The following is a 144,179-nucleotide window of genomic DNA, read 5'->3' on the forward strand; positions in this document are numbered from 1 at the left end:
AAACCATGCCAAAAATATTTATTGTCCTATTTCTGGCATTCTAGTACTACATGGCTCAGTTTGCTTTCTAAGCTGGGCAAAGCTTATTAGGAGATCTAGTTCTTAGCATTTGGTTGGAAATAATCATATGTAATTTTAGTAGCATTCTGAAACAATCTTTTGCATAGTATGAAACATCCATGAAGAAAAATCCCATTCTGAGTTATCTTTCCAATTCTGAGTAGTCTAGAATCCAGTCTATCAAATAAATCTTGAAAATGAAACAGAAAAGAAAAAAACCCAAAACATACCAGAGAGGAAAAATAAACCCAGTGTCATATATTTGCATAATATTTGCCTGCAAGATATATGTAAGTTAGTGCCCCCAAATTCAATTCCTGGAGGGCTGAGGTGGGCATATTTCCATTAGCACAGTATCTAGCACTTTGTCAGTGGTCATGCTAAATTAAAACAATGTGATCTGATATTAATAAAACTTACAAAAAATTATTTTTTAAGAACCTATTTTCAGGTTTTAGAAAGTAAAAATCTTTAGTGTTACAAGGATATTCACTTCCTATACCAAAGTTTGTCTCTAACCACCCATCATCATAGTGTTTTTATAATATCCAGTGAATAGTGCCGTGCTTTTACATTACAAGTGTTCAGGAATTTTTATATATACATAAAATATCTATTTAATATATTTTAAATAGATATGTGCATACACAATCTATTTCTAGAGGTTCCACTATTGGAAAATGATTCAACTCTATAAATTAAAATTTTTTTCTTGTACTACAGCATTAAGTAGAATGGGATTGTACATTGTCATATCATACTTTCAACACTAAAATTGATTTTAAAAACCCCTAAATTTTGGGCAGCTAGGTGGCGCAGTAGATAGAGCACTGGCCTTGGATTCAGGAGGACCTGAGTTCAAATCCAGCCTCAGACAGTTAACACTTACTAGCTGTGTGACCCTGGGCAAGTCACTTAACCCCAATTGCCTCACAAAAAACAAAAAACTAAACAAAAAACCCTAAATTTTTATTCATCTATTCTACAAATTAGCCTGGGTTTTATCTTTTTTTTTTTTTTTTTTGCAGGGCAATGAGGGTTAAGTGACTTGCCCAGGGTCACACAGCTAGTAAGTGTCAAGTGTCTGAGGCTGGATTTGAACTCAGGTACTGCTGAATCCAGGGCCTCTGCTTTACCTCTGTGCCATCTAGCTGCCCCCAAATTAGCCTGTTTTGACCAATACAACTTTAACTTTCTTATCTCATATTTCTCTGAATTTGAATCAAAAGCATTAGGCAAATTTCAAATCCAGAGTAAATATTAACAAGTAAGCACTGCTAGAATTTCAAATATCAGATTTGGGTCTCTAAGTCCACAGTTATACATACATGCATGTATATACACACACACATTTAACACATACTATGTACTTGCATCCATATATATATACATATGTACATATATGGCATATATATGTATATACACACATACATATATACATACAGTAATAAAACAACAGTGCCACAAAATTTTGGATTTCATTGGTTTCATTTTGTTCAAGTCATTTGAGCATGAGGGTGGCACCATGGACAAAGTGCTGGACTTCAAGTGAGAAAACTTTAGTTCAAATTTTGCCTCAGATACCAGCTGTGTGAGTTTGGCCAAGTCACTTAACCTCTGTCTGCTTTGGTTTCCTCAACTTTAAAATGGATATAATTATAGCACCTACCTTCCAAGGATTGTTATGAGGACAAAATGAGACAATACACATAAAGTACTTCGCAAACCTTAAAGCACTACATAAATGCAAGTTACAGCAATTATCACTATTGTTGTCTACCAAAGTCCTCCTCAGACTCCTCACTTTGGTTTGAGGACCTTCCATAGGACCTTCAAAGATGTCAGTAGAGCAAAAACTCTGGAAGGTTCTCTCAGACGAGAAAGGCTTAATGTACAGGCTCAGTGATGGACTCCCTGTCTGTTGTCCAAAGATCAGCCTCAATAAGTTTGGATAGGTTCATCATCAGTTTAGCTTCAGGGAGATGGATCATTTTGATCATAGCAGGCTGAATCTATTTGTCATTCCTCTAGGCTCCCAGGGACTTAGTACAAAATGAGTAGCTCTTAGATGACTGACTTTCAATCCTAGGCCATGATGCAAATTAAATTTGAAAAATGGTTATGAAATAGCTTCAGACAAAGGAGTAGATCTATTTCCTTGTCAAAGTAGGTTGGGAAAGGGTGGCTTTTTTTCCCCTTTTTTCTTTTTGGTAGGAGGGAACAACTGCAGGGAGGGTTACCTTAAGGACCATGATGTCTTCCTGTAACAAAAGTAGTGGTGCTGTCTCATCTAAGCAACACTACCTTAAAGACTACTCAGTTGATCACGGGCTATAAAGAGGCCATGGATGTCAATCTTTTTTTTTTTTTTCCTGGGCAATTGGGGTTAAGTGACTTGCCCAGGGTCACACAGCTAGTAAGTGTTGCGTGTCTGAGGCCAGATTTGAACTCAGGTCCTCCTGAATCCAGGGCCAGTGCTCTATCCACTGCGCCACCTAGCTGCCCATGGTGTCAATCATTATTTAGCTTTCTGTCTAAGATCCAAGGAAGAGGGGCACAGGAAGAAGAGAGTAAGTACTGTTGTTTATGTACATCCTAAAAATCAGAGTTGTTTCTACATTGTGATCATTGTTATATATATGTTACTAGTTTGGGTTTCCTTTTAGGCCTTGGGATCCCAAAGCCTCACTGATATCCAAATTAATAGCATGAGCCACTATGTTAAGGCATGGATGACAGGAAAGAAGTCACTGAGAAATATGAGGAAAGTCAGAAGAGGTCAAGTGAGAACTACAACAACAAAAGATTCTTAGGAAGAAGATTATTAGATTGAAAGGGGATAAGGGAAAGGAGTGGATGGCTCAGAGAAATTTGAGGTCGTGGAAACAAGTGATCTGCAATTGGAGTATTATGTTTTGAGTGATATTAGGCTTGACTTGGATTTTCTTTTTGCTTCTTCCCCTATGCTAGGGAAATGGGTAGTTGTCTCCTCTCAATGAGGATATAACAATCAATCATACTCCTCCTGACCTGTTTGTAGGACAAAGGTCTCAGATCCCCTCCTCCCCTTCAGGCTAACAAAATCACATAGTTCAAGGAGCCCTGTTCTCAATAAGGTCCACTCCAGAGTTGTAACCATATAAGGAAGAATAAGGTCCACTCCTGAGTTATGCCCATATAAGGAAGAGGGATGGGAATACTGCATTCTGATTAGCTAGTTTTTGCATGCAGATTGTAACCCTTGAGTAATTGGGCCAATGATGAAAAAGGGGAGGGTTCATTTGCATTAGGGACTAGGGTATAAAACAGGGCTTGAAAGCCCCCTTTTTTTGCACCCATTAGCTGCACACTAGGGTGCCTCCTGACAAGAAGGAAATAAAAGAGCCTTTGTCACATTGCTGCTGAGTTCCCGAGAATTATTGAGAAGAGGATTGATTTTTCCCTCACACTTATCCTCTTCCTTACTTGCCATATCTAATGGGGTACTAGCTATGTCCTACTGATTTTCCTTTTAAAAAACAAAAACCTCTTAAATCCATCCCCTTCTTAAAATTCACATTGCCACCACCTTAGTTCAGGTTCTTATCATCTCTCACCTAGATTATTATAAGAGCTTCCTAATTGGTTTCCATACCTCCAATCTTTCTCCCCTCTAATCTATTTTTCATACAACTGCCAATATAATTGGTCCAGTGTATGTTTCTGACCTTGTCACTCCTCCGCTCAAGGATCATCAGTGTCTTCTTACTGCCAATAGGATAAATTATACATTTCTTTAGTCTGGCATTTAAGGTCAACCACAACCTGGCTTCAATCAAAATTTCCAACCTTATTTTGTCCTATTCTCCTTCATGTGCTCTATTCCAGACAAACAGAATTATCAATTAGTCCAATTACTCAAAAAGCATTTATTAACCATCTTCTATGTGCCAGGCACTGTGTTATGCTCTGGGGATACAAAGACACAATTGAAACAGGACTTGCCTTCCAGGTGTTTATATTCTATGGGGGGGGGGAGGGAGGGAGAATAATATATACATATAAAAAGGTATATGCAGTAGCTTGAGATTTGGGACGAGCAATAATTTTGGTATGCTTACATTTTGTGATAGCAATGGTCATATGTGTATAATTCTTAGGATGACTCAGAATTTTGACCCAGACCAGATGAGTCTAGAATGAATTGGTTTGCCTCTCTTTAAGTATCTCTCAGTCGAATACTGGATCTTGTGCCATTCACATATGTTTCATTGCTCTCTCTCTCTCAATTCTGTGGTTTAAAAAATGGATAATATTTCAAGGAAATGTACAAAGGTCATTGCTTTTAAAGAACACACTTCAATCATTGTGGTTTTTGGCAGATGAAATTCAAGTGTTTCAAGGATCATTCAAGCCCACAATGAAACAATTAATTGCAATCTGGAAGTGCAAAAGAAAGTTGAGTTGAAAATGAAAAACAACAAAAATGAAAAATAAACAATGGCTGTAAGCAGCCTAACTAGTTTTCAGAAAATAAGCAAAGGCCTTCAATAGGCTCTGACACCAGAGGGGTTGTTACTGATTCCTGTACAGTGTAGTAGAATATGGAAAAGAGAAGTAAAAACAAACAGCTACAAACTGCTATGAAGAAAAATAATGCTTTTCATTGGTAAAACCATACAATGGCTGTAGTAGTAAAGATTGGAAAAATATAATTTTACTGGCCTTTTTATTTAAGGCTATATTAGCACTGTTGGCAGAAGAAATATGTCCAGATGAGCCCATAAGATCTGGGCATCTCCATCAGATTATAAATATTTGTCCCCCACTAAATGTTCTTACTACCATTGTGCCTGGAAAACTTTTCTCAGTGCAGGAAATGATGAACTCTGAAAAATATATTTACATACTGAGAAGTGGAATTGTTCTGAGATTATAGAAATTCCAAAGTAGAGAATACTACAATAGACATTCATAATAACATACATTGCCAAAGGTTGGGCAGCTAGTTGGCACATCAAATAGAGCATTGACCCTGAAGTTGGGAGGATCTGAGTTCAAATCTTGCCTCATACACTAACTAGTTGTGTGACCCTGGGCAAATCACTTAACCCCAATTGCCTTAAACATCTGGGCTGTCTGTCCTGATATCTATCTATCTATCTATCTATCTATCTATCTATCTATCTATCTATCTATCTATCTATCTATCTATCTATCATCTATATCTTGCCACTGGCTCTGGAGAAGAGAGTGAGGTTGGTGACCTTGCATAGCTCTTTTTCACTTAAATGCAATTAAGTGCAAGTCATGACATCATGGTCTTCTTTGAGAATGAAGGACAAACAACAACAATATTGCTAAAGGTTAAGACATTTATCCAAGAGAAGGAGATAAACATGCTTCAATGTCCTGGAAACTCTCCTGATTTAAACCCCATTGAAAACCTATAGTTATAATTGTTATAATCAAGGTTAGACTTGGAAAAATACTGTTGATTAAATGTAGGCTTAATACCCAGTATAATAAAAAATGTGATTTCATGATGAAGAATTAAAGAATATATCAAAATCTTGTGAATTCAATGTCGAATCATGTAAAACTTAATGACATGACATTGCATATGAAAAGGTTTTTTGAGAATGTTAAAATTTGTAAATTGTATTGTATATCAATAATTGATTTTACTTTGTTCCACTTAATTTGTATAACACTATGTAACACATAGATACAAAACATATAGATGATTTTGGAGTAGGGTGGAGCAGGGTGATCACTATGTGAGATTTAAAATTGGATATTAGATCATAAATCTCCCCTCTTTAACCTTTCCCTTAATTTATCTCCCAGACTAGTAAATGGAAGAAGCTTCTGGTTTTCTAGTTAGAGCTTTTATTGTATGGTAGTCACAAGGTGATGTTGATTAGAAGGATAGGAAAGTAGAAATACAATACAAATCGTCTTAAGTCTAGGCTTAGTCTATATTCTGTATAAAACTCACCAAAAACCGAAGGCCACCTTTGGGGAGAGAGACCGAGTCAAGCGCGTGCTGTTAACTGAGAGCCGGGCCAAGTCAAACTCCAGTCCGCGTCTGTCTGTGCAGCGCAGCCAGGAGACCAGCGGAGCAGGAAAAAAGGCCCTACTTCCGTTCTCTCCTTGCCTTTTAAGCTCGCACCCCGGAAGTCGAGTGCTCAGCAGGCAATCTGGCATGCGTCGAAGGTGGACTGGTGTGTGTAGCTCATGCTGTTGGTCTCTTCCCCAAAAGGGTGGTCCTAAAAAAAACTGGCGTCTCTCCATTATCTAATCGACTGTTAAAACTTTTTACCACAACTAGGAGGTAGGGGAATCAGAAAAAGCCTCGCATAGAAAGTGACATTGTCTTCTAATATTCTTTTGTGCGTTTAATCAGGCTGGTCTCCCAACTCTGAATATGTTCCTAACTTCTTTCCAGGTCCAGCTGACATGAAATACTTCCCTGAACTCCCACAGATGAAACTGATGCCTTCTCTCAGCTTGTTTTTTTTTTTTGGGGGGGGGGCAATGGGGCAATGGGGGTTAAGTGACTTGACTGAGGTCACACTGCTAGTGAGTGTCAAGTGTCTGAGTTCAGATTTGAACTCAGGTCCTCCTGAATCTAGGGCTAGTCCTTTATCCACTGTGCTACCCAGCTGCCCCCTTCAGCTTGTTTTTTTTTACTAGTCAATTATGCTTTGTCTAGTGTACATATTATATTCTCCGTTCTCCCCATAAGATTGTAAACTCCTTGAAGGCAGTGACTGTCATTTTTCCATTAGGTACCATGTCAGTACTTTGAGGGATCTATGATATCACCAATGTGAATACTACCATAATTGATATAGATTGTTATTCATCTATGCCCTTTCATCCTGGGAGTCTCTTGTCTACCTCCTCCTGTAAATTATCCACTCAGCATGCTGAGGGCCTTCTTTTAGTTCTCTTGACATGAGTGGATAACCATGGAACACACAGGCTTTCCCTGCTGGATCGCCACAGGGCCTGGCCTACCTTCTTTTCTGACTATACATCTTTCTGGTGATACCTTTACCTAGTTTTTCTTATGCAATTTGTAGTTGGCAATGAATGTGTTGCAACCTACCCAGGCCCACTGTATATTACATCTCTATTGGCCTCTTGGTGAACCTCAGCATGTTACACAATTGTTTCTTTCTTTTTTTTTTTTTAGTGAGGCAATTGGGGTTAAGTGACTTGCCCAAGGTCACACAGCTAGTAAGTGTTAAGTGTCTGAGGCCGGATTTGAACTTAGGTACTCCTGACTCCAGAGTCGGTGCTCTATCCACTGCGCCACCTAGCTGCCCCACAATTGTTTCTTAATTGGATAATAATTTCCTCACTGTTATAATATTTGAATGTAGCTTGGACTATTTTTGTTAGTAAGGTTCACTTTCTTATTTTCCTCTGACATTGGAAGTACTTCCAGAATCAAATTTTTACTCACCAATTAACAGCATCCAAGGAAATATAAAGTCATGTCGACTAAAAGGAGCTAGTGGGATGCTTTTTTTTTTTTTTTGGCAGAAGGCTCATGATCTGTGATTTTCAGCAATACAGGAAACTCTACCAATGTACATGGTGAACTGCTCTGGAACTTAGAGCTTTATTGAGCTGCCTAGGGCACAGAAAGTTTAAATGACTTGCTCTGAGGTAGAACTTGAACCCAGGCCTTCTTGGCTGAAGGGTCATCTTGATTGTAGGTACTTAAGATCACCTGAAAATTGAAAGGCAAATAAAAGTTCCTTATTTGATTGATAGTTGCTAGTTAGTATTTATTTTCAATTAAACATACTAAAAAATGAAAAGCATGGTGCTAAGAAAATGCTACAAGAATATTATGCCATATAATACACAATAGCATTGAAAGCTTCTCTAGCAAGATACAGAATTCAAGTGAAGAATTATAACAGGAAGGTAAATTATTGTTATAATACATGACACAAAGGAATGTAACTCCTATATGACCAGAACCTCCACCTTGATGTTACTATATCTTATTTCTTGATTGGTGGTTGTCTCAGTATACCACTCTCTATCTATCTATCTATCTACCTATCTATCCATCCATTCATCCATCTATCCCTGTTCTCATCATGTAGCAATGTTCATTATACTTCCCAGGACTTCTCTCTAAGTACCTCCCTCCCTCTCCTTCATTTCTTTTGCAGTTCTAGAACCATGATTAAATTAACTTTGCTCCTGAAAAGTTTGCATCATTCTATTCTCCTCTGGCTCCCCTCATCATCCTTATAACTTTCCAAATCAAAATATCCCTCCTTGTTCATGACTCCCCAAAATGTGTTGCCTCCCCTAAATTAGAATAATATAAGCTCCTAGAGGGAGCTTATTTTTGTGTTTGTATCCCATATTTCAGCTCAATATTTGATATACATAGTAAATACTTATAAAATACTTTCTCATTCATTCATAACATTTTTTCCTCATATCTGTTATCATGTTAATTTAAGACTGCTATGCTCTGTACAGTATCTTCAAAAGGAGGTCCCAATTCTTTAGCATCTCCAAATAATTGGTTTTTTTAATGATCTGGTCACATATTCCTTTGAAGTTTTTATAAAAACAACTTTTATTCTGAACTTTACCACAAAAAAAGAGGGGGGGGGTCAGAGAGAAAGTGAGACAGAAAAAAGTGTGTGTGTGTGTGTGTGTGTGTGTGTGTGTGTGTGTGTGTGTGAGAGAGAGAGAGAGAGAGAGAGAGAGAGAGAGAGAGAGAGAGAGAGAGAGAGAATTTCCATACATGTATACATTGAGCAGAACCCAGAGGACTCCATGTGAAAGCTCTAATCTCTACTTCATCCACCTTTTTCTTTAAAAAATTCCACTTAATATTTTCAAAACTGTTTTGGTTGTCTATCCTTCCTCTGAACCTTCTTGTACTCTTTTAAGGGCATTCTTTAAAAAGCTACAATGACCCTCTTTTCTTTTCTTTTCTTTTCTTTTCTCTTTGGTTCAACACTTTTATAAACCCTCTCCCCTCACCCAATTAAAAACTGAGAAAAGGAGGTAGAAGGAAAAAACCCTTGTAACAAAAGCAAAGTCAAACAAATCCACACAGTCACCATGTCCAAAACTGTCTGTGTCTGCATTTTATTTGCATCACTTCTAAAGAAGTGGCTGGTTATTGCATTGGTCAAAGTTCTTAAGTCTTTCAAATTTGTTTTTCTTTACCAATGTTTCTATTCTTGTATAAAGTGTTCTCCTGATTCTGCTCACTCCACTCTATGTCAGTTCATACTACCAAGGATTCTTGGAAATCAGCTCTCATAATTTCTTTTGACATATAATATTACACTATATCCATATACCAAAATTAGTCCAGACATTTCTCATTTATCTAAGTAGCAATCTAATGTCCTCCCCACTCTTGCCCCTAGTCTAGTTCTTTCCCCCCCTTCCTCTTTTAATTGTAATTTCATAAAGAGCTCTTTTTTCTGCTTGTAGCTATTCCCTCAAAGGTTTTATCCCCCTTCTTAACCACTCCCTCCCACCCCCAATCCCAGCTTGTATTTTTCTTGAGTTTGGTGTTTTTCTACACCAAACCCTGTGTGTATTCAAGCCTCCTTTATTAATTTCAGATAAGAAATTCATCTGATGTCTATTACTTCTATCTCTTCCTCTATATTTGTATACTTTTCCCTCACATAACCTAATTATGAGAAAGTTTCACTCTACTTTCTCCTTTATACCAGTATATTTCTTTAGATGTAAGCTTGTCTCTTTTAGCTTCTGGAATTCAATATTCCAGCATCTCCTTTCTTTTAATGTATTAATTGCCATGTCTTGGGTGATATAATCAGCTCCTTGGTACTTGAACTGCTTTTTTTCTGGATGCTTTTTCTATTTTTCTTTGATGTGGGAGCTTTGCCTTTGGCTCTAACATTCCTAGGATTTTTCCTTTTGGGATTCCTTTCAGGAAGTGATTGGTAGATTCTATCTTCATTTTGCTCCTTGGTTCTAAAATATCGAGGCAGTTTTCATTTATGATTTCTTGAAATACTGTGTCCAGACTTTTTTTTAAAATGTGGTTTTCAGGGAATCTAATGATTTTTAAGTTATGTTTTCTGGACTGTTTAAAAAACTTTTTAATAATACCTTCTTAAATTTTCTTCAATTTTTTCCAGATCTTTAAATTTTGTTCTAATATTTTTTGCTGTCTTAGGAATCATGTTTGATCTATTATGATTTTCAAGGAGTCCATTCCTTGGATAAGAATGACACTTCATATTTAATCACTTAAAAGTGATTCCACCTTCCCAACAGCTCTTAAATGCATTTTTTCACCTCTATTTCCACCATCACCACTATCTTAGTACAGACAGGTCTTCCTACTTCTACACTTTCTAGATTTTCTAATCCTTTTTTAATATGGTTGACAGAATAATATTTAATACTGGTAAAACTGGCTATGTCATTCCTCTTTTAAAATAATTTTTCAGTAACTGTTTTCTACCAAAATTCAAATTTATCTTGCTTGTAATTAAAGACCTCCCACAATTTGGAACTTCTCTAGAAACTTTAAAAAAAAGCAATTTTCCAGATTCTTTCCTCCAGAGCTTTTATCTTTTGCTTTATTTCTTCTAGGCATATATATAGTCCTTGTGGAAAATTAATTTTTTTCCTTTGAGTCAATATTTGTAGTTGTTAGTTACTTCCTCCTTTTATGGGGTTCTCTGTAATAATGTTGATACTATTTAGTGTTTTGATTTGTTCATTTTTCCAGCTTTTGTTCTTCAAGGGGCTTCAGCAATGTCCAGGCTCAGAGTGCTTTTAGTGGTAGTGGGTTTTGGCCTTGCTTGGTGTTCACTTGGGTCCCTTGGGTTCTTGTGTTGAGCTCTGTCCTCCTCAGATTAGGGATCCCCTCCCTATATCTTTGGGGGTTATAGTACTGATTATTAAGGATCTTCTCTGGCATTTTAGGACAGTGTTAGGAACCTCAAAGCCTTGGGCCTAGGCTATCTAAGTCTGAGCAATGCAGCACTGTTCTTTTCACTGCTTGCTTTCTGTGTTCCCTTGGACCTGGGACTTTCTGATTATTCTGGGGCTTCTCAGGAAAACTTTTCAGTCTTGTGGCTTTCAGACACAAATTTTTGCAGGCTATAGGTGTACCATCTCTGGTTGCATTGAAATGAAGAGATGCTGGTGCTGGGTTTGCTGAAGGTATCCCTTTTCCTATTTCCTGTAGGTTGGTGGCTGGCTTTTTATGCAGTCATACACTCCCTCTTAAGGAATGTACTTTTGCCTTAGACTAACATGGCTCCATTATTATTGATTTTCACAATTAATATAGGCCATTCAAATTTACACAGCATGTTTCACATTGGATAAAATAAGACTGACAAAATTCCATATTTTCTGATTTTTATGGTTGTCAAAAGGTAGCATTTAAAATCTGAGATATATTTTTACTACATTAATACAGTATTGTAATTTTGAATCATATTTCATCCTATCATTTGCATATCTCCAAGTAAATTTTCAATAATCTCACCCTGTAAATTTGGCAGCTTATAGAAGTGATCTTGACTATCTAATAATATGAATACAATATACAGTATCAGAGCTTTCTGTCACTATGACATGATAAAATGTAATTATTAGAATATATGAAGCTAAATTTAAATTGGTGTACAAATTTTAATTTACTTGTGTACTAATAATTTTGTACTATTTTCATTATGATTTTGCAATAAGTTCACAGCTAGATAGCACAGTGGCTAAAGCACCAGCCCTGGATTCAGGAGGACCTGAGTTCAAATTCAGCCTCAGACACTTGACATGAGCTCTGTGACCCTCAGAAAGGCACTTGACCCTCATTGCCCTGGGGAAAAAAAAAGTTCATAGTAAACTATTTTTGTTTTGTTTTGTTTGTTTTTGTTTTTGTAGGCAATGGGGGTTAAGTGACTTGCCCAAGGTCACACAGCTAGTAAGTGTCAAGTGTCTGAGGCTGGATTTGAACTCAAGTACTCCTGAATTCAGGGCCAGTGCTTTAACCACTGCGCCATCTAGCTGCCCCTAAACTATTTTAAAAAATATTTATCATGCTATACAAACATAGCTGCCTTGTGGCTATACCCATATATGGGAAAGGCTTCAGGAGTTAACTCCGAGGAAAATCAGGAGTCGGAGTCCCTTAGGAAGTTGAATGTTGGACATCACATCCCTCTGGCAACTCCTGTGGCGGAACTGGTGCCAAACTGTATTGGCTCTGCCTCTCCTTTGGATCCACCAATGTTGCAGAGAAGGAAAACCTGCTGCATGGGCAACAGCTTGTTTTCCATATTGATCCATCCAGGCCAGCACCCCGGAGAGGACACTCCAGCTACTCCTCATGGGATAGATACAACACGGGATGCGGCAGTTACCGTTTATAAGCCATTCAGGAGCTGCGGCTCCTGTATTGGACTGCATAGCCTCACTGTGGCCTGTGGCTCTTCAAGGCGCTGATCCATGGTCATCTGCGACTAGTGGAGGCCTACTACTACTACAAACATAGCATGTCCAAAACTGTGTTCATTCTTTTCCCTCCAAAACCACTCCCTATTTTTGACTTCGCTATTTGTTGTCTCATGTTTATAACCTTGGAGTTATCTTCCACTTACATTCATATGCAATCACTTAAAATTAAATCTACCTTCCCAATATCTCTTGAATTCCTAATACCACCACCACCTTAGTATAAACCCTCATTACCACTCGGATTATAGGTCTTCCTACCTCTGTGCTCTCTAGATTCTCTCTTTTATATGGTTTCCAGAATCTATAATACATGTATTACTGGCCATGGCATTGCTCTTTAAAAAAAAATCTTCAGTGACTCTTTACTGCCTACCAAAGTTTAAATTTATCTTGTCTGTGATTAAAGGCCTTTCGCAGGCCTGATTGCAGTTGGAAACAATCTTTGCTCTTGTACTTCATGTTTTATAACTAATTAAGTTAACATGTAATATTCTGAATTATAGCTATTGGTCTTTGTGTCTTATTTCCTTAATATAAGTGGGAACCATGCCATTTCAATTTTGCCTTTTCCTCCTTGCTAAGCACAGTGCTCAGCACAAACTGGATACAACAAATACTAATTGGATCATATTTTTATTGTTTTTCAGTAAACTGAAAAAATATGCATCTTTAGTGCTTTATTTTAGAATCCACAACATGTCACAATTTATGAAGTTTATTCTTGAAATATTATAACTTGGTATTGTGTGATATTGTAAAAACTTTGAACACACAATAAAAGTTCTTTGTTCTATACTTATTTTATCTACTAAATTATATTCTTTTCATATTTCAAAGTCCAGCTCAGGAACAAGAAATGTATAAAACTGTATTTGATAAAATAAGGATAATATAAATTTTTTTGGTAATACAACCAGCATACTTCATAAAATTGACATTATGCTTATGCTATTCTTCATATATGAAAATGGCTTTACTTACTGCTTGCAAGATATTTTGTGTTGCTTTTCCAGTTGTGGAAATGGACATACCTTTGTGACCAGTGGTATGTGTATATTTAATAAGATGATCAGCCAGGACTTATGCTATACTTTGTGTCCTTAGAACACGGAGAAGCTACATTCCCGAATAGGGCAATCTACAACTTTAGTCTCAGTGCCATGGTCTAACTGAATTGTATTTTTGTTTGCATCTTTATTTTTGTGGGTAAGGTCTATGTCTTTCCTACATTTTCAAGTTATTTGTAATTCCAAACTAAGTGTGAAATTCTCAATAAACTCAATAGATTATGATGTTGTGTAAAAGATATAAAAATTCAGGAAGTTATTAGAATGTTGAAGGATATAAAAAAAGTAAAGAAACAAAGAAAGGCAATCCAAATGATAAAAGGAATAGAAATATAGCTAAATGGGGCAGCTAGGTGGTGCAGTGGATAGAGCACCGACCCTGGAATCAGGAGTACCTGAGTTCAAATCCACCCTCAGACACTTAACACTTACTAGCTGTGTGACCCTAGGCAAGTCACTTAACCCCAACTGCCTCACTAAAAAAAAGAAATATAACTAAGAAAAAGAGTCAGTACACACACACTGGATATCTCTATATAGATACACATAGCTGTCCCCAACTACATTTTTATGTAGCTATATACATATCCAGTGCAGTATATGCAGTGGCTACATCACATTTATAGTAGATAGCCCCATGTACAAATCTCTTCTGACACATCATATATGATCATGGGGAAGTCACAACCTTTTAGTGCTCCAGGAAACTTCCCAAGATAATGTTAGAGAGCAGTTAAATATCTGTATTAGTGGAGGGATTTTCCTTCCTGGAAGTTGATTAAATCACAGGTCCAGTACAAAAAAAGACCCCAAAACCAAGGTTAAATGATAAGCTTGTAATCTAGAGATGATTCATAATCACTGTCTTCAAGTATAAAGAGAATGAATATCAATAGTTTTTCATTTTTCTGTAAGAGGGGAGATGAGATTAAACTCTGGAGAATGAAATTTAGGAATGACACAGTGAAGAGCAGCCTGACTATACAATATAAAAGTCAGCTGAGAATGAATGTAGACTCACTATATATGGAGAAGTATAAGGAATAAACCACCAGTTTTTTATTCATTAGGTATCTCCTGGAGATAAGAGGTGAAACCCTTTTATTTGTAATGTTTCTATTCAGAATCTTATTTTAAATCAAAAATACTAATTGCATTTTAATTTCTCTAGCTCACAGCTTAGTCATCTCATAATTCAAAGTAGGAAATGAAAAAAAATCCTCAAAATCCCAATATATTTAGTAGGATTAGTTAAGCTCTTTATCTGTAATGGTGGGTATACCCTAGCTTTAAAATAGATTTTGAAAATTGCAAAGAACCTAAGCAGATATTACCCTTTATGTCCATTTATATTGCTACATATTTATATTATCTGTGGGACAGTAGTAACAATTACATTGATTCTGTATTTAAATAGATATTAAACTTTTCCAACCAAAAGCATATGTAAATATAGTAGTTCTTAAAGATAGTTTTGATTTTAGTTTAGTTTTGGTGAAACTTTGCATGTTTGATATTAGTACAGAGAATAATTTTCTTAAAGACATTGTCTGCAATAGTAAAGAGGAATCACTACATATAGAATCATTATTTGTAAGATAGTTAAGCAAGCATATTCCTGAAGATCAACTGTAGCAATATTGAAATAAAACTAAATTTTACCCTTTTGTTTAATGTCTATTTTTGTAATGTTTCCAAGATAAATTTAATCATCTTAATACATTAATCTTAACTATAATGGATCTCTAACTAGGTAGACTCCTGCTTAACAATTTCTCTTTTAGCTAAGCATAGTCATGCTTAGTTAAGGAAACTCCCCCAGGCCATGACACAATTTTTGGCTGTCTGATGGTCAATTCCTCTAAGTGTAAAGGTTGTCTAATTAAATGTGAAGAAATCAGACATTAACATAAGAAATCAAATTTACCAAGCCTTAAGCAATTCAGCCCTCAAAAATAGCTTCAAAACCTAAGCATCTTTTCACTTATCTCACATAAAAGAAGTATATGCTTATTTTATCTAAGTCAGAATTTGTTTAAATGTTTAGATCACTTAGTGGGAAAAACAGGTCTCAGAAAGAGATTTAGGCCTCAGAAACCTGACACTAGTTGTGTGACCCTGAGCAAGTCACTTAACCCTCATTTCCCTGCAAAAATAAAATTTTAAATTTAAAAAATTAAAAAAAAAAGAGGTTTAGCTTAGTTGGTCTATTTCTTGGGAACATATCAGGAAAGAGGTGAATAGCTAGGATTTTCAGTTGCCTAACTTCAAAGGATTCCCAAGTAGACCAAGCCTTCTTCTATTTCTATAAGTGGTTTTTCTTCCATCTTTATCTTCAGGTTTTAGTTTCTCACTTTTCACATCATCCTCATCTTTTTTCACCCTTTCCTTTCCCCTTTTTCGATCTTCTTTCAAATCTTTGCACCAAAGCTCATTTTTCATGCACTATACTTTGCCTTTCTACCACTTCTTAAAATATTTTTCTTCTTCCATTTCTGACCACCTTATAAATCACCATGACTTAATATTGTTCCTGTTAGCTAGTGCCTTGTACATGTTTTAGTAAGCTCCTCAGGGCAAGAACCTTGTCTTCCATATTTTATGCTTTGTAAAGTACCATGTACTCTTATGGCTCCTATTAACAATAAATCTCACTATGAATTAACTAAAGTTATATCCTCCTACTTTTATGTGTAAGCTCTAGGCACACACAAAGGCTACAAGTTCTTCTTTGGTACTTCAAGGTATCCTTAGTTCTTAGGTAACACTACAATGCCACCTTTTGGTGTTCTCAGGCACATGGGCCCTTCCATTATGACCTTGCTTTTTTTTTTTTTCTGGGACAGGTTGTTCAAGGACTATTTTATTTTTTTCTACAATCTAGATTGAGGCATACAGGTCTGAAGGTTAAGTTGCCTTTTAATTTCAAATAATGCTTGGAGGACAAAATTCTAAATTTCTGAAAACATTTTGCATTCCTGTAATAAAAAATAGAAAACATATGTCAATAAGTAAACTAAATATTGATGAAAATGTTTGAAATTAATATATTTGTATATTTTGTATTTCATTTTTCCACTGAAATACAAGGTGAACACTTCTGGTGCATTTACTTCAGGTTCAGATTAATGAGCTGATGTAAATCAAGGCAAACCTAAGGTGCTCAATTTATAGCTTAAGAGCCACAATTTGGTTTTTGAGCACTTAAGCCCAATGCTTTATTGTCAAGTAGCCAAATATTATCTTTGGTATGTTCCTGCCAGGCAGTTTAGGATCCTTTCCTCTAATAAGATACTTCTGTCTCATTCTCAGATAATATTTTCAGAATTCAATTAAGTAAACAAGTCTCACTAAAGTGAGAGAGAACTCGAGAAGACCCTTTTTAGCTGTTATATTTACAATTTATAGGGGCCTACACAATGTTCAAGTTGAAGGTGATCTTTTATAAGTCTAAGTCAACATTTCTTTAAAAAAAAAAAAAAGAAAAAAGGAAATTGATGCTGAGAAGTGAAAAACTTGCCTAAGGTCATATATAGGTGTATTGATAAATGTTTAACAATTAGCTTTCTAGGGAAAAAAAAAAAGGTAGGCAGGACAACACACCTATAAGTTTAATTTGCATTACTGTTTTTTTTTCTTCACCACTTTCTTAAATCTAGATAACCAACAAAACAATTAAACCCTCATAAAGTTGGAATGCAAATCATGTGTACTTTCTCCTATATCACATTGCCCCTAGGGAGAGGAAAGAATCAAAAATCAAACCCAAATTGGTCTTGGTGGGGTTTCCTGATGTCTTTTAAATTATTACAAATAGATAACTTTTTCTTCTTACTTGCAGAACCTAGACTATAGGTAGATAAGGTAGGTAGCTGTGCGACATAGGTCACTTTTCAAATATGGTTTTATGTAAGGCTCATAATTCAAATGTCAGAACATTTTACTTTTCATGGTACATGCTCTGTGATAGATCAGTTTGGCAGTATTACAGTGAAGGACAAAAGCCTTTGGTGAATAAAAACACAGGATAGGGGCAGCTAGGTGGTGCAGTGGATAGAGCACCATCCCTAGAGTCAGGAGTACCTGAGTTCAAATCTGGCCTCAGACACTTACTTACTAGCTGTGTGACCCTGGGTGAGTCACTTAACCCCAATTGCCTCACTAAAAAAACCCAAAAAAAACCACACAGGAGAATTAAATTTTCACTTTGCCCAAGGTGGCTTGCCAGCTATTAGTAAGACTGGCTCTACTTTTTAGCTGATAGTAACATAACTGATGACACTGGTGAGGTGGTGGAATTTCATTTCCTTGTGTTTAGCTTCAGGTGCCTACATTCATGTTTTTAATCCTATCCAGATTTCACTTTTCCTTACCTGTTGGCCTAACTCCAGACCTCCCACCCCCCCCCCTCCCAAAAAAAGATAGTTAAGAGTGACTTCAACACTTTGGGTAAGATTAAAAAGATCTTTGTGTTATCGAGTCATCATGGAACTTGTAATGAGATGTTGGAGTAATTTGATTTCAGGGCAGGCATAGATCCCTGGGCCTTAAGAGACAGGAAGAACTGAGTTCAAATGCAGTCTCAGATACTGTGTGACTCTTGGTAACTAATTTAACCTGTTTGCTCCAGTTTTCTCATATGTAAATGGACATAATAACAGCACCTACCTCTCAAGGCTGTTGTATAAGATATTTATAAAGAACTTAGAACAGTGCTTACAGTCATATAGGTGACCCCAGGCAGAACCAGGATTCAAAGTCAAGTATTCTGCTTCCAAATCCACTACTCCTTTCACCAGGCTGGCAAACTAGGGGTCATCCTTGACCTCTTACCCTCTTTCACCCTCTAAATCTATGTCTATTGCTAAGGTCTGTCAATTTTACCTTCATAACATTTCTTGCATTAACCCCATTCTGTCCTTTGACACTTGTCACTACTCTGGTGCAAGCTGTCATCACTTCACATCAGGACTATTGCAGCAATCTGTTGCATGGTATCCCTGTTACAAGTATTTTTCTCAATTCATTCTCTATTCAGTTGACAAAGTAATCTTCCTAAAGCTCAGATCTGATCATGCTCCCCCTAGCCCCATTCAACCACAATGGCTCCCTCTTACCACAAGGATCAAATACAAATTATTTTTTGGTGTTTAGACCCTCACCTTATCAGTCTTCTTACAACTTACACCCCCTTCCCCTGTGATACTACGCGCCCCAATATTTCTCCAACAAGACATTCCACTTCCTGACTCGACTTTGAAGGCATTTTCTCCAGCTGTCCCTCAATACCTGGGATGCTCCTTATCTCTGCATCTTGGCTTCCTTCAAGTCTCAGGCAAAATCCTGATCTACAGGAACCCTTTCCTGGAATCCCCTTAATGCTGGTGCCTCCCCTCTGCTGACTACCTTCAATTTATCCTGTATATGTCTTTGTTTGTACATATCTGTTCGCATGTTGTCTCCCTCATTAGACTATACGCTCCCTGAGTGCCGGGACTCTTTTGTTTTCCTTTGTATCCCAGCGCTTAGCACAGTGCCTGGTACATGCTAGGCCATTAATGACTGTTTACTGATTATACCACGTTGCCCTGTTTTGCTCCGGCTCCAAGGAATAAAATAACTCAGAAAACCGAAGATTAACATCAATTGCCATTTGAAGGTACAGGAGAGGAGGATTTGCTGCTACGTTAGTCCAGACAGACCAGGTAGTGGCGGCTCTGGAAGTCTCCAGAGAGTGGGAGGCTCAGTCTGCAGGGTATGGAGTGAATTTGTCCCTTGGCCTGGTAAGAGACTGGCCGTGCACGAGGCTGGGTGCGATTCGCTTGCCTTGCTGCCATCTGGAAGTAACATCTGATTTGGGGACCCCCTCAGAACTGGCACAATCCTTCCCCGCCCTCTTCGCCCGGAGAGGCCGTAGGGCTTCCAGAGGACGCTTCGCAGCTCCTCGTTTTCCATTCGCAGAGCACCTGAGTTGGTACAGAATGCTCATGGAGAAAAAAGAAAAACAGAGTGGGCCACTTCGGGTTCAATCAGAGAGAGAAAAGAGGCGTCGGGGTGAGGATGAGCCAAAGGGGCCTCAGCAGCTGCCAGCATCAACCGCTCCAACTGCCCGCCCCCGTCACGTGATAGGGGAGCGCGGCGCGCGGGGCGGCGCTGCTGATTGGTCGGATGGCGGGGGCGCGGTGTTTGATGGGAAGGGGCTGCCGGAGCACTCTGTCACTAGTGGCTGCAGCCTGCCGGGGCGGGGGGAGGCTGCTAGCGACTGCGGCGGCGGCGAGCGAGCGTCAACGCCGGGCTCGGCCCCCTTCGTGCAGGTAGAACTGGGGCAGTGGTGGGGGAAGGAGCAAGGTGGAGGGCGCTCGGGGATCCTTTCCTCCCCCGGCTCTCTCTCTGGCCTCTCAACACCGGGTTGGCCTAAGAGAGAAAAAGGCTGAGGCGACGGCGGTTGCAACTGGGGGGCATGAAGCTGGGGCTGACTCACACCCGCCTCCTCCTATTTCCACGTTGATGCCCAGCACCCCGAGCCGCCCTAGCCAGGGGGAGGGGAGATGAGGGGTACTGGGTCCCGGGCCGGGGGGTGTGGGCGTGTGTGGTGGAGGTCTTCCCAGTCCCGGATGAGGTGGGGGTGGGAGTTGCCTTTCCCAGCCCCGCCTTTTCTTTACTCTTGGAGCTTTCTGGAGATGGAGCGGGATTGATGCGAGCATCCCCTCCGGGAGGGTGGGGGATGGGGATGGGGATGAGGCGGAGGCGGAGGGACCCGTAGGTCCAGAGCCAGAACTGCTGCTTCAGGGGCGAGCTCTTCCCGTCTCCCAACCCAGAGAGCTGAAAACTGTCAGTGTCATGCTGCCCGGCCCCGAGAGAAGGGAGCGGCTCGGGGCGTGTGCGCCTCCCTGACCAGCCAGTCGCCTCTTTATTTGGTCGCGGAGACCGACAGGGGGGAGGGGCGAGCTGGGGAGCCTGTGTAGGTTGGAGGGGGGGGTGTAGGTGTGGCCAAGGGGAGGAAGAGGGGCGGGAGGAGCGGGAACCCAGCTTGGGCTGTGGGAGATAGTTTTTGTTTGGGGACGAGGAAGAGGAAAGGTGGATCAACTCCACGTTGTTGACTGCGGTTCGTGGAGACGAGGCTTATACCCCGCGCATGGAAACCGATCTCTTAGAAGTTGCTTGGAAAACGACAGTTCTTTGGGGATCCTTGTCCGGGTTAAGGCTTCTGGTTTTGTCTGCTTGTGCAATACAATTTCTTATTAATGCTTTCAGAACTCAGGCCTTTGTTTTCAATAGAAGAAAAACATCAGAGAAAAATTCCTTGATATAATCATTCTATTTAAAATGTCACCCATAGATTTTCGATTTGAACAGCGTAGAAACCACGATAGACAGAAGCTCCATTAGTATAACAAATAAAGAAAAACTGTTCAAAAGAAACGTTGAAACCTTGTCTAAAAATCTTGGAAATTTTTTGAGTCAGGGCACCCCATTCTCTTCTGATTTGCTTGTGTTTTGTTATGTACTTATATATGTGTATGTTTGTATATATGTGTGTATGTGTTAACCTGAAAATTAATGAAAACAATAGAATCGGGACAGATGAGTTATAACTCGTGGTATCACATACCAGATACTAAGAATACCCAAAGAGTGGGGCTGGAAACAGTTTATATAGGATACAAAAGGTAGAGCGGGTTGATTACCTCATAGATTTCACCTATAGTTCTTTGACATAACAAGCTGTAATAGTTTCATAAAGCAAGTCATTTTTACATAACAAGCAAATGTACGTAAAGAAAGCTTAAGACTTTTTGTAGAGGAGAGTTTTGGGAAATCTACAAAATTATCAGAAGCTAAAATTGACAGTCTGATCAGCACCAGACAATTCAATTTAGCTTGGGAAAGAAACTAGATAAAGTCAGTTCTGTCAGTTGTGTTTGTCAGTGCATGCATGCGCGCACACACACACACTTACTTTATATATATATGTTTTTTGGCTCCTCTGTTAATGTAAGCTCCTTGTGGGCAGGAACTATTTTAGTTTTCTCTTTGTTCCCCTAGTATAGCAAGTATTCAACTGCTTGTTGAATAGCTTTTTTTCTCAGCTGTCCAGTTGTCATCATTGACAATAATGTTTCCAGGTGTAGTCATTACTTGTGAGAGAAATGAACATGGATTGGATTTATTTACTCTAGGGATCTTTCCTTAGGTACATGTTGCTTTTAGGTTCTGAAACTGTGTAGGAATACTGCTCTTTTGTCCTTGGGCCACAGCTTGTTCTTTCTCCTTAAGGACCAGTTAATTCTTTGTTTTTTTCTTTTTTCAGTTAATCTTTTCTGTGTCACAAAGTTAGGAGAAAAGAATTTTGCAGTGGTGGGGGTGTGTTTAATTTTAAGGCTTAAATTTTATAGGCAAACTGTCATCAGTGAAACCAAAGTTAGGCAATTCTGTTATGACCAGACAATGCAAAATAATATTAATATTTGACAAATACATAACTGTTATCAAACAAGTTTGATTTATAGACATACACAACACAATAATATATGTATTGTATACATAAAACTATACAACACACATGTATTATAATAGAAGATATAATACATATGTACATATATGTGATTTATTAAAAAAGCAAATTATCTTTATTTCTTTTTTGTCTTTAACCTCACAATGAAGAGGTGATTTATACATACTTGTTGCATTATTGAAAATTGAGCCATTTCATAATAGCCTGTAATATCCTTTTGAAAGGTCTTCTTTTGTTGAATTTAATGCCATCATTACATTCACACAGAATTATAAGTAGCTCATTTTAATAGCATATTTACTTTTTGAAGGTTTAAGCTTTGTTAACCTGTAAATTAAGGAAACAATCAATATAGGAGAAATAAGGTCTTTAATGGGGCAGAGGATTCGTGGTATGGCAAAGCAAGAAGTGAGGAATATCCAAAGATGGGAACAGAGGACAGGGTTTTTATGGGGTAACAGAAGAAAGGGAACCAAAAGACTGCTCCAGTACAGAAAACCACTAAGTACTTAATATAAATGAACCTTTAACAAAAGAAAGTATAGAACTGCTCCTGAGTTAACTATGATGCTACTTAACTCTAAATAGAAACTTCTTAATGTAGGTGGGTCCTTTTACATAATAACAAAGTCCAGGTCAGGAATCATTTTCCTTAAGTTGATCTATATTCTGGAATTGACAAAGACCATTCAGCCCCAGGCAGTTCATCTGCCTGGGAAGAGGGAGTAGGTGGGAATCAGTCAGTTCTCAGTAAATTTGTAGTTATCAGCTTTTATGGAAAATCACCTTGAATCTTAATTTAGGTACTTAGAAATACCTGGCATATTGCAGGGCATTGTGAAGCTATACTGGTGATTAGTCTCTGTTAAAATATATTAGAAATTTGATAAATAAACCTAACCAAAATAAAACTTCTTTGCTTTTGTTTTTTCCCTAAAAGACCTATGAGACTATATTAATAAAATGAGGAATTATTTTGCTTTTATTATTTATATTAGAGAAAATGGAGACAAAACAATTGTACTTAATATGTGAAATACATATAACTTAAACTTTTGACTTATCATTTTGTAATTTGTTATACTGTGACTTACATTAGAAGATAATGTTCCTGATCCATTCTGAATAGTATGTTGGTTAAGAGTATGAATATCCAAGCTTTAAGATTTGAATTATAATTGCAAACCTAAAATTTAAAAGTAGCATCTTAAAATATTTAGTTAATATAGTGGATAGTGTTACATATTGGAAAATGCATGATTTGAAAACTTAAGTCATTTCAAGGTCCACTGACACCTGAACAAGAATAGAGAAATTCTTTGCACATTCTTGAGGGAGAGCTTCACTGGATTTATCCATCTCCTCACTAGATTTATCTATCTCCTGATTTAATGGCAAGTGTATTAGTTAGTACATAACATTGAAATATTTTCCAGGGCTGTTGAAGCTGGAATATGCCTTGAGATTGGACTACACAGGGGACTGGTTGTGAGAATTTATGAAAGTGTACATAAATTAAAGCAGAAGAAAAATACTTGGCTTATTTAGTCACTTTATATTTTCATATGTATAGTAATGCACTGGCTCTTACATGTGAATTTAAATTGACTACTCATAGATTTATTCCATTCCCTTTATATAGAAATTTCCAGAACAGTTGTTAAGCTGGATCATGCTATTTTTTTATTCTGTGAATTGGCAAAAATTAATGATATTTTACTGACCCTTTATTGTAAAAGTATTAATTGCTTTTGAACATAGTAACTTGTTCAATCTCTCTTTTGAAAATGCATCTAGGGATTTGGTTTAAAAAATTTATTGTGACTTGGGGGTGGGACTAGGCCTAGAGGAGGACAGGGTTCATTGTATTCAGAACTGGAAAATTACTTTAGGGAGAATTTATCTAGTCCATTTTTTCTCAAAGTGTGGTTTAGGGACCCTTGGGGTGGGGAGCCCGAGACCCTTTGATAGGATCCTCAAGGACAAAATCATTTTCATAATAACACTAAAATGTTAAAATTTGTAATACTGTAAATATCAATAGATATAATACAAACAAAAGCTCTTTGAGGGAATGGCTCCTCACTAATTTTAAAGAACATAAAGGGATTCTGAGACTAGGAAGTTTGATAACTGTTTAGTTCAATCCTTTGCTTTGCTAGAGGAGGAAACTGAGGCCCAGAGAAGTTAAGTGCTGTGCCTCAAGTCACAAAGTTAGGAAATAGCAGAGCTAGGATTGAAACCCAGGTTCCCTGCTTTTAATCCAGACTCTTTGGTGTTTGGGGGGCTTTGGTCCTGGCTCTAGGCCTGTTCTTGGCATATTTGTCAAGAGAGGGAGTAAATACTATAGAACTGAAAGATTTATGGGCATTGGAGATATTGCTGGAACTTGTCCACAGAGTAGCATGAATGACTACTAGGTTGCAGACCTGGGTGAATGGAAAGATTGGAATACCACTGATAGAAATATGAGAAGAGAGATAGGTTTAGGGGGAAAATAATTAGTTCTATTTTGGACATGAAACATCCAAGTGGAGATATCCAATAGACAGTTGGTGATGTAAGACTCACAGATTGTTGTTTGTCCTTGGTTCAGGAAGGTGATGTCATAACTTGAAAGTAAATTGAATTTGTGAGGCAAGGTTGTGCTAAGTCACCAACCTCACTCTTTCCTCTGCAGCCAAGTCCAGTGGCAAGAAATAGGTCAGGAGGAGTGGAGATGGCCCTGATGTAGTGGGAGACCTTGTCCTTTTTTTTTTCCCCATGCAGGACTAGAGCTCAGGTAAAACATGAGGGTTGGATTTGTCTGCTTAGAAATGATAATCAAATCTGTAGGAGCTGATGATCACCAAGAAAGAAGGTAGAAAGAGGGCCTTTAATAGAGCAGTTTCAGTTGAGTGGTAGAGATGGAAAATATTTGTGAGAAAATAATGGGCTTTGCCAATGCCCAAAGGCCCCAGCTCCACGGGATTGATTTGGATTGATTGGATTGACTGACTCTGCTGATAGACTGACTTGAAGTTGACTTGATTGAAACCACATCTTCCTGGCTCTCAAGAGGGTGTGTTCTCAGAGGCTGTGGGCTCTGACCTCAACACAGGACCACCCTGGAGTCCAGTGAACCAATTTATTTGGACGATGCTATCCCATTAGTTTGAACCAGTGTGGAAGGACGGCTTCTCCTTTGGGCAGAGAGGAAGCTTCAGCAGGCAGTTAGGCTCTCACAGGCTGGTGGAGGAGGACTGGAGGAAGAACCAGACCAGGCTGGAACTCTAGGCTAGATAGGCCTTTTCTTGACTTTCTGAGCCAAGTATTCTCTTTTAACTAACACTTGGTATGCTTTAATAAATGCTTAATGCCCAAAACTGGTGGAGAAAACTCACAGTACCTTGAAGGTATGAGAGTGAAGTGAATGTTAAAAAGCTTTGGCTAAGCATGTTTGAAGGAAGCAGGAATGAACTGAGCTAAACTTTATTTTTATTCCAGTTCCATTCAACAGATATTTCTTGAGTCCTTTTAAGCATAAGGAATATAAATAAACATTTTAAAACAAAATGAGGGGAAATAAAACTGAGGGTAAACTTTTTAAAGCACTTAAGTTCCTAGTTGTCAGATGCCATTCGTATGAATGCTAATGATCATTCTATGTTTATTAAAAATAAGTTCTTTTTGGAAATCTTTTTTTTTTTTTAGCTTAAAAAAGCCATGTCTTTACATATATCTAATTCAGAGTCTTTACTAAGTCAGATGGACATTCTCCACATCAGTCTGGAGGAATGGATTATATTGTGAGAATTAGTCTGCTGTAGTGGTTAGAGTGCTGATTTGGAATCAGGAAAAATTAGATTCAAATCTTGTCCCAGAGGCTCTTTGCAAAGCTTAATCTTCACTTGACCCTATCATCTCTTCAATCTAACACTCCAAATCTCTCTTCCTTTAGCCAAATTCCCAGGAAATGAAATTCTGTGTGTCAGTGATGTCAAATTTAAATAGAAAGGTTGGGTCACTAAACCAAATATAAGGAACCCTTTCAGCCTCATTTTGTTTTAGAAAGCCATGTGTTTATATAGAGATTTATTAATTTTTTTACTAATATATCAACATTGAAGTCAGGGAGAAACATTTTGGAATATGTAGGCCAAGTGTTTGACACCTCTGTCCTGCATTATACTTTTCTCTTCCATACTTCAGCTCCTAGGAAATCTGTCATATCTCACCACTTAACTGATATAGTTGTCTCCAAGGTTAGCAGTAATCTCTTAACTGTTAAATTTGTTGACCCATTTTCAGTCCTTATTCTTCTTGGGCCTCTCTCTGCCACTTGACCACTGTGGGTCCTACTCCCTCCATTAGTCTCTCTTCCTTGTATTTTGTGGCTCTGAGCTCTATAAATTATATTTCTGACTGACGGTTCCATCTCATTTTAATTTGTTATATTTTAATCCATGTATGGACCTATTCAGTCCATACTCTGTAACAGCTAAAATAATCTTCCTAAAGCCCAAGTCTGATTATTTTACTTCTTGGCTCAGAAACTTTCAGTGGCTTCCTTTTATTTTTAGGATAAAATGAAAAAAATTCACTCTATATTCCCCCGAAAGTGATTCCCATACAGGTTCCCCAAACTCAGAATTCTGTTTCTCTACCTTAATAGAAGAAGTTCTTATGTTTGAAATGTATTCCTTTCTCATCTTCATCTCCTAGAATCTCTAGCTTCCTTCAAGGCTTAGGTAATATAATTTGTAGGAACAATCAGTCAATTTTTATTAATCTCTTACTATGTACTAGGCACTGTGCTAAGTGGCAGGGATACAAAAAGAAAAAGACAGCCCCTGGCCTCAAGGAGCTTAAAGTCTTATCTCCATAATTGTAAGGGTTCTCTCTCAAATGATTTTATATACATGTTATGTATATGTGTGTGTGTGTATATATATGTAAATGTTCTGGCTAAGTTAATTGGAAGAGAGATGGACAACTTTGCTATGAATAAACATGTGACAATACTAATTTACCAAGTTATGAACTAATTCCTTTTATGTCTTCTCATACCCACAAGTATCTGCCTGAATCCCTGAAAACTATTTCAAGGGAGCCATAAGGCCAATAAAATCTTATATAGTCAATTTAAAATCATCTGTTAATAAAGGAATGTGAACAGTAGGTCACACAAGCCACCAAATAATTTTTATTTAGCTTTAAAGATATTCACATTTATACTTATATATGCTTAAATTTTGCAGTAGACTTTTCCATTTCCGTTTTTTAAAAAGTAGTTTACCTATACTAAGTACTGTATAGATATCTTGGCACTGATATGCAGTCTTTTCCTATAACATTATCATGAATTTTGGCTACATATTCTTTAGTTTGTGGCAATACCTACCCAAACTCTTTGGACACAATTTGATGAAGTTCAGACTTGTCATACAATTGACCTTGGGTCCAGGATTTTTAATTTTCAGGATGTTATAAGGAATATTTCAGTTTTACTAAGAAATCAACTACTACATCCCATAAATTAGCCAATTAGCTTTTTTATTCCCGTTGGGTGAAGGTCAAAGGTTGTACTCTGTCTATTATTTTTAAACTGTTGCAGCACAAGCAAAAGATAGTGTCTGATTAGAATAGTGGGTAGTATGAAAAAGATAAGCTACTAAGTTAAGGGGCAATCAATGTTTGTATGCAAAAACCATTACTTGAGTCCATGACCCCCTCAAGCCTATCTGATTCTCTCTCTAGATTTTTTATAACCTCCCTCTTAGAAAATAAAGTGTCTATACTTTACCTGTATATCATCTCCTCTTACTAGATTTATAACCATTTGCAACCTGGCTTCAGCAGAAATTGCTTTTGCATATATTTTGTATTTACTTGTGAACATGTTTTACATTGTTTCCTCTTCCATGTAAGATCCTTTAATGTAAGAAACTTGAGAGCAGGGAGAACCTTGATTTTTGTCTTTGTATCCCCAGTCCCTACCTTATAGTTCCTGGTATATAGTAGTTGCTTAATAAGTGGTCATTCATTCCTAAATTGTCATAATTTTCAAAAAAGTTAGAAAAAATTAGTGTTTATTGGCACCATAAGCATAACACTTTGGAATAAATGGTAGATATATTTTGTGCATATAACATGAAAATAAATAAACACGTAATTTTATTTCTAGCTGTGAATTCCATTACAAAATTGATGAAAGGCACCAGTCTATCCTGTCTTCAAAGATAAAAGATGGGAGGATTATTTTCTCGATGGAGGGTAAGTTTTTATTTTTTAAACTAGTTCTTAAGTTTGAGATAATAATCTGACATAAAAAGTTATTTACAAAAATCAGTTGTGTGGTATGGAATTGTGTGGTATGGAATAGAATATTATTTGGATATTATCACTAATCCTTGATTTTTTGTTTTTTTTTGTGTTCTCTTTTCTGCCCCATTTGATTGTCCTTGTTTTAAAAAAGAAAGTTCAGATCAGTCGAGTTGTCTCATAACTCGGGCGTCTCCTGATTTACTAAAATGAATAGCTGACATTTATATAGTGCTTTAAAGTTTGCAAAACATTCTGTCAATATCATTTCATTTGAGCCTCATGACAGCTTGTGAGGTGCAGACAATAATTTTCTACAGACATGAAACTAAAGCTCACAGCAGTGAAGTGACTTGCTTAGGGCCACAAAATTAGAACTCAAGCCCAGGTTATATATAAAGGATAAATCAGAGATAATTTTACAGGGAAGTCGTTAAAGAAGATTGGGAAAGACTTCTTCTTATGGAGAATGGGATTTTAGCTGGGACCTGAAGGCAGTCAGGGAAACCAGGAGGCAGAGATGAGGAAGCCAAGAGTTCTAGGCATGGAGGAAACCCAGTGTAATGCACAGAGTGTTGAGATGGAGTGTTATGGATCATAGAGTACATGGGCAAGGGGAGTAGGGTGTAAGAAGACTGAAAAAGTAGAGAGGGGCCAGGTTATGAAAGTGTTTAAGAGCCAAATACAGTATTTTAGATTTGATACTGAAGGTAATAGGGAGCCATTGGAGTTTATTGAATCAGCATTGATATTGTCAGACTTATGCTTTAGGTTATATAGTACAGTCATGTTAAACATATTTCCACGTTAGTCATGTTGTGAAAGAAGAATCGGAACAAAAGGGAGAAACCACGAGAAGGAAAAAAACAACAAAAAAGTGAAAATAGTATTAGTATTCTTTAATCTGTGTTTAGACTCCATAGTTCTTTTCCTGGATGTAGAGATCATTTTCCATCATGAGTCTTTTGGAATTGTCTTAGAACATTGCATCGCTGAGAAGAGTTAAGTCCATCATATATGATCATTGCACAATGTTACTGTTACTTGCTGTTATTGTGTACAGTGTTTTTTGGTTCTGTTCACTTAATTCAACTTTAGGAAGATCAGTTTGATAGCTGAGTGGAGGGTGGACTGGAGTGGGGAGAGACCTGAGGCAGGAAGACCAACTAGCTGCCTATTGTAATAGTGTCTATGTGTGAGGTGATATAGGCCTGCATCAGGGTGTTTGCAGTGTCAGAGGAGAAAAAGGATATATACAAAAGATGTTACAAAGATAGAAATGACAGGACTAATTAATTGTTTGGATGTTGGTGATGAGAGAGAGAAAGGAGTGGATAGGACATCTAGGTTTTAATTGTGGTGCCCTCAGTAGTAAAAGGGAAATTGGGAAGAGGTGAGATTATTTTTGGAAAAGCTAATGAATTCAGTTTTGGACATCCAGTTCTAGATGTCCAGTAGGCAGTTGGAGATGTGAAGTTATGGCTGGATGAATCTGAGAATCATTTACATAGAGATGACAATTGAATCTATGGAAGCTGTTGAGATCACCAGGAGAAATACTGTAGAAAGAAAAGAGGGCCAAGGACAGAGCCTTGGGGCACCCCTTAATTTTAAAGGATGGTTACGTGGATGAAGATGCAAGCAAAGAAGGGGCAGTCAGACAGGTAGGAAGAGAATCAGGAGAGAGAGCCGTGAAAACCTACAGACAAGAGAGCATCGAGGAGAACAGGATGATTGACATTGTCAGAGAGAAGGTTGATGACTGAGAAAAGCCCATGTGGATTTGGGAACTAAGAGATCATTGGTAAATTTGGAGAGAGGTCAGAAGCTAGATTGTAGAGAATTAAGAAGAGAATGAGAGGAAATGGAAGCTCGAATTGTAGACAACATTCTTAAGTTTAGCCATAAAAGGGAGGGAAGAGATAGGATGGTAGGTAGTGGAGATGGATGGATCAAGTAAAAGGTTTTTTTTTGTTTTGTTTTGTTTTGTTTTGCGGGGCAATGGGGGTTAAGTGACTTGCTCAGGGTCACACAGCTAGTAAGTGTCTGAGGCTGGATTTGAACTCAGGTACTCCTGAATCCAGGGCCGGTGCTTTATCCACTGTGCCACCTAGCCGCCCCCAAGTAAAAGTTTTTTGAAGATGGGAGAGACATGGAAATTTTTGTAAGCAGTAAGGAAGCAGCCGGCAGAGAGGAAGAATGGAAAAAAAAAGTGAGACTGGAGACGATAAAGGGGCAATTGTATGGAGAAGATAGGGTAGAGTTGGATGACTTGTGTCTATAGAGGGGTTTGTCTGGGTAAGGAGAAGGGTTACTCCATGAAATGGGTAAAAGAGGGAATGGTGGCAGAAGTTATCTGAATGATATGAGAGGAGAAATTCAGTAACATGGTGAGTTCAATAACATGTGACAATTCTCTCTTCATAGGGAAAAAGAGGGAGCTCCTAGCAAATGGCCTCAGTTTTTTCAGTGAAATATAAGGCGAGGATATTGGGGGGGGGGGACTGTGGGAATTTTGATGAGGGATAGAAAGGTTTGGAAAATGTCTTAAGTGGGAGGGCTTAGTCAATTAGGAAGGTGTAAAAGGATTGTATTGTTGCATTGAGGGCCCAATTGAGATTATCTAACATAAACTGGTGGACTCTGGCCTCGGCACGGTTTTGTGATTTTTTTTCCAGTTTCATTCAGCAGTACAAGTGTAGGAACAAAAGCAGTGAAAAGTGGGAGTGATCTAAGACTGAGCCTTTGGCAAGGCAAGAGACTATAGAGAAATGGATAGTGTAGAGTTAAACATCATCAAGGGGTAAAGATGGGGAAGGGAGGTAAATGTAGCTAATGCAGGGGTGATGTCTTGGGAAAGAACTGAAGAATTAAGTAATTGGAGGTCATGGTGTGTACAGAGAACAGATTAAGTACAAGGTGGAGGGAGAGGTGGAAAGAAAATGACTTGTGATTAGATAAGGGAATTTAAGAGTTCATGAACCTGGAAATGGTCCTTTTGTGGGAGATGACAAGATTAAAAGGTATGACCATTGTTGTGTGTGGCTGAGAACTAGGTCATAGGAAATGAGTAAGTTACAGAAGTAGGAGGTTAAGGTATCTGAAGGAGGTTCAGTATATATGGTGAAGTCCCCTGGTAGGAGGGCAGGAGTTGGGAATGAGAGGATTGAGCCAGGCTCTGAATTTATGGAGGGAAGAAGGGGAATGTCCTGGAGGCAGGTAAACAGCAGCTACCAGAAGTTTAATTGGGTGGAAGATTTGGACTGAATGAATCAAAGGAAAAGTTTCTGGTGGGTGACTGAGGGAGTGAGTAGAGGGAGAGCCTGAAAGTGGTAATGGGTAGTGAGTGACAAGATGCTGTACTTCATACTTACTATCTTCATTTTATTTATAATCCTTTAAAAAAAAAGTCTAGTTTTCTTCTCAGGTGTTTTTAGGTCTCTGCTTTCTTTTAAAGTTATTTGGAATCAAGTGTTACGTAATTGAATATTAGAATCTCTATTTCTACTTAATGCATGTGCAACATCCTCATTAAACAGTTCCAGTTTTAGAAAAACATTAAGCAGCAACATTTGTAAGGGAATTTTATTTAATGGTCATGTGTTTGGAGAGGTATATAAAATTTTTATCTTGTGAATTCAAATTATATGGTTGTCATTTTTAAATACAAGAGCAGGTATTATGCAACGAATAATTATGCAGTTTGCTTATTATTACTGTTAAGAATATCCAGAAAATGAACTTTATAATGTAGGATAAGATCTAATCTGTGATTGACAGGGAAGAAATACAACAAATAGCAAAATGGAAATGTACCCCTTATCCTGCCTAGCTACCAATTTCATTGCTTACCTTTCCCTTTACCCTGCATTTTTTATGTGTGTTTTGTGGTAATGACAGCAGATTGCATTTTAATACTAACTAGGCTACAAAAGTTTATATGGCATATTCAAGTCAAGTCAACAAACATTGTAAGTTCCAAGCTTTGAGCTAAAGGCTAGAGAAGCTCTGCTAAATGTTAAGCATGAGTTTTCTCAAATGGCATATGAGGCATCTTGGCAGATTTGAATTTCTCTCACTCTTCAGGGGATTGTTCAAATTTGTGAAACCCAAACCCTTGACTAACAGTGTTCTTGATTCCTTGATGATGATAGCAATAGCAGTAAGTAACATTTACATAGCTTTTAAGGATTGCATATCACTTTGTTCCTCATGATTATTCTTATTTTACAAATGTGGTGTGGAAATTTATTGTGATTTGGGGACCCTGCCTTTGGGCTGAGATGAAAAAGCCTTAGGCCCTCAGGGGCTTTTTCTGTGTAAGAGGAGCTAGGGCCCCTCCCCTTCCACTTCAGCTCGGTGGGGGGCCTCTGAGCCGGCTAAGTGTCACAGTGCTGCCTGTGTGCACATGGGGAGGCCCACAAAAACCCTCAGAGAGGCTGGGGTTTGCTTCACCCACCCCCCAGCTCGGCCTGGGGAGCACGGGCTTGCCCGGCCTTGGGGAAGGCCAGCCCCAGATTTCACTTGAGAGAGAGAGAGTTAATAAAAAAGGGACACTAGAGACGCTGACGGGGGCGGATGGTACAAGGAGGTTGGAGAAGACAATAAGAGAGGAGAAAGACAGAGGAAGGAGCGGTACAGAGTAAGGGGCTTTTCAGGGGTTCATGCTACAGTAGTGAGAGAGAAGTGAAAATGAAGCAGGAGAGCTAGTGAAACAGAGGCAGACCTACAGAGTTTGGGAGAAGGCTGGAAGATTAAGAAAACAGAGGGCTCAGGAGGTTGGAGAAAGCGAGGAAGGGCTATGATACAGAGACGCTAGAGATGCCAGGGGGTTGGCAACAGAGGTGAGGACGCTAAGGGGCTTTTCAGGGGGTCAACAAAGTGAAAGGGGCTTGGAGTTAGAAGAAAGGAGTGGAGCAGTGAAAGCAGAGTTGGAGTGAAGGAGTGAAAGTTGGAGAAAGCTGGCGTATACCCTAAGGCAAGAGGTGGCAATGGCCCTTATATTAAAAGCAGACAGGTTGTATAATTTGCATTTCTTAACCCTTATCTCGGGGCAGCTAGGTGGCACAATGGATAAAGCAGTGGATAAAGCAAGGGCCTCGGATTCAGGAGGACCTGAGTTCAAATCCAGTCTCAGATACTTGCCACTAGCTGTGTGACCCTGGGCAAGTCACTTAACCCTCGTAGCCCCGCAAAAACAACAACAACAACAAAAACAAACAAACCCTTATCTCTTACATTGATTTTTATTAAAAAATTCTGCTTTGGTTATTTAATTAAGAGACTTCTTAATCTTTTGCTTATCAATTTGGGAGGAGCAATTGTGGTAGAACTTTATAAAAGGCCCTAACAGATTGGCTTTGGAAATTAATAGCAGTCAGATAGCCAGCCAGTCAAAAGTCCCCAGATTAGGGTCCACCAGTAAGATTAGGCCTTGCAGTCACATTAGGCCCCCCAAATTAGGCAAGTAGTGAATAAAATGTTTTCACATTTGAATGGTGACCATGAAGGGACTTATGGCCCAAATTAGAATTTTTCTAAACTTATAATTTTTCATATAAGTACAGTTATATAATTTTTTCCAGATTAGATTAGATTAAGTTAATTTTTTTTACAGTGGAAACTGACATTGAGAGATGTTAAGTGATGTTTCCAGGGTCCAACAGATAGTTGGTATCCAATGTATGATTCAAACTCAGGTCTTCCTGAGGACAAGCCTGTCCTATCCACTACAAATGCCTAACTGCCTCAAAATCAAAATAGATATTTCTTTCCTTGTAGAAAACTACTAAGGAATATTTTAGAAAAACTAGGCATAACTTAATTTATTGGTTTTCATAGTTTTGCAAGATTTTAAATGATTTTACAGAAAATCAGATTCCTTTAAAGAATTGGCACCTATTTAAAGTTTACATGACTTAAAGGTTTAAGTAGCTTTTGTTGTTGTTGTGGAAAATAAGTAATTTTATTTTTCCAATTGTGAAATTGTTTTCCAGAGAGACTGAGGTAGATTTGATTTTGTTTCTGTGAGAATTAACTACCTTTTGTATCTTGAAGAAAAAGATAGGGGTTATAAAAATGCTTTTTATGTCCTCATAAGAATTTTTGTTTACTAGAAAATACTTCATTTCTATTTGATAGTTATTCTTGTTTAAGCACAAAAGATTCATAAATGTCTATGATTACTTAGAAACAGATTTCCAATATGATGATATTTGGGAAAATACAAATTTGGATCAAGAGAAATGTCTTTTGGTTTAGTATTTACTGGTGCATACATACCCAAGTTTCGAGTGAATGTGAAAGTAGGTTTTATGGTGACAAATTCTAAGTCTCCATTTTCCCCTTTTTTTCCTTTTGTAAACAGGCAAAACCTTCAACAGTAGAAGTTCTGGAAAATATAGATAAGGTATGTTCTTTAATCCTGAAAGATCTCCAGACCTGAATGGAAAATTATTTCATTGCATGTAAAATAGCATCCATTCATTTGGAAACAAAACCTGATCTACAAAATTAGAATTATACTAGTAAGAAATAAGTTGGGTAAAAACCTTGTTGTAATACAATCTCAAAAAATCAAATTGTACTAGAGTCTAGACATTTGTGTCAGGTAATGGAATCTGTCAGAGTGAAATCAGATCTTCAGTATAGTGTAAATCAGGATTGCTGATAGAGTAAACTAAGCTCTAAGTATATACACATTTTCACCTTGTACAGTTTTCAGTATCCTTTTACCAGTGTCATGGTGATTATCCCTTTAGTGCAAGGGTTTTTAACTTGGCTTCTATGAACCTGTGGTTTTAAAAAGTATTTTGATGTCTGTATTTAATTATTAGTGGGTTCCCTTGTAATCCTATATATTTTATGTTTAAAATCATTATTCTGAGAAGGGGTCTGTAGATTTCACTAGATTGTCAGAAGAGGGGTCCATGACACAAAAAGTTAGTAAGTGACTTTTGCTTTTGTGGCTATAGCCACAATTTCTTTCTGGTAAAGGACTTGCAACAATTAGTTTGACTTTTAAAAGCATATGAAAACTTAAGGCATGATTTTAGGCTATTATCAGATGATATTGGTCATTATAAAACATAAATATATTAATTTTTCTGAGGATAAAGCATAATTAAATATTTAAGTAGAAGGATTTTGTAAATGGAAATATGAGCAGGAGAAAGTTATTTTTAATGTTTCAGTAATTGTTTAATGTTTCAATTTTGAGGTTCAGTAACCTGTGACAATTCTCTCTTAATAGGAAATCCAAGCGTTAGAAGAATTTAGAGAGAAAAATCAAAGATTACAGAAACTATGGGTTGGAAGGTTACTCCTCTACTCCTCACTTCTTTACCTGTTTACTTGCATAGTAGTATACTTGTGGTATCTTCCGGATGAATTTACAGCAAGACTCACTATGACACTCCCATTTTTTGCATTTCCATTGATGTAAGTAAATATATATTTCATTTTTCTTTTGATGTTCTCTTTCCTCAAATAGCCAGTTTCCTTTGTTCAGCTCCTTTTATTGTGGATTAAAGTATCAGTGAGGCTTCTTACAAGCATTTGAATGCTTGGGTTTGCTTTTTGACAGTTTGAAGATTTGTTTTATGTATTTTTAAAATAGTAGAGCAATATTTGTGGCAGAGATCTTATGTTAGGTAACTTCTTCTGATGGAGCACCCAGTATCCAAAGACTAAGCTTTCTGGGATGTGATATAATATAATGATGCTTGTGCGCTTTAAAGCTTTGAAATAAAAAATTTAGTAGTGATAATTACTATACTAATACTGGAGTATTATGTTAAAGAGGATATAGGTTTCACTTTCATTGTTATAAAAATACTAGCTTTTCATCTTTAAATGGGAATATTACTTTGTAAAAGTAATCTTCCATAGCAACTATTTGGAGCAGGAAATATATCTCTTAAACATTATATGCTGTCTTTAGTGAACCTATAAGAACTAGCATTGTCCTAACTTTTACAAATTTGTATATAGGCTTATGAATGTGCATAGTGCTTTAAGGTTTTATTATTCATACTTCCATGTTTTTCTTTGAAATCCTGTCTCTCTTTGGTGCTTTCTATTCTAGCTATGATACTATGACTGAATATAATAAACAGTAATCCTGAGTTCCTTAGGCTTATTTAAACAAATACACAAAAAATGGTAGTGGTCAGGAAATGGAGAAGCTCTGTTACCAAAATTTCCTCTTTTTTCCCTACCAGAATTAGATTGTCATTCTACTGAAATGTATTTTGCTTATGTTTAAGCGTACTGTGAACTTGGGATCTTTTGACTCTGGCAGTAATGTGGCTTGGCAGATTGTACATGATAACTCTAGTTTGTCCTTGAAAACAAGGATATATAGCTGTTGAGCATACAATAATTAAATATACTGTTATTGTTTTGGGGATATTTTTATAGATAAATTTGCAAGTCTGCCAGATAACTACTTTGCATGGATATTTTTATCTTCTATAAAAATTCTTAGGAGTTATTAGCTTTACAGAGAAGGCATGTATACATAGGAAATTAAATGGGGTATACCTTTCCATGGAGTTTGAGTTATGTTGAAATTCCTGGTCAGACACTCTAGAAAGAATTCCTAGGACCCTGGAGGCCCTCAATCTACAAAAAAGGGCCACAGAAAAGGGGAACTCCTCTTCTATTTTCTAATTTAATTTCTCCTTCGAGCCTCCCAAGTCCTGTGTCTTTGGCTCATCCAATCCATTCTACTCCTGCAGACTCATTTTATTACCTGAGGAAAGTGAGGAAATTTTGAAAAAAGGAGGATCTCTATTGTCCTAATCTATTTCTTAAGGAATAGGATGGGGAAAATATCTTTTTCCCTGACTGAATTTCCTTTTCAGTCCAGTTGGGGTCACAGGCTCATAGATTCAGATCTTAAAAAGACCCTAGAGATAATTGAACCTGACTCTCTGTATTTTTTTTTTTAACTTTTTGTGGGGCAATGAGGGTTAAGTGACTTGCCCAAGGTCACACAGCTAGTGTCAAGTGTCTGAGGCTGGATTTGAACTCAGGTCCTCCTGAATCCAAGGCCAGTGCTTTATCCACTGCGCCACCTAGCTGCCTCTTTTTTTTTTTTTTTTTTAATAAATGAGGAAATTGAAGTAGAGGTAGATTAAGTGATTTGCCCAGGGTCACATAGCTATTATTTGAGGTAAGTTTTGAATTCAGGTCTTCCAGACTTCAATTCCAATACCCTGTCCACTATGTATCTGACTTCTCTTTTTCATATTTATATTTTCCATCCTTTCTCTGTGAGCTTGAGTGAGCTGAGAACATATGGCTTGCACTTTTGGCATATTTCAAGCTTCCTTTCGTTAACTGCATGAGTTTAATAGCCAGCTTTATGCTCAGTCAGGTAGTGTACTGAATGGGGAAAATCATCTGTCTCTAAAAAAGGCAGCCTTATTCTACCTTTACTTGTTCTTGTTCTTCAATCCTTTCCATTGCTTTGAAATAACTACCTCAGGCTTTTCTGGCTCCAACCCTTATACATCTCTCTTCCTCAGTCCCTTGGGAACACCAGTTTGTAATTGGCTGGCTTATATCATTTCACTTGATTGTGACATGGAAAATATGAGGAGTCATGTTGCTAACAGCTGGAAGGTGGTCAGTTACTTTGATCTAGGAATTCTATCTAGAGGTAGGAAGTAGGGAAGCAAAATTTCTACATATAATAAAATTTAATTTGGAATCTAATTTGAAATTTATTATAATTTAGGCATGTGCCATATTGAAGTTACTTTTGTTTCATTGACAAAAAAAGGAAAACATACTGCAAACAAGGTTGTAAAGCATATGTTTATCTAAGTAAAACTTTTTTTTTTTGGCGGGGCAGTGAGAGTTAAGTGACTTGCCCAGGGTCTCACAGCTAGTAAGTGTTAAGTGTCTGAGGCCAGATTTGAACTCAGGTCTTCCTGAATCCAGGCAGGTGCTCTATTCACTGTGCCACCTAGCTGCCCCCTAAGTAAAAATTTTAAAAGCAATTTTAAACCTGCCTTAACAGTATATGTTTCCACATAGTTTTCTGGTTAAAAAATATTTTTATTCAAAAAAGGTTTGGCAGGACTTCTACCTTGTTAGTTCTAATTAAAGGTAAACTAATATCACCAAGGAGAGGGTTCAATTGTATCTCCTTTAGTAGTGTAATATCATGGAAAGAGCCCTTGGAGTTGGAATTAGGCCTAGATTTCAGGGTTCCAACTCAATTACTTATTAGCCGTGTGAGCTTGGACAAATCAGCTCTCTAGCCTTGGTTTTTTATTTATAAAGTATAGTTAGTAGTATTTTCACTACATACTTCAGTTGAGATTGTTTTAAGGCTCAGCTGTGAAAATGTGTGTGTAAAATGTTTTAATAGTGAAGTGCTGGGGGCAGCTAGGTGGCACAGTGGATAGAGCACCGGCCCTGGAGGCAGGAGGACCTGAGTTCAAATGTGGCCTTAGACACTTGACACTTACTAGCTGTGTGACCCTGGGGAAGTAACTTAACCCCCATTGCCCTGCAGGAAAAAAAAAATAGCGAACTGCTACATATTCTTATTTTGAAAAGAATTTTCTCTAATGAATTGGTTTAAATGCCTTTTAAATTTTAACTCCTTATACTTGAGAGGAACAAACAATTTTAAAATGCTGAATTATTTAGACTGATCTCTATTTTGACTACAACAAAGTTTTTACTGTACCTCCTGTGTCACTATGATTGTACTGTTTTGGCTCAGTCACATTTGTGACAGTTCCCAACTGATGAAGCTTTATGTTTTAATTTCAGTAATTTCTTAACCGCCATGATATATTAAGTATAGGACGCATCTAGCAGCCATTCATTTCTAATTTTTTTCTCTAAATTGAGTAAAGTTTATGACTTTGTCACTGATGGTAGTTTTAAACAGAAATCAAAACAAAAACTGCTTGAAAGTGAGGAAGGCTTACCAGGTTTTTTCTCCCTGCTCTTGTGCATTTGTTATGTGGACCACTTTCCAGGATAAGGCTTGGTTTTCTTTTTTCCATTGGAAATTTAAATAGTTTGTATGAACAGTAACAGCAAAAGACACATCAGTTTCTACCTTATATTCTGCTTCCAATTGTGGTATTTTTCAGAACCCCCAGATATGTCTGTAAAAAGGACTGCTTGCAGGGCAGCTAGGTGGCGCAGTGGATAAAGCACTGGCCCTGGAGTCAGGAGTACCTGGGTTCGGATCCAGCCTCAGACACTTAACACTTACTAGCTGTGTGACCCTGGGCAAGTCACTTGACCCCAATTGTCTCACTTAAAAAAAAAAAAAAGGACTGCTTGCTATATATTTCAGACATCTCAGATCCTTAGTATTGGGATATTTAAATTTGGGACAAGTCATCTGTCCAATATTTTGCCATCTCTACCAAAACCTTGTGGCATATTAGCTGAACAAAGTAATGAGAAACTTAATTTTTAATCTGATTTAAATCTACTTTTCTTGCCTCTTGCCTTTCATCTTGTTCCTTATTCTCAACATTATTCTTTACTTTTCATATTTAAGGTGACTGTATATAATATCTAATCTCCCCATCACTTCCCAATTGGTACTAAAACCAGAAATGTAATATTAAATAGCCTTTATAGTAGAAAGTCTCTATAGTCAGAAAAGGTTTTGGTTGTCAAGATATCTTCCATCTATGTTGCAGTAGCTGATAGTCAAAGGCAAATCATCTAGGTCATACTTATAGAACTCCCTTGAACACTTTTCTTGCAAGTTCCAGAGCTGTAGAATCCAAGCCATATAAGTTTTACTCAGGGGATAGAAAATGTACTCAGATGAGTACTACTTCTGTGGCTTTCCACTCCTTTTTTCATACATCGGAAAAGAAGCTTATGCAGAGGAACTGAGCCCAGGAGATTGTCATTCATGTTGTGCTAAGCACTGTGATAAATTATGGGGACACACGGGGAGGACAGAAACTGAAATAAAACAAAAGGTTTCTGCCTTCAAGGAGTGTACATTCAAATGGGGTAGACAACATGTAAATCATTAGTTAGTTAACTTGGACTTATTAAGCACCTTGTATGTGGATGGGGCAGCTACATGGCTCAGTGTATAGAATTCTGGGGCTGAAGTCAGGAAGACCTGAGTTTAAATTTGGCCTCATACACTTAATAGCAGTATAACCTTGAGTAAGTCACAACCTCTTTTTGCCTTAATCCACTGGAGAAGGAAATGACAAACCACCCCAGTATCTTTGCCAAGAAAATTCTATGGACGGTATGGTCCATGAGGTCTCAGAGTAGGACACAACTGAATTACTGAACAACAAATGTGCCAAGCACTGGGGATAGAAAGGAAAGCATAAAAACATCACCCTCTGCTCTCAAGGAGCTCACAGTCTAGTGGGGGAGAAAACATGTATGCAACTATGTACAAACAAGACATATACTAGATAAGTTGGCTCAGAGAAAGCATTAAGATTAAGGAGCACTGGGAAAAGCTTGTAAAAGGAGGAATTTTATCTGAAACTTGAAGAAGTCCAAGTAAGCAAGAGGCAGAGATGAGGAGGGAGAGTATTCCAGGCATGGAGGACAGTTATTGAAAACACTCAGAGTTGGGAGATGGAATGTAGTATGTGAGGAAGAGCATAGAGGTCAATGTCATTGGATCACAGAACATGTGGATATGATTAAGGTATAAGAAGCCTGGAAAGGTAGGAGAGGCCAGGTTATGAAGATCTTTATTTATTTAAAAAAAATTTGTGTGTGTGTGTGGGGGGGGGCAGTGAGGGTTAAGTGACTTGCCCAAGGTCACACAGCTAGTAAGTGTCAAGTGTCTGAGGCCGGGTTTGAACTCAGGACCTCCTGAATCCAGGGGCAGTGCTTTCTCCACTGCACCACCTAGCTGCCCCCTATGAAGATCTTTAAAAACCAAACTGATGTTAGATTTGATCCTGGAAGCAATAGTAAGCTTCTGGAGTTTATTGAATAGGAGGCTTATATGGTCAGATCAGTGCTTTAAGGAAGATCAGTTTGACAGCTAAGTGGAGGATGAACTTGAGTGGGGAGAGGCCTTAGGCAGGGAGACCAACTAGAAGCCTGTTTGCAGTAGTCTAGGTGTGAGGTCATATAGGCCTGCATAAAGGTGGTTACAGTGTCAGAGGAGAAAAGGGGCCATATGCAAAAGGTGTTACAAAGGTATAAATGACAGGGCTAGCTAATTGGTTGGGTTGGGGTGGAGTGTGAGAATGAGGAATGAATATTGACATCTAGCTTGTAGAGCTGGGAAGGATGGTGGTGCCCTTGACAGTAATAATGGAGATAAGAAGTTGGGAGATTTTTTGGGAAAGATGAATTCAGTTTTGGAAATCCAGTTCTAGATATACAATGGGCATTTGGAGACGTGAGATTGGAGGTTAGGAGAGAAGTGAGGGCTTGCATAAATCTAAGAATCATCTTTTTGTGTGTGTGTGTGAGGCAATTTGGGTTAAGTGACTTGCCCAGGGTCACACAGCTAGTAAGTGTTGAGTGTCTGAGGTTGTATTTGAACTCAGGTCCTCCTGACTCCAGGGCCGGTGCTCTATCCACTGTACCACCCAGCTGCCCCAGTTGAATCTCTCAGTTGGGACTAGGGCAAGGAAATTGAGGGTATATTGTTAGCTGGTTAGTCTAGTGTAGAATTGAATTAGTTTACTAGTGGGTAAGAGAGGAGTATATATAGGAAAGAGAGGAGAGTATAGTTAGTGCAGGGATGATGGGTTGGTAAGAAATTGAGCTACTATGCTAGTTCAGGCTATCATTGCTTCTTGCCTACATTATTGCAACTCCCCACTCCAGTCTTTCATTCACACATCCTAAAGCATAGATCAGACTATGTTACATTCTACTTAATAAATTCCAGTGATTCCCTATTTCCTCTACAATTAAATTCAAACTCCTCAGCTTGGCATTTAAAGTTTTTCTGGCTTTAAACCTTTTCAGGTCCCCTTCTATGTCTCTAGTTTTCTTATGTTACTCCCCTATACCCACTCTGTGGTTCAGCCATACTGGCCCTACTTGCTGTTGCTTGCACTCATTTCCCATTTTGGAACCTTTGTGTAGGCTCCCCTCTCACCTGAAATGCTCTCTTTTCATTTCCACCTTTTGGAATTTGTAAGTTTCAAGACTCAGTTCAAGCATCGCCTTCTATAAGAGGCTACTTCTGGTTCTTTCACCTACCAGTGTCTTCACCCTTAATGCTGCCTTATATTTAGTGTGTGTGTGTCTATCTACATATAGCTATAGATCTACAAATATATATATTTTTTATACATATATATGAGTACATGTTTCCATGGTGGGAGTGTAAGCTCCTTGAGGAGGGGGACAGGGATATCTTGCTTTTTGCCTTTGTGTTTCCACTGCTTAGCATAGTGTGTGGCATATAGTAATAGGCACTTACTAAATGCTTGTTGATTTAATTTTTACTCCCACAACTTTTATTGTTTCCATTTTTAAAAAGAAATGTGGGGGGCAGCTAGGTGGCTCAGTGGATAAAGCACCGGCCCTGGACTCAGGAGTACCTGAGTTCAAATCCGGCCTCCGACACTTGACACTTACTAGCTGTGTGACCCCGGGCAAGTCACTTAACCCCGCCAAAAAAAAAAAAAAAGAAATGTGTATCAGGCAACTGTCTAAGATTACAGTTACCAAGAAAGTGCATCAGTAGAAGTTTCTCTTTGGAGGCAGCAGTGGGACAGTGAAGAGAGCACTGGACCTGGCCTCATGAAGACCTGAGTTCAAGGTCCTTCTTAGATGCTTACTAATTGTGTGATTTGGGGCTGTCATTTAACTTCTTGATAGTAAAAGCACCTACCTTCCCAGGCTGTTGTGGGGATAAAATGAGATGACATTTGTAAAGTGCTTTGTGAACCTTAAGGCAACCTAGGGATAAATGTTAGCTATTTAACAACAATGATGAGGAAACTGAGGCTTCAAGAAGTTTTGACTTGGTTATTGTTACCCAACTAATAAGTGTTGGAGATGGAGATGGAAATTATTCTTTCCTGATTCCAACCCTAATACTCTTTCCACTATATCATGCTACCTTTGTTAGTATTTTGTCACCAGTTTTTGAGTTTTAAAAATGTATTTGGATATATGGTTGATCAACCATTAGTTAGATCAGAGAATCATAGGATTATATAGGTCTGGACCTGGAGGGGATCTCAGAGATGAGGTATGAATACAAGCATGAGCTTTGAATTCAGTTTTTATTAGGAAAATATATATCCTGGCCAATGTCTAGTCTTCTATTACTTTTTTTTTTTTAGTGAGGCAATTGGGGTTAAGTGACTTGCCCAGGGTCACACTAGCACTTAGTAAGTGTTAAGTGTCTGAGACCGGATTTGAACTCAGGTCCTCCTGACTCCAGGACTGGTGCTCTATCCACTGCACCACCTAGCTGCCCCCTCTTCTATTGCTAAGTAAAGATTGGATATCTTATTCCTGAGCTTTGTGCTTATAACATCTACTGCTAAAAGTACTGTAACAAACTAGATCAGTTTTATTAGGTAAAGATGACTAGAAGGAGGCTGCTCAGTGTTAAGTAAATGTCAGAAAAGGAAGAGATACTAGCAGCTTAAAGCTGGTGAAAAACAAACTACTAAAGGTTTATTTATCATTACCTCTTTAATAAGGCAAGGGAATTACTCTTTTAAAATACTGTACTGTATTTTAACTTACTTTGAACATGTACAGTGTTGCATATTGTTTAGCTTTTGAAAATAATAATTTTTCCTTACAAAGCATGATTGGAAAAAAAGTTGATTGCATTCCTTTGTGATTTTAATATATTGTGAGAAGTACTTCATGTTAGAAATATTTTTATACCAGGCATATTTTTTTAATGTTTATTTTATTTTATTTTAATTTTTTTTTATTTTTACGGGGCAATGAGGATTAAGTGATTTACCCAGGGTCACACAGCTAGAAAGTGTCAAGTGTCTGAGGTCAGATTTGAACCCAGTTCGTCCTGAATCCAGCGCTGGTGCTTTATCCACTGCGCCATCTACTGCCCCCACCAGGCATATTTTTAATGTTAGTCACTGGAAAATAGGAGTTATTTACCTGAAATCCACCTTAAAGCAATATTTTTTTTAAAAAAGCATTTATTTCATTTATTGAGGAATATGTATTCATTTCTGTGTTTAAGGGGATTTGTTTGGAGTACTGCTCATTATATAACTGAACTTTTCTTTTTTCTGTTTTCAGTTTAGTGGACTCTTTGCTTTTGAATGATTATCTTATCAAGATTTTGGGTCAAGCATCCATTGTTTTAAATTCATGATGAATACTATTAAATACTGAAACATTAATAAAAAGACTTTGTAATCTTCTGGGTTTAGGAGTTAGGTTTGTAAAACAAAAACAAAAACCAAACAGCTTTCTTCTATCACTTAGATTTATTTGATAGAGCCTTTAGAAGCTTGTGCTTATATTCAGTCATTTGCAACTTGTATGTTTTTTTGTAGTTTAGCACTCTCCTTTTTGGGGGGAGAATTGTATTTTTTCTTAGTTATCAATCAGTGACAAGCAGTTGCTAGTATTTGTTATGATTTGATTTACAGAAGTACTAGACCTTTAGAGATATTGGTGTCATAGGAATACTGAAGTATGTCAATCTGTCCCATTTTGGAGTAATTTGCTACTTTAGATTGCTCACAAAAGGACTATGTAAATTTATTCTAGCAAAGGAAATCAAGTGTTGACAGTACCTTGAGTTTCTTGAAAGAATACATTGGTGGGGGGCAGCTAGGTGGTACAGTGGATAAAACACTGGCCCTGGATTCAGGAAGACCTTAGTTCAAATCTGGTTTCAGACACTTGACACTTACTAGCTGTGTGACCCTGAGCAAGTCACTTAATCCTAACCCCCCACCCCCACCCCCGCAAAAGACATTGGTAAAATATATTCTCGTTAAATTGTTTAATTGGTAGGTTGGCAAAAGATTTATACTATAGATGGTAATTTAGATTTCAGAAATGCCTCATTTACTCTTCTAAAAATTTTTTAATCTGAAAGAATTCCATTTGATAGTATTAAAAATATTAATTTAACCTTGTCTGTATTAGTTATTTTCCAGTCTTTCAGAGACATTGAAAACATCATTTTGTTGACCCAGAAACTTTGTACACCATTTGATTACTCTGTGTATCAACCTTCTTTGAAATGCTTAGAATTCCTTTTGACTTGTAAATTAAAAAATCACATACCAAAGAATAGTTATTTCTGAATTTCAGGTATATAACCTAAAGTAGCATATTTATACTCTTGTAGATTGTTATACGGTGGTCATTTATAAAATGTTTTACATTTTACATTGCTTTTTCTCCCAACTGTGAAGTAATATTGCAAGTATTATTTTACAGGGTAGGACAGAAAAGGACAGATTAAGTAGCTAATTTTCAAAAGACTAGTAGCGAGTGGCAGAATTGGGACTCTGATATAGGTCTTTTGATTACAAATACTTCCTTCCAGTTTTTCTATTACACTGAACTAGAATTTCCTATGGAATTTTGTGTGTTTGTTTATACATGCATTTAAAGTTTTGGTGTATGAGAGTAAAATATTCTTAATCTTTAAATAAAAATTGGCATTTAAGCAAAAAAAAAATATTTCTGTTCCTTAGGTGTGCAAATAAACACCATAAAGGACAAAACAGTGAGGAAGCTTTAGTTTTTCTAGCTAAAGAGTACTATTGACAACTGATCACATAACCTTATGAGACATACTGACCAGTTTGACTATATTGGGAGTTATGGAAAGAGGTTGGGGTATATTGTCATCTATAGGGATTAGAGAACAGTGACATTTGGGGGCTTTTTTCTTCTTGCCATGTTCCTTCCCTTTCTTCCTCCAGTCATATCTCCTACTCTTATATTTTTGGGTAGTAAAGATTTGGGGCAGGTTGAGATTTTCCATTGCTGTAGAGAATTTGAGGCTTGTGAACAGAATGGTCATCAAATCCCTTCTTTATCATAGCATATTATGTAAAGAAAAATAAAGATTTATTGATGCCTTTTGTTTTTTGTATTAGTAAATTCTGTATTTCCCCCAACCCCATTGAATTTTATAATAGCAACAACAAAAACACCCCAAATAGTTGAGGAAAAACAGCAACACACTGACTTTATGCAGCATTCTGCCTTCGTGGTCAGACAGGTATTGCAGTATTTGTGACTTGTACAACTTGCCCAGCCATCAGGAGTATTCCACTAGTCCCTGTTGTTAATTTCCCCATATTTTACTGTTAAAAGTTTAAATTATTCCATTGTTGAATGTTGATATTGTAATGTTTATTTTTCTGTGCTTTAGAGAAAAACTTTAAGATAGGAATAATGATATTAACATTTTAATGATACTTACACATTTGTAAAGTGCTTCACATACATTTTTTAAACCTTTTTTTGGGGGAGGGCAGGGCAATGAAGGTTAAGTGACTTGCCCAGGGTCACACAGCTAGTAAGTGTTAAGTGTCTGAAGCTGCATTTGAACTCAGGTCTTCCTGAATCCAGGGTCGGTGCTTAATCCATTGCACCACCTAGCTGCCCCTCTTCACATACATTTTTTAAAAATTGGAACCTCACAATAACCCTGAGATGAATGTTTTAGAAAATCAGAAGCAGAACCAGAAGGATAATGAAAGTTGATTGGCCTGTGCCCCTCCCCCAGATGGAGGCCCAGGAGGAACTCAATGGGAGAATTGTACTGGCGATGTTCCAGAGTGAGGAGATCCTCAGCACTGATTTTGTTACTAAATAAATTCTAAAATGTTCTCAGCTACCAGCTCTCCATCACTTACTTGAGTAAACTTCCTTAGTCTGGAGCTGCAGTCTTCATGGCACTGGAAAGAGGGAGGAGGACAGGGTATGGGGTCAGTTTGGGTTTTGTTGCAAGTCTCAACAGGGGTCCTTTGGTCTGCTAGTGTAGCTTGGAGGTGGGGAAGGGGTGCTGAATGAGCTGAGTCTGTGGATGTCCATTTTATTTTTTAACCATCTCTCAAATTCTAGGTGTCCCAGATCATGGAGACAGCTGAGGTTGCTTTATTTTTGGTGTATAATTTCTGTTTTAGAAAGCTTTGATGGGGGAAGCTAGGTGGCGCAGTGGATAGAGCACCGGCCCTGGATTCAGGAGGACCTGAGTTCAAATCCTGCCTCAGACACTTAACACTTACTAGCTGTGTGACCCTGGGCAAGTCACTTAACCCCAATTGCTTTGCAGAGAAAAAAAAAAGAAAGCTTTGCGAGGTTGTGGGGATCAGAGAAAATATCTAGTTTGCCATCTTGTTGCTCATGTTACCTGGAAGTTTCTTTTTTTTTTTTTTTTGTGAGGCAATTGGGATTAAGTGACTTGCCCAGAGTCACACAGCTAGTAAGTGTTAAGTGTCTGAGGCCGGATTTGAACTCAGGTCCTCCTGAATCCAGGGCCGGTGCTCTATCCACTGCGCCACCTAGCTGCCCCTGGAAGTTTCTTTTTGTCCATTTTTATTCATTTTTCTCCTCATGTTGTCATTTTGTATATTCCATTCTTCTGGTTCTGTTTTTTTTCACTTTGCATTATTTTCTTAAATTCTGTCCAGATTTCTTTGTAATCCTCATACTTGTCAGCCTTGATGGCATCATAGTATTCTATTACATTAATATACCATGCTTTATTTTATAATTCCTATACTGTTGCATGTTTAGATTGTTTGCAGGGTCTTTTTAAAAAAAATATGTATAATGCTTCTGTAAAAATCTTTTTGCAAATAGCTCTTTTTTGGGATTAACACTTTCATGGTACATATATTTCAATAATGGAATTATAGGTATTTAACCTTCTATATTGAATGGAAGACGTATTAGAAGAAAGCTAGGTAGGGACATGGAATATGGATTTTTTTTATGCTGCATTGTCCCAGTTTCCTAGGTGTGTTTTTCTAGAGGGAATGTATACTAAGAGGATTCTTTAACAGACTTCTGATTTGACGTTAGGTAGCTTTTTGACATGTTGCCCCTTTTGATTATTATAACAAAGGGGAAACAAATGTCTTTTTGAATTTGGATATCTCTAAATGTAAAATATGTGCATATGTTCTTTTTCTTAAGTCTCTAAGTTAATATTTTTTGTTCATCTATCCCAAAGATAATTTTGATTTCTAAATTATTTTTCTCTCACAGCATATGGACCATACGAACAGTACTTATTTTCTTCTTTTCCAAGAGAACAGAAAGAAATAGTAAGTCTGTTTTTCTAACTTTTAAAAGAAAGTAAAATCTTTCCCACAGAAATTCTAATTTATAACTGGTGTCCTATCGTAGCATGTTACATGAGAATGTGAATTTAGAAATTAATGTTGAATATTCAATGTAAAATAATAACTATGTGTTAATATTTGTGTTTCTTTAATATATAATATTTGATCTTTATAACTCTTTGAGATTAGATACTTTGAGTATAATTATGGCCATTTTACTGATGAACAAACTGAAATTTATACTAACTAGTCTAAGGAGTTTGTTCATGGTCACTGATCAAAGGTCCAGAGACAATATTTGAACCCAGGTATCCTGACTCTAAATCTAGAAAAACATGTTTAAATATCTATGTATCTTTGGATATAACTATGCATGTAAATATGTATATATCTTTGGATAAGAATTTTCATCTGTTATATTTCTAAGTAGCCTAATGTATAGGACATTCTTTAATAAACAACAAAAAATCCCTTTCCTCTAAATTAGGAGAGACATTAAAAATGAACTTGGTTTAGATCAATAGACTTACTGTTTTTACCAAGTAAACTAATCCTGATATATTTAAGAATAAAAAGTTTGGAATGTTATTACTCTAAAGACTTATTTATTGACATTATTATTTCTGATCTTGTTAATAAACACAATTAGATCTAACCTTACAGTCAAATGACCTATAGTTCACATTCAAATCCACTAACCCATTGCAAAATGTATTTTTTATATTTATCCCATTACTGCATATTTTCAGATCTTAAAAACCATAAATTACTAAAAAAAATTTACTACACAGAGTACTTCATTTTTCTCTTGTTATAAAAAATTCAAACTTGAAGAATTGCTAAAGTTTAAGTCAAGTTTGAGGAATGTTTAAGCTGGAATAAGTATTCATTAAAACAAATTTACATGACAACAGTTAATATAAAGTAGGTAGGGAAACAGATTTTGGCATCTGTACCTTTTTTTTTTTTTTTACATTGGACTCCAGAAGTGAGAGAAGTTTCCTTTTAGTGAAAAGGGCATATTGTGGTTCTGGGAAAATGTTGTGAAGTTCTGAAAGGACCCAAAAAAGATACCAGTAGGAATATATATTAGTACCACATGGATGGCATAGACTGGGGTAGGTTATTATTGTAATCATAACTTCTTTGCCAGCAATTGGAAGATTTTTTTCCTCCTTATATATGTGATAGCACATCACTAATTTTGTAAAAAGTCAATGAGATTTCATCATACATTTAACTCTGAGCATATATCTATCATATGGAGCAAAGGACACCTTAATTGTCATTCTACTATTTAACCCAAAGGCTATAGTTTAGTGCAAATAGATACATGTTTTATGTTTCTTATCACATCAATAGAGGCACTGTGACTTTGAGCAGATCTTTCTAATTAAATTTTTGTTTCTTCCTTTGATTTATAGGGATAACCATGCTTTCATCTAACTACTTCACAGGGCAGTTGTAAGGATCAAATGGGTTCACAATGTATGTCAAAGTGTTTTGTAAACAGGAAGTTTTGTGTATTTCACAACTTTCCTGCTACATTCTATAGAAGATACAAAGAGATGCTTCCTGCTTTTCGGGAGCTTGTATTGTGATAAGATACATAAAACATTTTCTTTTCATTTCATTACCCTTTAAATGCAGACATTTTCAATTCAGTCTATAATTTAAGTACAAGTATGTAGTTTTTAGGAAAATCCAATACATGAACAACTGAATTTTAAAAATTAGATAAATCAGGGTAAGTCATGCTAATAATGACTGTTTCCAAAAGGATTTATATGAATTCACTTAGTAATTTTAAAGAGTTTAAAAATATAATTTAAAATTTTCAAACTAATATCTATTTTACGAAGCAAAGTACTGTATACTTATAATCCTGCTTACCTTTTCAATCCCTTATTTCTTGAGGACTACTACCCTTTTGGTCTGTTCGCACTCTAATGAATATTTGGCCTTTTGGGTACTTATCCTTCATACATTGCTTTTTCTAGTTAAAACAACAACCACCCACATTTCAATAATTTTGTATTTTTGATGAATTTACTTTTTTCTTTAAATAGGATAAAGTGTATTTTGTTGCTTTATGCGTTCAGTGAGAAAGTCATGTACTCAGAGGTGAGACGAGGCATTTATGCGAACAAAGCAAGGTTTGAAAATTTTGGTCTTGCCCATTGGACGCAGTAAGCATTCACTGTAATACATGCAACTTTACTTATTACAGTATTGATAGTAAGTCACATTTATACAATACTTTAAGCTGTACAAAGTGCTTCTTCTCACAACAACCATTTGAGAAAGGTAACATAAGTATTATTATCTGTACTTTGCTCAAGGGAAACTTGAGGCTTAAGGAGGTTGTAATGCACAGCTAGTGTGTATGTAGGCTACAGTATAAACCCAGGTCTCCTGAGCCAAGTCCAGTGTTCTTTATCTTACATGATACTGGCTTAAAATAAATAGGTCTCATGGAAAGTGGAATTTTATGGCATTAGCACAGTGACTTCCACATTGTAGTCATTTGATAAATGTTTGTTGAATTGCTGTTAAAAATGTACATTTATCAAAAAGCATATTAAAAATGACTATTGTTGTGTCTTAGGCATTTTGCTATCTTAACCCAGGGCTAGTCCTGATTATATGTTTATAGTTTTAGTTAAATGCCAACACATTTATTTAATGATGTTTGTTTTTTCTACTAATGCCCTATTTTCCACTAGGTAATTTCCAACAATGATACAGGTGTCTTTGGTAGTTATGACTCTAGTCATTTTTGTTATGGAAAATTGGAGAATTCATATATATTGGAAGAGTTCCATCTACATTTAGAATTACCACTTAAAATATTCATTATGAGACAGCGTGTAAATTTAAGTACAATATGAACAGGTGAACTCTGGAAATTTAGGATTAGTTTTTAATATTCCCTGTCAGTCGCCTCCATAGTATTTATATCACTAGCTTTTTTTTAAAAAATTTTTTTTTTCTTTTTTTGTGAGGCAATTGGGGTTAAGTGACTTGCCCAGGGTCACACAGCTAGTAAGTGTTAAGTGTCTGAGGCCGGATTTGAACTCAGGTACTCCTGACTCCAGGGCTGGTGCTCTATCCACTGCGCCACCTAGCTGCCCCATCACTAGCTTTTAAAACGTTTTCCCAACTAGTATACTGATCATCAGTAGTAAAACAAGCAAAAGGGCATTTTGCATTTTTTTTAAAATAGAGGGAGATGTGAAATGTTTTAAATTGTTCCCTTAAAGGAAAGGGGAAGAAATAATAGAAGATATATGTTTTTTAAAATGCATGAGTAGGTAATGTGCTTTTGTATTTTTTGCTTCACCCATGAAATTTGGCAGAGACAAATTAGGAAAGAGGTTTTTTTGTTAAGTTTATTTTGTTTTAAAGAATATTAAAAAGTTTAAAACTTTTACAAAAGAATTAAACTAGTGGAATATGGGTGTGTTATAGTATTGCTTTTTCATATGAGTTATATTTAGATAAGTATTGACATATTAAAAATTTTTTAATAATGGTCAATATATAACATTTTGGACCTTTCCCCTAGTTTTTTTTAAAGATATCTAAGTTTTAAAAAACCACTAATATTTATTAAAAATCTTGTTTTCTTAGATGAAGCATTGGATGATTTAAAATTACAGAAGAAAAAAATAGTAAGTAAAATTTTATTAATGTTTTGGACAGATTAACTTAAATAAAACAGCTTTCACATAAAAAAGGTCAGAATTGGATGAGTGATTTACAGAGGTTGGGGATTAATGGTGTTCAGAAGAAAGAATATTCTTTTAGACAGGTCTTGCTACGTTTTTCTGAAACCATCCCACTCATCATTTCTCACAGCACAATAATAGTCCATGATAATCATATACTACAACTCGTTAAGCCATTGCCCAATTGATAAGCATCCCTTTTATTTCTGCATTCATTTTATGGGTGAGCTCATCCCATTCACATTCCCAGTTATGATTACTAGTTGTGTATTTCCTTCCATCCCATTATGTTGCATTTATTCTCTCTCACTTTTTATCCTGTCCCTCCTAAAAATTCTATTTTGTTTCTAACCACTACCTCCCTTAGTCCACCCCCCCCATCATTTCTTATAGTACAACAGAAGTACATCACAATCATATATTCCTTTTATCATTTCCTACCCACCCATCTTCTTTTTCTTATTCCCCTATCAGGTAAGTGATATTCTATACACAATTGAGAGAGAGAGAGAGAGAGAGAGAGAGAGAGTGTGTGTGTGTGTGTGTGTGTGTGTACATATACACACAATTTTCTTCCTTCTTTGAACTGATTCTAATAAGAGTGAGATTCAAGCATTGCCTCAGGCCACCTTCTCTCTGCTCCCCCTCCCCATTTTCCCCCATATTGTAGAAGCTCTTCCTTGTGTACCTCTTTTATGTGAGAAAAAAATCTTTTTGCATTGTTCTTTCTTTCCCCCTTCATTTATTTATTTATTTTTTGGAGATCATTCCAACTTAATTGACTCACACCCATACCTTCTGTCCATGTAAAGTCCTTTTAACTGCCCTAATAATGATAAAGATATTAGGAGTTACAGACATCATTTTCCCTTATAAGAATGTAAACAGTTTAACTTTATTTAGTCCCTTATGATTACACTTTCATATTTAAATTTTTATGCTTCTCTTGAGTCTTGTTGGAATGTCAAATTTTCTATTTAGCTTTTCATCATGAATGCTTGAAATTCCTCTATTCATTAAATATCCATTTTTTCCCCTTGTAGGATTATACTCTGTTTTGCTGAATAGATGATTCTTGGTTGTAATACTAGCTTCTTTGCCTTTTGGAATATCATATTCCAAGCCCTTCTGCTCCTTTTATGTGGAAACTGTTGAATCTTGTGTGATCCTGACTGACTCCAGTATATTTGAATTGTTTCTTTCTGGTTGCTTGCAATATTTTCTCCTTCATTTTGGAATCTCTTTGGGAGGTGTTTGGTGGATTCTTTCACTTTCTATTATAACCCCTGCATCTAAGATATTCGGATAGTTTCCCTTGATAATTTCTTGAAATATGATATCTAAGCTCTTTGATCATGGCTTTCAGTTAGATCAATAAGTCTTAAATTATTTCTCCTTCATCTATTTTCTAGGTCAGTTGTTTTTCTCTCCTTTTTTTTTTTTTTGGTGAGGCAGTTGGGCTTAAGTGACTTGCCCAGGGTCACACAGCTAGTAAGTGTCAAGGGTCTGAAGCTGGATTTGAACTCAGGTCCTCCTGAATCCAGGGCCAGTGCTCTATCCACTGTGCCACCTAGCTGCCCCTTCAGTTGTTTTTCTAATGGGATATTTCACTTTTTCTTCTTTTTTTTTTTCATTCTTTTGGGTTTGTTTTATTGTTTCTTGTTGTCTCATGGAGTCACTAACTTCCAGTTTTAGTTTTTAAGGAATTATTTTCTTCAGTGAGCTTCTTCTATTTCTCTTTGGCCAATTCTGCTATTTAAGGAGTTCATTTTTTCCCACTGAATTTTTGCATTTCCTTTTCCATTTGACCTATTCTGCTTTTTTAAGGTATTATTTTCTTCAATATTTTTTGTGCCACTTTTACCAAACTCTTAATTCTCTTCGTAATTTTCTAGCATTAACTTTCTTTTCCAAATTTTTTTCTCTACCACTTATCTCTTTCATTAACTCTTTCAGGAATTCTTCTTGGGTACAGTTAGCATTTTTTGAGCCTTTTTTAAAAAGCTGTGTTCATATTATTATCTTTGGAGTTTATGTATTGGTCTTCCATGACACTGTAGTATCTTGTTATGGTCAAATTCTTTTTTGTTGTTGTTGTTTATTCATGTCCCCAGCCTATTTCTTGACTTTGAACTTGAGATAAAAATCTGGCTTGGCTCACTTAAGGGAGGTTAGGCATGGTCCTAAGCTTCAGGCTTTTTTGTGCTGCTGTTTTCAGAGCTAGTTATGGGGGTCTATAAGTTTTAAGTGCTTTAGTGCTGTGATCTTGGGAGAGATATGACATCAAAGATTAAATTGTATTCTGTATTCTATGACATTAAAGCCTTCCATAAAAAGGGTAAAATAAATAATTCAGACTCTTAAAAAGGTAATCTTCATTTATCTGGAAAGTGCACTCCATGAGAACACCTTTTTCGCCCATTCTAGACAACTAAAACATAGAAATTAAATAGTTGTAAAGTATATAGCAGACCTTACAATGCTTATATAAAGGCCAGCTGTTATTAATGGGAGTGGTGGGGGTAGGGGGTAGGGGTTGGGGGTGTGAGTACGGGGGCAGAAGTGTTAGGAAAAGCTTCATGGAGAAGGTAATTTTTGTATTAAGCTTAAAGAGTGTGATGAAATGTTTTGTAAAAAACATTTCCAAGCATATGAAATGTTTTGTAAAAAATCCTAACTTAACGAACACCAAGTAAAATGGGTATTTTCGTATACGGAGTATAGCAGGAAAAATAAAAAGATTGTACATTAAGCTGTACTATTATACACAGCTTGCTTTTCTTTTAAATATAAAATAAATTAAACATGTAACTTTCAAAGCTATCTCTACTTGTCTGTGTTTCTTCTTTTGGTCTTTGTACCCTTCTGAACGTTTTTTAAAAAGATGCTTGAGTGAACATCTCTTTTTTTCTTTTTGTTACCCCATTTCTTCTCTTCATATCACTTCACCTCTATATCCTAGTTTTTTAAACTGTGGGTTGAGACCCCATATGGGGTCATGTAACTGAATGTGGGGGTCGTGAAAAAGATGGCAACTGTTAAAAGTTATGTATACCTATATTATATCCTGATCCAAGGTCATGTAAAAATTTCTTGGGTGAAAAGGGGTTGTGAGTGGAAAAAGTCCAAGAAGCCCTGCTCTATATGAACAAAAAAAGAAAAAGCCCTTGTAACAAATATCCATAGTCAGGAAGAATAAATCATAGTAAACATTGTGAGCTAAGGTCTGGTGTGAACAGTCAATAGCATGTAGTTTGGTTTGAAGCATAGAGGCTTGTGGAGGGGAGCAGTAATAGGGAATTAGAATGAAAAGACAGTGTGAGGTCAAGTTATCAAGGGCATTGAATGCTAAGTCAAGGAGTCTAAATGTAATATGCAAATAGGGAACTACATTGGGCTTGTAAACTGTGGAATGAAATAATGTCTCTTCTAAGTAAGATTAGTCTAACAACAATAGGAAAGATTGGTTTCAGTATGGAGAAAGACCAGGCAGGAAGATATGTTCCGGGCCTCTTGAAGTAGCCCAGGCATATGCTAATTAGAACCTCTACTATGGGGTGGTAGTATTGAGAATAGAAATGGGAACAAAGATGAAAAGTTATAGAGATAAAATCAACAGAATACCATCTTCTTCATGAAACCTGATGAAACCTTTCCTGATCCCCCAACTGCTACTTCCCTTTCTCCTTCCTTCCTTCCTTGGATTTAACTATTTTATATATAATTTATTTAACTTTACATTTGTGGTGTGTGTGTGTGTGTGTGTGTATATATATATATATATATATGTATATATATATATATATATTTAAATTAAATTTTTTTTTGGTTGGGCAATGAGGGTTAAGTGACTTGCCCAAGGTCACACAGCTAGTAAGTGTCAAGTGTCTGAGGCCAGATTTGAACTCAGGTCCTCCTGAATCCAGGGTGGGTGCTTTATCCACTGTGCCACCTAGCTGCCCCCTTTCTTTTGTCTTTGAAGAAGGGATTATAGAAATGCACGTAGAAGATATTCTTAAGTGAGTTTTGAGGCTTTGTTCCCTTATATTGTGATGCAATAGAAAACATTCACAATATGGAGTCAGGCAACCTGAGTTTGAGTCCTTACTTTGCTACGTGGTTCATGTGTGACCTTGGACAAATCCCTTCTCTGAGCTTCAGATTCATTTATAAAATGAGGGTTAGAATAGATGACTTCTGAAGGCTACTTAGGGCTCTTAATCTATGCTTCTATGATCCTTTAGTGAATTTATTTTAAAGTTATTATTTATTTCACATAAAATACATGAATAACTATTGGTAAACAATAAATGCTTATTGATTTTAAGATGAAAATTTTATGTTTCTAGAAGTAATTAACAGCACTAAAGTATCTATTTCTAAAATATCTGGATAAATTTTTCTTAAGGTGATGTCTGAGTGCATTGCACTTTTGACAAATTAGTCCCACTAAGGAACAGTTATTAAGTGCTGTCTTTTACTCAATAAACATTTATTAGGTGCTATTGTGTTCTAGGCACTGCACTAAGCACTGAGGTTACAAGGAAAGGTAGCATGTAAACATATCTACAAACAAGATATATACAGGATAAATTGGAGATTGTCAAAAGAAGGAAAACACTAGAATTAAGAGGGATTGAGAAAGACTTCTTGTAGAAGGTGGGATTTTAGCTAGGGCATGAAGGAAGCCAGGCAGGCAAGGAGGCAGAGGTGAAGAAGGAAAACATTCTAGGTATGGAGGACAGCCAGTGAAAATGTCCAGAGGCAGGAAATGGAGTGTCTTGTGTAAGCAATAGCAAGGAGGCAAGTGTCACTGGATCACAGAGTAAGTGGTATGGTGTGAAATGTAAGAAGACCAGAAATGTGGCAGAGGCAAAGATTATAAAGGACTTTGGATGCCAAACAAAGGAGTTTATATTTCATCCTTGAGGTGATAGGGAATCACTGGAATTTATTGATGGGTGTTTGTGTGTGTGTGTGTCTCTGTCTGTATGTGACATTGTTGGATTTGTGCTTTAAGATCACTTTTACAACTGAATGGAGGATGGACAGTGGAGTGGGGAAAGACTTGTGGCAGTAAGACCAACCAGCCAGCTATCGCTATGGTCTAGCTAGGATATCTTGCCAACTGCCCTCCATTGTAGTTATGTCACCGCAAATTCCCATTTCCTTTCTACTGTTTCATCACATCATGGTTACCATAGTGACTGGGAAGAGTATAATAAGCTACTATATGGCTTTACAAAGAATTCCTGAAGACTTCTTAGACTAAAGCACCTTTCCCTGGCAACCATTCTCTGTTCCTTTATACCCCATCTATGTCTTCCCTATCTCTCTCAGATCCCTACCTACTTCTTCCCTCCCCTTCTGTTGTCAGCCTAACTTTCCAGGGTATTATACATTGCTCCCTTGTACTCTTAGATCCTGTCAAGACAGATTTGCTGTTCCCAATCATGAACTTCCAGATCTCACCTAAGTGCCTTTGCATAGTCTGTTTCTCCATTCATGAAATCCTTTCCCTTTTCCCCCCTGCCTTTTAAAACTTCTAGGTTCACTTTTCAAGGCTCAACTCTATTGAAATTTCCTCCAAGAGACCTTTCCTGATAGTCTCCATTGCTAGTGCCACCCCATCAATGGATATTTTTGTGTGTGAATATACAGCATTTATTTACCTGTGAAGATGTGTCTCTAAGCATTTTTGTCTTTGTGTTCCCAGTGCCTAGCATACTTCCTGGTGCTTAATGCTTGTTTGATTTTCCCAAAGTGGTAGAGTTCTGATCTATCTTGGCAAGAAATTCTCACCCTTTTTGGAGGTGTATTGCTTTATCTTTTTTTTTTGTCTTTGTGTAGGGGTGCATTCTGTACCATCAGTAAAATTATATAAAGTATTTAAAAATTAAAAAAAAAAATCCACTTTTGGGGGAGGAGAATTTCATTGTCTTCCTTGTGATAATTGGAGATGAGAGTAGTGGTAGTGGCATGAAAGTAAGACTGGAAATCCCTCAACTAAGGCAGTTGGTTTCTTACATTCAGAATTGAGTGGTTAACAAGAAATATATGAACTTCTGTTTGTGGTGGTGTCTTTTTAATTGTTTTTACAATTTATTAAGTACACTTGGAGTTGTATTTAAAACATATATTGCCTTTTGAATACATATAAAGTGTGATGAATCTAAGAAGTTGGCATAAGTAGTCATTTGGAAGTATGTCTATTTAAGATTTTTATAAGTGTTTTATTCATTCTGCATATTAATTATAACAATATCTGCATACTAACATTGAACTTTCTAACATTACCTTTTAACTGCTAATATGACATTTTACTAGTGATTACTTTTAATATTAAATCTATGTATTAAGTTATAAAGTGACCTGAGTTCAAGGTAAATAAACTACTGTAATAAGAGTGTTCTAGTTATAATCCCTAAAGTATGTATAGAACTCAGTAAATTTTTTATTTAAATTCTTACCATGTACATTTTTTTCTTCTTCAGAAGTTGTTTGAATCTAACTGTAAAAATGGAATTTTAGCCCTTAAAGTCATTTGAGCAAATTCCATGGCTGTTCTCCCAGTTAGTGAGTTTTCACAGCATTTGCAGCAAGCTAATTGCTTCTGCTAATAAATAATCTAAAATCGATGCTGACAGCAGTTAATTGGCACAGAGACTTTATTCTGTAAAGCACTTGGCTAACGACCTTCTTTAAATTAATAGCATTAAGTGCTATGAGGAAATAAATCTGAGGAATTGCCTGTCATTTGCTTGTCATGTCTAATAACTTCCAATAATGATGGCTGATAGATTTTTGCACATTCCATTATTGAAGTTGGTGCATGTAATTATTCTCCTCATTATATGTAAACAATTAGTAATATTTGGTGGTTGTTTCCAATAAAGCTGTAAAATACAAGTAGCATATTAGAGGCTAGAAACAATTATAAAATCTAAATTTTACTTCCTTTGAACATAGAAAGTCTTTCAATACTGTCTAGATATATGATGTGGTGTGTTTTTAGTTTTCACTGAACTTTTCACTTTAACAAATTTTAAATCAGACTTGTGAAAATAATATTTATAAGCAGTTAAAATTTTAAAATGACAACCTAAATTTTTGTTCACAGCTTGAAGAAGTCATGGAAAAAGAAACTTACAAGAATGCTAAATTAATTCTTGAAAGGTTTGATCCAGAATCAAGGAAGGCAAAGGTAGGACCCTGATAGCAGTAGTCATTTATTATAAAATATACTGTATAGCAAAACACTTACAATTTTGTATAATTAACAGGAGCTTGAGCCGTCATCTTTAGGAGCAGCTGCAACTGCAAGGCCTGGACAAGGTAAATAACTTTGTAGAAACTGCTGCTGATCTTGGAAAGATTCATATTTATACAAATGAGTTCAAGAGTGTAATGGAGAAGTGTCAGCATCGATGTGGAATGTTTTTGTGTTTTTACATTTGTTTTGGAATACAATTTGGGGTGGGTGGTCATTTTACCTAGGTAAAATGGTAGGTCTTTATGCAAATGTTTGACAAATGAGGTTACTTCTGGGATGTTAATGCCTGTTGATGAAATCTGGAATTGATTTTAACCTTGAAATTTGAGTAAGCTAGCTTGAGATTTAGTATGTTTGTTTTGTTTTGGTTTTAGTTAGTTGGCGGTTTGATTATAGCAGAAGTTTTTTAATATATTGATTCACTTTGCTGTAGAACTTTTTTTGCATTGCAATTTGATTTTTTTCCTTTGTGAGTTTAGGAATTAGACAAATTCATAAATAAGAAAAGTGAAGCAGCAAGGATTCTTAAAACTGTTGTAAAACTTATCTTAGTACTAAGTAAATTTGAAAATTTACGATCTAGTTAGGTATACTTAAGTTTTACTTAAAACGAGCTTTTAAAAGAAGACCATTTAGGGGCAGCTAGATGGCGCAGTGGATAGAGCACTGGCCCTGGAGTCAGGAGGACCTGAGTTCAAATCCGGACTCAGACACTTAACACTTACTAGCTGTGTGACCCTGGGCAAGTCACTTAACCCCAATTGCCTCACTAAAAAAAAAAAAAGGAAGAAGTTTCTTGAAGGCCATTTGAGTTTCGAGCCGGCTGTGACTCTACTCCCTTCCCTGAATCCAGTGCTGGTGCTATACAACCTAGAGGTTTTTGTCTTCAGTCTTCTCTTTTCAAAAATAACACTCAAAGTTGTTATCTTTTTTTTGTCCATGAACATGAGCTTGCTGGTACTTCTGAGAAAAACTGGCTTCTTTTTAAAAAATGCTTTCATTAATGCTAACAAAAATCATAGGTTTTGCTTTACATATTAATCATTTTTTCCACTTTGGAGATATTCATTTAGAGTTAGAAAGAACCATCGGGCATTTTCTAAACTTCTTTCTTTGTTTTATTGATGCTGAAAATAAGGCATTGAAGAGCTAAGTTGACTTGCCAAGTGTCACACAGATAACTCAAGCCTTGATTCCAAACCCTACACTTTTCCCCATCCTGTACTTCTAATTTTCTTTCATAATACTGAAAATTCATAATTCAGCAGAAATCCATATGCAATGAATTTACTTAATTATAATTTAAATTTTCTTGCAGTTTATTACCCCTTCAAAGGCAATACATTTTTTTTGGTGCTCATACAAAGTTCCAGGAATTTTTATAATATTTCCTGAATTTTATACTTTTCTCAGAGATTCTTAGTAAATATCTCTTTTGTCTTTTTGTGAAATTTGATTTGAAAAGCAGCCTGTCTCCTATGTAAGTTTCTAATAAGTGTTTATACGAGCATTTTTCAATTACAACAATCTCACAGACAAATTTCCATATGGTTTGTTAACAAAATGAATAACACCAATGGAATTGCATTCTGGGCAGTTGGACTAGCAAGCATTCTGAAAATAGCTATAAAATATATATTTTATTTTATTTTATTTTTTTGTTTTTTTGTGGGGCAATGAGGGTTAAGTGACTTGCCTGGGGTCACACAGCTAGTAAATGTCAAGTGTCTGAGGCCAGATTTGAACTCAGGTCCTCCTGAATCCAGGGCTGGTGCTCTATCCACTGCGCCACCTAGCTGCCCCTCCATTATTTCTTAAAATGGGAAGAATAAATTGTCATGAAGTGACCCACCATTGGCAGTAATTTGAGAGTTAGTTTTGGGAGCTGATGATTCTCTTTCCTTGTACCTGAGCTTCGTTGTTTCTGTGTCTACTCTTTCAGACTCCTGGGGTCTTAATTCCACTTTAGCTAAGGGCAGGTCAGAGAGAGGGGAGAGTGGAAGCAGTGGTAGACATGGGGCCAGTGGCATTCTGCTTTAGGGGAGGGATTTTTTATAAATATAACCTACTTGCATTATGTTCCTATAGTGGTTATTTTAGTGATTGCACTTGGATGGAGTTTCAGAGAGTGATCAGAATTCCAGCTACAGATAGCTGAATTTAACTAGTTGTTTCAGGCTACTTACTACTCAGGTTGCCTTGGCAATTGAAAACTGTTTCGTTTCCATATATTTAAACTTGAGGGGATTTGAAGTTTTATTTAATAAAATTTGTGACAAACTTCAAGGAACAGCCCTTATTCTAGGGGAAATAGCTATAAATGTGCATGTTTCATTTTAAGGTACAGGAGAGCCCTCGGTTTATAATTTCTGAAAGGTTAGTCTTGGTTTGAGCCATTCATGTGATTTTATCTTGCTGCTACATGTTTCTTCATCCTTGTTTAATTTTTTAAAAAATAAACAGACTTTTTGTCTGATTTACTGACATAACTATTCATAATGATTTTGCAATATTTACATAGCATGCTCAAGATATTTTAAGAAGCTAAAGTTCTCTTTCCCAGTATACTTTTTTGAGAACTGAATAAATGCCCTACTTGGGATGTCATGTTCTAATTTCAGAATAACCAATGTTGTTCTGTTTTTGTTTTGGCTTAAATTAACTCTTAGACTTAGCACATATGTCCCTACTCTTAAGGTATTCTATTCGTGGGCACAGTTGCCATGTAATTATGAAATAAGTAATTTCAGAGGAGATATTGGACATAGCATCAGAGGTGATTTGGCTGTATTATCTGAGGGGGGGAAGGGAAGCCGTATGGTATAACAATAATAGCTGCTAACATTTATACAATGTTTTGAGGTTTGCAAAGCACTTAACATTATCTCATTTGATCCTAGAGATAACCTTTTGGAGGTTGGTGCTATTATCTTACAGTTTTATAGACTGATAGTGAGAGGTTAAATGCCTGAGGCAGGATTTGAACTTGGGTCTTATTGACTCAAAGGCTAATGATATACCCTTGGATTTGGAGTCTGGGGACTTAAATTCAAATCCCCAAATTTAGCATTTTTACTTGTATGATTGGGGGCAAATCACTTTGCCTATGTGGGGCTCATTGATTTTCCTAATCTATAAAATGAGTTGGGTTGTTCATTCCCTGATTTTCTTTCTAGTTCTAGATTCTGTTTTCCTGTTCTTTCATATACATAATGATAACTTTATATCAGTTTTCTTAAAATCTAATTTGCTATTCTGATTGGTTCTCAATTTTTTTGTGCTGTGGCATGTCTTTATTTTTTTCTAATTAAACTTCTTTCAATTAAAATTCCATTTTTCTCTTTCTTCCCCTATGTAGGAGATGTGTTATATAAATTATTGGGAGACTAGACTGGGTTTTCTAAAATATTACTAAATTATATATTAATGGCTATTGCACCAGTTTTGTCAGTAAGCATTTATTATTAATTAATATTACATATTGCAGTATTGACTGCGTGTCTCCCTGTCTTACCCACTAGTAACAGGCTTACAGGCCTAAATGATTACATACCCAGCTTATTGAGCCGAGAGGGTGAGGAGAAGGTGTGTAGAGAGTAAAAGAGAATCCAAGGAAGAAGAGAGCCAAAAGAGCGACCCTGGTGTACCTAGGAATTTTATCCTCTTTTTGGTAGAGGCGGGTCACTATACATTGATCTAAGCTAATTGATTAACATCATTCAGCTCCACTGATTGACATGACTTGGGGGGTGGTTTAGAGATTAAATTCCAACAACGTAGGTGTGCTTCTTCCCCGTGCTAATCAGAAGGATCAATCTGCACTCCTTTTTGGTAAATTGAAGGCAAATCCCAGTCTGGTTTCTGGTGGGGGGTGGGGGTGGGGGTGGGGGTGGAGGAGAGCAACTAAAACTAATGTCTGGGTTTCTCCTAGAAATCCATTATTAATAATTATTTTATCAAAGAGAAAAAAACAAATACAAAACCCTTGTAACAAATATTAATAGTTCAGCAAAATAAATTCTCCCGTTAGCCAAGTCCAAAAATTATATGTTTCAGTCTGCAAACCGAATTCATTGCCTCTCTATCAGGAAGTGGTTAGCATTGTGTTGATCACAGTTCTTAAGTATTTCAAAGTTGCTTGTCTTTATTGTACTGTTACTGTATAAAGTGTTTGCTTTACTCTGCATCACTTCTTTTTTTGGTTTCTTATTTTTTGTTTTTCATGTAACAAGTATTTTAAAAAATTAATCTGACCCTCCCATTCCTTCACTCTCCCACTGAGCAAATTTAAAAAACAAAACAAAACTGAAAAATAAATCCCTAAATACGTATCTACATGGTCTGGCAAAACAAATTCCCATGTTATCCATGTACAGAAATGTATGTCTCTTTCTGCATTTTAAATTCAACAATTCACACAAGTTTTCCTAGGTTTCTCTAAAATTGTCCTCTTCATCATTTCTTACAGCACAATAGTATTTTGTATTACTTCCATATACCACAGTTTGTTCAACTGTTTCTCAATTGATGAACACCCCCTTAGTTTCCAATTCTTTGTCACTGTAAAAAGAGCTACTCTGGATATTTTTTTTGTATACATTGCTCCTTTTCTTTTTTTCTTTGATATTTTTGAGTTATAGCCATAGTAGTGGTATCTCTGGTTCAAAGGGTTTGCATTGTTTAGTACCTTTTTTGTGTGTATGTGGCATAGTTCCAAATTTTCTTCCAGACTAACTGAACCATGTCAGAGATCCACTGACAATGCTTTAATGTGCCTGTTTCCCTGAAACCTTTCCAGCATTTCTCATTTTCCTTTTTTTTGGTCATTTTTGCCAATCTGATGAATATGAAGTCAGAACTCAGGATTTACTTAGGATATTTTAGTAGGCATTTCTCTAGTGGTGATTTGGAGCATTTTTTCACATGCTTTTGATAGTTTGGATTTCTTTCCTTGAAAATTGCCTGTTCATATCCTTTGACCATTTGTCCGTTGGGGGAAAGCTCTTATTTTTATAAATTTGAATCAGTTCTTTATATATCTTAAAATTAAGACCTTTATAAGAGAAGCAAGCTGCAAAATTTTTCTCAATTAACTATTTCCCTTCTAATTTTAGCTGCATTGATTTTGTTTGCTTAAGAACTTTGAAATTTTTTATAATAAAAATTCTCTATTTCATCTTCTGCCATTTTCTCTTTGCTATCATCTAAAAGGTAATTTCTTCCTTGCTCCTTTAACTTGTTTATGATACTATGTTTTATGTCTGTCGTGTATCTATTTGAAGCTTAGCTCTCCATAAGGCGTGAGGTGTTGCTCTCTATATACTAAGTTTGTCATGTTCTTACTTTGAGTTATCTTTGAGTATTACAAAGACACTAGGCATTTGTCACTGGTGTCTGGGATACTGTTCTGTGACTTTATACTCTTTATGAGTTGTTTTAAAATTAAATAAATTTCTTTATTGTACTATTAATTGCTTTTTCATTTTATTTGAAAAAACTGAAGGATATGTACATGTAGTACATTCATAGCTCTGCCCAATTTGTGATATTATTGTATTTACTTATGATGTTGTTATATGGTTTATATGGTTGTTGATATAAAACTTAGTTCTAAGTGATATATGCAAGGTAGAATTTTTTCAGGGACTTTATTTTTGTGTCCTTTATATATAAATTTCCTAATATGTTGCTTGTATGAATGTTGACCATAATATCCTTTTACTTGTTTAGGTTTCTCCTGAATTAGAGTAGCCAATAGTATGAGAAACCTTGTTGAGGGAAGGTACATAACCCTTTCTATAGTTTACTTAGAAAAAAATGTTTTTCAAAACTATTTGGATATAAAGGAAAAACACATGAAATTAGATGGCATGGAGTGTTTTGTAACAGTACTATCTATCGGACATTAGGCAAATAACTTTCTTGGCTTCAGTTTCCTCATCTCTTAAATGAAGAAAAGAATACCCTGCCTACCTCATGGGATGTTTGTGAGGAAAGAAGTTTGTTAAAACTTAAAGTTCTGTGTTGATGTTAATTTGGTAATTAAGAAAGACTGTTTAATGTCAGATATTAATGCGATGAAAATTTCTAAAAATAATTCTGAGTTTCTTGAAACTTAATTTTTTTTTAAAAAGGGTAGTTTTCAACATTCATTTTCATAAGATTTAGAGTTCCAAATTTTTCTCCCTCCTTCCCTCCCTTTCCTCCCCCCTCCACAAGATCACAATCAGGTTATATATGTACAATCCACAAGTGTTCTTTTTACCAGTTCTTTCTATAGGGGTGCATAGTAAGCTTCCTCATTAGTTCCTTGGGATTGTTTTGAATCATTGCACTGCTGAGAGTAGTTAAGTCATTCACAATTGCTCATTGAACAATACTGCTGTCACTATGCATGATGTCCTTCCATCTCTGCTTATTTCACTATACATCGATGTTCATTAGTCATTCCAGGTTTTTCAGGGATCATCCTGTTTGTCATTTCCTGTAGCACAAGACCATTCCACTACAATCATATAATACAGCTTTTTCCATCATTCCTCAATTGATGGACATTCCCTTGATTCTCAATTTTTAGCCTCCACCAAGAGTTGCTATATTTTTTGTACAATTTTTCCCCCTTTTCTCTTTTTCATGATTACTATTGTTAACTGTTTCCCTTTCCCATGATATTTATTCTATTGTCCATCTTCTTTCATCCTATCACTCTTCAAAAGGGATTTACTTCTGTCTATCCCCTCCCCCACTCTGCCCTTCCTTCTTTTGCCCCTCTCTCTTTATCCCCTTCCCCTCCTTTTTCCTACAGGGTTAGAGAGATTACTCCACCCAATTGAGTGTGTACATTATTTCCTCCTTGAGCCAATTCTAATGAGATTGAGGTCTTTGAGTCTTTTCTGATGAGTGTAAAATTCATTTACTGCCCTGCTCCTCTCCCATCTCTCCCCCACTCCATAAGTCTTTTCCTGTTACTTTCATGTAGGATTTCACTTCTGCCCTTCCCCCTCCCCCAGTGAATTCCCTTCACCCCTCAATTTAACCCTAAAGATGTCATCACCTAGCTAAGTGGCACAGTGGACAAAGCATCCCCCCTGGACCTGGGGGATCCCAGCCAAAACCCAGCCCCAGACACAAGACAGTCGCCTACTGTACAACCCTAGGTATGTCCCCCAGCTCCAATTTTTTATGGTTCTCTAGGGTCTTGTATTTGAAAGTCAAATTTGCCATTCAGTTCAGGTCTTTTCATCACAAATATCTGAAAGTCTTCTTTTTTCATTAAAGTCCCATTTTTTCCCCGCTGAAAGATAATGCTGAGTTTTGCTGGGGAGGTGATTCTTGGTTGTAATCCCATTTCCTTTGCCCTTTGGAATATCATATTCCATACCCTCCAGTCCTTTAATGTAGAAGCTGCTAGATCTTCTGCTATCCTGACTGGGGCTCCACAGTACTTGAATTCTTTCTTTTTGGCAGCTTGCAATATTTTCTTCTTGACCTGAGAGCTCTGGAATTTGGCTATAATATTCCTAGGAGTTTTCCTTTTGGGATCTCTTTCTGGAGGTGATCGGTGGATTCTTTCAATTTCTATTATAGTTTCTTCTTCTAGAATTTCAAGGCAATTTTCCCTGAGAATATCTTGGAAGATGGTGTCTAAGCTCTTTCCTTGATCATGGTTTTCAGGTAGACCAATAATTTTCAAATTATCTCTCCTGGACCTATTTTTCAGGTTAGCAGTTTTTCCCAGAAGATATTTCACATTGCCCTCTATTTTTTTATGCATTTGGATTTGCTTTATTGTGTCTTGGTTTCTCATAAAGTCACTGGCTTCCATTTGTTCAATCCTAATTCTTAGGCAATTATTTTCATCAGAAAGCTTTTGTACCTCCTTTTCCATTTGGCCAATTTGACTTTTCAAGCTGTTGACTTTTTTCTCACATCTTTTCCTGCATCACCCTCATTTCTCATTCCATTTTTCCTCTACCTCTCTAACTTTATCTTCAAAGTCCTTTTTGAGCACCTCTATGGCTTGAGACCAATTCATATTTTTCTTGGAAGCTTTAGATATAGGGACCCTGATGTTGACATCTTCCTCTGAGGGTGCCCCTTGGTCTTCCTTGTTACTGAAGAAACTTTCTATGGTCCTCATTTTTCTCTGTCAGCTCATCTTGCCTTTCTTTTACTAGACTTTTAGCTCCTTAAAGTGGGGCACTGTTTCCAGGCTGCAGTATCCCAAGCTTAAGAAGTCCCAGGTGGTATGATTTAAGGAGAATCAGGTTCTTCACTCACCCAGCCTGTTTCCTGGCCCTTAGATGACCCCAGACCAACTTGCTAATCAACCAGCTTTGTGTGTTGTGGTTGTTAGCTCAGAGGAGCCTGTGCTCCTCCCCCACCTGGGCCACTGCTACTTGAGCTGACCTCCTGGTTCTCAGCAGGGTTGTAAAATCCAAGTTCTGCCTTAGCACCAGCATAGACCCCTGTAGTCTCCCCCCTGCCCAGGGCTCAGCCCACTCACCAGACTGTGAGCTTAGTTCCAGACAACACTGGAGCTTCAGCTGATTCAGAGGCTCTGGGGGTCTGCTTTTCTGGTGAGGCCTTCCTGGGACTGGGTCTGTGTCAAGATGACTGTGGGGTTGGGCTTGACTCCTGTATCAGCACAGCAGCTCCCTCCTGAACCTTCCAAGCTGTTCTTGGCTAGAAGGTGATTTCAGCACATTCTTCTGTGAGTTTTGCTGCTCCGGGCATTTTCCTATGGTATTATTTGGGTGTTTTTTGGAGCAATCGTATCATGAGTTCAGGAGCTCACTGCCTTTCCTCCACCATCTTAGCTCTGCCCCGGAAGTCCCTAGAAACTTAATTTTAAAAGAAGATAATTTCAAAAACAGCCTTTACTGGTACAAACATTTATTTTATTTTATTAAAAAAATTTTTTTTTAGGTGAGGCAATTTGGGTTAAGTGACTTGCCCAGGGTCACACAGCTAGTAAGTGTCTGAGGCTGGATTTGAACTCAGGTCCTCCTGACTCCAGGGCTGGTGCTCTATCCACTGCGCCACCTAGCTGCCCCTCTTTTTTAATAGTAAAGTCTAATATATTTTGTTTCTGAGAATTATCGCATAAGATAATGAATGCAAAAACACTTTAAAAAACAAAAATTTTTTATATAAATGCAAGATATCAGAGCAGTGTTCTACTTATTGCATTTCAAACATGTTCACTCTCTAGAATGTATCAGTGAACCCAGAAATAAATGAAAAAGGCCTACAAAATATCTGTCATAAAGCACTATCACACAACTGCATACATTAGGAAAAACCCTCCATAGCTCATTTTGACTGTATTTGCAGATATTTAACATAGTGTTTTGTTTGTTTATTTGTTTTAATAAGAGCAGCTGTCTCCTTTCTGAGCCAATAGTAAAACAGAGATATTTAATGGAGGGTTGTTAGAGGCAAGGGCAATGATAGTTTTGAAATAATAACAAATAGTAGATTAGGCAGAAAAATTAAAAGACAGACATATACTGTGGGTAGCTGAGTACAATAGGGGAGCTTCTTAATGATGACCCCAAATCATAAAGAAAGGTCAAATTATTTTTAGTATGTCATACACTGAAAGGTGCAGAGAATATGAAATCTTAAACTGTGCTTATTGTTTGAAGTTCTTTATTTGGTAGAACAAAATGCTGCCTTAAAGACTTCTCTCTAATAAGGTGTCTCCCATGTATATGTGAAAATCTTATGACTCCTTCATAGACATAGATGACTTTGTTCAGTGACCTTCTGATTATTTTGTCAAGTGAACTATAGAACCAGAGACAAATGCTTGCCAGTAGTGATTACTACTATTATGGAAAATGTTCAGAACAGAGTCCAAATGGAATAGGAGGGATTCTCTATAGATGGTGAAGCCCTACAAAATCTTATTGTAACTTGACATTGTGCTGATTTCATCAGGCCCTAGTATATTTGGACAACCTCCTGAATGAGAAAGAATTTAGCCTAGCTACCCACATAGAGAAAAACAAGAACAAGAATACCTGTTGTTACACTTGCTTAGTCATTCAGTAGAGATTATTTATTGATGCAAATATATTGGATAGACACTATACATAGATAATTTAGCTGGGTCCAGAGTTATACAGGAAGAAGAGAGTGGCTGGATTGAACTTGGTAAATCAAAGAGTCCTTTCAAGCATCCCAAGATTCTTTCTCAAAGACCCATCTACTTTTATCCCTGATAAACTTTTTTTCCCCGATAAACTTTTGATGATCCTTTATGAGTATAAATCATTGACTACCAAAGCCTTGAAGAATTAAATCTGTGATGCCCAAAGGGCAATGGAAATTTATGTAGGTTGTATATCAACAGCATATTCCTAATGAAAAATTGCATACCAGAAGTAGCATGAACAATATAATTGAAGAGAAGTATGGCTAGAAAGGGAGATGGGCCAGGCATGTAGTAGAAAACAACTTACATTTAGAGGGTGGAAGGAGCTATAGATGACCTAGCAAAAGAAAAAGAACAAGTGAGAGATAGGAGAACCAGGTTTATGATGGTACAGAAACCAAGGGAAGATTCCTTCAAGGAAGACTGAATACTACAGAAGTCAGAATTATGACTGAGGAAAAGTGACTTTTAAAAGAACAATTTTAGCTGAGTGGTAATGTTAGAAGCAAGATTATCAAGGGTTAAGGAGCTTAACACAGTGCCTGGGATATAATAGGTGCTTAATAAATGTTTGTTGATTAATCATTCATGATGTACAATGGAAATAGGGAGTTTAGACTACTTTTTTGAGAAATTTGGTAGTGAAGGGAGGAAAGAGCTTGGTTAGCACTTAAAAAGAATAGCAGGAAAATTTTTTAAGTATATAAGAAAATTTGAGCACATTTTGTGGGAGACAGTGAAAAGGAGGACAGATTGAATTGTTGGACTAGGAGGATGGTTATTTAAACAAGGTCCCTAAGGAGGGAGAAGGGAGTGGAATCAAGGGAGGGGATTATAAGAGGCACCATTCCTCTGAGTCAAGGAAGGTTGGGGATAGGTGAAGATAAGGTAATTTTTTGGTGGGCAAGATTGAGAGGAGAGAAATTGAGAAATTGTTCAGCAACTTTCTAATATAGTTATCATGTAATGTTTCTTTTGGTTATATTTTAACCTGCTATACTGAGAACTGTTTGGAGCTGAGAGATTATCAAAATAATATATCACTATTGACCTATATATTCTAGGCACTCAAAGTTTGTTGAATTAAGGGGGGCTTGGGTGAAGTTGGGGGATTAAGGAGACTGGAAAAGGTTGCAAACAACCATTTGTGGGGAATATAATAAGGAATTAATGGAAAATAAAGGGATTGCCAAGTTTAGTGAGGGCATTATTTTGTAATGAGCATTAACTCACCACTGTTTTATAGTTTATAGTAACTTTGATTAGCCCGTGAGTGGAATGCTTTCCGTTCCTGCCTCCGTCTCTTAGAATCCCCTCCCTGAAGCTCTTCCTGATCTTCCCCAATTACCTTTTCCTAAACTACCTTTTATTTATTCCGTACGGTTTTATATATGTATATGTTGCTTCCTCTATGGAGTGTAAACTCTTTGAGAGCTGGGCCTATTTTAAAAAATATAAATATTTTATTATTTCCAGTTACATTTAGAGATAGTTTTCAACATATGTTTTTATCCTATCTAGTTTTTGTCTTTATATCCTCAGAGGCAGCTGAGAAGGTGGCTGGGTGGTGCAGTGGATAGAGAGTTGAACCTGGAGTTATGAAGACCTGAGGTCAAATTCAGCCTCAGAAACTTCCTAGCTGTCTGTCCCAAAGCAAGGCCCTTAACCTCAAGAGGTCTTCCTCAGTTTCCTCAAGTGTAAAATGGATGATATACTGGCACCAACTTCTCAGGGTTGTTGTAAGGATCAAATGATATAATATTCATAAAGTGCTTAGTGCAGTTAGTGCCTGACACATCATAGGCACTTATTAAATGCTCATTTCTGCCATGTAGCACACTATTCTGCATGCATTAGGATCATTATAAATGTTTGTCATGATTGATTAAATCCCTTCACAACATGGCTCCAATGTACCTTTCTAGCTTTAATTCACATTTAGTTCCCTAAGCCAAATATACAAATTAATGTTCCTCACATATAATGCCCTATGTTGAGCCTTACCTCTGTCTTGTAGGAAACTAGGGATATAGTATTTTCCTAAGAAGAACCTTCTATATGAAGTTTTTCTCCATTCTTCCAAACCGCTAGTGCCTTCTGCTCTCCCATACTTTATCCCTCCTGATAAAATGTAAGCTCCTGGAAGGAAGAGGTTTTTTTGGTTTAGAAGCACCTAGTATAGTGCTTGACACATATGGGCACTTAAGAAATTCTTAGTCGTTTGTTTTTCTTTTTAACTTTTTTTCCTCTTCGGTTAACAAAATTTTATTTTCTCCTCTCCCCTATTGAGAAAAAACCCCCAAGCTCTTGTTACAAATATACATAGTCAAGCAAAATAAAATTTTCAGTTGGTATAAAGCATTCTTCACCTTCAGTCCTATGGAATCATGGTTGGTCAGAGTGCTTAAGTCTTCGAAAGTTGTTGTCTTTATAGTGTTGTTCTTACTATGGAAATTGTTCTCCTGGTTCTACTCACTTCACTCTGCATCATTTGATACAAGTCTTCCCATGTTTCTCTGAAACCATCCCTTTTGTCATTTCTTGTGACATAATGATATTCCATTACATTCATATATGATAATTTACTTAGCTGTTCCCCAGTTGATGAACACCCCCTTAATTTCCAGTTCTTTGTCACCACAAAAAGAGCTATTATAAATATATATATATTTTTAATATATGAGTACTTTTTTCTTTGATGTAAGAGAAAGAGGGTCAAAGTATATGCACAGTTTAGTATATTTGGGGACCTAGTTCCAAATAGCTTCTCAGAATGGCAGGATCAAGTCATGACTCCCACAACAGTGCATTAATGTACATCTTTTCTGCTAGCCTCTCCAATATTTTCCATTTTCCTTTTTTTGTCAGCTTTCCTAGTATGATGAGTGTGAAGTGGAACCTCAGAGTTATTTTGACTTGCATTTCTCTATTGGGAGCATTTTTCTTATAGTGACTGATAGCTTAGATTTCTTTCTTAGAAACTGCTTCTTCATATCCTTTAACCATTTTCCAATTGGAGAATGACTTTTTTTTTTCTTTTTCTTTTTCTTTTTTTTTAGTGAGGCAATTGGGGTTAAGTGACTTGCCCAGGGTCACACAGCTAGTGAGTGTTAAGTGTCTGAGGCTGGATTTGAACTCAGGTACTCCTGACTCCAGGGCCAGTGCTCTATCCTCTGCGCCACCTAGCTGCCCTGGAGAATGACTTTTATGAAATAGTCATTGATTGAATTGAGTAAAAAAGATCTGGAGGTTAAAAACTGGTCTTAGGGCTCAATAGGGGTCAATAGCGTGACCTTGCACCAAAAAAGCTAATGTTGGTCCAGGCTGATTTGAGAAGCATAGTGTTTAGAACAAGAGAAATTAAAGTTCTCTGTTCTGCCCTGGTCAGATCCCATTTGGAATATTGTATTTGGTTTTGGTCATATTGTAGAGGAGGGGTAGGAACCATACCTATGATTTCATTAGTATATTGAACTCTTGGATAAGGTAACTCCTTCTACCAATTCAGGTCTGTATCCTCTGCAACGTATAGTCTTAGGGCTTTACCTAGAACAGGGCTTCTTAAACTTTTTCTACTTGTGATCTTTTTCACCCAAGAAATTTTTATGTGACCCTAGGTATGTAGGTTTATAAAATAGGTATGCATAACCTTTTAATGCTGCCAAATTTTTTGTGACCCCTACATTCAATTTAAGAAACTAGGACCCAGGGGCAGCTAGGTGGCGCAGTGGATAAAGCACCAGCCCTGAATTCAGGAGGACCTGAGTTCAAATCTGGCCTCAGACACGTAACACTTACTAGCTGTGTGACCCTGGGCAAGTCACTTAACCCCCATTGCCCTGCAAAACAAAAAAAAAAGAAAAGAAAAAGAAACTAGGACCCAGAACCCTAACAGGTCAGGTGAATTGTCCAGGGTCACACATTCAGTATTTATCAGAGGCAGAACTTCAAGTTTTATGGAGGTTTTCCTGACTTAAAAGCCAGTTCTCTATTCGTTATGCAACATAAGCTCATCTCTCAGTATAAGAGGAGAGAAGAATGAGGGGAATAGTAGCCTTGAAGTATTTGAAGGGACCTCATATGAAAGAGTACTTTTTCATATGTAACCTTGTTACATTAGAAAGAATTCCTGAAACTTTATAATAAAATTAATTTTATTATTAATGTAAAAAAAGTGATTAGGTTTGACCTTGTCTTCAAAGGGCAGAGCAATGGATTGAAGATGTAAGGAAGCAGATTTAGGTTTGATAAAGAAAAAACTCCCCAATTCTTAAATTTGTCCAGAAGTGGAATAAGCTGCTTTAGGAGGCAATGGATTTGCCTTCAAAGGAGCTCTTTAAGGATAAACCATAGAACCTTAGTCATGGTTTGGATTTGATGACAATTATACCACTACCAGTGCTGCTGCTCATTGAGGTTCAAAAAACACATGCATATTATAGGTATTATCATCCTGGTTTTACGGATGAGGAAACTGAGGTTAAGATTAAGTGACATATCCATGATTGTAGTGACATCCATGATGTCAGAGGTCTTGCCTAACTACAAGTCCAGTACTCTTTCTACTGTACCACACTGCCTCTAAGGTCCCTTGCAGCTCCTAGGTTCTGTGATTATGTATTAAAAGTTAGAAACTGCCCTTGTATGGTTTTAGTAAGTACAGCTTTTCAACATTGGTTGAAAGCAAGAGGATTTGAGGGTTGCAGTTGACCAGAAGATAAAGTCAATTACAATGTCTTTTTCTGTAGCATTTTGGTTAATGGAAATCTTACTATGTCTAGTTCTAGAATTTGTTAGATCATTTTGCTATAGAATTTGAATGCTAAAAAATTCTTGAAATATCTAGTTCATTTTTACACTTTAAGGCAGGATTGTATTAGAACCATCTTGGTAAAGATCAATAGACAAAGAAATTATTTCAGTAAGCCATCTTGCTGAGTGGTGAGATCTCCTTGGTTAACCATATTTAGAGAATCAGGTAGTAAAAAGGGAACAAATACTATTAATTCATCCCCTTAAACTTTTATGCATCTGGAGCAATGTGGTCAAACTCAAGTAGAATTGGAGCCACTAAACTGTGTACACCACATATTAACATTATTTGTGTTTTGTTTTTATTTTGTTAAATTTTTTCCCAGTTAAATTTTATTCTTATTTGACTGCACTCAGGAGTATCCAGAAGCAGTATTTTAAAAAATTAAATTGTTATTTTATTGTCATAGCAAGAAAGACTAATCCCCTATGTATAATCAAAAGCCCCCAAATTTCTCATTTGGCCATGTCTAAAAAAAAGGTCTCAATTTCAACACCTGTGAGAAGGCATGTAGTATGTTTCATCATGAGTCCTCAGGAATTGTGACTAATGTTTATTTCTTTTTTTGAGCCAGTCTGCCTTTTCTTCTCTTTATTTATTTGTTTGTTTATTTATTCATTCATTCATAGTATATACGTTTTGTGTGTGTGTGTGTGTGTGTGTGAGAGAGAGAGAGAGAGAGGCAATTGGGGTTAAGTGACTTGCCCAACATCACATAGCCAGTAAGTGTTAAGTGTCTGAGGCTGGATTTGAACTCGGGTCCTGCTGACTCAAGGGCCACTGAGCCATCTAGCTGCCCCCATTCATTCATTCATTCATTCATTAATTCATTCATTCATTCATAATTTTCCTCCACCTTACGTGTAAAAACAAATTGTAACATCGATTTTTATAACTTTGTGTCCCAAAATTCTCTTCCTCCCTCCTTCCCCTCCCTTAAGAACTCAAGAAATTTAACATAAGCTATCCATGTGCAGTTATGCAAAACATATCAGACAAAAAAAAAAACTTTAGAAACAGGAACTAACAACAACAACAAAACATTCTATCTGTACTCAGATACCATCAGTTCTTTCTCTGTAGATGAATCAGAAGCAGTATTTTTAAAAATGGTCTTGATCTAGATTTCCTGCTTATTGCTTGCAATTATCCAAGGGGCCCTTTGTGCTAGTCCCAGAGGTCTGAAGGTGACAGTCCTCAGTTCTTAGAGATTTTGAGAAATTTCTAAACAGAGCATTCCGTCAAATGTATGGTAATCCTTGGGACCAGGTATCGGTCTGACCTTGGATCCATTCTGTAGGATAGATATAGGTCCTACCCCAATCTTGCCCTGGGGATTCAAGATGCCATGGTACCTCCTTAAGGTCACAGATTGCATGCCAGCATTTGGGGACCCCACAGTCCATCATTTCTGCTTGGCATTTGTACTAGACTGGAGGTCATGTTTTTCTTTTTAGTGCCAAATACTACTGCAAAAAATGGGAAGATAATTAAACACCCTCTGGGGTGTGACATTTTGGTGTGTCAGTCATTGTCAGCTTTTCCTATATTTATCCTAAATATCTTTTGCTTCAACTCAAACTCATCTTCTCACATTATCTTCAGTGAGATGGAGAATATTGATTCACAACCTTCTATGTAGGGGTGGGGAACCTTTTCTATTGAGGGCCACTGACCCACAGAGAAAAAAATCAATTGAAGGCCACATGTAAGTAAAAAGCAACTTAATTTAGTTTTTTTTGTCTTAAAAGTATAAAATGTTCATCTTACCTGCTTTTCAAATTAAAGGTAAGAAACATAAAACATTACCAATTAATGCAACAGATAGTAAACTAAAATAAAATGTAAAGATAGAGGGAAAAAGGGGTAGGAGAATAAGAAATAGAGGTAGGAGAGAAAGGATTGGGCTTTGAAGAAGGTCCAGGAGGTGAATATTTCTTTGGTAAATTGCTTTTCCCATGGGTTGTGGATCCCTTTGCAATAGCACTTGGGGTGGGGAGGAGGAAATGGCATATGAGATTAAGGAGAGTACTAACTTTATCTAGCATTGGACTGAAGATTCCCCACTTCCACAAATATCTTTTAATCTCTCTGAGCAATTTAAAACCATTTTCAACCCTCTTTTCTCTGAACAAAATAATTCTAGTCACTAACCCTTCCATGTGAAGCCCAGAGTTCAAAACAGTGTTCAGCAAAGTGCTTTAATAGCACTAAATGGTTCACTAGGGACTACCTGATAATCCTCCCATTTTAAAAAAATGTACCTTGATTTAAAAAACAAAACAAAACACAAATAAGGTATGAAAAACTTGTATGTAGGAAATCTGGTTTGTTGAATTTCAGAAGGTTTTGCTTTCTGTCCAGGACTTGTGTATTTACAGAATTGTAAAAATTCACAACTTTTCAGAACCATGTTGCTTAAAAAAACCCCAGTATTCATATCTGTATTAGGCTTCTTAAAAAACAAACCCACAAACTTTCTTAGCTTATTTTCTCTAGATGTCCTAGACATTTAATATAAAGTCATTCATTGCCACTTTATTTTTCTTTTCCCCTTAAGTGCAGTCATCCCTATTTGACTCATGTTTGATTCAGTCTACTTCAGTACCAACCCAAATCAGACTCCCTTTCAATCTAATTAGCATATTTTTGTTATTTTTTTCAAATCCTTGATGGAAATGTTAAATTAGTTCTCAGCCTAGAGTGGACTTTATGAAACAACATTTGTCATATTTCTATACCCTGCTAGTAAACAGGTTTATGATTAATTTTCAGGAGAATATTTATTTTAAATACAAGGTTGAAATAGAACTTTTGTTGAGCACTAGATTTTTTTTTTAGATTAGCTAATGTATAATTTCTCAGGCTATAATGAAAAATAATGGTGGGTCAGATACAAAAGATGACACATTGAGAAATGATTAAGTTGAAAATACTGGGAATTTTGGTAATGCCAATATACATTGTGGTGGATTTGAAAATATTGTGGCTATATTATTATTATTATTATTATTTCCCACTTCCACCAGCCCTTCCTTTGGAAATACAGAAACTGTATCTACTTTACTTTTCCCCCTCTCCTTCTCCACCCTCCCCCCCCCCCTTTTTCTTTTGTACATTGTCCAATTCAGAATTTAGAGCCATCAGGCAAAGTCTGTGACTTAACTGTTTTATTGAATGCCAGACATCATGTCCTTTGTTCAGTAAACGTTAACAGTTCTAGTCTTCATCTTTTAGAGAAGTGTGAGTGATGTTGAGAGTGATGTGGTTAGTCTCAGGTACTACTGTAATATACATTTAAAGGAAGATATCTGAATAGTCTTTGCTGAAGAGATGAAAAGCAAGACTACTTAAAGTGTCTTATTGCAGTTTGAGAAGTGTTCTCAATTATCTGAGGTAAAAATACAAATCTCTGAACTACATTTTCATAGGAAGTTAAGGCAAAAATAGATTTGGAGTTTTTGATACATTCTTTTAGTAACAATTTAAAATTTTAAATCCTCATGTGTTCATATTGATTTTGGAACCCTTTGTTAAAAAGCCTTACTTTTCAGAGCATTTAATGTGCTTCCTAACTGAGTAACAATGATTTTCTTGTGGATAGGAAACATTAAATGACTAGCTGTTTGCAGGACATGTTCAAGATAATTAATCCAGGTGGAATCTGAAATTCTCTACTTCAGATAAACATGGGAAGTTTCAAAGTGTAAAAGGTGGTTCATTTCACTTGTTCAAATAAATTCTGGTAGTAGTGTTTTCCATTGTCATTCTCTCCTCAATCCTCCATTTAATCCTTAAATTTTATCTGATCATCCAAATGTTCATGTCATTTCAGCTTTTATATTTTAACTTTATTAATTGGAATTATCTAGTGAGTTAAGGCCCCTATCTTCCCTCCCCCCACGCCCCACAATAGATACCCTAATGGGAAGTTCTTCAGATGAGTTGTTTTCTTTTTGCTGTATTAAGCTATGGCTAGAGGTGTAATTCATTGGTGTAATTGAAAAGTAAAGGCAGCAACAAAATATTTTTTTTTCTCTGTAATGGCAGGTTTAAAAAATACCTCCTTTTTATCTTAACATTTCCTTTGGCATAACTTTTCATATTCCAAGATAATATTTCTATATAAGAAGTAAAATGTTTCTACTAATTTTGACCATTTCAGTAAAATTTCAATAATTTGAATTGTACTTATTTTAAGTTGATGATGATTTGACATGTATGTGAGACTAGACAAATTCAAAGGATACTTGGCTGGAGATCAGAATATTGACAGAATAAAATGAGTACAAATAGAAAATGGGAGAGGAAGGAACAGACTTAGATGTATTATAATATTTTATGTGTTATAATGAATATAAGAAAATAATTTTTGTTAAACTCATTAAGTGTACTTTTTAGTCAGTCAGTTAGTCAATGCTTTATTAAATACTACATGCAAGGCACTGTACTAAGTGCTGAGGATCCTGACTAAGGAAATTAATGGTGAAAAGCATATTGAAAATAACAAACAGCCTTTGGCTTTCAGATGTTGGACACTTTTCAGCTGCATTTAAACCCTTTGCTAATTATCAATTGTTATTCCTACAGAATAGGGGAAGGGTTAGGGAAGCAGAGAGGGTATTGAATGTATCTTTTAAAATCTACTTTAAAATGAAAGTTTCTTAGAAAAAACTAACCCTAAAATTTGTTGTTTTGTTTTTTGTTTTTACTAATTCAGACTTACCCCCCACCAATTATCACAAATTAGTAAGACCAAATTGATCGATTAAGTGCCCAGTATGTACTACCAGATACTCTGTTAAAGAATCTTTTTATAATAAACTTATGACCTGAATAAAATGATATGGGATTGGTTTTCTTATGTTTATTTTGAAAAAAGAGCCAGGTAGCAATATGTGATCCTTTTAAAAGTGAGATGAGAAAACAGTGAGGAATTGTACTGCAGCATTACAATGATACCTTCCTTGCCTTTTGATTTTTCTGCCTAATTGTGCATAGATTCCTGTTGCATTCTGTTTGACCTCAAAGTATCTTAATAACTTATACTGTATAATTTAAATCATTGATTGGTAAGAATTTGTGGTATTGGTTAATTAGTGTCTTGTAATATGGTATTGGTCATTAAATTGAGCATATACCTGTTTCTGTCAGAAATCCGTCAGAGGACTACAGCTCAAAGAAACCTTTCTCCATCAACACCAGCAAGTCCAAGCCAAGCATCACCTCTACAAGTTCCAGGATCTCCTGGTCCACAAAAGGATACTTCAGCTCCTGGTGGACCACCGGAAAGAGCTGTTGCTCCAGCCTTGCAGTCAAATGTGTTACCAAGGCGTCTTGGATCCCCTGCTACTTCAATGCCTGGAATGGGTAAACAGAGCACTTAATGTTATTTACAGTTTATATTGTTTTCTCTGGTTACCAATAAAACAGGCCATTTTCAGACAGTATGGAAATAGCATTTCATTTGGAAATAGCAGAGCAGTTATCTGATTAAGCGGGAGTTCCATATTCAATTAGCCATAACTCTTTACAGCTGCCACCTTGTGATACTGAAACCTATTGCCTGAGCTCATTTAACTGTTATGGCTTCTTTGTTTAAATGGCAATAAAACTTTGCAGTATTCTGTAGTCAACAGTATAGTGTACCTTTTTATGTTCCAAGTTTAGAAATGCTCCAGATTTATATAAATCAGACAGAGAAGCAACACTTTGAGAATAAACTCATATTTGTTTTCCTATACCCTGGACATTTTTTTTAACATGAATTTTGATAATTTGCTTAAGATTTAATTTCAGGAAGGATGCTCATACGTTGTGCACAGTACTCTGTCCCCAACTGTTACCTGATTTTTATTTTTTGTAGTATTGGAAGTTATTTTTCTAGAGAGAGAAATCTTTTTTTCTCTGTCGATTAGTCATGTCCAATTCTTTGTGACCCCATTTAGGGTTTTCTTGGCAAAAAGTTGTTTGCCATAACCTCTAGTTCATTTGGCAGAAAAGGAAAGTGAGGCAAACAGGATTAAGTGACTTGCCCAGGGTGACAAAGCTAGTAAGCATATGAGGCTGGATTTGAATTTCAGTCCTCTTGACAGGGCTGGCACTATCTGTGCCACCTACCTGCCCAGTGGAGACTTATGTTTTTCTAAATTTTTCAGTAATAACTTCTATCAGTTAATGATTTTTTTTTACTGTTATTGAATTAATTTGCATGTTCTTTATTAAATTTGATGGCATCTAGGGGATAGTTCTTTTTAGAGGCTCCAAACTCCAAAGAACGCTGTATTTGAAATATGCTTTTGCATAGTGAGTAGAATGTGGAGATCCATTGGTTTATATTAGCTTTTTTTTTTTTTTAGTGAGGCAATTGGGGTTAAGTGACTTGCCCAGGGTCACACAGCCAGTAAATGTTAAGTGTCTGAGGCCGGATTTGAACTCAGGTCCTCCTGAATCCAGGGCCAGTGCTTTATCCACTTCGCCATCTAGCTGCCCCTTATATTAGGTTTTAATGTTAGATTAAAGAATTTGACAAAAGTAAAAATTTCATTTTAGGATTGTTTATTCTTACCAGATTCATGTTTGATTAATCAAAATTCTTCAAAGCCATTTACTACTAACTCAGTTGTTTTTTCAGTGTCCCCAAAGCCAAGTAGTAGTTCTGACTAAATAGTCATAATACTTATGGTGAATAATAGGTGATTGGTGTCTTCACCTATGACTTTTGTGTCAATTATAATTCTTTCTTATCTCCAAAGAATAGATTCATATTTTGGAAAACTGGAAATATGTTGGTTAAAGGATAACTTTGAAAAGAGGATTGCAAAGTCACCCAAGTCTTGAAGCCTGTTGTATGAACTGTATTTTTAAAGATAATTCTCTAAAATATGTTTATAATTGGCATATAGGGATCTCATTATGAGGAATATATTTTAAACCTGAAGAAAAATTTAGTGAAAAATTTTTTTTGATATATCAAATGAATTGCTTTAGATTATCATAATACAACCTTTTAGTGTTCAGCATGAATTCTTGAAGTATACGTGTAGGTTCTTTGCCAAAATATCAGATTTTTGTTTCTCATCTTTGAAGTATTCATGATAGACTAATTACATCATGGATTCAGGTACATGAGAGACTAATTTTAAGACTGAAAAATTATAATAAGTTTATATGATAATAAAATATTATGTTAGGCATCATGGCTTAAGTTTCATGTGTATGTAAATACATCATCATCAGAGTTGTCAAAAGTTGTTTTTATGAGAGGCCGTGTTTGTTTCTAAGTTTATGTATTGCTTTAAAAATAGGAATCTTTAAAGATATGACTTAATGATTTCTAATAAAATGGAAAAGATTAATAATTCATTTTTCATTAAATGTGTTTGGTAGAAGAGAATTAATTTAACATGTATTACCACAGAGCTCCCATATGTTTGAAAATTAATAACCAGCAGGTAGTTGAGAGTTTGCCAAGCTATGCAAAAATGACCAGTCTTCCTATAATGATTGCTTTTGATGTTTATATTAATCACTGTTGTTCATAACAGCATGAATAGAAGATGCCTGATTTGAGTTATTAGTATGCAAATAATTGAAGAAAATCTTATGAAACATATTATTTCATGTGTCTTGATTTCTTTGTGAGATCTTTAACCAGTTGCACATAATAGTAACATGCTTGGAAGTATTTTAGTAATCTTGAGTTTTTTTCTTCAATAGCTTATTTGTTATGTATCCTATTCAACTCAGAAATCTTCCACCAGTAGTCTGAATAATCTTCTCTTCAGTGAGGAGTAATGATATACTGTTTGCTTTTAGGTTTAATAATAATGATTGAAGGAGTTTACTAACCTCAGTAAAAGAATATACTTTTTTGATAGTCACTTGATTTATGATGTTAGAACTGTTCCAGAATCAAAACTTCATCTAAAGTACTTTGATTTGAGGTGGCTTTTTCTGGACAATGAAAACATCTAGGTTTTCTTTCTCTTATTAGTCCTCATTTTTTCTCCTTCAAATCTAATACTGCTCCCCTTCAAGCCATCTTGAATGCTTTAAAGTTGTATCAGCTGCCATAATTTTAACGTCATATCTTTGTTGAAAACCTAGGACTACTAGTTAGCCTTGTATATGCAGGGACTATATATATATATTTTTTTAAATGCAGGGATAATTTACTCACTATTTCAAGGATTTCCCTTAAGGCTACACTAAATTAACTTGTTTCCCCTGTTCTTTTCCCTCTGCCTACTCCGTTTTCATCCTGTCTGACTCACTATGGGAAACCTAACCTTCAGTAGATAATCATTTACCTTCCATCTTTTTACTACTGTAACGATTGGAATAACGCCACCTGCTGGATACTAACTGTAGAAGAGTTCTGCCCATGAAGCGAAGGTCTTTGAGGGCAAGACCAGGAGTCTTTTCTTCAGGAGTCAGGAAGTGACGCGGACTAGTGGGAGGAGGAAGGAAGAGACTGGCGCTCAGTCTCGCGCTCTCTTTCCTTTGGACTCTGGTGGAGAGCGGAGCTAGAAATGTGCTCTCCCTTTAATAGCTAGGAATTTAGGCCTTTTTCTCTCTCTTTACCAAATTCTTATTCTCCTTAATAAATGCTTAAAAGTCTAACTCTTGCTAAAGCTTATAATTTATTGGCGACCACTCATTAGATATTTTAGACAGTTTAGCTAGAATTTTAGCCCTTAACAGATGGCTGACCACGAAGAGGAAAGCTAAACTTCAGTCTTCTGATCTTCTGGTTGGGTAAGAAATTTCCCCTCCCTCTCCCTTTAACTGCTAAGTACTGGCGTACTGGCTGTGTTTTCCTTTAAATTTTTTCGAATGGACCTTTTAAACTCCCTAATTACCCTATTTTTGATTTTAGTCTGTTTAACCAGACAAATGGGGGATAAGATCATGTTAATGCTTTGTTTTTGTGGATTTTCTATTTTTCTTTTTATTTTTGTTAAAAGAGCCAGCAACTTACTCACACAAGGAAATATCTCTCCCTCTCCCAACCATGCTTTTTCAGAGAAACCTGAAGAGATTCCCGCAGCTTTTCCCAGTTCTAACACTAATTGTTGCTTTAATTTTGCATGCCTGGAGGCAATGACCCACCCTCTAGAAGCTTTTAATCCCCTAGCACCTGGAGGCAAAGTGGGGGAAGAGGAATCCAGGCCTGAGTTCAAAATCAAGTCTGATTCAAATTGCTCTGGTCCCTCCCCTCCTCTCCAGACCCCACCCTCTACTCCTCCTATGGCCAAGCCCATTGCTTCCCCTGCCTGGGAAGTCCAGAGATCTGATGCGCATGCTCAACTTTCTGTAACTACATTTGCAGCTTCAGGCTCAGTCCTTCCCCAGCCTGGCTGTGCTTCTGAGACAACCTTAGAAAACCCTTTAAATTCCAGATATGCTCGTTTTGTTCATAATTTTGCTAACCTGCTTTTGTCTTTAATTAGTAATCTTATAAAGCATTTGTATGGTGAAAAGACTGACAGACAATATAGAGGGGTTAAAGAAGAAAAAGTTAAGCTGAATAAGAATAATAACAATCAACATAGTTCAAGACTCTGCTTCTTTTGCCATGGAAGTATATATATTTTACAGAAATGTAGAAGTAAGAAGCAAGGTATTGATATGAGTATTGGGGATTTTAGATATCGGAATCAAAAGTGTTCTAAATTCACTCAGATTATTAATAGTATCAGTTCAGAGGTTACATAGGATTTCTATGCTATTACACCTACATTTTGAAATTAATGGTATGGGTTTATTTTCATAGAGATTTTCATGCTTTTGAGATTGTGTTTTATACTTAGTTTTTAAAACAAGGAGAATATTTGTAAAAGCTTTTTATAGTCATGTGATCAAGTTTATATTTTATAATACTCTTATTAATATTAAGTTCATATTCATTTAGATTTCCCTAGTTTGAATTTCATTGTCTTTTATTGTTCCATGTGTATTTTTTTCTATTTATTCATCTCTAATTTTGAAACATTGCAAGATGGTTTTGATTTTATTATACAATGTTAATTCTAGGAGTATTGTGCTCCCATATTCTGAGTTGTTTGTTTTTGTTATTTTTTCTCAACTGATTATTTGATCAAACTCTTTAAAGCATTTCCCTGGCAAATTGTTTGCCATGGCAAGTGTAAATTGATTCTAGAAGTATTATTTTTGATAAGCATATTCCAAAAAAAAAAAAAAGAGGGGAACATTTGTAAAAGTTGTCTTTGAGATTGTGTTGTGCTTTAACTTTTATTTAAATATGTTCAGATTTTTCAAAAAAGTAATTGTATACTAAGTAAAAAAAAAGGGGTATTATTTGAAATTGTTGCATAATTATATATTGTGTTCTGAGTCAAGATGTATTCACATTTTTTGCAATCATTTATTATCCTCAATTTTTAAATCCATATGAGACTTGGATTATGGGAACTTATCATTTAAGACATTAATTGCCTTTATTCTGAGTTATCAGATGCCAGTTGGCCAAGATGCCATCCAATCACAAGAGGAATACATGCAAGAGCAGACACTGAATTGTCACATGAGGGGAGACATGCATGAAGTCAAGGTATGGCCGAGGGAACGGCTTTTGACTAATGTTGAGGTTGGATTCTCTTGGTTTAATATTTTATTTTATTTTTCCCCACAATATTGTACAGATGGCTGGAAGTATTCATCCCACCCATCTCACTTCTACACCTGGCTTCCATGCTCCCTCCTATATGCCTGATGCCATGGACATCTCAGTCCCATGCATCTGATTAAGTCTGACTCAGTTTCTTCCAATATGTTCGGTGGCATGGACATATATTCCATCCACCTATTTTAAGCCTGGCATACTGTATGGGCAGTACATATTGCTCAAGTGTGGGAATGCTCATATCCCATCATTTCTCTGTTCTTTTATGGTAACCCCCATAATTATCTCAGGTGTCATGATAAATACAGTGTTGAATTTGGCCTTGACACCTGTTACCAATTATATTAGATTTTTTAATTTCTCATAATGGCATGAGGATAATTAGGCAGATGATGCAAAAAGTGATAAAACAAAGATAAAAATTATTTTTATTAATTAATATTGCAGCAATTGTCTTCTCAATTACCCTCCATAAGGGGGGACTATAGTAATATTATAATTTTAAAGAATGGTTCAATTTTTGTTTTATTATATGTTTCATGTGTAACAACTAAGATTCTGAATTCCCTTAGACATGTTTTTGAGAACTTTCATTGTTGGATTTGATTATTGACAAAGCTATTTTAAAGTTGTGTTAAGCTCAATTTTGTAGGAAATTTTCCTGGCTGATTACCAGCATCCACACATCAACCCCTGAAAAGACTTCCATTCCACGACTACACCTAGAGGACATCTAAGAAAAGACTTTCAGAGACTTTAAATGAACAGTTTTGATTTGTTGTTTTTGTTGTTTTTTTTCTCTTTCTGTTATAATATACACCATCTGTAACATGTACTCTCTGCAGAGGCCCTCCCTTTGCAAGACTAATGTCAAAGCGTCGGTTCATGAGGACAAAAAAAAAATCGCCCCTCTGGACAAAACTTTCCTCTCTTCCTTTTCTATATTGTTGTTCACATATTATTAGCTAGCAATAGTTATTATATTCTTTTTACTGTTCCGTCAAGGAAACATTTTGTTTCTTGAGGAACAACAGGGGGGACTGTAACGATTGGAATAACGCCACCTGCTGGATACTAACTGTAGAAGAGTTCTGCCCATGAAGCGAAGGTCTTTGAGGGCAAGACCAGGAGTCTTTTCTTCAGGAGTCAGGAAGTGACGCGGACTAGTGGGAGGAGGAAGGAAGAGACTGGCGCTCAGTCTCGCGCTCTCTTTCCTTTGGACTCTGGTGGAGAGCGGAGCTAGAAATGTGCTCTCCCTTTAATAGCTAGGAATTTAGGCCTTTTTCTCTCTCTTTACCAAATTCTTATTCTCCTTAATAAATGCTTAAAAGTCTAACTCTTGCTAAAGCTTATAATTTATTGGCGACCACTCATTAGATATTTTAGACAGTTTAGCTAGAATTTTAGCCCTTAACACTACCTTTAATTCTCCATTCTTTTTGGGGTGGGGGGGGGTGGGGCAATGAAGGGTAAGTGACTTGCCCAGGGTCATACAGCTAGTAAGTGTCAAGTATCTGAGGCCAGATTTGAACTCAGGTCCTCCTGAATCCAGGGCTGGTGCTTTATCCACTGTGCCACCCAGCTGCCCAGTCCTCCATTCTTGAAAACCTATTTTCATGAAAGTTTTCCTGAGGACATAATAATAAAAACTGTTTTTCCCCCTTTCTCATTGTGAATTTTTAAACTTTTATTTTTCATTATTAGCTTTTAAATACTTATATAAAACATTGGCATGCAGTATTTATTTGATAATTTGCAGTATATAGCTCTTTGGGACTTCCTCTGTCAGTAATTTTTTTTTTATTTAGCATGATTTTTGGTTTAATTTAGCTGGTAAGTTCTTATATATAATACACTTATCATATAATTTGATTTTCACAACATCCCTATGGGATAGTTATTGATATTATTCAGGGTTTTTTTGGTTTTGTTTTGTTTTTTTGCGGAGCAATGTTGGTTAAGTGACTTGCCTAGGGTCACATAGCTAATAGGTGTAAAGTGTCTGAGGTCAGATTTGAACTCAGGTCCTCCTGAATCCAGGGCCAGTGCTTTATCCACTGTGCCACCTAGCTGCCCACTGGTAAGTTCTTAAGGGACAAGGACTGTGTCTGACTAATTAGTTTATGTGGGGCCTAGGATAATAACATCAGTAGTCAGTTTGGGTAATCGTATTATATATATTTTATTTGTAGTAAATTTTAATGAAGATCATTATGGTAAGATTTCTAAGAATTGATTTTCATTTTTATATTTAAAATTTTTCATTTTCCTATTTAATCAAAACTAACTTTTAATTTTTATTGATATATTTTTGTTTTACATGAGACATCCCAGGATACCCAAATAATCCTCCCACAAAACACTTGTCCCAAAACAGTTAAGTAAAACTGTTCAGTAGTATAATTTTAACAGATAGTCCAGGCTGCTTTCCACTTTTATAGTTTACCCAACTGCTGCTCACTTTTAAATGAATGTTGGCATTTTAAACTTTCCTTTTACTTAATTACAAATTTAAATTAAGGAAAACCTTTTTTAACAAACATTTTATTTTTGAATTCCAAATTCTGTCTTTCCCTCCTCCATTTCTCCCTCTCTCCCTACCCTGTGGCGTGAAACAATCAGATATAGGTTATACATGTGCAATCATGTAAAACATTACCACATTAGTTATTTGTATAAGAAAACTCAAGAAATAAAATGAAAGAAAGTGAACAGTAGCATGTTGCAATCTGTGTTCAATCAATATCAGTTCTTTCTTTGGAGGTGGATAGTATGCTTTATCATTAGTCCTTGGGGATTGTCTTGGATGATTGTATTGCTGAGAATTGTTAAGTCATTCACAGTTCTTCATCAAACAATATTACTGTCACTGTGCACAACTTTCTCCTGGTTCTTCTCACTTCACTATTACATCAGTTCATATGTGTCTTTCCAGGCCTTTCTGAAATCATCCTGTTTGTCATTTCTTATAGCACAATAATGTTCCATCATAATCATATACCATAGCTTGTTTAGCCATTGTCCAATTGATGGGTATAGCCTTGATTTCTAATTCTTAGCCACCACAAAAAGAGCTGCTATAAATACTTTTGTACAGAAAGGTCTTTTTCTCTTTTTATTTAAAGTTTTGAGTTCCACATTTTATTCCTCCTCTCTTTCTCCTTCCCCTTCTCCCTCTGTAAGGCCGTAAGCAATCAGATATAGGTTATATATGTACAGTTACATAAAACATTACCACATTCGTCATTTGTATAAGAAAACTCAAATAAGACAAAAATGAAAGAAAGTGAAAAATAGCATGCTTCAGTCTGGGTTCAATCAATATCAGTTCTTTCCTTGAAGGTGGATAGTATGCTTTATCATTAGTCCTTTGGGATTGTCTTGGACCATTGTATTGCTGAGAATAGTTAAATCATTCGCAGTTCTTCATCAAACAATATTGCTGTCACTACACAATGTTCTCTTGGTTCTGCTCACTTCACTATACATCAGTTGATACAAGTCTTTCTGGGCCTTTCTGAAATCATCCTGCTTGTCACTTCTTATAGCACAATAATATTTCATCACAATCATATACCACAGCTTGTTTAGCCATTCCCCTATTTATTGGCATTCCATTTAATGTCCAGTTTTTAGCCACCACAAAATGATACTATAAATAGTTTTGTACAAATAGTTCTTTTTCTTTAGGGGAAACTTAAAAAATTGACTTATTAGAGGGTATGAAAAAATCTTTATAGTTGAAACAAGCATTATAACTTAGCTGCTGTACCTGGTTTTATAATTTCACTTAATTCTTTGGTAGGTCTTCATCCTCCTGGTCCACCTTTAGCAAGACCCATTCTTCCTCGAGAAAGAGGTGCTCTGGATAGAGTTGTCGAGTATCTAGTTGGTGATGGTCCACAGAACAGGTAACCTTTACTAGGATTACAAATGAATAAGGGGTTTAAAGATCATGGTTCATTTTTTTTTTTATTAGATGCCAGTTCTAGAATTTTGTCATTCCTATTTGCTGACTTTAATACTAGTGTATCTTTTACAGTATAATACAATCCTGGGGAAAGAGCATAGGTCCAATTGTTTTTACCGTTGAGATTGAAAAACAATATATTTTAAACCTGTTTTGTGAAAAAACAACCTGAATTGAAGATTATTTGATTGCCTTCACTTTGGTTTTATGGTAAATTAGGAAAATGGCATAATTTTTATTAAAACATTTAAATCTAGGAAAACAGTATGGCAGTCTTTAGGATAAAAACAAATGCTGCTCCATAAGAATCGATCCTGGGCTTTATACTAATTTTTGGCAGTCATGGGGATTAATGACATTTATGTTTTAAGCATTTAGGAGGCCTTGATATTTGAATTATGAAATCAGAATTTTAATTGAATATAACAAATTTGATATATCTGAGTTACCATAGTGTGTGAGTCCTTTTTCAGACACTTCTGCATAGCTTTGTGACTTTGGGTAAGTCACTTAAACTCGTGACTTCTGTCTCCTCCTCTGTAAAACAGGCATAGGAGTAGGGCCTACTTCCTAGTGTTGTAGTGAAGCTCAAATGAAACAATGAAGGGACAGTCCTGTAGAAATGTGAAGTGCTCTAAAAAGTCCCCACCCCTTATCCCACTCCCAGGTCATCTAGGGCAATCCCATCTTTACACAGGTGAAGAATCTAAGGCCTATAAAAGTAAGAGGTGTCTGCAGGCACATACTAAGATAGTAGCAGAGCTGAGCAGGTCCTTTTACTGAATTGTCTATTTCATTTCTCTTTCTCTGATACCATACTGCTTCTCCATGTAGAGCTATATAAATAGAAGTAAACAAAGACTGGCAATATTTGGCATAAATTAAATTCTTATTAGATCACTCTTTTTAAATTCGAGTTGCAGCTGCTTTAGAGACGTGGAGAGCTTTGCTTTGAGAAGGTTCAGAAAAAAGACTTAATAAAGTATTCAATTAAAGGTCTGGAATTAGGAACACCCCCCCCCCAAAAAAAAAAAAAAAAAGCTTAAAGTTATTATCTCAAAGGAGAAAGAGCTAAGATGTGACTACCCAGATAATATCTTATACTTTGTTAGTGTTTTGAGGTTTTCAAAGGACTTTCCCTAAAGCAGCCTAGTGAGGCAGGTACTGTGCTGCAGTGACTTTACAAAGGAGGAGGCTGAGGTTCAGAGATTTAATGGATTTAGTCTTGGTCACACAGATAAGAAGAGTTAGAAGAGGGATTCAGACCTGGGTCTTCTGATTCCAAGCTGAGAATTTTTCTCTACTCTTTCCCATTGACTTCCAGAAATGACCTGTGAAGTATCTGAACATCTAAACTAATGGGCTACGAACATACTAAGAGTCTTTACAGTGATGGCTGGTGTGGATATTCTGGCATGATGAGGATGAACATGAGTAATTACAAGAGTAATGAATAAATTTAAATGAATTTGAAAGGAAATAACAGTGAAAGGGGGTGTTTTCTCCATACTTGAAGTTCTTTAATAAGAGTTAGTTCTTGATTTGTCTGGAATACTTAAGGCAGTGTGGTTTAATGGAAAAAACCAGCATGATATAATGGGGGGGTGGGGTAGGGAGGATGGGGAAGAATGAACTTGGATTCAGAAGACCTGGGTTCAGTTTATGTTTTGTTTTTTGGTTTTTTTTTTCCCCCAAGGCAATTAGGGTCACACAGCTGGTAAGTGTCAAGTGTCCGAATTTGAACTCAGGTCCTCCTGAATCCAGGACTGGTGCTTTATCCGTTGCGCCACCTAGCTGCCCCCCAATTTATGGTTTTGACATTTATCCTTTGTCCTCAGGCAAATTTGGGCCTTTCATTTCTTAAGTTTGGTGGTTGGATTAGTTGGTCACCTCTTTACTTTTGATTCTGTGAATCTGCAAATTTTCTCATCTATAATCGAGGTTTCATATATGTTTTGGGCTATTTAGTCTCTGAGACCATTTCCAATTCTTAAGATTATGTGATTTCTGATTCTTTATGGATTCAAGAGAGGACTTTTCAAGGTTCCTATAACTTGATATTATATATTCTGTTTATAAATGTGTTCCCATCACCTCCAGATGAACTGGATTTCCCTTTTTTTCACCTTCATAGCCTTAAACCATATGAATTATGTTCCATGTGTGCTAACTTTGAAATTTTAAACAAAGATCAAGAGCCTGTGTAGTGTAATGGACATGGTACTTGACTAGGAGTTAATACATAACTGAGTTAAAATTTTGTGTCTTAGAGTTATTAACTTTGTGACCATATAACTGAAGTTCAGAGAGGTTACATGCTGTCCATATGGTCACAGTGCAAATCTGCAGAATGACACCAATAACGCTTGTGGCCCCTACCTTATGGGGTTGTTGAGAGCCTCCAATGAGGTAATCTATCTGTTTGCAAACATGCTTTACAAACTTTAAAAGGCTAGTTGTTGCTGTTATAAGTTAGCTGTTTACTAAATTTTTCTTGTTTGCTACCAATTCTCTTAAAATGAGTGGAATTTTATCTTGTGGAATGTTTATGGAGATTATATTCGATTTCTTGTTATGGCATTTAACCATATTAAAGTAGAGATTGATTTTTTTTTTATGAGGCAATTGGGGTTAAGTGACTTGCCCAGAGTCACACAGCTAGTAATTGTTAAGTGTCTGAGGTCGGATTTGAACTCAGGTCCTCCTGACTCCAGGGCCGGTGCTCTATCCACTGCGCCACCTAGCTGCCCCTAAAGTAGAGATTTTTATGATGCTAGGAAATAGATAACTCTTAATAGTTTAGATTTGTATAAATTTATAATTGACAAACTTTTTTTCTTATTGGTTTAGGTATGCTCTTATATGTCAGCAGTGTTTTTCTCATAATGGCATGGCTTTGAAGGAAGAGTTTGAATACATTGGTAAGAACTGCTTTGGGTAGTTAAGAATTAATTGCTTTTTACGTTTAGTTCTATGAAAACTTAATATAATACTACTACCTCATTATGGTGGCTTATTGTATCTCTGAACATATGTACTAGGCAAGTTGACCTTTCTATTTCCTTATTGAAGAAGCTGAGACACCACAGATTTGGACAGAAGTTACTTATCAAAGAAAAAACAGAGAAGATAGCTTAGTGAGATGTACTACTACTGAATAATCATCTCTTGAGTATGACATGATTTAGAGGAATGAGTTAACTTCTAATTCATTCAAACCATTAAGATTTTGTGCTTTACATAGTGCTCAATAAATTAATACAGTTTTAGATTTATTTGCTTGATGGTACTGATTACACTATTACAAATGTTGTTTTATGGTTTTATTTCATATTTGGCATTGTAATTTAATTTCTTGCTTAGGTTAAAATGCTTTGGTTAAAATCTCTATCTTAATATCAAAATCTTATATATTAATCTTAGAAGGAATAAATAATTTTGCAGTATGCTTTATATATTTGCAAACTCATTCTTGTGAAGTATACATTTCTTAAACTATAAACCCAAGAAGGTTAATTTTCTAATTTTTTTGTAGCATTTCGGTGTGCATATTGTTTCTTCCTGAATCCTGCAAGAAAAACTAGACCTCAGGCTCCAAGACTTCCAGAGTTCAGTTTTGAGAAGAGACAGCTTATGGAAGGACAAAGTTCTGTTGGCCCTCTGCAACTAGAAAGTACAATTTCACAAGAGAATCAGTTTACAGAAGGTATGAACATGTCTCCTAATGAAGGGACATTTTAAAATGCCTCTTTATAGGGATACTGCTGTTTATTTTATTTTTTAAAAATTGAACAATAGGACAATTGATCATATTTTGCATGCATTTGGTACTCTTATAGAGCCATAGACTTCCTTTGTTCTCAGTGGTATGCTTTTTTCTTTTAATGAAGGTTATGGCAAGCAGCTAGTTAACCACTGTTTATGCAGTGGCCTATTTTAGTAGATTGTTCGATGTTTTCTTGGAGTTTTTTCTTTAAGAATCCAACCAGCTGGCTTAGGCAGAATACAAGAATGATAGAAAATGCCTTATAGGATAGATGGTTAGTTTTCAGAAAAATCCTTGAGACAATACTGTGAAATGTGCTGGAAAAAAAATCAGAAAGCAGGGAAACTTTGGAACTGCAAAGTGTGATTGCTTCAGAATCTGGAGGAAGAAAGCTTGTTTGATACTGCCATGAAGTGAATGGGATTTCCAGAGGCCTCAGGATTCATATTGCTGTTGGTGAGGTGCATGCTTTTGGTGTGAAATCAGCCTCCAATTTGGAGGAATAGGGTTTTCCAGGTTTTAGAGTCTGTCTGGCACCTCTGCCGTAGGAAACTTTTGAGGCATGATAGTTTCTTAAAAATTTGGAAAAGATAAGACTGAAAAGTTCACTTAAGATCTGACATCTAATTTTTTTGTTATTGATATTTAAGTCAAGAATATCCTTATGCCAAGCTTTTGTGAGCTGTAAAACTACTCTGTGATGGTAGAATTTAAAAAATAATTTCATAGGCTTTAATGTTTTTTTTTTTGGTGAATCCTAGTTGAACACAGTGCTGGATATCCGATGTTAGCTTCCTGCGAGTCTTTTTCAGTATGATGGCACATTTTCTAATTTCTCAAGATTTCTATTTTTTATACCTAAAATTTTGTATTTTCTAGAATCCTGGTGCTTGATTATTTTTTTTTAATTCTGTTTACTAAGACAAACAGTCAGGTTATGAATTTCCTGGTGGAAGGATTTAGTTAGAAAAGTTGAACATCTTTCTGTCCTTTGAACAGTTAACAGAAATTGTATAGTGTAGGCATGCCTGTGGACTTACTGACAACTCAAAATGAATTTAAATGCAAACAACAATGACAGTGGTATGTGGGTTTGTACACACATCAAAAGATAAATAATACTTTCCTCTTCTGCGAATCTGCAACATCAACATTAAAGAAGATCGAATTGTTTTTCTTTTGCTTGAATCTTGCTCTAAGCTACAAATTGTTTGTCACATTTAAATGTGTGCCATGCTAAAGCAGCTTCTTGGAACCTTACTGAACAGAAAAGAATCTTCATACAGAAGATGGAGAGAGGGAAAATAGAAGTCGAATCAATGAGTTAATTTAAACAAAATCTAAAGTTAGAAACTTGGAAGCAAGTGGAATTGCAACAAAAACTTGATAGCCTGTCCCATGCTTTTATATCTTCTGCTAAGGTGGAGGTGATTAGTTAGCAAACAACACCCAGCTATACTTTTCCTTTTCATCTAATATAGGAGCAGCAGTGCCCCAGATGTCATATATTGTCTGTCTGAAATCTCCGGAACGAAGTCTAACTGGCTCAAATTCAGCCCCAGTAAGGTAATGTTAATAGGTGGGAGCAAGGCTTTTGAGACAGTTGCATGGTGCTAGAAATCTTTGATTAAGAGGCAGCATGGTCTAGTGGATAGTGTACTAGACTTGGAGTTAGGATGATCAGGGTTCCAATCTTGCCCCTGATACTTGCTCCTGTGTGACTTTGGGGAAGTTACTTAACCTCACTGGGCTTCTGTTTCTTCACCTGTAAAATGAGGGACTCAGATTCTATTTCTAAAGTTCCTTCTAAATCTATGAACCAACAATAATATAGTATAGAGTAGAAAAAGTTTCCTACTTTGTCTTGGATATATCTGCCATCTCTGTCCATAAGTACTTTTTCACATTGACTTTACAGAAGACCATTTGTTTTGTCCCACACTCAGAACTGGCAACCTTGATACATATTCATCACTTCTAGGTAGAATTTCTGTAGAAAATATTTGGGAATGCTACTGATAAACATATGAAGGCTTGCAGTTCTTTTCACCAATAAGGGCACAAGTGGTTAGGATTGACTTTTAAGAATAATCACATCCTTTTAACCATTCACTTTTTGTGCTTTTGGCTAATCTGGCTATAGTTTTAGAAATCTTACCTCTAAAATGTTGAATAAGAGGAAAAAAACCTCCTTGATCTAGAGAAAAAATTCCTGTGTTAGATGTTGCATTCAGCTTACTTGAAGGCACTAGATACTACAGACCTTGATGCCATAGACATTTACAGGTGGAAGCAAAAGGTAGCTTTCTTGCAACTGTTTTCCAGTTGGTGCATAAGAACCAGAAAAAGCCATGGATCAGTTCTTCGAAGTTCTTGGTCTTCAGAATTTGGGCTCAATTCTGATTGCTAGGACACGCAGTATATAGGATAGAGGCATAGGGCTCTTTTTTTTCCTTTCAACTTACCCTGGTATCAGCCTTTAGAATCTTGAAAACTTATGCCAAGAAAAAAGATTCAGGAAGATAGGTCTGTCATTTTTGTTTATATGAATTCTTAGGATATTTGGGTGGAAGAAACCTTAATAAAACACTTTTTTAGCCTACCCAAATTATATCAGTGGTAATAAGTGGTAAAGAAATGCAAGGGATATGGATGGCATTGTCTTTTGTATCTGTGAGCATTATTGTACATATATTCCATATTAGGACATACTCTTGAAGTGGCTTAAAAAATTTAATTTCTTCTCTTTTAAATGATTCTTACTCAAATTTCCACCATCATCTTCCAGCATGGTGGTTTATCACTTTAGTAGTCTAGAATTACTTATTTCCAGAGATCATAACTTCAGTACTTCATACAAAATAGTCTTCTCCCCTTCTCTCTCTTTGTGAAGTTATCATTATTCTCAGTCCAGAACAGTCACTGTTATTACATTGTTAGTATAACTCTCTGAAGTATGGTCAGTGCTTTGATTCAGGTTAACATTGAAACAAAACAAAACTATAAAATGCAGTATTAGCATTTGCTTAGTTGTATAGTTTGCTCATTCTCATTATAGTTCATCATATAGCATGCAAAAAATGATTTGTCTTTTTCAGTGTTGTCTAAGAATCATAAAGTTAAATTTGTAAAATATGGAATTTATCTTGGTATTTCATCAAGTTGTATTTCTTGATTTAAGAAAGATCATACTTTTTATTTGCTATTGAAGTGAGATAAATTTTGTTTATTATGGTATTTTGGAAAACTGAAGAATTTGAATATAAATGTTAAGATTAAGCATATATATATGTACATATATATGTATTTAATTTGTTTTTGAAAAGTTTTTACCTTTGCTTATCTTTAATTTCATGCAATTTACACAAAATTATAAGTTTTTAAAAGTTTTATGCTTGTAATGTTTTGTATGTTGATTATAGATCACTTTAACTGAAATTAGTACCCAGTATAACTTTCTACTTCCTTCTTCTAAAAGTCGATATAGTAAAACTGAATTAGTGTAAAGAGTTTTCTTTCTAGCTTTTACTTATATGAGGAACCTATTTCAGCATTAATTGATTAGAAAAGAAGTTGCCAAATGATGAAACAGTATTCTGGCGATTTCCTCCTTTCTTCATAATTGCTTAAATTAAAATGTTTTCAGTAGGATTGAGTTGAGATGAAATTTGTACCTTTGTTCCTTTAGTCCATTTTGCTGTTTTCCTTGAGGCAAGAAAATCTAGTAAAACTGCCTTCTTTAAAACTTGGAGTTCAAAGACAAATTGTCAATTTTAGTTCAACAAAGTTCCTTTGGAGAAGTTTTATAGTCTCTTGTATACCGTGGGTGTCTGGCAACTTCTTGTTGTTGTTGTAAAAAAATTTTTAAAGGTTTAGAATTTAGTGGTTATACAAGTCCCTAGCATGTCATATTGAACCTATGCAAATTGTTCTTAAAAGCTTAATCAGAATGTAAGCATATACTAGGATAATTTCCATTGGTAGAAGCTTAGAAAGCTTTGTTTTGCTAGACTACCTAATTCTTTATTTTTCTTGCATCAAAATTGTTTTTCTTTTAATTCCAAATATGTAAATTATAACTTGAAGATAAAGTGTTGCATTTCTGTATTCTGTATAGAAGATGAGATATTTTTAATAGGAAAGGAATAGTGTGATTTTCTAAATATATTACTTAGTGTTTATTTGGCCTAGGTATAAGGATTTTATAGCTCAGCCTTAAAATGGTGCTGTCCAGGAAAGAGTAGATTTGTTTAATTATAGTTAAACAAATGTTGGTGTCCAGAATACTACTTTATATCAGTATGTTGGCACCTCTCTGAAACTAATTTTATATCCCCAGCTATATTAAATCACAGGTTCACTGAATAATTTAATGGAAATACTACATTGTAGCTAGAGAAGCAGGCTTTGCAGTTAAGACAACCTGGGTTCAAGTCTCCCCTTTTACACATACTGGCTGTGTGACCTTGGGCGAGTAAATCATCTTAATCTCTCTTCTCCCAAGTGACTTTTAAGAAAATAAGTTTCCTAGCTGCTGTGGGGCTCCATTAGGAGAGTTTACTCCCTGAGAGTTACCTGTATCAAAGATATCATAGGCCATGGCCCTCCCCTCAAATGCCCCTGATAGAGAGCTGTATTCATATATATTAAGTATGAATTTAGAAAAAAAATTATTTAGATGCCTCTTAGAGTTGCTAGTCTTACTTCCGATATAATTCCTTTATATAGACAGATTTTTATTGCTTTATAGATTATAATGGTGAAAATGCTCTTTGCTAATCATTTGACTATTTTAAAATCTTATATGTCACTTCACTAGTCCTTTGGTCTTTAACATATTCTCTCAAATAGTAATAATAATAGCTAATATTTATATAGTACGTTACAGTTTGCAAATATATACATGTATATACACATTATATACATAAAATCTTGTGAGGTAAATGTTATTATCATCCTCATATAACACATGAGAATGTGAGACTGGAAGAGAGACTAGTAAGACTTGCCTAGAGTCACAGAGCTAATAAATATCTGAGGTAGGATTTAAACTTAGGTATCCCTATTCCCAAGTCAAACATTATCCACTTCACTAAGGGGCCTTCTTAGAAATTGTAGTAATAGTAGTATTAAATCACATAATTTTTTTCAATATATTTTATCACTATATATTTCCCAATTACATGTACAAAAAATTAACATTTGTTTTGTAAAAAATTGGGTTTCAAATTCTTTCCCTCTCTCCTGTTCCTCTTTATGAGAAGGCATGCAATTTGATATCAGTTATACATGAGAAATCATACAAAACATTTCCTTATTAGCCATGTTACAAAAGAAAACATAGCCAAAAAAGGGAGAAAAACAAAGAAGGTTTAAAAAACCTATGCTTCAGTCTGCATTCAGAGTTCATTAGTATTCTCTAGAGGTGGATAACATTTTTTATCACGGGTGCTTTGGAGTCGTCTTGGATCACTGTCTTTATCAGAGTAGCTAAGTCTTTCACAGTTGATCATCCTTACAATATTGTTGTTACTGTGTACTCTGTTCTCCTGATTCTGCTCATTTCATTCTGCATCAGTTCATGTAAGTCTTTTCTGGTTTTTCTAAAACCATCCTGCTCATCATTTATTATAGTACAAAATATTATTCTGTCACAATCATATACCATGACCTGTTCCAGCCATTCTCTAATTGATGGATATTCCCTTGATTTCCAGTTTTTTTGCCACCACAAAAAGAGCTGCTATAAATATTTTTATACAAATAGGTCCTTTTCTTTTTTCTTTGATCTCTTTGTAATATAAACCTAGTAGCATACGTATTTGTTGAGTCAAAGATTATTCACAGTTTTATAGCCTGTTGGGCATTGTTCCAAATTGTTCTTCAGATGGTTAGACTAGTTCACAACTTGACCAGCAGTGCATTACTGTTTCAGTTTTTCACACCCCCTTCAGAATTTGTTATTTTCCTTCTGTCATGTTAGCCAATCTGATAGATATGAGGTGGTACCTCAGAGTTGTTTTAATTCAGATTTCTCTAACAATAATGTTTTAAAGCATTTTTTTTCATATTACTATTAATAGCTTTGATTTTTTTTCTTCTGAAAACTGCGTGTTTGACCATTTATCAACTGGGGAATGGCTCTTATTTATATTAATTTGGCTCAATTCCCTATATTTGAGAGATGAGGCCTTTATCAGAGAAACTTGCTATAATTCTCCTCCCCCCCCCCTTTCCTGGTTTCCTTCTAATTTTGACTGCATTGGTTTTGTTTGTGGAGAAGCTTTTTAATTTTATGTAAGCAAAATTATCCATGTTATTTCCTGTGATCCTCTCTGTCTCTTGTTTGGTCATAAACTCTTCACATGCTTCCCTAATTTACAAATGATTCCACCCTTTATGTTTAAATCATTTGCCTATTTTGACCTTATCTTGGTATATGGTGTGAGATGTTGGTCTATGCCTAGTTTCTTGTAAAATGTTTTCCAGTTTTCCGAGAAATTTTTGTCAAATGTCAAGTTCTTACCCCAAAGTTTGGATCTTTAGGTTTATCAAATATTAGATTACTATGGCCATTTACTACTGCGTGTTGAAATCACATAATTTTCTGCTATATCAAATACTACTAGGCTTTCCTTAGGTGGGCAGAGTGATGGAGACGTTTGTCTTCCCCCTAGAACAACAGAAATAGACATGTCCTTGGTGTTGCTTTTATTCAGCAATACCCACAAGGATACATGTGCTAAAGGTAGCCAGTCCCATGCAGGTGTGATATGGCTGTCTCTGGCCCCCCTCCAAAGTGCCCTTGCTCTTCAAAGGGCATGATTCTCAGGCTTATGTCACCATGTTCTAATAGAAAATATGAAGATTGTTTTAATAGAAAATATGAGATTTCTCTTTTCACTGCTAATTTATGATTTATTGGTTACCAATGTCATGATTGTCTGAGAGGCAAAGATTTTGCTTGCAAGTTATATAAAGTACACCTTTGCCCTATGTCATTTATGCATATAACTATGGATAAGTACATCTTTTCTCATATGCGTATAACTACATCTTACTTACACAGTGAGACCTTTTTGCATAATTCTGGAATAAGGCAAGCTAAAATATTTTTAAATTTGATAGCGTACAGACATTTTTATCTTTACTTCAGATCTTCTTTATAGGGATATGTTCATTGTTATGTCTTTGAAGGGGCCAAGGATAGCCATATCATCTCATATAGCATGGATTACACTATATTGACTAGCAAGCTTTGTGTTTGTCTGCTATCTAAATATGGCAGCATGCAGCGTACTAACTTTGGTTGTATTTATGTGAGCATTATATTTTAAAAATTTCTTTTTGCTGTATTAGTTTCTCTAAAGCATAAGAACTCCAGGACTGTGTAATTTAAAAAGACATACTGTTAAATTGCCATGCTTGAATCTCCATTGTATTTGGCTCTCGTTAATAAAATGTGAGTTTCTGAATATAATAGCTTGACACATCTTTAACATGATCTACTCTGAAATTTGATACTTCTCCTCTTTTGGTACAGTTTTGAGGCATCCTGTCAGCCAGAATTATGACAAAAGTATGTGGCCCTATTTTCAGTCAAATAAATGTATTCACTGTTGAGTTGTCATAGTTTCTGAGCTTTGTTTTTAATTTCTTTAATTTTATTGGTTTATTTCAGAAGACATTTATATACTAAACTATAATAAATTAAAAATTCTTGGCAAATGAATTATTCTTTATAGCCTGAGATTTGTGGCAAGCTAGCACTCTTAAAATTTAACTCCTGTGTTAATTCTTTAGGGCTAAAATTATTAATGATGCATCTTGAAGTTGTACATTAAAGAAATTGTTTGTCCTTGTTACATAAATGATTTGTAAGTCTCCACAAAATTTTAGTTGCTCTTTCTGTTCTGTCTTTCAATGAGCAGCAAATCATGTACTCAAAATAGGAAAACTTAAGTGAACTCCTGGTTAATGGAGATTTGTTACTTAGGTGATGAATGGATTGTCAGTTTTTACATAATTAAAGTATAACAAAATATAAAAGACTAAAACTATGCCTTTTATTCTTTGATTTCAGAAGATACCTCAGTTTTTCAGTACCTCAGGCTCCTCAGTATGAATATCAGTTATCACTGTCCAAGATATATATAAAAGTACCAGTTAATTTAACATTTTGATTGGTATGTTGCCAGATAAACCAGATTTTATATTATTATTCAAAAATAATATTATTATTACTGTTGAAAATAGTAACTAATTTTTTCTGGCATACTATAAAATACCCTAATATTGTAATTTGCTATATAGGTGTTAATATAGCAATGGGTTCATATGTGTGTTCACATACATATATGACATACATATACATGCATACATATGCTCCTGTCCTAGTATATGCATGACTCAACTTATATATGTATGTGCGTATGTGTATTTACACATATACATATTAAACTGAGCTTGAGTGCCTAGCTTTGAACTGACTTTATTTTGCAATTTCCATTTCCCTACCTCCTTTATTTTATGGTTTCTCATATCTTTTTTTCCACCCCCAGGGCAATGAGGGTTAAGTGACTTGCCCAGGGTCACACAGCTAGTAAGTGTCAAGTGTCTGAGGTCACATTTGAACTCAGGTCCTCCTGAATCCAGTGCTGGGGCTTTATGCACTGCACCACCTAGCTGCCCCTTACATCTTCTTTTTTTTCATTTATTAAACAAGAAGTTTCATTTGTTTATTCTTAGCCTTATCGTTCCAAATATAAACAATAGTTAATAATATAACTTTATGTTTGGTGGTTTTTCCATACACAAATTAGCTGAGTTTTCACTCATACCAACAGAAACATCCAATTGTGAGTTAATGACACGTGATTTTGAGATTTCAGCAATAAATAGCATTGTCATATTGAAAACTTCTTTGCCATCATGGAAGTGTCAGGAAACTATCTTGTATATTCTTCAACTTAATTTGTATTTGGCAGCATTAATACTTCGGTATTAATGAAATGTTCAACTTTTTTTTTTTCAGGGTCTTTAGAAGAACAAGATGTACCTGTTAATTGCATAGATCAGACGGATGAAAAAGCATCAGATACAGAGCAGACAAATCAAATAAATAAAAAAGCATCTGGTCCAGTGGAACAAGAAGACAGAGTAGCAGGGGAGGCTGAGAATAAAGAAACTACAGTTAATGAAACCAAATCTACAATTGCTAATGCTGATTCTGCTGCTGTTGATGAAGCAAGTGGAGAATCTTTGATGGAAATTGAGTAAATGCTTCCAAGTGCCTTCAACTAGATCTTTGTAACTTTATTCGTGTCAACTATTACTTTCCAGGTGGTGTTTCTTTTCTTTTCTTTTTTTTTCTTTTTAGTTTGTTTGTTGGTTTCAGTTTTTTAATGGTCCATTTGGTATCTGAGCTCTTACTGCCTCAATAATTCAGTCTGTTAAATCTGCATCTACTAGGTATTTATATTTGAAAGGGTATGCTATCAGTGCAATAAAACCCTATAGAATGTACAAAGATTAGCATTATGACATCTTCTAAACCTATTTTGGCCACTTAAATCAAATGTGATATCAAGTTTGTTTTCTCTTACGTGTGACCTGTAAATAATATCCATTTTGTCAGAGGAAGAACTTTGGTCAGAAAGAACTACTATAGCATTTGGTTTAAAGAATGAAAATCCTTGAGGATTTTTAATGCTTTAATGTTAAAAAATGCATACTAGAATTTTTAAACTGTAGATATTTGCCAGATAAAGTGTATATTTAGACATTTATCTTTAAACCGTATAAAGTTATTCTATAACTGTAACTATAGACATTGTTGCATAAATATTTTTAATGAGAATACAGGTGAACAGTCAAGTGCAGTATTTCTTTTGATGTCACTTACTTTGCAGATGGGCCAAAGGCACATGTGTATGCATCTAGCTTGTGTTTACATGAAGACAAAATAGGAAATTTCTCTACATTTGATTGTACTTGAATGCTGACCATTATTTATACTTGTATAATAATGATGTAAGTGAATTTTGTGCCTTTGTGTGTGTATTTTGTTAAGGAAAATAAAGACTTATCTAGTAGCTTTTTTTTTTTAATTTTAATTTTTGTTAAACATCAAGAATTTTTAAAACATCCTTTTGGCATGTCTCCTTTTTTCAAACTATGAAATTTCATAATGTGAAGAGCGTTCTAGTTGATGAGTCTTAAACTATTTGTTCATTTTTTAGGGAGTATTTGTGTTTAAATTAGTTACTTTTAAATTTTGGAAAAAAATAAAATGAAGCATATATTTATTTCATCATCTTCTAAATCCTTTTAATCTAGCATAGGCAGGGTTCACCTAGCATGGTCAGTTGGTTCCATAGTAACACATTTTAGGTAAAACAACACACAAGAGCCAATTATAGGAATAGAACTGAGCAGAATTGAAAGCAGGAGTTATCCAGGTATAGCGAACAGGAGCTACTTAAGCAAAAACTTTATAGTAGGGTTTGCTTATAATACTCTAATTTATTTTGAAGCATTGGCAAAATATGAATCCATATGCCTATAGATCAGAAGTTGTATTTTTAAGACACTAAATACTTCAATGCCACTTGGGCCTGTGTACTTTGGTAAGAAAGTTTATTACTGTGATAACAGGTAGTTCTTTGCTATGACCTGGATCACAATTTCCTACAATGATCCTGAGGATTAAATGGGGAAAAGATGCATGTAAGTGATTCCTTAAGATTGAAACATGTCTTGAATAGAGTTTTTACTCTAAGATTAAAGTTATTATTTTTTGCTTCCTTGTAGGTCTTAAAAAATACTAGATCCTTTTGGTGCCAGTTGATTATAAAAAGCTGTTATACAAAATTGAATGTGTTTGGTATATATAACAGCTGTTTCCTAAATTGTACACATATACCTCATTAAAAACTGAATGAAACATTATTTTGAATTTGTTTTAACTTTTGTGATTCACTTAGTATGGTATGAATCATGTTATGATCATTATCTATTAACAGGTGTAATATCACTATGTAATGGAGAAAGGGACATGAATATGTTTGCAAACTGAATCTGCAGAAATTGAAAAGCTGAGAACAACATTGGGCTCAGGGAATTTAAGCCAAAACCATATGATCATAAATTTAGAGCTAGAAGGGCCCATAGACCTCTTCATTTAGTTTAGGACTCATGGGGGGTTTGGGTTTTTTTTTCCCTACATTTAATTTTTAATATTTAAAATGTTTACATCAGGGGCAGAGGAAATTAGGAATATCAAAACAATATTTTTTGTTCATAAAGTTATTAAGGTCCCTAACTGGTGCATTTGGTCCAAATAAGTTTCATCCACATTGTGAATAATTTTCTGGTTTTTGATTATTACTGAATTGAAAGTGATGTATATTGTAGGTGGATAAAATTTCATGACAGAACTAAGAAAGGAATGGAAAAATATGTGCACCCCAAAAAGAACCTAGGAAATATTATTTTATGATGATATAATAACCTTGAATGACAAGAAATTTATTCTGACAAAGTTGTAATGATAAATTAATTACTGGAAAGTTTAGTGGCATTGGCCTTGGTAACCAAGAAAAATTCATGAGAAAATTCAAATTCTTAGGTATTTTAAACAAAATATTAAATATTTGGTTGTATGTGTAAAGCATCTTTGAATCATAGGACTGTGGAGGGCCCTTGGAGATAATCTAGTCCAACCCATTCATCTTCCAGATGAGGAAACAGATCTAGAGAGAGAAAGTGATTTGCCTAAAGTCAGAAAACAAGTGAGTGGCAGAATCCACACTAAAACTTAGATCTTCTAACTCCTGGTGAAATGAGCTTCTCACTGTACATATTGTCTCTCAGTTAACTATTTTATTAAGAACAGAGAAAATGGAGGGGCGGCTAGGTGGCACAGTGGATAGAGCACCGGCCCTGGAGTCAGGAGTACCTGAGTTCAAATCCGGCCTCAGACACTTAACACTTACTAGCTGTGTGACCCTGGGCAAGTCACTTAACCCCAATTGCCTCACTAAAAAAAAAAAAAAAAAGGAACAGAGAAAATGGTTGGATTAGTTTATCTCCAGCTTTTTTGGTAAATCTGTGAGGAAATCCTAGATGAAGAATAGGGTTTATATGTAAGTTGGATTAGCTCACCTTTTCCAACTCTGAAATTCTCTGCTTATAATGTAATAGATGATGTGGTTTCATTTCTTGCTTCCTCTGACAAAATGCTTCAAGTATTTTAAAGGTAGATTTGTATTTAAAGAGCAAAAGAAATATTAGTTTTGAAATATAAAGTACTATTTTTAACTTCTGTTGAATTTTGTGTATAAATAATAGTTTTAAGGATTAAAATAGATAACTTCTGGAATCACAGGCAGTTGTTTTAAAAAGGTGATGGAAAGAGACAGCTGTCTTAGGCAACAGGACAAAAATAAAACATTACCTCTTGATGACATTTTAAGAGTAACATTTATGAGTGCCTAAAAAGCCCTCTATAGTGGCAGCAAAGAAGAGTTTATTTGGGCTCATCTCTTGGTTCACAGGTGAGGTCAAGCAGAGATGTACTATAGGAATATGGATTGCTTATATCTTACAGATTCTCTTGTTTATGATTTTGAAAATGTAATAGTTATCTTTTTTTCCTCTTAAAATCTCTGTCGTCGGGGGCAGCTAGGTGGTGCCGTGGATAAAGCACTGGCCCTGGTTTCAGGATGATCTGAGTTCAAATCCAGACTCAGACACATGACACTTACTAGCTGTGTGACCCTGGGCAAGTCTCTTAACCCTTATTGCGCCCCCCCAACCCCCCAAAAAACCAAAACTCTGTTGTCCCTGGGGCTGTCAGACCAACAAAATAAAACCTTTTTTGTTATTAAAACGGAAGATGTATACATACATAATTGACATGGTAAAAAGCTTGAATAAAGAAAAAAAGCACGATTGCTAAAGATCTTAGAGCCTTCTACCAATGGTCCATGTGAACATGATTATACTTGAGTGCTCTAAGGCTCTGTGATTTCTGTACATATGATTTCACCGCTTATTTAGATGGCAGTGACTCTGTATCTTACATTTTCTTTGGGTATTGCTGAAAAAAATAGCACCATGACTGTATGGCCAATCTGAAAGCTTTGAAATTTATCTAGGCTGATTGTCATATGACATATAGTTTGTCACCTGTACTATACTTTGAAGCCTTTCTCAGTTGGTATAATGCTGATTTAGCCTTCAAGAATATGAGTCAGAATCAGAATAAGATTTCAGTGGAAGATAAAAACAAATACAAAATTAAAATGAGTTCTGGCTTAATTTAGATATAATGCACATTAAAACCAGTCATTAAAATATAATTATACTCTTGAGAAAGTTTTTACTTAGCCAGGTGGAATTCCTTTTTAACTTCTGTCCTTCTACTCTGTAATTCCCTAAATTCTAATCCTAGATAGTCTACTTTTATGCTAGTTTCTTTCCTCAGAGAAAGTTTATAATTTTTTTTTTATTCCTTTGAAGGTAATGGTGTATTTAGTTCCTGGTTGCATTTCATCCCCGGGGAGGTTGGGATAGTGGTGTTGGAGGATTTTCTTAAGTTCCCTATCCCACTCCCCTTTTGATTACAGATTAGATTTCAATTTCTTTTCTGTTATACTGCATACCTATTAAACAGATTCCCTATTAGACAAATATGTTTATTTATACTACTACAGTATTTTGAAGGAAGACTCTTTAGGAAGCTGAACATTATTTAGTACTTTTACAAATTGGTTATATGCTACTTTGGAGAGGGGAGCACATTCTTCTTAGATATTTTTATCTTTTCACAACAAATTGCTAATCAACAGCATTTATTAAGCACCTCCTTTGTGTCAGGTGCTGTGCTTGCCAGGTGTTGAGATCACAGACAGGAATATGGCACTCTGCTTTTGGGGAGCTAAAATCTATTGTGGAAGATAACATGTACATATGTGGATAAGTATATGCAGAACAAATGTGAAATAAATATATGGTAGGCAAATACAAGTTGAAGGCATCAGGAAAAAGATGTAAAAGGTGGCACTTGAGCTGCATCTTGAAGGAAAGTTAGGTATTCTTTGAGGGCAGGGGTAAGAAGGGTGTGCATTCCAGGTAAGGGGGGATGGCCAGCGTGAAGATAAGGATGCAGGAGATGCAGTGCCACATGAGGACAAATAGAAGTCCAATTTGACTGGGACTATTGAGTGTGGGAAGAAGAATGATGATGAGGTCATGAACTTGAGAGGCTGGAAGAATGATGGTACCTTGACATAAATAAGGAGCTTTGGTAGAAGGAAAACAGATGATGTTTTAGACATGTTAAGTTTAGATGTCTCCAGGACATTTAGTTAGAAATCTAAATAGGTAGTTGGTGACAAAAGATTGGAGCTCAGGAGAGACTGCAGCTGCATATAATAGATCAGGGAGTCATGCATAGAATGATACTGTAATTGAACTCATGGGAGCTGGGCTGAGCTTAGTGAGAGAGAGAATATATTGAGAAAACAGAGCCTTGAGGGTACATTCAGAGTATGGGATAAGAGGAGAGAGTATTCAGGAGAAAAGGAAAGTCAGCAGCATCCAGTGCAGTAGAGTGCTCAAGAATGATGAGGACTGAGACCATCAGATTTTGTAATTAGGAGATCATTAGTAATTGGAGAAAACAAATCTAGTTAGGTGATAAGATCTGAAGCTAGAATGCCAAGAGCTGAATGAGAGACAAGAAAGTGGAGGTAGCTAAATGGCTCAGGATGGATGGCCTTGAAATCTGGAAGACCTGAATTCAAATCCTGACTCTAGACACCCAGGCAAATCAGTTAACTTCTTTCCACCTTTGTTGAACTTAAATCAGTAAAATGAGGCAGTTGGACTAGCTAGCCTCTCCCAACTCTAACCTTTCAGTCCCATGCATGTAGACCACTCTTCTAGGAGTTTGAGAAAGGGAGGAGAGGTCAGTTGTTTGAGAGGATAGTGACGTTGAGTGAAAGCTTCTTTAGAGATGAAGAAAAGTTGGACGTATCTGAAAGCAATAAGGAGGAACTATTAGAGACTGAAAATTAGAGAAAGGGGATTATTGAAGGCTAATCTACTGGAGAAGCTAGAAGGGGAGATGGGATCAGGACACATGGAGAGGAGCTTAACCTTGGCAAGAAGGACCATCTTATTAGACACTAAAGGAAGAGAGAAATACCAGAGTTTTGAGATGACATAAAGGGGACAAAAAAGTGCATTGTGACTGGCATCAATTTTCTCTGTAAATTACCAGGTGAGGTCTGCAGCTGAAAAGCTGCAGGAAGGCAGTGGAAGTGGGGGGAGTATGTGGGGTCAGGGGAGAAGAAAGAATTTTCTCTTTGCTCTTTGGAATGAAATTTGATAGCACCAGTGGGTGGTGTACAGCTAGGCCCTGATTAGTGTGACTAATGAATCTTCTGAAGTGGTCACAGGCATTTGAATTTGCACTATTTGGAATTATAATTATGTAAAATATGTTAATTAGTTTCATCACAGTGGAAATATGTAATGAAAATTCAAATAATACACTGTTTCAGGGGAATTCATTATTTGGACTAATTGGGACCTAGCTGCACTACAATTATATGGGGGAAAATTTCTGCTATAAGAAGAAACTTGGGCTTCTATGTACATATGAGAGGTCAGAGTTCAAATGAGGCAAGATCCAGAAAAGTGGAGACAGTTGATAGAACAGGAGCAAGTATTAAGCCTATAATTTGGCTCTTAAAGGTACCCTAATCTCTTTCCTAAACTCATTATTTCTTTGGATGTGGTTATTGACCTTTTAATGAAAAGCCTTTAGATCTATTACACTTTTTCCTCCCCAAATGATCTTCCTCTGTAGGTTGGAATGGAGTCTTACAAAAGTTATTAAACTTCTAGGTGGTAAGGTAGATTCAGCACTGGTCCTGGAGTATGGAAGACCTGAGTTCAAATGTGGCCTCAGATACTTAACTGTTTCATCTTGGTCGAGTCATTTTATTCCTGTCTGCCTCAGTTTCCTCAACTGTAAAATAGAGATCATAATAGCACCTACCTCAGGATTGAGTATCCTCAGTTCTGTGGATCAAATGAGAGAATATTTGTAAAGCACTTAGCACAGTGCCCGGCACATGGTAGCCAGAGTGGCACATTAATAAATGCTCATTCCCTTCCCTCATTAGTTTATCTGATGACAAAAGAAAGAAGTACTTTTGAAAAGGTTGGGGGTATGGAAGATCTGCTCCTTGTCATGACTATATGATCACCTTAATATCAAGGAAGCTTGCCAGTGCAGTGAGGATTTGCAAGATTAATTTTCTAGTTTTCTTGGGGGGTGGGGGAGGACATCTGTATTTTGAGGTTTTGATATCTGTGTAAATTTCTTTTCCTGTGTATAAGCCTTAGAAGTTCAGGCTTGAAGTTTGGGTCTTTCAAGGAATCCTGTAAAACAAAATGCCAAGTGTATACAACAAAATTTTATCAGGAGAGGTTTATTCATTATGGTCAATTACTTTGCCCATAGCATATATTTAAAAACACAAAGCTCTCTCCCAGGCTTATTTTACTCTCTGTAGCGAAAATTGTAAACGAAATAAAATAAAAACTTTGGCCATTTGCCCAGAGTTGACATTTTATCAAAGTGCAATTCTGTATTTTCTCCCAAATAACTTCCGAGCATCAACAGCAAAAAGTAAGCTAAAATCCCACAGGTGTAGCAGTATTCTCAGTTGTATCCATTCATCTGCTCCAAGAAAAAACCATTATGAATTTTATGAGTTTACCTAAAGTATGATTATAGATGAAGATAAATCTAACAATGTTCAGGAGTTAAACTGCATAACAAACTAGACCTTTAGGGTAGTTGAATTTTGTTCTTATTCTTTTTAGATGTTTTGGTTTTTGCTTGTTTACTAAGATCTGTTTTTCTTTTCTCAACACATTTTACTTTCTCTTCAACAAACTGCTCTCCTCTAATTGTGTTTAAGTTCGGTTACATTTCTCTTGATTAAAAAAAAAAGCCATTATTGAAGAATAGGAATTTTCTTTCCCTTTTTGAATATGAATCCAGCAGAAAATAGCATTTGTTCAGGGTTCGATAGATTCTGATAAGGACAATTTATCCAGCCAGCCAGCAAACAACTGTGAAAATAGTTGGATGATGGCATGAATGTCCAGCTCTTTTCTTAGATCAGGATGGCACCAGACAGCTAAATCATGTGTCAAAACAGGAGTGAGGGGTGTTGGTATTTGGAAAAGATGTGAGAAGCCAATGATATCCTCTATTGAATTGAATTGGGAACTGCTGCTATTTTTAAGTAATACCCTTTAAGTAATAGAGTGCTTGGTGCATTGTGAATGCTTAATAAATGCTCTATTTATCTAAAGATGTGTCAGCAGATGCTTCTGTTGCCTTCAATGAAAATGTAAACACATTGGTTTGGGTATTATAGGCTTTATTGTCTCTAAATGGTGATGTATGTCCTTATTCTTACATTATAGCCCACAAGGTATTGCCCTATGTCACAGGCTTACATAATCTAATTTTTTAGACATATATTTTCACTAATACAGCTACTTTAGCTTGTGATTATTGTTCTAGACCTCATTGATAAACTAAGACATTATTAGATTCATAGTGTTGACATTTAACCCTGCCACTCTTGACTTGTTGACCCTTCTGTTCCCAAAACATGGGTTCATTTTTTTCTCTCTTAAAGTCAAGGTAGTCCTCCATTCATTTTCACACACATTGTGGGCAGTTTAAAGGTTGGTCACAATCGAATATTGCTCTTTCAAATTTGATAATGTATGAGTACAGAACTGTGACCTTTGATACATAGTAATACATCAACATGACATGAGCAGTAAGTGCAGCAATTACCTTTACTACACTTGAGATTGTGTGTTAGTGCTCATCTTGAGAGCAATTATGGCAACAACAAAAGAAGGTGGCTTTAAGTTAAGTCTATTTTATAAATCCAGGTAAATATCTTTAGAAATTATCTAATTTATGCAATTATTTTCTGTCTCCAGGGCATATTTTAAAATGAGCTTTCTTTTCATTAGAACATATAGTAGTTTCAGTAACAAAGGACCTTAGTTCTTGCTCTAATGTACTTGGTAGAGTGTTGCAAAGCTGTTTTTTTCCCCCAAAGAGAGGTTATTTTTCAAGATGATTAAATATGGTTTCAATGCAAAGCTTTTAAAAATAAAAACATTAGGATAGAGGTGTGCGTGTGTGTATGTCTGTGTGTGTGCACATGTGCATGCATGTGTGCATGTACAAAGCATATATTAAGCCCATTAATTAAAAGTGCACAAACAAGTTTTCAAATGTATCATGTGGTCAGGGCACATTTAAGAGAATTTTAGTCATTGTAAGAGATACTATAGTCCTAGCCCAGAACACTGGATAGCTCTCTGAATAGAAAGCTACTGATAAAGAGACTTCCCAGAGTTTGTTTTGTTTCTATGCTATCTTGGAAGGACCTAAGCTGCCTGGATGTATTAGCCTACTGTCTTCTCACAGACATGAGCAACAGTTTACATAGGAAATCAGTGTCAGATTTGTAAGGGAGCTCAGAGGCTATATATAGTCCAACATAATCTGAAGAAGAATCCCTTATACAACATAATAAATGGTTATATAGCTTTTGTTAAAGACCTTTAGTAAGGGAAAACTCACTATCTCCCAAGGTAGCCTGTTCTACTTTGAGGTAGTTTTAATTAGGAAGTTATGTGCCTTAAGTCTAATGAAAAGACACTAGAACTATTCATCAATATGTATTCAACCTATCTATATATTTTTTTGTTGTTGTTTTTTGGTGGGGCAATGGGGGTTAAGTGACTTGCCCAGGGTCACAAAGCTAGTAAGTGTCAAGTGTCTGAGGCTGAATTTGAACTCAGGTCCTCCTGAATCCAGGGCCTGTGTTTTATCCACTGTGCCACCTAGCTGTACCTATCTATACATTTGTATAGAAGAGCTGAACTAAGTATAGGAATTAGGATTTCAGGAAGCAATTTGATTTCATGATTATTGTAGCCAAATGGGGTTATAAGGTCCCAGATAACATATGTTTTGTATGTTACTAGTTGTTTGCATTTTGTCTCTCCCCTCCCCCCATGAGAATGTAAGGTCTTTGAAGGTAAGGAGATACCTTTTCTTTGTATCCCCAGTACTTGTTAATCAGTAAGCATTTATTAAACACCTACAATGTGGCAGGACAGCTAGGTGGTGCAGTAGATAGAATTCTGGGGCCTAGAGGCAGGAAAACCTGAATTCAAATTGGGCCCCAGAGATTTACTAGTTATGTTACCCTGGGAAAGTCACTTAACCCTGTTTGCTTCAGTTTCCTCATCTGTGAAATGAGTTGGAGAAGGAAATGATAGAACATTCCAATATCTCAGCCACGAAAACCCCAAATGTAGTCACAAATAGTTGGACAGGACTGAAAAATGACTGAACAACAATGTGGCAGGAACTAAGAGCAGAAAGGCAGAAGATAGCCCCTACCCTCAGGAAGGTCACAGTCTAATGGGGGAAACGATATGAAAACATGTATAAATAAGCTATATACAGAATAAATGGGGAATGGTCAATAGAAGGAAAGTGCTAGAATTATGAGGGTCTGGGAAAAGCTTTTAGCTGACACTTGAAGCCACAAGGTGGTGATAAGGAAGGAGAACATTCTAGGTATGGGGGATAGCCAGAGAGAATGCCCAGACTTGGGACAGAGCATCTTGTGTAAGAAATAGTAAGGAGGCCACCATCACAGGATTGGGAGTAAAGTAAAAGAAGACTGAAAAGGTAAGGTTGGGGTTTGGAAGAAGGCCAAGTTATGAAGATCCTTGAACATCAAACAGAGGATTTTGTATTAATTCCTGGAAGTGATAGGGAACCACTGGAGTTAATTCTGTGTGTGTGTGTGTGTGTGTGTGTGTGTGTGTGTGTGTGTGTGTGTATGTAGGGGAACCTGTGTTTTAGAAAAATCTCAGTGGCTTAGTGGAGTGGGGATAGACTTGTAGCAGACAAACCATCAGGCTATGGATAGTTCAGGAGTGAGGAGATAAGAACCTGCTCCAGGGTGATGGCAGTATCAGAGGAGAGATAAGAGCATAATGAGAGATGTTGCAAAGATTAAATTGACTGGACTTGGCAACTGATTGGATATAGAAGGTGATCATAAGGTGATGTCTTGACTCATAATTGAATTGGATTTAAGTGAGGCAGAGTTGCCCAAAGTTATCAGGCTCACTCTATTCCAAAGTCATTGAAGTCCAATGGCAGGACAAAAGTCAGGATGACTAGAGATGGCCTGGGATGCAGTGAATGACCTTGGTGTCATTGATGTTAAGTTCTAAGCACTTCACAGTCACCTGCTCCAGCCAGCTTTATGGCCATTGAAACAAATTGTTCTCATCTGCCCAGTCAACCAGGGGAAGTCTTCACATGCTTCAGTAATAGCTGGAGTTGGAAGGGGAGAAGGGAAAGTTTAGGGGAAAAGATAATGAGTACTTAGCATTGTACCCAGGACATATAAGTGCTTAATAAAAGCTTGTTGACTGACTGTCATTCTAGTGTGGCTCTCAAATGCTACTCAGACTCCAATAGGTAAGTGAACCAGAATTCAAATATAGATGGAAAAAATGGAAGATTTTAATGGGGATTATCCAATGTGTTCTAGACATTCTAAGCTTCTATTGCAGACTGGCTCTGGAAAACAATTTTATTCGCCTTGTACATAATAGATGTATATTTAATGTGTATTTGTTGGTTAATTAAGAATGCTGACCTCAGTATCACACCAGCCTGCTCCTTTCCCTGAGTGTCTTTGTTCAAGCTTATTTGATTTCTTTTTTTTCTTTTTTGGAACAATCTAGTTCCTAAGGTAGAAATCTAATATCTTTAAGTACAGCTCTATCCCCTCCACATAGATTCAACTGTATTTCAACCATATTTCTTATCATGCTTGTGAAATTTGTATTGAAGATTTTTTCCTCTTTCATCAGAGCCTGAAGATTTCATGCAAATTGTCTCCCAGGCCCAAAGCCAAAAGATATTAGTACAGGTTTAAAAAGTCATGCTAGGGATTAACAAATAAAGATTGAAATGCAGCTAGTTCTGTGTTTCTTTAGGCTACCGATGCTCATGTATCAAATGTAACTTCTTCGACAAGAAGAGAAGCTGGTGAAAATTTTGCAAGTAAGTGAAAATTTTTGTAGACCTGAAGATTTCATTTATCTTTGAGGCTGGACTAATGCACCGTGCAGTCTCTGCAGAAAAAGGAATTGTGAATTTTGTAGGGGGAGCACAAGGAGGAGACATTGCAAGGAATATCTATTGAATTTGGGGAGTATACATGTTGTGACTTAAAAATGGAACAAAAATATGAACAAAAGCAAGAATCTACTTTTTTGGATTACAATCTTTGGTTGCACTACCTTTTTAATGTAAATTTATTAGCTCATAGGATTTAAGACTTGGAAGGAACTTTAAAGATTTAGTCTAACTAAACTAATTTTATATTTGAGGAAATGAAAGCCCATTTAATTTGTCATAACATAGCACATAGAGTATCAGAAGTCAAACCCAGTTGCTTGAGTTCCAAATGGTCATTATTTGGTATGAATGCCAGTTATTGAATACTTAATATGATTCTAGAGCTTCATGGGCATCTGTCAAATGGGAATACATTTGAATCCTCAGGATATTTTATAGGGACTGCTGAATACCTTTTAGATAATGATGAATTTTGTCCTTTCCTCTATTTTTTTTTTTTTTAGTGAGGCAATTTGGGTTAAGTGACTTGCCCAGGGTTACACAGCTAGTAAGTGTTAAGTGTCTGAGGCCAGATTTGAACTCAGGTACTCCTGACTCCAGGGCTGGTGCTCTATCCACTGCGCCACCTAGCTGCCCCTTGTCCTTTCTTCTTAAGCAAATTCAAAGTGGTCACCTGGATACCTCTTCTTAAACCCCACCCTCCCTATCCAATCTTATTCCCTATTAGCTATGTCACTAATATTTAGGAAACACTTAATAATAGCTTCAAGGAATAAAACCTTATGAAGGAACATAGAATGTGTATATATGAAATATGTGTAATTCATTAATATAAGAAAGCATCCAAAAATTTGGAATGTCACATGAATGCTCTAGACTTGAATTATTTATATAGGATCATAGGTCTAGTGTCAGCAGATGCTGTAAAGGCTATCTATTCTAATACTCTCAGTTTATAGATGAGGAAACTAAGACCCAAGAAAGTTAACTGACTTATCCTGGGTCATATAATATCAGTGGTGGGATTTGAACCCATGTCCTCTGACCCAGAGTCAGTGCCCTTTCCACTATATGATCTTGTTTCCAGAATCCGTTTGATCTAGAGATTTGCTTTGCATTAGGGAGAAGATGCAAAAAAGTGGTTAATGGTTAAAATAGGTATGAACTGTATGTATGTGTATACATATTGCTGCAGTCAAGGAAAAACATATTAGGAGGTAGTTGCATCAGTATGTTGTCTTTTATCATCCTCAGAAACTCTACAGCTCAACAAAGCTGAAAAAATAGATTTTTGGGGGGTGCTAAACGATGTATTTTAAATGTACTCAAACCACCTTTTTTTTGCAATAATGAATTCTATTCCAATTTGTTCTATTACAGTCAACATTCTTCATTATCCACCAAGAAAAACTTATCTTTGGTGACTGGCTCTTTACAAGGCTGATCTATATGTAAATGCAAAAGGTTCTGCATTTTACAGTGACATGCTTAAATAATCAGAGACCCTTTGAAAGCTGGTCCAGCCTTAAGGACCACCCTCAGTTAAAAAGTTAATCCTTTAATAGCTAAAGAGGTTGCCCTTTCAGGCACGACTCGGGGCAGAGAATTTATTATCTGAGGCACAATCTCATTGGCTATGCAGGGTAAATAGCCTCATTAAGAATGGAATGTGAATGAGATACTGTACTATTCAAATAGGGCAAAAGAGGTGAACAAGATAAGAAAAAGATGTAGTGAATTAGAAGTTAACTTCCCAGTTTATTGTGCTTTTAATATTTTGTACTAATTAAGACATTTAAAGGGACTAGTTCTTAGCTTTGGTTAATGTCTAAGAAATATGCTTGGCCGAATGATTTCTCGTTCAAGAAGGAGGTTTCAGGGAAATAAAACAGTAGCAAATCACCTGTTGACCATATAAATGATTGATAAGCCTGAAAAAGGATTGGCTCACACTGTTTTTTCTAAACACATTTGCCAGGGGACCAAGGTGCCCCTGGATTCATAATGGTAATGGTGAGAGCAGCTAACATTTATACGGTGTATTAAGGTTTGCAAAACACTTTAATGTGCTTATATAACAAAAGTTCCTCATAACAACCCTGTGAGGGAGATACTATTATTTTCCCCATTTTACTGATGGGAATGAGGCTCAAAGAAATTAAGTGACTTGCCTAAAGTCACACAATGAGTAAGCATCTGAAGCAAAATTTGAACATAGATCTCTCCTGACTCCAACTGTTCTATCCATTAGCTACCCAGCTTCCTTAATTCTCTGATGAATCATTTGGTTAGTGTCCCACTGGACTAAACACATTTGGTCTCCTATTATTTATTGTCAGAATTTCAAAACAATGAGCTTCATACAGAAAACTCCTACTACAACAGACATATTTGGACAATGATTCCCCACAAAGGGATTTCTCTTTTTCTTCTTGTTTACCTGAAAGTGTTCATTGTAAGATGTTGACAGGATGATCAAACCTGAGATAAGAAAGTTTGCTTTATTAGCTTATAAATTGATAAAGTAACAGAACTGTAAGGAATCTGGCAGGTTAAAGACTATATTCTCCAGGGCAAGTAGAATGTCTGTTCTTAAAGACTGCCACACTTCTCAGTTCCCTTTTCCAATATTTAAATATCTGCATGGTGTAGTTTGATGATCTTTTAATGCTCAAAGTATTTGGTTGAATTCCTTTCACTTAAAGATGAAGGATCTTCTTTCTGTAGAAACAAAATTGGAAAGGGTACCCAAGGCCTAGAAGAAGTACCTTTCATCCCTTGAATCCTTAATTAAATCTTTTTTACTTTGGATTTCTTTCCTCTTCCTAAAAGGGAGGCATCTAAAAGATACTTAAAGACCAGTTACCTTGCCTTTTTTTTTTAAGTTCTAAAGTGACAAGATAAAAGATTTTTACAACCTTAGAAAAAGTGCTGTGCAGAATCAAGAAAAACTTTGATGCCATCATCCTAGGGATGAATTTACATTTATGACGTTGCAAGTCGAAGATTTATAGCACTGGTTTATGGATGTAGCCCTCTGCCAACTTCATCTAGGAAGGTAGAATTGTTGGAGTTATATAAGGATCTTTCTTTGATGATTGCTGCCTACCTAGTCATTGAAATTTTTTAAGTCAATATTTTATGATGTCTTTAAAAATATCATAGTCATTTCAGAATTAGAGTCCCTCAAACTCCCACCCACTCAGTTACAATGGAAAATAGATAAGACCTTGTTACAAAGAAAAACAATTCTGTAAAACTAAGTGATACGTTGACTATGCCTGAATGCTTATGTAACATTCTAAAACCACAGTCCAAGGAAAAGAAGGAGACACGTTTCCTAATCTCTTTGCTGCAGCTAAGATGTGTCATTATTGATTGCATGGTGTTTAGTGGCATCTTGGTGTCATTTTCATCTATGTTATTGTAGTTAATATGTATATTGTTTTCCTGGTTCTTCTTACTTTACTCTGTGTCAGTTCCTACAGGTCTTTCCATATTTCTCTGAATTCTGAATATCCATGGTTTCTTGTGATGAGTTAATAGTACATTATACTCATACACCACAATTTATTCAATCACATATTTTTCAATCAGTTAATATCCACTTTGTTTCTAGATTTTTGTTCTAAAAAAAAGACAGCTATGACTATTTTGGTATATGGAACCTCTCTATCTATGACCTCCTAGGAGTGGGGATAGGGGTTGTATGTAGAATTTGAGTCAGCTGATATAGACAATTTAGTGACTTTCCTCTTATAATTTCAATTTGTCTTCCAGATTGGTTGAGCTAATTCATAGCTTCACCAACAGTCTGTTAAGTGTCCTTTATCTTTGTAGTTCCTCTGAAATCAACAATTTCTGTCTTGTTAATCTTTGTCAATTTGCTGGGTGTGCAGTGAAACCTCAGGATTGTTTTCATTTGTATTTTTCTTATTATTGGTGATTTGGAATAAGCTTGTATGTTTTTTTTTATAGTTTGCAATTCTTTCTTTTTTATTTTTTGGAAAACTTCATATCTTTTGACCATTTAGCTGTTGGGAAATGACTCTTCTTTAGGCCCAGTTTTGCTCCAGGTAAAGTTTAGCTTTGGTGGCCCCTAGTTTGTTCCTTTCATGATACTCCATGATTTTCTATTGTTGCTTGATTGCTCTGTAAGATGTTTGATAAATTCATCTGTGCAATTTTTGTACTAATATATTATATCCCCCTTACAGGTTAACACATTGGTATTTCACCAAAGACCTTCTGGAGACATTGCCTTAATCAAAAAGCATTAGCCAGGGAATTGGGGAAGGACTAGAAGGTGGAGGTGAGGAAGGATATTTTGGGAGCAAGTTAGCCTTTTAGTGTCCTTCAAATCATATCCCACTGGGAAGTATCTGTTCTGCCTATTCAGAGGCTGGTGCTGATCCCTTAACTAGATATATCATCTGCATGTGTTAAACAAGCTGGGAAAAGAGCATGGCCGTGCCTTAGAGATCCTTTATCTTGAAATTGGTTTCACTCTGGAATATAGCTTGTCCATGTCTGTGTGTATGTGCATGTATATGCATGCATGCGTGTGTATATATAATTAATTTGTAAAAGTTCATGTAACTCATGCCATCCTGACAGCTCAAATATCCCATCACAAAACCAGCTTGGAATAGTGAAAATTCCATGAAATTGAATTGATCCTCAAATTATTGCTTAAATGATAGGACAGTAGAAATTTAAGAGCATATTAATGCTAATGGGAATTGCTCAGTTAATGCTGTGCATGGCCACTGGAGGAGAGCACTTAGAATCTGCCCAAAGACCATTATGCTTATCTTCTCATAGATGCATGATTTGTTTTATTCTGAAAACATTTGAGGGTTGAGGCTTTCAGATGATGCCCTAGGAATAGATGTGTAATGATGTTGAAAACCAAAATACCTTTTTTTTTTTTTTGCTGGGAATAGCAATACAAAAAGAAAACTTTAGTTGAATCATATACAGTAGAAGCTGTTTAATTAGGGTTGGGGGGGGGGTTAGTTTTCTGTTATTTAACACATTAACTCCTGGATTTAGAAAATTGCTGAATACCTGAGTCAGGTAAAAGTCAGGTGAAATTTTCTTTTTGATGGGGCAATGAGGGTTAAGTGACTTGCCCAGGGTCACACAGCTAGTAAGTGTCAAGGCTGGATTTGAACTCAGGTCCTCCTGAATCCAGGGCTGGTGCTTTATCCACCGCGCTACCTAGCTGCCCCGTGTGAAATATTTTTTAAAACATGAAGGTTTTTTTTTTTTATCTCAAATTGCTTACCATCTCAGGGATAGGGAAGTAAGGGAGGAAGGAAGACAATTTGGTATTCAAATTTTTTTTAAATGAATGTTAAGAATTATCTTTACATGTAATTGGGGGGATATGTTATTTTAAAAAATAGAAAAAAAAACCCATGAAGGTTCCCTAAATTGGGCTTCTTCAAGACATCTAAAAATGGGACTACCCTTACAGTGAGACCAGATACTTAAAAATATTTTGCTTTTTTTAATCTGAATTCGACCCTAAGTGTGTAAGCATCTCACCCAACCTAAACATAAACTGATCTTTTATTTACGCTTTGAAAATAGAGCAGATAAAAAAGCATAAGTGTGCCTGATATTACGTTGTGTCATATCTAGCTAAAAAGATTGAAATCCTGAGAAACAATTTTCTGAAGAAATGAAATAGCATGCCCTCCTGAACCCTTGGGGAACGTAGCCTGGCTGTTTGCTTAGAATACGAAACTGCAAAGCAGCATAAGTAAAATGGACAGCCATGTCACATGTGTCACATTTCTATTTGTGAAGTTTGGGAATGATGTTTTTAAAAATGTTTTCTGCCCCTGTGTGTTGTGTGTGTGTGTGTGTGTGTGTGTTTGAGTATTTTTTAAGAAACAAATGGTGCCAATAACATCAGCACAGCTTTGCTGAGAGGAGGTGTTCCAAATCAGATTTATTTATTTGTTTTCCAGGGGAACTTGGAAAGCTGTTTTGTAAAATTGAGATTGTACTAATTCTGGGAAAATTTGCAAAGAGAAATATATTGAGAAGAACTCATGTTAGGGTCCTTGAAAACATCAATGATGGCTTCAAAATTGTTTGGCTACTGGACATTTGAAAGGATCCTGGTAGAACTCATTTGCCTCACCAAATGATGAAGTGTGAAAGGCTTTCTTGTTGGGGAGGGAGGAAGGAAGGTATGTTGTTGTTTTTTTAGGCCAAAATAAAGAACATTTCATATGTTCTAGCCACCAGATTTTCCAAAGATAAAAAATTTTTTGCCCTTTCCATTTAGAATGAATTTCTGGATATTGGCACATCTGGCCTCCCAAATAACAAGTACTCCCTTAGGATAAAAAGACTGATAGCCTAGATAATTCAACATTGCTAAGTTCAGAGGTGAAGATTCTGCAAAATCCAGAATGATACTTTGCAGATTAGCATAATATACATAGACGATCTTTAACTACACATCTCATGTTCTGCTGCGAGATCCCAAATCTGGAAAAAGAGAGATTTTTTTTCTTGTATAGGCCCAAATAAGGAAAAATTAAATAAAAAATTTTGATAAGGATTTTTCTTTCCTATAGAATGTATACCTTGTTATAAAATCATGATAGTATATTGATGGGCAAAGCTACCTAATGGTAACAGAAACCCAAGTAGCAGTTTCTAATATTAATTTGGAGAATACTTTCTCATAGAATGTAAGAAATGTGTGTCACAGTATTCAGGCTGCTAAGGGTTTTAAGCTCTGATTGTCTTTTCAAGGACTCAGAGAGCAAATTCTACAAGGGGGAAAAAAGGCCAGTTTGAGACATGGTATAAAGATTGGAATCTAACTCATCTTTGAGTAAGTGTGTTTGCAAAGAAAGGAAGGAAGTATTTATTAAGCACCTACTAGGTTCCAGGCAAATGTTATCACAACAACCTTGGGAGCTAGGTGCTATTATTCCCATTTTACTGTTGAGGAAACTGAGGCAGAAAAGAGGTTAAAGTCAGAGTCACACAGCTAGTACAAGTGTGAGGTCACATTTGAATTCAGGTCTTGTGACAACAGGCCCAGTGTTATATCCATCTGGTTGCTTCTGGATAGCTAGGTGGTACAATTTATAGAGTGCTGGGCCTGAAGTTGGAAAACCTGAATTCAAATCTAGCCTCGGAGACTTAGTAGCTGTGTGACTCTGGGCAAGCTTTTTGCCTCACTTTAGTTTTAAAATGGAACTGGAGAAAAAAATGGCAAATCATTCCAGTATCTCTGTCAAGAAAATCCCAAATGGAGTCACAAAGAGTCAGACATTACTGAAACAACACAACAACAACAATAGAACAACAAAAAACAGTAGCAAAGAAGGTAATTCGTGACCTGGGTCTGAGTTCTAATGCTGCAACTCATCTCTGTGGCTTTGGGTAAGTCAGCTCATTTGTAACATGAGTGGGTTGGGCTAGATTACAGAGCCTCCCTTAAGGGCCATTTGATTTAGTCCTTTGTAACTCCAAATCCTGGAATCTTATGAGTCCTCACTGAGTGTGCTTTTATATCAGGAAATTTGTAAATGTAGAAAGTTATGTTTTAGATGATGGCTCTCTGAAATCATTTGCAAAAGCCTCTGCTTACTATCCTCAAGATGGTCTCCTAGTAGGAGTCTTTAGTATTGCCTCAGATGACATTCTCTTTAGCACTAAAGGCATCCCTACTTCCTGTCTTCCCTCATTACAATGCACATTTGTACATTTAGTTTAATTGGGACTTTTGTGCTGGAGGTTAGAGGAGGCCAGATTTTAGGCAAGGAGAGGCAAGAAACACTTGAAAATTTCATGTGCTTCTTTACAATAGTTTGTGTTTGCAAAATGCTTTTTTTCAGGGGACAGCTAGGTGGCCCAGTGGATAAAGCACTGGCTCTGGATTCAGGAGGACCTGAGTTCAAATCTGACCTCAAACAATTGACACTTACTAGCTGTGTGACCCTGGGCAAGTCATTTAACCCTCATTGACCCCTCTCCCCCCTCCCCTCCCAGTGCTTTTTCAACAAAGTCTTAGCGTCTTAGTGAACCTGTCCCTATTGACAATCAGAACTTTGTCCTCTAGGGTAACCACATTCTGTTTTCTCTGTCCTGTAATGGACAGTGCACTGAATTTGGAGTAAGGAGAGTTGAGTTCAAATCCAGCCTCAGCTACTTGCTAGCTGTGTATCTGTGGGAAAGTTCCTCAACTTACCAGAGTCTTAATTTCCTTATGTGTATTACAGGGTCCATGCTTACACTACTTACCTCAAGCTTGAAACCTCATTCCCTCCTTCTCTCTTTCATTCTCTCCTTATATATTAATTTTTTCAAACATGCTCAGGTCTACCCCAGATCCAAACCTCACCTTACCCCTAGAAAGAATCATCTACGCCAAAGCTTCTTCTTCTTCTTCCTATTTTATATACCTTATAAAGAACTATGATTTGGGGTTTCTATGACCCCACCTTTGGCTAAAATTAGAAACCCTGGCATGCGCCCGTGTGTGCTGACCTCATGCCGGACACCTGCATGCTTACATGGGCCTGGCCATTGGGGCAGCCAAGTGGCTTTAGCATCTGGAAGCTGGCCACCTTGCAGCTGTAGAACCTACTGTTAGTTTTGTCAATCAGAGTTGCCAGCCAATTAACTTGGGGCTGTGTGTGTAGTCGGCCTTGTTTTCTGATTTTGTGGATGTTTTCAGGAGGAAGCTGGGGAGGAGAGAACTCACTCTTGCATTTGTGAGAAAGGTATAAAGAGATGCTGGTGTAGAGGATCTTCGGACTGGGCCTTGGAAACACTGTGGATGGGAGGTGGTGAGTTTGTGTTGTTGAGGTGAGGCTAGCTCTTTGGAGCTAGCTGGGCTGGAGGCAGGTTTGGGGTGCCTGGGGCCCTTTTACCCCAGAGATTTAGATTCTAATCATCTGGGAAGCGGGTCGAATTTTTTTTCCTTCCCCTATTCCCTTTCTCATTGTCCCTAGCTCTATTAACCTCACTTGTGTTTTAAATTTGTTCCCATTAATAAAACCTGTTTTGTTTTTTTGAAAAGAGGCTGTTAATCTCCTTTCTTACTCCAATATTATGGTGAGCTGACCAATTAACTCTCCCCATACTAAATTTGGCCCTTACAACCTATATATCTGGGGTTACATAAAAATTTCTCAGGTGAAAAAGGAAAGTGGAAAAAAGAGTGGAAAAAGTTTAAGAAGGGGGCAGCTAGGTGGCACAGTGGATGGAGTACTGGCCCTGGAGTCAGGAGGACCTGAGTTCAAATCTGGCCTCAGACACTTAACACTTACTAGCTGTGTGACCCTGGGCAAGTCACTTAACCCCAATTGCCTCACTAAAAAAAAAAAAAAAAGTTTAAGAAGCTCTGATCTACACCTTACTGCTTTCACTACCTCATTACCCACTGACTTCTCAGTTCCTTGCAGCATGGATGCAGACTCCACTATTTCACTGAAACTACTCTCTCTCTGAGGTTGTCCATGACATTGGCCAATAGATAAGATCATCTTTTCTTCAGTCTTGCTCCTCTTTGCCTTCTGTGTGGTGCCATCTCTATCTATGTATCTGACTCTCTAAATTAGATTTTCAACCTTAACTTCTTTCCTGAATTTTGGTCCTGAATTGCCAAAATACATCTTGGATATTTCCACCTCTGTGTCCCACAGGCATCTCAAACTCAACATTCCTGTTTTTGTTGAGGGCACCATTACTCTCCCTTCACCCAAATTTATAACCACAGGGTCATCTTTAACCCTTACCTTTCTCTCACTTCTGAGATTCAGTCATTTGCAAGGTCTTGTTTATTCTATTTCCACAAGTTCACTTGCACCTGCTCCTTCCTTTCTACTTGCTCAGACATCATCTCATAAGTTGGTCTCCCAATTTCCAGACTTTCTTCTGTTCAATCCATCCTCCACACAGTTGTCAAATAAATCTTTCTAAGGCACAGTCCTGATCATGACGCTCCCTTGCTCAAAAGCTTTTGGTGACCTCTCTGCAGGATTGGACACTTAATCACCTGGGATTTCTTCTCTTTCCTAGCCACAGTATCTTACTTGATCTCCTCAGTTCCCCTAGTTTCAGTTGACTATACATATGATTTGCAGGTCTCTACCTAGTTCTACTCTCTCCTCTGAATTATAGCCATGTATCATTAGTTACCTCTTGGATATATGAACTGGATGTCCCACATTCATCTCAAATTCAGCATATCCAAAACAGAATTTGTGATCTTTCTCTTCCAACCTTCCCTTCTTCTATACTTCCCTATAATTTTCTTTTCTTTTTTTTTTTGGTGGCAGTTGGGGTTAAGTGACTTGCCCAGGGTCACACAGGTAGTAAGTGTCAAGTGTCTGAGGCTGGATTCGAACTCAGGTCCTCCTGACTCCAGGACCGGTGCTCTATCCACTGTGCCACCTAGCTGCCCCCCCCCCTATAGTTTTCAAGGGCACTACTGACCTTCCAGTGACCCAGGCTCACAACCTCTGTCATCTTCACTTGTTCAATTGAATTCACCCGGCTTATCCAAATTTGTTCTTTTTTTTTTAAACCTTTATAACATTTCTTGGACATAATCCTTTCTTTTCATTCATATAGTCACTGCCCTAAATTTGGCTTTCATCACTTCTTGCCAGGGCTATCCTAGTAACTTCTGATTGGTCCCCCTGTCTCAAGTTTCTCCCTATTTCAACTCATCTGACACTTAGCTGTCATGGTGAATTTTTTTTTTTGGTGGGGCAATGAGGTTTAAGTGACTTGCCCAGGGTCACACAGCTAGTAAGTGTCAAGTATCTGAGGCCGGATTTGAATTCAGGTCCTCGTAACTCCAGGGGTGGTGCTTTATCCACTGTGCCACCTAGCTGTCCCCCATGGTGAATTTTTTAAAGCACAAATCTGACCATGTAACCTCCCTCCCCTCAGTGAGCTCCAGTGGCTCCCTATTACCCCAACAATCAAACTCTGCTGTTTGGTCTTTTCCTACCTTTCTAGTCTTTTTTCAATTTTCTCCCTTCTATGCACTCTACTATTCAGATAGATGGGTCTACTTGCAGTTCCCAAGCATGACCCTCCATATTCATTCCTTTGTGCTGACTGTTCCTCTTGTCTGGAATGTTCTGCCTCCATATCCTCAACCTGCCAGCTTCCTTGGCATCCTTTCAAGTCCTAGCTCAAGTTCCACCCTCTGCAGGAGGTCTTTCTCAGTCTCTCTCTCCCCTTTCCTATTCTCCCCACATTCTTCTTTCTACAAGTGCCTTGTTCTCTGAAATTCACTTTTATATTCTCTATGTATATCTTATATGTACCTTGTTACATAGATGCTGTCTCTTCCATTAGAATGTGAGCTCCTTGAGGGCAGGGACCATGTTTTTAATCCCCAGCACAATATATCTGGCACATAATAAGCATTTAATAATAGTAAGCTTACTGACTTAGTGACTGACTGAATGGTAAAACACAAACTCAGCTTGGTATTTAAGTCTGTTCACAATTTGGCTTCCACCTACCTTTTTTGGTTTACTATTTCATAAATTCAATGATTCAATACTCTGTCTCCAGCCTCTGTGCATTTGTACACACTGTACCTGTTGCTCAGAATGTAATACTTCTTCATTCTTGCCTCTGAGAATCTTTGCCTTCCATCAAGACTCAACTCAGGTGCTATCTTCTTAGTGAAGCCTTTCTTTGATTCCCCTACCGTGTCCCCTTGTTATCCCTCTCTCTCCTTTTTCCCTGTTTTCTTTCTTTCTTTCTTTCTTTTTTTTTTGTGGGGCTATGGGGGTTAAGTGACTTGCCCAAGGTCACACAGCTAGTAAGTGTCAAGTGTCTGAGGCCAGATTTGAACTCAGGTACTCTTGAATCCAGGGCTGGTGCTTTATCCACTGTGCCACCTAGCTGCCCCTCCCCTATTTTCTTTGTACTAAACTTAGGTGATTGTTGTATTCCCCTGGCATAATATAAACTCATTGAAGACAAATATTTTTATTTTTTAATTGTGCCTTACACATAGTAGAAGCTTTCTAACATCAAAACATGTTTTACAAATGCCATTCTTATTTATATCAGTCATTTCCCCTATTCACCTTCCAGAATGAACCATCCATCAAGACAAAGAGAAACAAAATAGACCAAAGTGTTTGATAGAGATACTAAATCTGATTTCACATGCCATATTCTGTTCTAAGATTCCATTTCTTTGCCACAAGGGAGGAGATATGTTTCATTATCTCTTCTCCAGGATCTTCTCTGTTTTGTCCACTACTCAGAATTGCATTTCATTTATTGAACTGTTCATTCACACTATTGAAGACATGCCTTTTGGTGACTTGGCACTGCTTGTTTGCATCAGTTTATGTGCACTGTTTATTTTTCTCTAAATTCCTCATATTTGTAATTTCTCATAGACATGATCCTCTCACAACATTATGCCATTACATTCATATGCCATAGTTGGTTCAATGTAAGGAAAACAATAAATCTGAAAAAAAATGTTAATAACATAAATAATGCTAACTATATGATTATATCAATAGATATTGAAAAACCTTTTGACAAAATCCAACACATTTCTTTTAACTCTAAAAGTTACAGGAATAAATGGACCTTTCCTGAATATAGTAAATGGCATTGTTTACTATATCAATCATATAATATATTTATCTAAAGTCAAGAACAAACATAATGGAGAAAAGTTAATGGCCTTTCCAATAAGATCAAAGGTAAAGCAAGGATGCCCATTATTCTCACTACAATTTAACAGGGTACTAGAAATGCTAGCTCTAGCAATCAGACAAGAAAAAGAAATGGAGGAAATAAGCATGGTCAAAGAGGAAACAAAATTTATATATATATATATATGCATGTGTATGTGTATACATATACCTACCTACATACATACATATACATAAACACATATATTTGCAGATGATGTGAAGGGATACTTAAAGAGCCCTAGGAAATCAAATAAAAAGTAATTGAAATAATTTTAGCAAAGGGGCAGGATATAAGATAAATCTGCACAAATCATAATCATTCATATATGGATATGGATATATATATATATATATACACATGCGCATACATGCACACACTTGTATTTATGTGTCTCTGTCTGTGTGCATGTATGTGTACACATACAACAAAACCCAGCAATAGGAGATAGAGAAATTCGATTAAAAGTAACTAGAGATGCCAAAAAATATTTGGGAGTATATCCACCAAAAGTCACCTAGGGATTATATTAATTGAACTATAAAACATTCTTTATAGAAATAAAAACAGACCTAAATAATTGGAGGAAAAAATTGTTCATGTTAGGTTGAGCCAATATGATGAAAATGACAATACAACTTAAATTCATTTACTTATTCAGTGACACATCAATCAAACTCCCAAAACAATACTTTATGAAGCTAGAAAAATAATAAAATCCATGTAGAGGAACAAAATGTCAAGAATCTCAAGGATAATTTAAAAAAAATCCTAAGGAAAGGTGTCTGTCAGTGTTAGATCTCAAACTATTCTACAAAGCAGTAATCATTAAAAAACGTTGCTCAGTATAACAGATTAGATACACAACATACAGAAGCCAATAAACATGGTAGTAGATAAATTCAAGGATCTTGGTTACTATTTGATAAAATTGCTGAGAAAACTGGACAGGAATTTGGTAGAAATTAAGTTTAAAGTAACATCTCACACCATACACTAAAAACTCCAAATGTATTAATTGTTGTTATTCAGTTCTTTCAGTCATATCTGCTTCTTCACACCTCTTTTTGGGGGAGTTTCTTTGCAAAGATACTGGAGGTTTTGTCATTTCCTTCTCCAGCTCATTTTATGGATGAGGAAACTAAGGCAAAAAGGATTAAATAACTTGCCCAGTGTCACATAGCTAGGAAGTGTATGAGGTCAGATTTCAACTTAGAAAGGTGAATCTTCTTGACTTCAGGCCCAGCACCATATGCACTGTACCACCTAGTTGCCCTTTCAAATGTATACATAACCTAAAAATAAAAGATCACATTACAAATATAAAAGAGCAAGAAAGGAATTACCTTTCAGATCTACAATTGGAGAAGAGTTCATGACTAAACAAATGACAGGTTTCCATTAGAATGTAAACTCCTTGAGGGCAGAGATTACCTTTCTTTTTTTGCTTGTATTTGTGTCACTAACACTTAGCAGGGTGCCTGGCACATAGTAAATGCTTAATAACTGCTTGTTGGTGGAGCTATAAATTGGTTTAAAATAGCTTATTCTAGAAAACTATTTACAACTACATCCCCCAAAGTCAATAAACTATGCATACATACCCTTTGATCCAGCTATACCATTACTTGGCCCATACTCCAAAGAGATCAAAGAAAGGGAAAAGGACCCATGTATAAATAAATACTCACAGCAACTCTTTTTGTGGCAGTCCAACATTGGAAACTCAGTTGGTGTCTGCCTGTTGGTGAGTGGCAAAAAAAATTGAGGCATATGGATGTAAATGTGAACTATTAATGTGCTATAAGAAATCATGAAATGGAAAATTTCAGAGAAGATTGGGAAGCCCTTTGTGAATTGAAACAGTGAAATGAGTAGAAATAGAACAATTTATATAGAAATGATAACAACCATATAGAGAAAAATAACTGAAAACTTTAGAATTCTCATCAATGCAATGATAAACCACAAGTCCAGTAGAATGAAGATGGAACATTCCACTTGCCTTGGGCCAGAGGGATGATGAACTTAAATGAAAAAAAAAATTTTTGGATAAGGCTAATGTGGGAATTTGTTTTACCACACTATGAAACTAATCTACTGAAGGCTTTATTTGTCAGTTGTTTTTTTTTAATTACTCAGTGGGGAAGGGGTATAGTGGGAGGGACAGATTCATTTTTAAATACTTGCTAATTGAGAAATAAAAATAATAAATATTTTAAAAATGTATGAAAGAGAATAATAGGAAGGGCAGAGTGAAGCACAGAAAAGTAGGACAGCTTTGAAAGTCTCGTACTGAGTTTATTATATGCATAAAAAGAAAACCAAGCTGTACACAATGATTTGTAGCTTCATGTGCAATCATTTTTTATGTTCTATGCATAAGAAAATACTAATTCCAATTGGTGTTCAAGTTCAGAATTTTAAAAATAAAATTTAAAAAAAGATTAAACTTACCTTTCTCTTCTCATATCACAATTTGTGATTGCAAGATCATTCATTCATTCATTCAATAAAAATAGATTCATTGTACCTGTGTGGGTGCTGAAACAATACAGAAGTGTAGTTCACAGCCTGAAGGAGGTTATAATTTAATTGGGGAGAAAACTAGAGGTCAAATTCTTCAGCTTAACTCTCTCAGCCACCTGCCTCTGGATTGATTGCAGGGCAGGAGCTCTATTTCTACAAAACACACTTGTAAAGAGAATGTCCAGTTCACTTTACATTCTTAACATGTGGGGCATAGCCAAGCCCAATGTTTCCATGTGACACCTTAGGTTATATTTAACAATTAGTGGGTACCTATTATTTGAGGGCACATACACTGGGAGAGGGGGCAACTATATGCACTAACTAGCAACCAACTGCCACCAGTGGATGTGTAATAAACCCTTGGGAATTATAGTGCTTAGTGTCATTCTTGTATCTTGCCCTGCCCCTCAATCCTGTTTAAAGTCAAACTAGCAGCCCTGATAAAGGGGAGGGGGGGGGAGGGACAGACATGCCTGACAATTGCCCCTAAAGGTGCTACACTCCCCATCCTCCAAGCAGTCACAACTACTGAAGACCAGAAAAAGAAATTTCTCCTCATCTAAGTCCTTGACTCTATCAACTGGTTCAACATCAGAATTAGATATAGTTTCATCCATGGAAACTGTGACCATTAAAAAGGTTCAAGAGACATAGTTTCTGGGCAATTTAATAATTTTATTAATAAGGGCAGCATGGTTTAAAATTTTTTTTTTTTTTGGTGAGGCAATTGGGGTTAAGTGACTTGCCCATGGTCACACAGCTAGTAAATGTTAAGTGTCTGAGGCTGGATTTGAACTCAGGTCCTCCTGAATCCAGGGCCAGTACTCTATTCAATGCACGACCTAGCTGCCCGGGCAGCATGTTTATTAATAAAAGGATGGTTATTTAGCCATCTCTCTTAGACCAAAGACAATCTTGGTGTAGAGCTCGCAGTTTATAACACTCTTTGAAGAGTAGGTGTTCAATGAGGTGTTGAGAGTGACATCATGTCCCCTTGAACAAAGACACTATCTCTATAATCAGACCACCCCCAGCCTTGAGCAATATATTTAAAGAATTTATGCCCCACCCAGGCCTGAACAGAACACAATGGCTACTCCATGTGGGTGGGGTCTTGAACAAGATGGTTAGTCCAATCTCATTATCAGCAATGCCCTTGAGGAGATTTTCAATCAGCACTTTAAAAAAAGGGGACAACTCTGGATCTCCACAAATCATTAGTTATTAATAATAATTTCTCCCAAAATGATATCAAAGATGGTAAGAATATTCCCATTTATCTTGTGTTCTACCCAAAGGACCACTGGACCTGTCCAAATATCTTGTACCTGAACTCTTTTGAAAATGTTGTTTCCCCTTATTAGAATGTGGGAATATTAAGAACAGGCATGTCTCACTTTTCTAATTGTTTTCCCAGTGCTTAGTGCAATGCTTGGCACATAGTAAGAACATTAAATGCTCATTTGTTCATATAGGAGCTAGTAATCTAGTAGGCTAGGTGTCATGTACACGAATAACTTATAGTTTAGTGGGTTTGAACCACATCTATGTGGATACCCCTCTAATGGTGCAGACTCTGTAGCCTTTCCACATCTTCTTATCCTGTGGGACTTTCCCCCACTTCCTCCCACATCTTCCCATAAATCTTTCACTGAATGAGCTGGAGAACTCCATTTAGGTCTTTTATTCTGGTCATACATATCCTAAATGATGTCTTCCATGCTACTTCTTGAATACAAATCATTGATAATATGTCACATCCAATTTATACTCACCCTACATCTTTCTGTTACCCTTTGGGTCACCTGCAATTTTTATTCTTCAGGGTGTGGTGAAATAGCTAGGTGGAGCAATGGCTAAAGGGCTAGACCTGGTGTCAGGAAGACCTAAGTTCAAATCCAGCCTCAGACACTTTACTAACTGTGTGATCCTGGGCAAGTCACTTAGCTTCTCTGGGTATCGGTTTCTTCATCTGTAAAATGGGAATAATAATAGCTCTTATCTATCAGGGCTCTTGTGAGAATCAAATGAGAGAATATCTGTAAAGCACTTAACACAGCACCTCACACATAGTAGATGCTTAATAAATGCCTCCTTGACCCCCACTCCTTCTTTCTTTGGTCATATTATATCACTGCAAGAAACCCCATGTTATAATGATGGTTTTTTTTTAGAACAATTATAAGTACTGGTTAGTTTTCCAAATATAATTCCTCCACCCTTCTTCCAATTTTTATTCCTTGGGACCAGGTCATTATTCACCTTCAACTCTCTCTCTCTCTCTCTCTCTCTCTCTCTCTCTCTCTCTCTCTCTCTCTCTCTCTCTCTCTCTCTCTCTCTCTCTCTCTATATATATATATATATATATATATATATATATATATATATATATATATATATTCACTAAGTTGGTTCATTTATATATACACACACACACACACACACACACACACACACACACACATATATATAAATGAACCAATTTAGTGAATCGTCAATCCCACTATATATTAGTATTTGGACACTTGGCATTATTCATCCACTTGAATTTTCCAGTTCCTAACATTAGGCCAAACTCTTGAGTGGTTGTGAATCTAATTTATCACTGGATGTCCCCTATGCCTGGAATATTCTCCTTCCTCACCACCACATCTTAGCTTTCCTGGTTTCCTTTAAGACTCAGCTGTAGTCCTGCCTTGTGCAGGTGGATGTTCCCGGCTGCACCCTTTGCTGCTTTTGCCTTCTCCTTAAGATTGCCTTCCATCTGTATTTCATTTGTTCAGAATTATTTGTATATTGCCTCATCTATTCAAATGTGTGCTCTTTGAGGGAATGGCTGTGTTTTGGCTTTGCTTTGTATCCCCAGAACAGTACCAGGCACTTAATAAATGCTTAGAGACTGACTGACTAATCTATTGATTTATTAGTATCAACCAAGGCATAAACCAAGGAGATAAATATTTGTTAAAGGTATTTGCCACTGTCACACATGATAGCCAGTACAGTGCAGACTGAAGAAGGATTACCTATAGATAATGAGGTCCTCCAGGTTTACAAATGACATTAGCAGATTGAATCAAATTCCAGTATATAAATCAGAGAAATTAAATAACAAGGGTCCAGGTTGTCAGTGTCAAACAGAACATTTTATAAGTGGTGACTATATGAATGGAGAGAAAGGGATATGTCTCAGAGATTTTATGAAAGTAGAAATAACAAAATTTAGCAGTGGTTTGGATTGTGTGATGAGAGAGGGCAAGGTATCAAGGATGGCACCAAGGTTGTAAGCTTAAGTGACTGGGAGGATGGCAGTAGCCCTGACAGTAATAGGGAAGTTGGAAAAAGGAAAGGACTTTTTTTTGGGGGGGGGGGGTAGGGATAATGATAATTTTGTTTCAGAAATGTTGAGTTACTTCTATTGAAGAATGCCTAGAAACTGCCTTATCCAGCATTGCTTTATCTTTTCACGGGAGAGATACTGTAGCCAAAAGTACTACCAATTTAGGACATAACTCCTAATTTTTATTTAAAAAATTTTAATTAAAAAAATTATATTATACATTATATTTATATTGTATTGTATAATGTATATAGAATGATATTTATATTATATTTTATCACATAAAATAATTATATTACGCAAATATATTTAAATATACAATGTCTATATTTAATATAGAATTTATACAATATATTAATTTTAATTTTACAAAATCTTATGGAGGGAACTCATGGAAGATTATGAGCAGATATTGCTCCATAAAATTGTAATAAAAGGTGAAAGGAAAAGTGAATTTGCAGAAAGCTTGGCATGAGAACCAATTAAACTAGACCATTCCAAGAATATTTAAACATGAAACTTGAAAGTGGCAATAAACAGAGAAAAAAATGGAAGAGATTTGTCAGCATTTGTACAATAAAGTATTTTCTTTATCACTTACAGTGGAACCACTCCATTTGGGACTCTAATGTCTCAGTCAGCAATGCACTAAATGGGGTAAGTGGGAAAGGCATGAAGATGAAGACCAGGAACAGCTACATCAAGTCGAGTATACAGAAAGGAAACATGTACTGGGGGTGACCCAATTCTAAAGGCATTAAGAAGTGGTTTCTGAGGATATGTGAAAGAGAGAGGAGGATGCCAAATGATGGAGGGGAGGCGTAAGGAATTGCAGCTGGTATTATGACTGAAAATAGGTGTCAATAACTACTAATACATATGCCTACTTTCTTATGTCTGTAAAACTTTTAAAGAATCATTTGAATGTGTATCAATATATCTTTGATAAAAATAGTTGAAGGGAAGAGGTAGGTTTTTCCAAACAATATTAATGTGCTGCTTTTTTGTTGATTTTTCTACTGCATTTGATTTAAAAGGTCCAAGTGCCTTCTTAAAAGCTCTGTTGCAACAAGCTGTCTCCCATTCTTACATTAAATAACTATTACATGGGTCCTAGAATACAGAAGTGAAAAGAAGACATTTAAGAAAAGTGATTATCCAAACAGGGTTAGTGATAGCAATTGGGAGTTCAGCAGTTAAAGAATAGGAATTATACATATCTCTGACCCAGGTCAATTTCCTATTTATAGAACCTGTCTTCTGGATCTGCAATCTCATTCCCCTCTGTTTCAAGTCATGGACGCAGAATAGTCTCCTAGAGCTAATCAACGTTCCCAATGGGACTATGGAAGGTCAAATTAAGTCAAATGAGGGATGATTGAGGAAAACTCTAATGGCTTTTAACACCTCCGGGATCAAATATAAAATCTTATGTTAGGCATTCAATGCCCTTTATAATTTGTTCTTCCCCCTACTTTTCCAGTCTTCTTACATCTTACTCACCCTCATATATTCTGTGATCCACTGACATTGACCTCCTTGCTGTTTCTTACTCAAAAGAGACATTCTTATCTCCTTACTGAGCATTTTCAGTGGTTATCAGAAATGTTCTCCTATGTCTGAAATGTTCTCCTTCTTCATTTCTCCTGGTCTCCCTGGCTTTCTTCAAGTCCCAGCTAAAATACTGCTCTCTAAAGGAACACTTTCCCAATCCCCCTCAATACTAGTGCCTTCCTGCTGTTGATGATCTCCAGTTTCTTCTGTCCATATCTTGTCTGTACCTGTTTGCTTATATCTTGCCTCTCCTACTTGATTGTGAGCTCCTTAAGACCAAGACTGGTTTTTTGCCTTTCTTTGTATCAACAGTGCTGAGCAGAGTGCCTGGCACATACAGTAGGCACCTAAGAAATATTTATTAATGATTGATTGATGTTTAACACATAGAAGAGAAGGCTGGTGAGAGTGAGGGAGATGATTGCTATCTTAAAATATAAAAGACTAATATTCAGATACTAGAATATGTTTGTTCTTTGTTCTGTGATGTTATAGAATGCCAAGCTATAAGTAAGAAACATACATGGAAAATGCAAATATAAAATAATATAGTATATGAGAGAATTGAAAAGTTCTCTGGGACATGTTTGATATTGGGAGTTGGAAGATGGTTACCATTTGGGGCAGGTAGGGAGGACCAAAAAAGCTTAAGGGATATAAGTGACTTTGAAGTAGATTATAAAATGTATGTAGGAATTGAGCAGGTGGACTCAGGGAAAGGGGAATGTTTTCAGCATAGGGAACAGAAAGAGATAGAGTCCAGAAAAGTACAAAGCATGTTTTTTTGGGGGGGACATTAATAATTTCTAATATAATTATCGATAATTATAGTTAGTAACCAACTATAATTAACTCTTATTTACTTGTTACTATAATTAATTCTTAACATTAATTAAGGTTGATGGAAGCATCTAGTATGTGAAAAGGAATAATACCAAAAAAGTCTGGAAAGTAAGGGTAATAGTTGTGGAGGACCTTGAATGTTAGGCAAAGAAATTCTAATATTGCTTAATAGAAAACAGTTACTCATGAGTTTCAAACATAATACAATGGCCAAGTTTATGAATAAGAAAAAGCAATGTTTTGGAGGTACTACGGAGGAGAGATTGGAAGCAAGAAAGCATTTGAATGGGCTATCAGTTGTAGAAATATATATTTTTTTGTTTTTGTTTTTGCAGGCAATGAGGGTTAAGTGACTTGCCCAGGGTCACACAGCTAGTAAGAGTGTCAAGTGTCTGAGGCTGGATTTGAACTCAGGTCCTCCTGAATCCGGGGCTGGTGCTTTAACCACTTCGCCATCTAGCTGCCCCAGTTGTAGAAATATTTTGAAATGTTTTCCTAATTTGAGGGGCCTAAAGCTGACTGGGGTACTTAATATGGGACTATTGACTGACTGGCTATCTGACTACTATTAACTTAGTATGGTCCGTTTAAAAAGTTCCACCACACTGCTCCACTCCCAAAATTGATAAGCTAAAGATTAAGAAGCCTCTTAACTAAATGATCAAAGCAGAGTTTATTTATGAGATACAATTTAAAATTAAGGATACAGGGAAATAATTATAATGTACAACCTGACTGCATTGTGGCATCTCTTCACCTGCTGAGCCTGGAACTTTTTTAATACAATAAGGGCCGTAGCTGCCTCTTGCCTTAGGGTATGCTCCACCTTTCTCTAACTTTCACTCTTTTCCCCCTTCACTCCAGCTTCCCTGCTTCATTTTCACTTCTAACTCCAAGCCCCTTTCACTTTGTCTATCCCCCTGCGTCTAACTTTCCTTTCCTTACTGCCACCGCTGAACCCCTGTGTTTCTCTCTCACCGACCTCTCCTTCCGTTCTCCCAGTGCTCCCGTGTTCTTCTCTGTTCCATCCTTCTCATCAGCCCCCTCAATCTTGTCCTTCAGCCTCCTGCCTTACTGTCTAACTCCCAGGTCTATATATATCTTACCTCTCTCCACTCAAATCTCGGGGCTTTTTGTGCCCCCACAGACCCCAAGCTAATCCGCCAGCCAGGGCTGCAGCTGGGGGGACCGGGATGCTCAAGTTTCTCCAGTGTACCATACCCAGGGCTCCAGGGGCCCGTACCCCCTGCTGCAGGCCTGGGACCTCAATGTGGCCTACGCCAGAGCCCAGCCTAAAGGAGCCAGGGCTCAGCCCGCTCAGGGCACAGGGAGCTGGGGCCCCCTCCCAGCTGTCTGACCTGGTGTCTTGTACAGCCCACAGGGCTTTTTGGCTCAGCTGAAGCAGAGGGGGAGGGGTACTAACACCTCCTACACAGAAGAGACCCTGAGGGCCTAAGGCTTTCCAATCTCAGCCTAAAGGTAGGGTCCCCAAATCAAAATAAATTTCCACACAGTATAGATTGTGTATTAGTAACTGACATTTCAATAGCTGTATAAGCATTTCACATATCATATCTCATTTGAGCCACAGAACAACCCTGAGGAAGGTAGTATAGATGGCATGAACCCATTTTACATATGAGGAAACTTGTTTGCAGTGACACAGTTATCAAGCCCAGGGGCAAAATTCAAACCCAGTTTTCTACATCATTCTTTTCACTCTATTCTGCTGCCTCACCTCAGTGGTGGCAATGGAAATAGAGAAAAGGGGTGAGCAGTTATTAGAGATGCTATGGTGATAGAACCTCCAGGACTTGCTAACTGACTGGATATGAGAGGTGGGGTAGAGGGGAGAGCCAAAAGGAACCCCCAAGTTTATTTTTTAGGTATAGTTTATTTTGAAATGCCTATTAAATTAATTATTATTATGTGAGGCAATTGGGGTTAAGTGACTTGCCCAGGGTCACACAGCTACTAAGTTTCAAGTGTCTGAGGCCGGATTTAAACTCAGGTCCTCCTGACTTCAGGGCCAATGCTCTACCCACTGTGCCACCTACCTGCCCCTTAATTTTTTTTCTGCCCCTTAAATTTTATATAATCATCACAAAAGAACCCTGCTTTCCTGTATTCCCTTCTATACTTCCTCCTACTTTCTTCTGTGCATTTTCAAATCATTGTTTCCTCATTTATTTTTTCTTTCTTTTCTTCTTTTTTTATATCCCTATAAGTACCTACCAAATATGTCCCCTATACAATTCTCAACTCCAGTGGGAACCTTCCCTTGGAACAAATCAACATAGTCAAAACAAGCAAAACAAATGTACCCATTGACTGTGTCTGAAGGAACACCAAAGTTTTGATGAAGAGAGACTAGGCATTATGAAAGACAGTAATTGGGAAAGTATGAGAGGAAGGTTTTCACATGTTGCAATTGCTTCTACTCCTGTAGGCAGTTAGAAATAAAGGACTGGGGTTTAAGGAATGGTCATAGGTCTGGAGATGATAGTTTTATTGTTAGTTAATAAAGATAGTAGTTGAAACAATGAGTTGAAATGACATTAAGGGAGAGAGAGGTGAAAGAAGGGAGTACCAGGAGCAGAACTTTGGAGAACCACCTACTTTAGAAGCTTGAGAAGATTACAAATGAACTAGAGAAGGATAGATTAAAGAAGGAAGAGAAGATCAGGAGAATATATGGCTTCTGAAGACAAGGGGGAAGAGAATGTTAAGTGTGAGATTCTGTGGAAGGATCAGGGAGCAGAAAGCCTGGGGATAAAAGCTATTGGGTATATTGGTCATTGGTGATCTTGAAAAGAGTATCTTTTCTGTGGAGTACTGACAATGAGGCTGGATTCCAAGCAGGTGATAAGTAGGATTGGAAGAAAGTAGAGGTATCAAGTGGAGACAACTTTCTCCAGAAGCTTAGGAGTGAAGAGGAGAGAGTTGGAAAATAACTTGGTGAGTTAGAATGCCAAGAAGAGGCTTTTTAAAAATCGAGGATAGCTGAACATGTATGTTTGAGAACCAGATGGGAAGGAACAAGTGTGAAGGAAAAGACTGAATGTTGAAGAGACCATAGGTGATCCTCAGAGCAAGGTAGGAGAAGGTAGGACCAAATGTACAGGGTTTACATTTAGGAAGAGTGGGGGTTCTGGGACTTCAAGGAAGGAGAATAGTTGACTTAAGTTATGAGGCTTAGAGTAGGGAAAGAAGCTCCTTCTGAATCACTTTAATCTGTCAACTGCTATAAGTGTAGAAGTTGGGGTTTTGAAGGGAGAGGAAAGATTTTTGAGTAGGCACTCAGGGGAATGAAGTAGGGAGTCAGAACAGAAAACAGCAGTGAGGACCCAGCTTAGTAATAGCTATAATTGGCTTGATTTTGGATTTTTTTTTCCTCCAGTGGTGCTTCAGCTAAGTAGGAGTGGGGAAACTGCATGTTTTGCCCAATTCACTCAGGGATAAGGGTTATCAGGAGAGAAATGGCAGACAGTATGAGAAGGATTCCAGTGTGGTGGAAAACCACAGAATCAAGGCTAATATAGAGACAAATAAAGCTAAAATGGGGGCAAGTGAATAGAGAAAGTAAGGAGAGATCAGAGACCTAAGGTCACAATGAATTCAAAGAGCAAATTTAGGGAAGGAGGTCCTGGTTAAGAAAGCAGAATTTAAAAATTCAGAATCTTGGGGGTAGTAGAGTATCTTAAAGTTCTCAAATGATTTTCTAATCACCAAATTCAGTGACTTGTTTTTCAGTTTTCCTGTTCCTTAAAATGAATTCTTAAAACACATTGGTAATGGGTTTCCATGTTCTTCAGGACAGAACTAGGTCTTCCATTCATTACCAGGGCAAGTCACCTTGCCCCCAGACTTCTAGTCTCTCTCTTTTCCAATCCATGCTCCACTCACCTGTCAAATTGATTTTCCTAAAGTGCAGGGTTGACCATGTCACTGCCCTACCCCACCCCCCAAGCACCATTCAACAAACTTCAGTGGTTCCCAATCACTTCTAGGGGCAAATGTAAAATTCTTTGGTGTTCAAAGGCCTTTACAACCTGTTCCCCTCCTAATTTTCTAATCTTTTTATGCCTTACACCTGTCCCTATCTTCTCCCAGGAAATAATTGTTCAAGTGACAAATATGAATTATAAGCAATGAAAAGATGCTCAGAAAGGACATAGTTCACCTTGCTTTCTTTTCTCATATTCTTGTTTGTATATATGATACATTGTACCTATAGGAAATAGGGAGTTAGGTTCCCATGACCCCCCAAAACTAATCTTTTGCTAGAGATTGCTGAAAATACACTTTTCTGCATACAATTCTTTATAAGAAAACATTAATTCAGATAATATGCACTTTTCCTAGCATAGTAACCGTGAAATAACCCATATAATGCAGTACACAAAATAAAATTGGTAACATGCAAAACATTTTTCTCTCTAGTAATTCCCTAGAATTCTGTGAGCTTTTGTGCTAACATCTCAATAAAAATTTTGATTTCAGACAATATTCACTTTTTATAACACATGAAATCTATAGCACCATAAATACTTTCATCTTTTTTTTTGCAGTTATAATGAATCCTTGATTTGTTAACAATAAACTGGAGGCTAACAGCAGCTGTAGACATTCTGGCATGGTTTATCTAACACCTTTTTTTGTTTTCTCACTAAGCCTATTATTGACTTTGTAAGCTTGGGCTTAGAGCCTAAAGGACTTGCACTATGCTTTGGGGGCATAATTACAACACAAAACTTGAATTTTAAAGGCAAAAAATGAAAATGAGCAACAAATGTACAGGAAACTTTTTACAATGGTAGGGTGAAGCACCTAGTAGGACAGTAGCTGCTCCACAAACTTGTGGACACTATGCCTCTCATTTTTCTTTACTGTGCATAACTGTGAATGTACTTGCTTGTTGAAATTACTAATAAAATTACACAAATCCTTGACGTCACAAAAGTTAAACTTGTGAATGTTGAAGATTGATTATATCTAGGAAGTCATAGGAATGGTGAATTGATCCATAAGGCAATTAATTGACATACTCTTTCCCAAGAACAATTGTAGTATGGTAGTATTAATTTGATCACTGAGCTCAGAGAAAGAGGTGAAAAGGTGTGCCTAGAGGGATGGGTAATGAGGAGAATGAATACCAAGTGGTAGTGCTATAGGGGAGGTGGTGTGATGGGATATGAAATGTGGTATGATGGTCTGGGGCCCATCTAGATATACTGGGTTAGTTGAGTTTGTACTCACTCATTTATATATGTAAAAAAAGGAAATATGTGTTCAGTGATCAAATAAAATAATTACTTTTAGTTTTATTTTGACTGGGTCTATGTTTGTGACTTCCTCCATAGCAATGGGTGAAGAAAACACTAGCATTGTCCCCTAGCAATATAGTCTGGACTCTTCCATGAAATTCACTCCCTCACCCTCAATAAGGAGAAGTGGGAGTTACTCACCGATTTAATAATCCAGCAAGCATTTATCATGTGCATGAAATGTACTCTGCTCAGGGTTGGACATACAAATATGAAACAAGATATAGCCTTCAAAGAGCTTACATTCAATTAAAAAACAAGCTGTTTTTTAAGTAAGGATGGTTTTATTCATTGTTGATTGGTTGGCTGATTGATTACTTAAGTTTAGACAGGGAAATGACATGTTATAATGAGAAAAAATGCATGGAAGTCAAACGGAGAAGCATGAGAGAATCAGAAAGGAGGGGTCTCGGGGCAACTAGGTGGCGCAGTGGATAGAGCACCAGCCCTGCAGTCAGGAGTACCTGAGTTCAAATCCAACCTCAAAACATTGACACTTACTAGCTGTGTGACCCTGGGCAAGTCACTTAACTCCAATTGCCTCACAAAAAAAAAAAAAAAAGAAAGATCAGTTGCCTGGTTTCTTTTAGGTCCTGCCTATGGGACCACATTCTCATTTTTGTGGCTCTATTTCTGTCCTAAAAAGTAGGGAAACTGAGGAATCTGGAAGAAGACACTCTGATTATCTTCCCTTTTTCAAGGCAAAACTGTATCTCAATTATCTTAGACTTAAAAATTTCAGGTAACACCCATACAGTGTGCATTAGGCTTGTATTGTATAATGCTGAAACAGATGCCCACTAGGCCCTTCTCGATTCTATTAATGCTGCAACTGAATCCCTTTTGATCTCTTCTCTGTGAAAATGGTGATCATTTTAGACATTTGCCAGTTCCCAGAATCAGATTGAGAGCTGGAAGAGACCTTAGTGGCCAGTTAGCTCCACTTGCTCATTTTACAGGCGAGGAAACCAAGGCCCAGGGAAATTAAGTCACTTGGCAAAGTCTACACAGGTAATATGTATCAAATACAGGATCTGCACCCAGAGGCACCAGAGATGAGAGAGGAAGATACTATTTTTTCTTCTTTGAATAAGAGATTATACTTTTATTCAAGTTGTAAGACACAAAGAAACCAAGCCATTCTAAAGAGTCCAAAGGAAGATGAAATTTGATTCCTAACACTAGTCAGGCTTTACTTTATGCAGAGGGGACCAAATTAAAAATAGTGAGCCTGCTAATGAAAAAGTCCTGTGGCTGGTTTTGGCAGCTTGACCTACAGCTAAGAATAGGAAGCCTGTCCTAGTTGACCTGAATTGCCATGGCTAAGGACACTGAGCTCTTCTCTTTGCTCCATTCTTGGTTTCAGAATGTTAAAAATGATGGGTGATTTGTTTGAACTTCTTATATTTCACTTTTAGGTATGTTGTGTTGATGAGGCATAGCCTCAGAATTTCCTCTTCTCCCAAATCATAGTTCAAGAGTATTCACTAGGAAAAATTTGGAAAATTCATTAGGATTAAAAAACAGGGTGCCAATGAGAACCCAGTCCTTAAGTGTGTGTATAATATACTCTGCCTGGTATCAGCACACATGGTAGTTTGATGAACCTCTGCCAGAAATGTGTAATTCTTCATAATGGAGAAACCCTGCCCCTAATTCAGAACCTGTCACTATTTACTGTTGGTTTATTGCTTGATGACAAAAACCTTTTAATCGGATGCTGAGTTAGAATTGAGTATGCATACAATTTGCAGAAATAGAAAAGTTCCATCCTCTCTCTTTCCCTGGGATTTCCAGACATAACAATTTTGTAGGCCTCTGGTTCTGGGAAAGATCTGGGATTCTCTCTCCCTCTCTCTCACACCCGGATGCCACGTGATTATGAATGCATACTACTGTGTTAGTCTATCTGTGATGTGCTTCTGTGTTCCTGATCTTAGGTGAATGAGTATCAGAGACAACCTTGTAAGCTTGGAAAGGTTCAAAGAGACATCAGAGGGGGAAGCTAGGTGGCCCAGTAGATAAAGCACTGGCCCTGGATTCAGGAGGACCTGAGTTCAAATTTGACCTCAGACACTTGACATTTACGAGCTGTGTGACCCTGGGCAAGTCACTTAACCCTCATTGCCCTGCAAAACCAAAAAAACAAAAAACAAAAAAATCCAAACAAACAAAGAGACATCAGAAGTCCAGGAGCTGGAGTCCATAGCAGAGTCTGTTATACCCACAACAGCCAAAGCAGGTGAAGAGTCACCTGATTGATTCAAACTAGCAGTGGAGCTACCTGTTCAAGACAACCTGTGCTGCAAGCAAAGGAGTGTCTTATTCATGGCTGCATCATACCCAGAAGTGAACTTGGTGAACTTTGTAGTAAGTTTTAAGATTGAGCAGGTTCATAGATGAGAGAGTATGTCCCATTTTGTGGGGATGCTTTTGTAATTCTGTCCTTGCTATACTTTTGCATTAAATATCCCTTTGCAGAAGCTAATTGATGTTAATTATTTGATATTGATCACAATCACAGCTAGCATTTATACAGTACTTTAAGGTTTGCAAAGAATTTTACATACTCATTCAAATATCACAACAACTCTGTGAGGTAGGTGCTATCATTATTTCCATTTTCTGGGGAGGAATATCTCAATATTACTGGAAGTTATTGGCAGGTTAATCAATATTGGAGATATTCTAACTGGTTATTGATTTTGGGGAGATATGCTGGATGAGGGTTTGAGAGATATAATATCATTAAAGTAGCATTAGAAAAACACACCACAACCTCTCAGAGTAATCCCTAGACTTCTGAGGTGGGAAGAGAGTAATATCCTTGCTTTGGAGACCTGATCTGCCTTGCAAGTGGGGCTTGGGAAGGTAAGTCCAGAGCCTATATCCTAATGCTTATGTTAGGATTTTTTATATTCCTTCCCCTGTAAAACAAAACAAAACAAAACAAAACAAAAGCCATTACAGACCCTAGCAAAAATGGTTGCCAGTGAACCATTTAAAAGTCAATGCAGGGGGCAGCTAGGTGGTGCAGTGGATAGAGCACCAGCCCTGGAGTCAGGAGTACCTGAGTTCAAATCTGGCCTCAGACACTTAACACTTAGTAGCTGTGTGACCCTGGGCAAGTCACTTAACCCCAATTGCCTCACTAAAAAAAAAAAAAAAGTCAATGCAGGGGGCAGCGAGGTGGTGCAGTGGATAAAACACCAGCCTGGGATTCAGGAGGACCCGAGTTCAAATCCAGCCTCAGACACTTGACACTTACTAGCTGTGTGACCCTGGGTAAGTCACTTAACACTCATTGCCCTGCAAAAAAAAAAAAAAAGTCAATGCATTTTAAGGCAGGACTTTTGCCAGTCAGCTCCTATCAGGGCTGTTACAAATTGCCTCAGGGCCACCAAGATGACCCAGTAGATTGAAAATCACACAAACAGTATGATTCTAGCCAAGTCATTTAACCTCTGTCTCAGTTTCCACAACTGTAGAATGGGGATA

General features: G+C 36.6%; 1 protein-coding gene across 3 annotated transcripts; it reads left to right on the forward strand.

Moving 5' to 3' along the window:
- The first annotated feature begins 19,794 nt into the window (after nucleotides 1-19,794).
- LNPK (lunapark, ER junction formation factor) lies at nucleotides 19,795-105,174 on the forward strand. Of its 3 annotated transcripts, XM_043994610.1 has the most exons (14): nucleotides 19,795-19,930; nucleotides 28,298-28,386; nucleotides 34,802-34,843; nucleotides 35,687-35,874; nucleotides 48,619-48,677; nucleotides 52,329-52,369; nucleotides 59,547-59,630; nucleotides 59,710-59,761; nucleotides 79,829-80,044; nucleotides 89,128-89,233; nucleotides 92,143-92,213; nucleotides 92,828-92,998; nucleotides 94,540-94,624; nucleotides 102,093-102,259. In XM_043994610.1, the coding sequence occupies exons 2-14, from the start codon at nucleotides 28,360-28,362 to the stop codon at nucleotides 102,121-102,123; spliced, it is 1,173 nt and encodes a 390-aa protein (XP_043850545.1). In that variant the 5' UTR covers nucleotides 19,795-19,930; nucleotides 28,298-28,359; the 3' UTR covers nucleotides 102,124-102,259. The 3 variants fall into 3 exon arrangements, with proteins under 3 accessions (XP_043850545.1, XP_043850543.1, XP_043850544.1); XM_043994608.1 differs by lacking the exon at nucleotides 94,540-94,624 and having other exon boundaries at nucleotides 102,093-105,174; XM_043994609.1 differs by lacking the exons at nucleotides 19,795-19,930; nucleotides 94,540-94,624 and adding an exon at nucleotides 19,979-20,171 and having other exon boundaries at nucleotides 102,093-105,174.
- Nucleotides 105,175-144,179: the final 39,005 nt, after the last annotated feature.

The sequence above is a fragment of the Dromiciops gliroides genome, chromosome 3 (genome assembly GCF_019393635.1).
Source record: "Dromiciops gliroides isolate mDroGli1 chromosome 3, mDroGli1.pri, whole genome shotgun sequence".
NCBI classification, from domain to species: Eukaryota; Metazoa; Chordata; class Mammalia; order Microbiotheria; family Microbiotheriidae; genus Dromiciops; species Dromiciops gliroides.

Coding starts and splice junctions, on each gene's coding strand:
- LNPK (XM_043994608.1), top strand. CDS start 28,360: ATGGGAGGATTATTTTCTCGATGGAGG. Junction 28,387..34,801: donor GATTATTTTCTCGATGGAGG/GTAAGTTTTTAT, acceptor TTTTGTAAACAG/GCAAAACCTTCAACAGTAGA. Junction 89,234..92,142: donor GGTGATGGTCCACAGAACAG/GTAACCTTTACT, acceptor TTATTGGTTTAG/GTATGCTCTTATATGTCAGC.